Source organism: Ptychodera flava, chromosome 7, assembly GCF_041260155.1.
Source record: "Ptychodera flava strain L36383 chromosome 7, AS_Pfla_20210202, whole genome shotgun sequence".
Classification (NCBI taxonomy): Eukaryota; Metazoa; Hemichordata; class Enteropneusta; family Ptychoderidae; genus Ptychodera; species Ptychodera flava.
The window spans coordinates 30,116,499-30,260,677 of NC_091934.1; the positions used below are offsets into that span (position 1 = coordinate 30,116,499).

At 37.5% G+C, this 144,179-nt stretch overlaps 5 protein-coding genes across 5 annotated transcripts; 1 reads left to right on the plus strand and 4 right to left on the minus strand.

The window, feature by feature from the left end:
* Positions 1-25,408: 25,408 nt before the first annotated feature.
* Positions 25,409-31,368, minus strand: LOC139136430 (uncharacterized). The gene is made up of 5 exons (XM_070704155.1): positions 31,251-31,368; positions 30,564-30,700; positions 27,672-28,652; positions 26,038-26,354; positions 25,409-25,708 (listed from the first exon to the last, which is right to left on the minus strand). Exons 2-5 carry the CDS (start codon positions 30,586-30,588, stop codon positions 25,409-25,411), a joined length of 1,623 nt encoding a protein of 540 aa, XP_070560256.1. The 5' UTR covers positions 30,589-30,700; positions 31,251-31,368.
* LOC139136431 (uncharacterized) lies at positions 30,958-56,045 on the minus strand. Its single transcript, XM_070704156.1, has 13 exons — positions 55,990-56,045; positions 54,943-55,055; positions 53,252-53,465; positions 52,673-52,803; positions 51,578-51,746; positions 47,454-47,639; positions 46,888-47,102; positions 44,517-44,669; positions 41,766-41,985; positions 34,539-34,623; positions 32,063-32,231; positions 31,251-31,326; positions 30,958-30,977 (listed from the first exon to the last, which is right to left on the minus strand). Exons 1-13 carry the CDS (start codon positions 56,009-56,011, stop codon positions 30,958-30,960), a joined length of 1,773 nt encoding a protein of 590 aa, XP_070560257.1. The 5' UTR covers positions 56,012-56,045.
* A 5,560-nt stretch (positions 56,046-61,605) lies between these two features.
* Positions 61,606-73,823, minus strand: LOC139137226 (beta-galactoside alpha-2,6-sialyltransferase 2-like). Its single transcript, XM_070705216.1, has 5 exons — positions 73,699-73,823; positions 70,659-71,395; positions 64,323-64,522; positions 62,927-63,098; positions 61,606-61,916 (listed from the first exon to the last, which is right to left on the minus strand). The coding sequence occupies exons 2-5, from the start codon at positions 71,314-71,316 to the stop codon at positions 61,645-61,647; spliced, it is 1,302 nt and encodes a 433-aa protein (XP_070561317.1). The 5' UTR covers positions 71,317-71,395; positions 73,699-73,823; the 3' UTR covers positions 61,606-61,644.
* Positions 73,824-106,565: 32,742 nt separating this feature from the next.
* Positions 106,566-122,320, plus strand: LOC139137234 (protein mono-ADP-ribosyltransferase TIPARP-like). The gene is made up of 8 exons (XM_070705226.1): positions 106,566-107,087; positions 109,393-109,452; positions 110,877-111,141; positions 112,427-112,629; positions 116,603-116,824; positions 117,787-118,233; positions 118,634-118,855; positions 119,871-122,320. Exons 1-8 carry the CDS (start codon positions 106,579-106,581, stop codon positions 120,214-120,216), a joined length of 2,274 nt encoding a protein of 757 aa, XP_070561327.1. The 5' UTR covers positions 106,566-106,578; the 3' UTR covers positions 120,217-122,320.
* A 7,640-nt stretch (positions 122,321-129,960) lies between these two features.
* Positions 129,961-141,996, minus strand: LOC139136193 (uncharacterized). Its single transcript, XM_070703937.1, has 5 exons — positions 141,859-141,996; positions 134,059-134,163; positions 130,928-131,922; positions 130,284-130,592; positions 129,961-130,020 (listed from the first exon to the last, which is right to left on the minus strand). The coding sequence occupies exons 2-3, from the start codon at positions 134,099-134,101 to the stop codon at positions 131,501-131,503; spliced, it is 465 nt and encodes a 154-aa protein (XP_070560038.1). The 5' UTR covers positions 134,102-134,163; positions 141,859-141,996; the 3' UTR covers positions 129,961-130,020; positions 130,284-130,592; positions 130,928-131,500.
* Positions 141,997-144,179: the final 2,183 nt, after the last annotated feature.

Consider the following 144,179-nt stretch of genomic DNA (forward strand, 5'->3'; position numbering starts at 1 on the left):
TTGATCGATTGGTTTGTTATATACTCATAGTAATTATAATTTTTCATGGTAACAAATGATTGATTGCTTGTTCATAAATTAACAAATAAATAAATAAATAATGTTATCCGTCAGCCGTAGCCTGATATTAGGGAGCTAACAAAATTAGAAAATTTACATTAGATAGAAAAATAAAAGACATAGGACTGAGAGAAACCATTTTCTAAACAGCTGTCAAAGAAACTTTGAAAATAGAAATTGTTGAAAATAAGGTTTATTACAATTGAAGAGAAAATCTCGTTTCGAAGGACTTTTACTGAAATTAAGTGAGAAAAAAATAAATTGGTGGCACTTCTTAAGAATGTGTAGCAAGAACATGAAAATCAAACTTGAAATGAATGTCGGAACAGTCAAAACGAAATAAATTCACGTATAAGCGACATACATCCTAAATTGGAAACCTGTCATAAAGTGATATTTAATTCAACTATTGTATAATTTATCATCTTACACAGAGACGTGTACTCACCAATTCAAACATACTATGATTTGAAGATGAAGTACTCACATTTATGTATAACATCAATTATACTTGTACATTTATCAATAGATTCATTTAAAAAATACAAAATAGCCATCAACGCTCAAGTTGAAAGGGACCATATAGCTTTACGAATTCACCAAATCTACTTCACTGCGACTCATTATGTGTTGTTTTCCTTGACTTAATCACAGCTGAACGTTTGGTGTATAGATCACTTCTTTTAGCATATGTATGCCGTCGATGGAAAAAGTGACGGGGCTCGGAATAATATCTGTAGAGAAGATAAACCTTGCCTGCTAGCGAAGCCTGTAAACGTTGATATAATGTAAAAAGGTCATATGGTCATGTGAAGAACATAATTTATATGAAATTTATAAACTGAATAGACGATAAAATGATTTACATACATTACTCAACAGGTATAGATCCCCTGTCTGTTCTCTTCTACACCCTTGAAGAGGAGCTGACTGACGATGATGCACGTCACATGATCAACCTTTTGACACCTAAACAAATTAGTCGCCGCGATGCAAAGAAACTCAAGACCCCGTTTGATGTCTTTAGTCATCTAAGACAGAAGGGATACGTGTCAGAGAATGACCTGGAACTTCTGAAGAAGGTATTTGGTAGAATGCGTAAAGCAAAACTGGTGTCCCGTATTGATGAATATCTGCCGAATGAGGAACATTAATAGGTATAATGATTCGTTTTGAGGGACAATTCCCTCTTTTTATAACTTCCTGTATTGAGTTGTGATGCTGTAAAAGTATTACCTAGATATAATAATATAGCCACTTTTGTAACCAGGGACACTTATGCAAACAACAGTAAACAGAGAAAATTATCACATTAGGATATAGTGTTATGTCAAGATTGGCGAATCACATACAGCGTGTATTATCTAATATCCTAAAGTTACTCTAAATGCATTGTAACATTATGTGTTTTTTCTAAGAAAGAGACTTTCAGACAGAATGTGTTAGAATGTAGGAAAGCTTACTTTGCTATTTGTTATGTGTTGCTGAAACATAAATCATGTCGATGCTTTCTTTTATTTGACTGTGCTGTGAGGTTGTATTATGTTTTAAGTAGGCAAGGCAAAGTAAATCGACATTGAAAAGATATGACTGTTACACAACAAATTATATAAGTAATTAATATATGATAGAAATTCTTAATTGACAGTAAGAGATCTAAATGTCTATGTATAGAGTAGTCGAACTATGTACACTGTAAAAGTTACTACTTGAATGATAGAGATATTTTGTAGAAATATGTTTTATTTTTGTAACTGTTGGTACACTGTTGAGCAGCATTGATACTAATAGATTGACTAAATACAAGTGAATTTATCCATAATGGTTTTTTTATGATATTTACATCATTCTACATTTTACTTACCGCAATTTTTTTGGAAGTAATCATTTATCTAATAACCATTTGATTATCAGTCAAAAACTATGACGTTCTTCGAAGGGATACTGTGCGTCATAGCAGTAGAATAGGGAGTTCTTGTACTGTCGCTGAATTTGAACATTTATTAGTTGAAGGAGAATGTTATTCATAGCATGACGCTATCAGTAGAAGATTACGTCATAGATGTTTCAGATTTTGCAGGAGATTGCATTTCATTTAAGCTCATAACTAGCCATATATTTTAGCGTAATACCGTAATTTACAGATGATGGATATTGGTTAAGTGAATTTGTCCATGCGATGCATTATAATTATTTATTCTTTGTGATATTCACATCTACATTTCACTCAACAATAACTTTTCGAAATGATCATGTTCACTAATAACACTTTATTACTGTGGTTACTGATACTCTCGATTGCATCGCTTATGTTGCACACTTCATTTAAACACATAACGCAATTTTAAATGTACTAAACTTGTTATTAGGTTTATGGAGTGAGTTACCGTTAAAATAAATACAGGACATTTATCTATATCTTTGTATTGCACCTATCTTTTCGGAGTCTTCCTTAAAGTATTTGTAAATGTATTCACTGGATACAAACCCAAGACGCCAAATTTGGCTGTTTGTCAAAATATTGACGTCATTTAAAACCGTATTTTTCTGGTTGTTTTCAAGATGCATTGACTTTGAGCAAAGTAATTCAAGCCCTCTACTCGATTATTGTTACAACGTGATTATACGAAAAGCGTTTTGTCTCTGAGCAGAAAAAGTGCCCAATGGAAAAGATATATTGTCGTCGACGAAAAAAAGCTGCTAAAATTCATAAAAAAACAAAAAACACAAAAGAAATGAAAAGAACAGGAAGTTATTGAGTTTTCCATATAAAGTTTTATTTTAACTTTTGATAGTTCACTGACCATTGCAGAGCAAATGATTGTGAGGAGACAACATCCATTTAACTGCAAAGACCAGAAGTTTGGTTGCAAGTTTTCTTGATTGAATCCAACGCTCTGCTACATCTATGTGAAGGAATAGTTGTTTTCTTAAATGTGTTTCCTTAACTTTAACAAATCATGTTAACGTTGTTTTTAAGGATTTTCTGAATATGTTTAAATAAGGGCAAAAATTTTACCCAATCAACTATTATTAGCGAACTGAATTAACAGTTAGGTATGACCTATTTCGCTTTGAAAATGCACGGTTTGAAATTTCATGTACTTTTCTAATGCTTAATACGATAAATAGTGAAAATTGGGGAAGAGAAATATGTTCATTACTCTTGGTGTGTTTAAAATGTGTTCCAGAATTTATCTTACAGGCAGTGTTTAGAATATCATATCAAAAATACATGTTAATTCTTTACGATTATGTGTGAACCGCACGAAATCAGTTAGTTGAAGCTTGTGTTTCCATCCCAGCTAGACAACCGCAAACTTCTGAAGGATATTGTTCAACAGTGTTCTTTCTAAAATACCTCAGAATCGATTAATGGTGAGTAGGTTTACGTTCCCTTTGTAGTAGAGAAAGGAGAGTTTAGTTATTTTGTAGTTACGTAAAAGATTCTTTTGAATTAATGAATGAATTTTCTGCCGACTCACAGATATGTAGATTGCGCTGATATTAAGTCAAACTTTGAAGCAAGAGATGTGCCGAGTGACAGTAATCATAGGCGACAAGTCTATTAAAGTTTGCAATTGCAGTTTATAGCATTCTGATTAAAATCAGATGTAGAATACGGCGACGTCTACTTAGCGTACGCGTTATTCTCTTGCTGTCGCCTCTCACTACATCTGACCAACTCCCATAGAAGGTCGCGTTCAAATCTCACGCACTGAAGCAGCCAAACAGATTGCACGTAACGTGATCCATGTTAACATCCGATCATTATTCAAATCTGCAGCGTCAAGTACACAACACGACGCACTTTAAAATTTCAGTTTAGAAATTTGTTGCCGCTCGGCTGTCTTGTACGCATTATACTGGAGTGTATAAGTAACAGTAGAGGTCGACCAGTTGCGATCTCGGCCAGTGCCCACGCCGACCAACTCCGCCAGTGGGAGAGGTCGGCCACTAATACATATGATCATATAACGATTGCGTAACATTTTCTCTTCACAGTCAACAGATCCTTTTATACGCTTGCCAATTTTAGTTTTTTGATGTTATTTTGTTGAACATTCAGAAAACGAGAAGACGTTCAACTCTGAAAAACACGTCGGCCTCGGCGTTTCTGCATATCCGATCGTACGCCCGCGCCCTACTCGCGCCGCGAGTAGGGCGAGGACGTAGGATCGAAAGGTACAAATTGGCAGTAACAATGACTTAATCGTTGATCGTTGGATGAATAACATTTTATGTTATGGTTTGACGGTAGTAAATCGTAAGTTTACAGGTTTTTTTAATGGAAAACAAAACAAGATGTACCTCACTGTGCGGCCGATGTCATCTTGTAGTTAGCGTTGTTCAAGCGAGGAGGTAACTTCATGATGGAAGAAGTTTGCAAACATCACGCTCATGGCGAGATCTAGAAAATAGATATACACTGTAGTCTCATCATATAACCATACTCCTACTGGCCGAGTTCGCCTACTGGCTGACTTCTCTAGCTGGCCGAGCTCGCAACTCGCCGAGTTCTCCCACTGACCCTCACTGACCAGGGCCGAGCTCGCAACTGGCTGACCTCTCTTCTATTCAAAAATTGCTCTTGTCCCAAACCGTTTGTAATAGTTTACCAGCGATTCACGGTCGGTCAGGTGTCCAGGAACCGGCCATATCTTGCAAGAACGTATCTAATGGCGTTATCTAATGAGTTACTCGGCCGAAAGTAGTTAGAAAAGGTAGCTTTTCATGCGCGGTCCAAATCAGGACCGATAAGTCGCCGTGTATTCCTGTCTGCAGGGCTGTAATGGGAGGCCGTATTACGCCGGGAACACACAGCATCGTACCACAGACAAATAGTATAGACATACTGGAAACGCTGCATGCCTTTTGTTCCATGGTCGTCTCGGTAGACTATTTGCTTTTCATATTAAAATGAGCTTCAAAGGTGTTACATTTTTGATAGCTTTGTTTGTGGTTGATAATTACACGAGATTATGCGAAAATACGACGAGATGGCATCGTACTGCCAGTCGCGTAGCAACCATAGTTACTTTGTGAGCTCTCAGGCCAGAAACACTGCTTCACGCCAATCAAAACATAACACGCCAGCAGTTTCATAAACATGTCCTTCCTTGACGCACGTGTAAAAGACAGTATGACTGACCGTAAACTATTGAGTAAAACCAGACAGTATCGATAAAAGACTTTCAAATTTGGTTCAAACACACTCATTATATATTCATAAAAATATGAGAGGAATTTTTAAAACGGTAAAACTCACTTTCCTGAAGCTCAAAACACTCCCGTTTTCACTAGCACGTCAATTCCGCTCAGCACCACACGACAACAACAACACAAACTTTGCCGAACATACTTTCGTTTAACAATTGGCGAAAATCCGAAAATTACCGAAGGATGCGTGGTCGGCACTCTTCGGAAAAGAGAGGCGACAGCAACCTGAGGTGAGGCAAACATGGATGGGTTACGTAACCGCTTCACGCCTTAACAATACCCGTTGCGACTCTGTCTATGTTTCTCTGTGATCGTACGCAGGCTGGTCTCAAAGTCTGTCCGCATGGTTTTTGTTTGCACAGTTATTAATAAAAGGCATGTTTCAACATTAAAATTACAGACAGGCGATTTTAAAATTCGCTGTGCGCCTTTGATTACAACTGGGTGGATAGTTCGGTTACACATTTTTGATTTTCGTGCATCTTCTCAGTGAATGCATGCTTGCGAGTCATACCTATTATTCTCTGTAAGGTGCCTTCTGATAGGTCGGCTGTTCTGGCCAGAGCGCGAGATTTGAACGCGACCTTCTATGGGAGTTGGTCAGATGTAGTGAGAGGCGACAGCAAGAGAAACCGCGCAAAGACAGAGACGTCTGTTAAGACCTCTAAGTGGTCCCCGACTTCAAAGTGGTTCCCATCCTAAATGTCCGGTAAGATAGGGGGTCAAACTCAAGTCTGACGACACCGACCGCATAATGGACGCATTTGTTGTCACATGGACGTTTCTGATGAAATATCAGCAGCTATTTTAGTATTTAATACCTAAAGTTGGGAAAAAATAAACAAAATAAGGGCGGAGCATAGATTAACAATGGGGAGGGCTAGTGTCTATATCAATCATGACTTATCTATAAAATGACTCATTTGAAGTCATATCGACATTTGGAAGTCATTCTAATCGCTGCTCTTTAATACATACATGTAAACGGATATAAATACATTTGCAGCAGTGCTGTGGCGTATCAATCGCACTTGCGGGTCAAAAATTCATCGCCAAAAGCCAGCCCATAGACATTTTTGGTAGTTTACTTCGACCGGTACTGTAACACTGGTCGGTTCACGACCCATTGTCTACTTCTGCTAGCTACCTCGATAATATAAACATGTATTTCAACCATTTTCCCGTGAGCCGACGTCCACGAACTCTGCAACGTTTCCCCTCTCGCGTAAAACGTATTGAATTCTTTTGATCTGTCAAAAGTTCAGAACCGAGCAGAAACAGTCGACGGCTCTTAAAAACGGCTGAAATTAGATGTTGCCACATTCGACATAATTAACGGAAGTAGGAGATGAGTCATAGGTAGTCAGAGATAAAGTAGGTACATATTCATTTATTCAAAGACTAAGCTATTTCATTATTTTGCGAAGTAAATTAAAAAACTGACTGGTGTCGTAGTAAACTACGTAAAAGGTCCATGGACAGATTAACAGCGGTTCTAAAGCGATATCCCTTGACACGAATGCGATCTATACGCCTCAGCATTGTGCTACGAGTGCACAGATATGAAATACATATGAACAGGACTCGAGGCACATTTTTTTAAGAGTGGGTATTTTTCTTTATATTTAAAAAAAGATCCATTATGTACCATAGAAAGTCACGCGATTGAAGTAATACATTACCTAAAAAGTTGAATACAGCAGACGGAGCGTAAAATTATCCAAAATTTTCAATGGACACCTTTGAAGTCAAGAGGACAATTTTGAAGTCGTACCGATTGTCTTTTTTCAATACTAAAAGTTGGACAAAAAGATAGTGTGCTCTTGTCTTATTTACCTGATACTTCGAAGGTCGCATATTACATTTTCAAGTCAACACATTCTTTCAATAACATAAACGATGATGAATACAGCAGAGAAAGCGTAAAATCATCCCAAGTCTTCAGGGACCACTTTGAAGTCAATAGGACACTTTTGGAGTCAAAGTCATTGTGAAGATCCAATACTAAAGTAGACAAAAATCGAAGGAAGTGTACTATAGTCCTATTAATACCTGATACTTCACAGGTCGCATGTTACATTTTTCAAGTCATCACATTCTTTCAATAAAATAAACGATTATGAATACAGCAGAGAAAGCGTAAAATCATCCTAAGTCTTCGGGGACCATTTTGAAGTCAAAGGGACACTTTTGGAGTCAAATTGATTTTCTTTATTCAATACTAAAAGTTGACAAAAATCGAAGGAAGTGTACTATTCAGTCCTGATACTTCACAGGTCGCATGTTACATTTTTAAGTCAACACATTCTTTTAATAACATAAACAATGTTGAATACAGGAAGAGAGAGCGTAAAATCATCCCAAGTTTTCGGGGACCACTTTGAAGTTAAAAGGACACTTTTGGAGTCAAATTGATTTTCTTTATTCAATACTAAATGTTTGACAAAAAAGGAAGTGTACTTTAGTCCTATTAATACCCGATACTTCACAGGTCTCATGTAACATTTTTAAGTCAACACATTCTTTTAATAACATAAACGATGTTCAACACATAAAGAGAGAGCGTAAAATCATCCCAAGTTTTCGGGGACCACTTTGAAGTCAAAAGGACACTTTTGGAGTCAAACTGATATTCTTTATTCAATAATAAATGTTTGACAAAAAGGAAGTGTACTTTAGTCCTATTAATACCTGATACTTCACGGGTCGCATGTTACATTTTGCTAGTCAACACATTCTTTCAATAACATAAACGATGATGAAAACAGCGCAGAGAGCCTAATATCATCCAAAGTCTTCGGGGACCACTTTGAAGTCAAAAGGACACCTTTGGAGTCAAACTGATTTTCTTTATTCAATACTAAATGTTTACAAAAATCGAAGGAAGTGTACTATAGTCCTATTAATACCTGATACTTCACAGGTCGCATGTTACATTTTTCAAGTCGACCCATTCTTTCTATAACATAAACTATGTTGAATTCAGCAAAGACAGTGTACAATCATTCGAATTTCTCGGGGACCACTTTGAAGTCAAAAGGACACTTTTGGAGTCAAACTGTTTCTCTTTACTCAATACTTAAAGTTGACAAAAATCAAAGGAAGTGTACTATAGTCCTATTAATACCTGATACTTCACGGGTCGCATGTTACATTTTTCTAGTCAACACATTCTTTCAATAACATAAACGATGATGAAAACAGCGCAGAGAGCCTAATATCATCCAAAGTCTTCGGGGACCACTTTGAAGTCAAAAGGACACCTTTGGAGTCAAACTGATTTTCTTTATTCAATACTAAAAGTTTACAAAAATCGAAGGAAGTGTACTATAGTCCTATTAATACCTGATACTTCACAGGTCGCATGTTGCATTTTTCAAGTTAGAACATTTCTTCAATTACAAAAAAGAAGTTTAATAAAGCAGACAGAGTGTACAATCATTCGAATTTCGTGGGGACCACTTTGAAGTCAAAAGGACACTTTTGGAGTCAAACTGATTTCCTTATTCAAAACAAACTAAAAGTTGACAAAAATCCAAGGAAGTGTACTATAGTCCTTTATACCTGATACTTCACAGCTGGCATGTTACATTTTTCAAGTCATCACATTATTTTATTTACCTTAAAAGAAGCTGAACAAAGCAGTAGGAGCAAATAATCAAGCGGACTTTCTGTGGACACCTTTACGGACATTTTGGAGTCATATATTTTTCAATACCATACAAAATGTTTGATAAATCAGTAGAAATGTAGAATAATCCTACAAGTAACTCTGACTTATAAACTCAATCTTATACACACATACAAATAGATATTAAGCATTATTTATCGAAAAAAAAATTTTACTGTACATAAATTTTAACAGGAGAGTTAATGAAGCACAAGAACAGTTTTTCTCTATAAAGTAAAATAACTACTCTCAATAACCGGAAAATGAGATAAAGGGCATAAATTTCACAAATATGAAAGCACATTACCTAACGGCCAATAGAGTCCTGCTGTGCTATGTAGAGAATAACTTTTTGTGACACATATGTTGATGAAGATGGATACCTTTGATAGCACATTTCAAAAAATGTCAAAAAAACCTGCATTACCGCTAATACAAACTGAAAATATAATTATAATTTGAAAATCACAGTAAGATTATCTCTGAGAACAAATCTGCCAGAGGTATGAGACGAGTAGTGTTTAGAGAAAGAGATTTTTTGATCAAAAATGGAAAACATAGCATCAATGACACTTGGCTCACGTTTGATTTGATGTAGAAGGCGACAGTGTGTATACTTAACTAAGGTCACCCCTGGCAACATGCATTCAAGTTTCAGAGGAAGTGATTTTTGACCGAACATGGGAAAACAACTTTCACCAAAAACTTTAAGATACTCAACCAAGGTTGCCTCTAGATACATTCAAAACGAGTTTTAAAGCAATCAGAACATTTACTTCAAAGAAAATTATTTTTGACCCCCAAAAAAAGAATTGCCCAAAATGCCAAAAAATACAAAAATGAAAATTTCACCACAAATTTAAGAAATCAACCCTAGGGTCAAGAGTATTAAGTTTCAAAGCAATCCAACAAGAACGTTGAGAGAAAAACATTTTTTGACCAAAATGGCAAAAATTGCCCCAAAATACAAAAATGCAGATTTCCTCCTGATTTCAATGTATCATATTATGATAACCCTAGAAACCTGTATACCAAACATCAAAGCTATCAAATGAGTAGTTTTTGAGAAATACTTTTTTGACCAAAAGTGACAAAAATTGCCCAAAAAGTACAACATTGCAAATTTCATAAGAATTTGAATACATCACATTTTCATTAACCTTATGAACCTGTATACGGAATATCAAAGGCATCAGAGGTTTTTTGGAGAAAAAAAATTGACTAAAATTGAGAAAATTACCAAAAAATTACAAATACAAAATATTTACTACAATTTTACAAACTTGACTGAGGTCATTCAGAGGAATATGGATACCAACTTTCAAAGCAATCGGACAAGTTTTTTGAGAGGAGAAGATTTATTGACTAAAACTGAAAAAAAATTACCCAAAAATACGAACACGCAAATTTCATACACAGTAGTACACACCTAATTTAGAATACCTAAAGGAACCTACATACCCAGTTTCATCCAAATCTAACCAACGGTTACTGAGTTTTAGCAGTTTGTAGGATTTTTCTTTTTTTCCCCTCATTTGCATAGTTTTGACACTGACATGTTCATTTGAACCAATTCACATCTCCACCCCTGGGTGCACCTATATACCAAATACTTAGACGGTAGCTGCTGCAGAGTTTTTGATCTGGACGTACTAACAGACAGATAGACAGACAGACAGACATACGTACATACATACACGCAGATGACATGTAAATGAGATGCAAATGAACTGATTCACCTTATAAGATAAGCTCTCTTTGGTATACCAAATGAGAGCTAACAAGAGAGTGACTGATGAAGGAACCCCATTTTAGGTTCCGAAACACCGTTAAGACGAATCATTCAATCAACAAACAGGTTTACCGGGGACCCAGATCACATGACTAGGATCAAAGCACTATCGATTCACCAGTGTCTCACTATGTATTCCACAAAAAACAAGTCATTGACAATGACATAGTCCCCACTTGTAATAGGAGTATTAGTCTTGATGGGGCAGGGAAATGTGGTCATTAAGAAGTATCACTGGAGTGTATATGTTGATATGTATGGGCACATAGGTCTAGTTGTTTCCAATTTGAAACACATGAGGCATGTCTAAGTTATGGTTCTAATCGGGGAAAAAATCAGAACTCTAGCTGTATTGGCCAGCCATGAAATACATATGTGCATAATAAATGAGGTACAAGATGTGACATCTTAAGGTCTAATATCCTGTCAAAATTGGAGGGTATAGAACTTGTGGTTACTGAGTTATGCATATATATATATATATATATATATATATATATATATATATGTATAATCAAGGTCAAAGGTCATCGAGGTCATGTGACATTTTGAAAAAAAAATTGTATTGCTAATTAATCCCTATATGCCAAAAATTAGACCTCTAGCTCTATTCGCTTGCCCAGAATTAGATGTGTGCATAATTAATGAGGTAAAGCGTGTGTTGTCATAAGGTCTCTCATCCTACTAAATATAAAGGACATAGCACTTGTGGTTACTTATTTATTGACATAAACGCATATTTTAGGTAAAAGGTCATCGAGGTCACATGACATTTTGTCATAAAACTTCTATCCTATAGTTATCCCTATATACCAAAAATCAGACCTCCAGCTCTATTGGCTCGCTCAAAATTAGATATGCGCATAATTAATGAGGTACAATATGTGGCATCATAAGGTCTCCCATCATACCAAATATGAAGGGTGTACCACTTGTGGTTACCGAGTTATGGACTAATATGTATATTTGAGGTCAAAGGTCACCAAGGTCACTTGACATTTTGTCAAAAAAATTGTATTGCCAAGTTATCCCTATATACCAAAAATCAGACCTCTAGCTCTATTGGCTCGCTCAAAATTAGATATGTGCATAATTAATGAGGTAGAGTATGTGGCGTCATAAGGTGTCCCATCATACCATATATGAAGGGTGTAGCACTTGTGGTTACTGAGTTATGGACAAATATGTATATTTGAGGTCAAAGGTCACCGAGGTCACGTGACATGTCAAAATATCTGAGATATCTGCGTGAACTGATGGACGAACAGATGGACGAACGGACGGACATGACCCAATCTATAAGCCCCCTGGACTTCAACCATGGGGACTAAAACTGTATCCCTGCATCCTTTTTGCAATATGAATACGATGAGAAACTAAATTTTTATTTTTCTTGGCCTTATACATTGGAGTCTATGGAGAACTGACTTATACATGGGAGTCTATGGAGGTGTAAACTACAAAGTCCTCTAACACGGCCAAATTTGATTGCACTGTGAAACAAATCGACATGCATATGTATGGGGTAGGGTACTATCCTTGTGCAAAGTTTGAAAGAAATTGATCAGGGCATGTCTGAGATATCTGCGTGAACGGACGGACGCACGGACGCACACACGCATGCACGCACGCACGGACGCATGCACGGACATGACCAAACCTATAAGTCCCCCGGACGGTGTCCGTGGGGACTAATAACTGCAATGATCCTTTTATTCACAATATCGTAATATTAAACAAACTTGGTAGAGCTAATGTATGAAGTTGCCCTCATTTTCCTTTACATTCTTTCATCTTCACTTTGTTGCTCAGGACATCCATCATCAATTGGAACTGTACCTTACTTCATAAACTGACACCACGTTAACCACCCATTGTGCAATCTAATAAAAAAGACATGATGAAAAATGTCATTATTTCCTGTTGTTCAGGTGTTTGTTACAATACAATTGCGAAAAATATGTAAATTAAAACTGTCTATCCACATCATTTTTTTCTTGGCTAAAATAATCATTTAACTTCAAGGGATATAGTCGTCGGAACTGCGCTCAAAGATCATATGGGACGCATACCACCCATGGCAACACTGTATCCAAGACACAATGGTGATGATGAAAGTTAAAACATGTCTGTCATAATCTATCATTGTATAATTTAAATGTTGCAGCTATGATGATGATCGAGGTGCATCTTGATATCGTGCATGAAATACATTGATTGTAAACAAGAAACTCGCACAGGCGCAGTTCTGACGACTATATCCCTTTAATACGGAAGTTACATCAGAAAACATTATATACTGTAATTAAAGATGTGTAAGCTAAACCTTCGGCTATTGTTTCAGAAATCTTGTGTTATGTAGTGTAGCTATGTCAGTCTGTTGTTCTACTCCCTGAAGCATGATGATATATCCCTTGACTGGTTTATTGACACAAACCATGTAATGTATAAAAAGTATTGTTATTGTTGAAAATTTAATTATTCCAGTGTTTTGCCCAGAGTGCGTTCTTGCGTCTTTTGACGCAAAATTAGCAACAATGTCCCGCAAAAATACCGGACATGGGTCACAGGGACGCACTAAAATCAGGGCTAGAATTGTAAGTCCAGCGTCCACAGACAGACTACATTTTTAGCTATTAAATTACACACTTGATAGCCCGTACAGTTATTGCTTCTCTATTGAGAAAATGAAACATTTAAAATTTAGTCTATTTTTTTCGTCACAATGTAAACACTTTTGAAAACACGGCTAGTTTTCATTCGGGTTCGAACCCACAACATACGGCATCAGTCGCCTAGCGGAGAGGCCACAGAGAGAACCGCTCGGCTAAATCTCCACTCCCTAAAAGAAAAATCAGTTAGTCTGTTACAGTCTACGATTCATGGTATGAGCAAGGCGATGTGCGTCCACTCGGCCCTGCAGCCTTGGGGACAAAAATCAAATGCCGGGCCACGTACGATCCCGATAACCACAATGATTTCGGAAGCGGAAGGCTTGTAAAAAGAACAACTAACTTTTCACAAAGCAAATTTTATTGACCAACAACTTGAAATGAAACGTTTACATGTAAATATATGCTAGTACAGTGAAGTACGGAGAATCAAATTTTCAGTCACTATACTAGCCCGGGCACATGGCATCACACGGAATTGACTGCACGTGTATTTGGTGTACTGGAAGATCATGACTTCATCTAAAAATATCATCAACCCCCCCCCCCATTTTTTGTTGAAACACTATATCCCTGACTTTCAAAGTAGTAATTTGCCTTAAATTTCCCCAGAAGGAGTCTCATAAAACTCTCCGATCGTCTGCAAGCCAGCCCACCTAGAGATCGAGGTCACGCTGAATTCGTTATATAGTCAAGACCCCCTAGCTCGATTGTAGCTGATCTTAACAAGAACCACCTAGCTTGTCAAAACAGCGTTATGGCTATGTGCTATTGCTATCATAATGATCAAGGAGTTTTCCCACATATTTGTTTTCAAACTATATTTTTGCAATTTTCAGGGGAAAAGGTCAGTCATTGGAGCAATTATAAAAAAGAAGAGAACTTTATAGCAGTAATAAAACACCCATGTTACAATGTGCATCAAACTATTGTCTTCAACCACTTCTAGTTCTGGAGTCATAAGTGTAATGAAACATTCTTCTTTATTTCTGTTAAACACATGTAATGCAGGATCCCCGTAAAAGAAAAATGCGCATGAAATTGATTTTATCAAGATTATGTCTTTTTTACAATTCAAAACTGTAAATATAACCAGTTAAAATGACTTTGTCACAAACCATTATAGGAGACGTCCAGCAATCTTAATTTTACAATAAATGAATGTATTCATGTTATCAATTTTTTATGGAAAACAACAGCCCTACATGTTTACAATACCTTTCTGCCTTGGTGACTTGACTTTGCTTTGCGTTCTTCGCTCACACATTGACCCCCATTGTAACTTAGTGTCCCCCTATTTTAACAATCATGGGACACTGTGTCCCACCTTTACAATTCCTGGGCAAAACACTGTATTCTCTGGGGCTTTGTCAAGTGTGCTGCCACTGAAGTACCTAGCGGACTGTACCATTATATTTAGGGGTGCCCAAAAGGTGTCAGGGCCTGAATTTAGCTGTTAGACAACACTTTTGCCAATTATAACTATGTGCAAATTCATGTGCAAGTCCTGCATGGGAACAGGTTATTTATAGTCGTTAAAACTTTTTGTGTTCATGCACGTTGTACAGGTGCTGTAATAGAATGTGTGAAGAAGGTGCCTTAATGAATAGATATAATCCACGGCAAAAAGGAATTCATTTCATTTCAATTCAATATATCACACTAAGACAACCCCTAGGAACCTGTATACTAAATATCAAAGGCATCAGACGAGTAGTTTTTGAGAAACACATTTTTTGACCATAAATGGCAAAAATTGCACCAATAATACAAAATTGCAGATTTCATTATATATTCAATATATCATATTTAGTTCATCTGTAGGAACCTGTATACCAAATATCAAAGCTGTCAGACGAGTGGTTCTGATGAAATAAAGTTTTTTAGCAGACTGTGATAAATAAAGTTTTGACCAAAAATGACGAAAAAATTCCTTAAAAATACAGATTTGCATATTTCATCACAACTTGAACAAATCTAAGTTGGGTTATCCCTGGGGACCTGTATACCAAATAACAAAGCTGTCTGACCAGTGGTTATGAAGAAGAAGATATTTTACCAAAAACACCTTTTTTGGTGCTAATTTGCATATTTCAACAATATCAAAAAACTAACTAAACTAGTTTCTCAGAATCATATGTTGCATCTATGCAACAAATATCAAATCAGAAAGTACTGCGGTTCTCAAGATATTTGAGTGGACGGACGCCTCACAAACGGACACACATACATACATACAGACTGACGACGGACAGATACCCATCCCAATAGCGACTACAGTCTATAGTAGCTAAAAATAAAACGACCAAAAAGCCGGCTGCGGCCCGTGGGCTACTCTGTGCAGCTAAATTTGCTTTCCTATGCGTGCACAATACAGCCCTGGGGCTTAGTGGGCTAGGTTCGGGTGTTGGAGTATATTTCTATACGGAAATTCCTGACAAATTGTGTTTAAAACACTTTTCCCAAAAATAACCCGGACAGGTAAAACTAATCTAAGTTGGCAAAGAGAGGTACAGCAGCTTAATATGAGCTCACTCACTTCTATGATGAGCCTCTGCGTTATATAACGCCGGAACATGTACGCAGGGCTGGCTCTGCATGGCTTGGCTGTGTGTTACCAGCGTTATACGGCCCCCACCATATGCGATCAGTGTATGTGTGTGGGAGGCCGTATAACGCCGGTAAACCTCCCCGTGGGTGGAGGGACGGTGGCCGGTAACACACAGCCCAGCCGGCCCTGCCATGCAGAGCTAACGCAGGGCTAGCTCTGCATGGCAGGGCTGTATGTTACCGGCGTTATACAGCGTGGTGGGAGGCCATATAACGCCGGTAACACACAGCCCTGCCATGCAGAGCTAACGCAGGGCCATCATTTAGCCCTGCGTACAGGTCTTACACGGCCTCCACCAGGCCGTGTAACGCCGGGCAATCAGTACTCGCATGAAATGTAACTTCGAGAAACAAGATTGAAACTATATGACTGTTTGAGGTGGTACTCACTCAGATCATATGCTGATGGGGTTTAACCATGGAGATTCGTACAGTGATCGGTAGGTCGGCAGGTCGCCAGGTCTTAACGGTAATGGCTCCATGTAACAAGATGGCCGCCGTGTGCAGCGCAAACTCCCATGATCCTAATATGAGACACCCTAACCAGGTGAAAAAATATGACGTGCAGTTTTGGCTGATTCGCATGGTAAAATACATCGGAATTTTGAAAAAGTAATAAAGTGAGTGCATATATCAAAAAGGACCAAAATAACAGAATAGTATTTGTAATGTTACAAAGTTCAACAACTTTATGCAAATATATGAATGAAAAATCCCTTGACTGCGTAAAAAATTAGTTCAATTACAACTACGGAGACCACTTTGAAGTCGGGGACCACTTAGAGGTCTTAACAGACGTCGCCGTATCTACATCTGACTTAAATCAGATTGCAGTTTGTTGATCTATAAAGCCTTTTGCATTAATGGTTTGCGAAACATGTCTTCTACATATTTTCTGCATTAGATAGACCTTCATGTGAATTGAATAACCTAATTTAAAAGCGTTTTTTTTTTGAAGTATTTCCAATTTAAAACATAAGTAGGGTATGACATAGATATAAAACAACGTTTACTTGTGCCGTGTAGGTCTTGTAGGTTATAGTTAGTTCCGTACAGCATTTATATTCAGTCATTTTCATTTATTTTAAGTCAAATGTTTAACATGATATGATTTAAGGAATGCGTGCCTTTTGAATACAATGACTTCAATGTAATATTGTTCATTGATGAAGATCATTAAATTAGAAAATCGATAAGCAAATGTGTTCTTTTACATGTTTATGTGTTCAGCTGTTACCTAAGATTCATGCATCATGTAATCTTTTAGAGATTGCAGGATACATTAAACGTAAGTGGAAGATATCATTGCTTAGTACTTACTTTGTACTTGAAGTAATTTGTGGATATAAGTACAACAACTTTTAAGAGAGAAAATACATTCAATGTACATGCTTAAAATCATTTTACTCTAATCATTAAATTTCACCAATATGATCACCTTTGCTCATTTTTTAAATTTTTACATTGATATTGCCAGCCTTTCGAAATGATTTATAGAAGCACGATATATTGCTAAAGATACAAACCTAGCCACGGTCAGTGCCACCTATTAGTTTCCGGATCCGCGATGACCTTTCTCTTTTCCCTGGCAGTTTCATGGATTTCCACATTAATTGCATCGAGCACTTCATTACGGACTGGTCAGTTTCTTCGGCCTGGGAGGGGTGTTGGATTATTTTTTGCCACCGTCAAAAAGTGACTGACCACCCCCCCCCATTCCAACATTCGAAAACAGGGTGACCTTCCCCTGCGCGCGACAAAGGTAAAACAAAAAATAATGTGACTGGAAAATATTGGTGCATGTTGCTTTCCACATCTGAATACTCCTAGAGAAAACTGAAAAGTATCAAAAACTTTACAAAACAGACTTTCAATGTACAGCAGCAAGATATTTCTTACATATATCTCTGATACATTAAAGTACTGAGCCCGAAGGGCGTGCTTAAAATATAAACATCCAAATATCTCTGATATGTATATCAGATATATTGAAGTCATGCAACTGAAGGGCATGCTTAACAATATGTTTGATGTTAACGCGCCCGAAGGGCGCGCTGAAACATTTTAAGCAAAATTGATATCTCTGATATATATGTCTGATATGTTAAAGTTTCACGCTTTCAAGGGGCTCTGAAAAATATGTCTTATTATTATTAAAGTTATGCGCCAGGAGGATGCGCCGAAAATGCAACTGAATGATGAAATTCGTGGCTGGTACGATGCATTTTAGGCAAGTATGAGCCCATGTCGAAATTCAAAAACAAACTGATCCCCTATTGGGCAATTCAAGAACATGGTGACCACCGTCACCAAGTAAAAAGCAGGGCAACAACCCCCCCCCCCTGAATCCTACCCCCGGCCGAAGAAACTGACCAGTCCCTTAATAATAATAATAATAAATAATAATAATAATAATAATAATAATTTTTATTGTCATATATATACGCTATTGCACATACAATGAAATACATCTTGGTTTTGCGAAAACAAAAGGACAGACAGTGAGATAAAAAACAGGGAGATAAGAGAGCAATACACAAAATAAAACAAACAGAATTAAAATAAACGTGTTAGAATAAAAGCGCCGACTTCAGAAGTACAAGTGCCGGAACTATAAGAGACGAGATGTGTGAGCTCTCACAGTACTCGATTTAGATTCATTTAAAATGCGAATTGCTGTAGGATAAAAACTGTTTACGGACCGATTAGAACTTGACTTGATGGAACGGTAACGTTCACCAGAACGCATAAGTTGAAACAAATTGTGTGCAGGATGGTACTGATCATTGACAATGGATACAGACTTTTTGAGAACACGGTCCTCGTAAAGACTTTGTAGCGATGGAAGATTACAACCAATAATTATGCTGGCGGTACTGACGATCCGGTTGAGTCGTTTCCGTTCATTCATTGTGATATTACCATACCAGACAGTGATTGCGAATGTCAAGACACTCTCAATCACTCCGCGATAGAACCTAATCAACAAGTTCGGACTAACACGAAAACTCTTCAACCTCCGCTTCTTCGGCCTTCATTTCAGCGAGGCTGCCGACAAGAGTCCCAACAAATACGCATGTTTCCAACACTTTCTTGTCTGAGCACGCTGAAAGGGAAACTCATCGATCTAATCGAAACATGTCGAAACAGTTTCTGATATAGCGCTATTTCATTGGTCAGAATAGTTACCTTTTATTAAATGTTCAATAAGAATGCCAGCCGACGACATAGCATAGGCTTTTACCTCGTTATATATCGGACAACTGATTCCGTTACCAGAAGGAAAGCCTGACACAGCAAATGAGTAAACAGAGCTAAACAAATAGACGCTTGAATTTAGTATGAGGAGAGTACAAATATTTCATTACACAAAGTTGATTGATGACTGATATTTCATTCGACGATGTGTTTTAATGCAACCGAAATAAAACTTGCGAAAGTTCGCAAACTCAGTGTAATAAATATAGATTTCTCGACTCCGTTTTTCAATTGTGAATGTTTTTCAATTGTTGTTCCAATAACTATATGGAAATCTAGGATATCGCGGAGTATCAGTGAATGATTATTTTTAAAACGACGTATAATAATCACAGCAGACACCTCAACTTAGCTTGTTTTATTCACGAAAGGAAATAGAAGAATGAATAAGGTTGAAGATATCAGTAAGATTTCATATATCACCGTATCAGTGACGAACTATGGACAGTGACAAACTTGAAATTACAGGGTTAATCGGAGGGGAAAGCAAATTTAACTCGCTAGTGCCTTAGGCTCCATGATCAAAGGTCATTGTGTCTTCGATTCCTGGTGCAGCTATCTAGTCGTATCTGTGCATATTCAACTTGCTAAGAAAACACCTAGGTATGTCATTTGCCGATTTTCACACTTTTCCAGGAGTTTAGACAAGATTGGTGCAACTTTGCTCATTCCCTGAAATGGGTTTAACCGGTGAATTGTCAGGACGTACACTGCTTTGCATCAACAAGTTAACTAAACAAGGATTCGTTCCACATCTGTAAGCACGGTTAAAGCAAACAAATTACAGAACTTTTAATATATCCCTTTTCGATCGTTTGGGTTATATATTTAATTTCAATATTATAATCACTACACTTCAATCATTTTGGTATGATGTAAAGATGGTCAATTAAATAATATGTAAAACAGTCGTAGAGTATACGGTTATATTTGCTTTGCTGTGGAATGCAAATCCTGCGTATAAGGAAATTTTTAAAGCAAAAAGCAAAGCTAACATTTTCCTTGTTCAGTGGATTAATTGACAAGTTTTCAAATAACTACACCAGTTATTTGATACCATAGCCTAGCTCTGTGGTCCTCCTTGAAAACATTTCTACAGCCATCCAGCGGTATTGTGGATTTCGCCTGTAAATAATACAAAGAAAACGTGCAGTAAGATATTCATGGGACATAGCCTGCAAAGCTGTTGCTTAATCACGACATGTCCTCATGACAAGTAGACAATCATAATGTGAAAATGGCCGGAGTTTACTTCTGTCAGTTTTTTTAGGATTATACTGATCCAAGTGGTCCAGAAATTGTAAAATCAGATTAGCATCTTTGCATGCATACAATTTGGAAAAAAAGACTAAACTCGATGTTTTTTAAAGTTCCTGGAGATTTTTTTTTCTAAACCAAGCTCACAATCGTATGATAAATTATGAATTTAAAATCTTGTATTCTGTACATCGCATGCCAAATGACGCACAAGACCGGTGTACCACACCACCAGTATGGGAATTGTTTACAACCTCGATACAGGCGTACCATTTTCATCGAAGTCACCTTATTTGTCTTTATCGACGACATAGCCCAGAGTCAGACACGCTGGAAAGCTTAGCTAAAGGATTTTCCGAGCCTTTGTATAAATGTAAAACTCGTTTGGTCCCTGGGTTTATCGAAGTACTTGTAGTTTGCTTTAGATTTAACAAAGTTATGAATTATGTTTAAAGACGGACGAAACCAAGCTCCATCTTCTCTGTACGGAGAAATGACAACAATTTGACTTCAACTTTTACCGCAAAATATTTGTAGATTTATTCAATGGTGTTTCTGTAAACCGAGAAGTGTAATTGGGTATAATCAGAACGAATAACATTTTCTTGACAGTGAAAAGAAGCGTGCAGGCATACTATTCGCCTGAATCATGCAAACATTAAACTCTGGACTCTTTATTTTTTACACCACGCAAACTTAAATTTGATCATAGACCGTATATGCAGCAGTAAATTCAAAACATTCGTTTTCAGGCTAAATTTCATTGCAAAACCCTGGTTTGTATAAATCCCTACATTAAGATACATGGATTTAACATACGACGTCGTATTTAAATTGTCGGTCAGATCGGAGAGACGTCACGCTGAACGGAGAATTCCCTACCTCCATTGTTTTTTGTGTTTTTTTATGGTAGCAACCATTTCTCCCGTTTCTCGAATCAACGCCCTGGAATATTTCTAAAGCGGCTGAAAATAATGTATCATGGCGTTTTAATCCCAATAATTGGGGAATTTGTCCGTGAGTACTCAATAAAGGTCGATAAACTTTATATATTAACCATGATATTTGACTGAACATAAATGACCGACATATCAAACCGAAAGTAATATAAGGAACAACCTATTGGGTGTTAAATCAGATCAACGATGTCTTTCTAATAGGAAAATGACAGATTTTGTTCACCTATATTCAGCGCTGGCAATTTCATAGAAATTTGGAGCACATAGTCTCAAACATAGCCATGTCATCGATACACTGTGTAACAATACAGGTTATAATGCATACCTTGAACACATCCCTGTCTATTGGATATACAGAAACTGTTCGAAATATGAAGAAATGTGGATCCATAGCCGTAAATCCTACCTAGAACCCCATCTGGGGTCAATTGCTGCAAGAACTTGACAGGTGACTAAATATTTGATCTCAAAGCAATAGCGTGACTTCTCTACATGTCCCCTGACTATATGGTCATGCGTGTAAACGCCGATCCTATATAAGCTTAAGGGGCAGCCAAGCAGCCAATTTTGAGAAATTGTAACCATAAGTGTTATTCAGAACAGGTGTACTAATAAAATGCAACCATTGATTAAGAATATAGTAACACGATTGGCACTAAGTTTGGATAATGGATGGTGAAGTAATGCCGATTTAATGTACAAATGTTATCTCGTCTACTTTTCCCTTTAAATTACACACTTGTTTTTATTAGTAATTTTTAATATTGCAACATTCAGCTATATGGCACCTAACACTTTTAGAAATTTGAAAAATATGAAAATCCAATTATCCCAAATTAGTTCCCATCATGCTTAGTATAAATTAACACTTCTTTGTCAACCAACTTACAACTGTTTCTCATGTTAAAAGGCGAAGCCAACCAACATTTAAATCTTGGGCTAACAAATTAGTGACAATTGAATGAATCTTTGCAAAAAGGTTAGGCCCATTTTGAGCAAACTACGCAGTGTTATGTGCAACGCCATCTTAACTCAGCCTCACTTGGTTTTTAACAGGTGTATCGGATGCAAACGTGCTATTCTACGTATTTTGGACAAAAGTACACTTTGGAAGGGGTAGAGAAAGTTCTTAACAACTACTCTCGCGCGACGATTTGAAAAACCTCTCCACTCACTTGTTTACTCTATCCTCAATCCAAATCACGAATCTCTTCTTCATCTTCTCAAACTGATACAAACTGAAACTCCACGCATTATCCTCCGGCGATTAATTACTCACCACTGTACTCTTCAGGTTTGCTATTTTTGCCTACGCCATCGGCGCACCTAAAAACAATAGAATTTGATTCCAAGACGACTCCCGCCCCCTGGAGTCTTTCAAGTTTTCCACTGAGTAAAACGACAGAGTCAAACAATAGAATACCTTGCCCGGTGATGAGAAAAGTTTGCATCCCCCGCCCCTGCAGGTTCCCCCATCCGTCAATGCCATTAAATTACCAAACTGCCATAGTACCTCTTGTGAACACATTTGTTTGTAAAGAGTTTGTTACCTCTGAACTTTGCCAAATGATGATTGGATAATCCAGTGGCAGACTTCTACACCAACAGCACGGTAGTAATTTACCAGAATAAATTTAAACAATAAAAACAATTCTCTACTCAACTTATCAATTAATTCAAATCTTACAGCGTTTTCGTCTTAAATTGCTTTCTTCCTGGAGTCAGTTATTTATCTTGACTGTGTTTCCAAACACTCTGATTCGAGATCACTCCACCAGATTATATTTATCTCATTCTCACAGTAATAACAAGCGGCAAGCTTTTTATTAATTTAATTAATTTATTTATTTAAAGTACGTCCATTATGATACGCAATTACGCGGGATTACGTGTGGAGGAAACCACTGCATAATTCGTCCATTCTCCAAATATTTAATGAATTCGCTTGTTCTTTTTAAATTTAACGGTTTGAAACAGCTACGTTGTTTCTTTATGAAACAAATCATATTATATCGTTAGCGACTAAAATCATTTTATTTGTCACGCATCAAAAACCGGAACAAAAAGTCTAAACGTGCGACGTATTCTGGCGAATATTATGTTCGATCATGTGGTATACCCCGCAGTCTGTAACTGCTCTGCTGCTGGGGAAATAGTAGGACATGTTGGATTGCATGCCAGTAAAACTAGATAAAGTTATCAGCAGCGCTGTTTCGCGATTACGTATTTTTTCATGTCTTCTAGTGAGATCTATTTCCTGCTACAACATAACGTGAAATGATTCTTGTCAATCATTATCCAGCTGTGTAAAAAATCATTACGTTGCGAAGGATTAATTGAATACGCTTACGTGGCGTGTACACTTCATCGCAAAAAACTGCTGTAATGCTATTTCAAAACCAAAACCAGACCAATTAAGGTAGTATACGCCTCGAAAGTGAAAGACGTAACCGTTGCTCAAACTTTCCTCAATAAAAAGTTCAACCATTCTCTTACAAATCAACAATAAAGTGGGGCATCACCGTGCAAAGTTTGGAACTAGCGTAACAAATTACCCAACATTTTCGATATTTGAAATTCAAAATGGCTGTCATTCCTGTGTTAATTCTATAAGAGAAAATTAAATGTTGGATTTTCGAAAAACTTAGACAATGAAAGTTTTTCTCTTTCCAAGGGCTTTAAAATGAGCCCCAACAAGTGGTAGATCAGACAAGAATGGTATAAATTTGAGGGTCCAACTGTCTCTCCCTGAGGCGCGTTCTACCTAAAGGTTGATAAAGTTGACCTGTCCAGTTTTAAAATATTGCCCTTGGTAATGGCATTGTCACATCTCATCTATAACAGACAAGTGGTTCTCATACTGTTGAAAAAAACAGCATATTGCAGCTAGATAAGAAATTATGATTATGAAATATTATAAAATATACTAAAATGCGGTCTCATAAGCAAGGACCGAGCGTCACGACTACTAAGATGTATGAAAGCAAGCTTAGGAATAAGGTGACGGTGAAATACTTCGTCCTGTTTTATGATTAAGTGTGTAGAATTCAAACCAAAAATATGAGGAATTTTCGAAAATTATTATCAGAGCTGAATGTCTTCTGAATCAACTTCCTACTGTTCTGTATCTTTTTGACTGTCATCGACCATGACCTACAGTAACTCCGACATGAATTTGTATGAGAATAATCTCTCCTTATTTCTTTGTCTTCCTCTTAATGATGTAGTGATGAAGTGTTTTAAGAACTGCTTACGTTGAAGTGCGACACAGTAATATCAAAAATAATGTCATATTTATAAAATTTGGCAAATGCATTCTTTAATATAATATCGTTTTGAAAATAAAGTGAACGGTTTGGGTCACCACATCCGTTTCCATGGAAATTGTAATCTTTTGTGACGTTTGGGTATTCCGACTAATTCTATTTCATGCGTTATAATAACTGCCTTTCAAGATAGTTCATTGCCGACCACAAAATTAAAAAAAGACAAGATAACCGAAAGTCAGTATGATGGGGATGCCAAGCTTTCAAGACAAGAACATTATTTTCGTTAACACTGGACCAGTTAGATTTCACACTATGAGAGCAAAATGGAGACCCTAAAGTAGTTTATTCAATACGTTTAGCATCTCTGTTGAAGACTGATAATTATCTTTCCACTAAATATTACCATGTTTAGAGATTTGAAGTGCGTGCCAATCCTTCTAAATTATAATTTGAAATATTTATATTATATATATCGCTAACCATTAAATTGTCGCCAACGGAAAAGAAAATATCTTTGTATGTGGACAAGCTTACAAGCAGTACGGTAATTGTTTAAGAGAAAAGCAATACGGATAGTTTTCAATCGGATTCGAACCCACAACAAGTTAGTCTTCTACATCTTAGTAGTCGTTTTATCTGCCTTAGTGATGTACAATAAAAACGTTGGATAGATCTTTCATGTAAAACAGCGGCTTTCTGCGGACCTCTCTGACTTTCTTCAGCGCCTCTTCAATCTCGCTCTTTGAAATGTGACTCAACATATTGTTTTCAGGCAAGAAGAAATTTGGCACGTTCCCTTGCTCCAAGAACCGTATCAGCTGATCGAAATAATCCATGTATCGGTCTCCAAGGTTGGACTCCTTCCATTGGTCAGTGGCTGTTCGTTCGCTAACCCAGAACATGGTCGTCTTCATGTGGTAAGAAGAGAGTACCTTTGGTTCCTGGGAACAGAGTGGATGTTGATCAAAAATTTTACCAGAACCTTTTAGACCTTGTCAACATCATTACACCGATCTTACAAAATCAAACAGCACTCTATGAATATGTTATATACAATGTCCATCGTCGGCCCGGAGATCCAATGATAACAGTGAATTTTGGGGATCGTCGCACATAGTTTTCTACTTCGAAGGAGGATGTAGAATCGTAAATTAACAACAACAACAACAACAACAAAAACGACAACAATAACAATAATAATAATAATAATAATAATAATAATTTCATTTGCAGGGGAAGCTACAAATGACTCTTAAAATATAATACTTGCCTTTAGATGATCTCGCCAAATCTTCTTCACAACGAGGTAAAATATCCTCTGTTTGTCTGTGAAAGTGTGAGCCAGGGTTCTCTCGGCCAGTGAGAAAGAGAGTCTCCACTGCAGACAGTCGTCACCGCCGTCCCCTGGATAAGATTTCGGTACAATATGACAGCCAGCCTCCATAATAGCACGGACGACATCACTAGTTGGCCATTTCCGATCACGTGTCATCCAATTCATAGCAATGGACGGCCAGTCTTTGCAGATCAGTGCCAAGGCGCCATCAACGGTTTGCTCAAACTCTACAGTCGTTTCATTCGGGCCACCTGTAAGGTTATATATATATATATATATATATATATATATATATATATATATATATATAATATATATATATATATATATATATATATATAATATTGCTCGTTTCAAATAATTTTGTATAATTCTACTTTACAATTCAAAACAATGTCGAATATCAATAATTTTTATGGCTCCGCTGTCAGCGACGCCGAGCTTATTAGATAGGCTGATAGTTTATTGCCGTCCGTCGTCCATCAGTCTGCTGTCCTTCAAATTGAGTTCTTCTGTACAACTGCTGGTCAGATTGCTTTGGAATTTGTGGTTCGGATTTATTTGGACGATCGACGTTAGGTTTTTTGAGCAATCTTTCCCACTTTTGATGAAAATCTTCTCCTCTCAAACAACGGATCTACTTGCTATGAAATCTGGTATACAGGTTTCCTGGGCGACTTTAGAGTTGTTCAAATCGTGACGAAATTTGCATATTGGTGCTGAGGGGATAAGTTATTTCCATTTTAGGGAGGGGGGCAAATACTCTTGCTCTCTGGAAACGTTTGACTGAAACTTGGTTTGCAGGTTTCTTGGGATAATATTCGCAAATTTTATTTGAAGTGTGATGAAATTTGCATATTTGTGTTTTCGGGGTAGTTCTTTCCTATTTTCAGTCTCTAATATCTAATTTGCTTTGTAATTTTATATGCAGGTTCCAAAGGATATTGTTAGTTTGTTAAATTGTAGATTATTTGCATGATTGTATTTGTAAGTTTAATTAAGCATATTTAACGCCTGTCTGATTTCTTTGAAATGTGAAATAAAGGTTTCTAGTTAAGGTTTCTAATAAAGGTGTAAGTTTGTTCAAATAATTATTGAATGTGCAGTATTGTACTTTTGGAGCAATTTTTACTGTTTTTGGTCAAAAACTTTCAAAACTTTTCCCAGAATCATCTTGTCTGATTAGTTTGAATTTTTCTAAAATGACCTTGCTCAGGATTGTTGAAATGATATTTAAATGTGCATTCGTATATTTTGTAGGCAATTCTTGCCACCTTTGGTCAACAAAACATTTCTGTAGACATTTAAGCTATATAATTGACCCTTTTCATAAGTCTAGCGCCTTCCTGTGGCCACTGTGAATTTGAAGTCAAAGCGAGGCCACTGGGGAAAACCCTGGGCAGGGGCTGGAGGCCACTGGGCAGGGGCTGGAGGGTTTTCCCCAGTGGCCTCGCTTTGACTTCAAATTCACAGTGGCCACAGGAGGGCGCTAGACTTATGAAAAGGGTCTATTCAAATTGTCATAATACTACAACGAAGCTGGCCGGTAGCGATCGCTTGTTTCATACCTTCTCTTGATGTTGCCGTATAAAAGACACTCAGGGTTTGAACGGGACCTTGTTGGATTAACTCCACTCTGCCTCTAAAGCCTCCATGTTTCTCATAGTTTTTGTCGATTTCTGCTTGGACTGCAGGCATACGCTTGCTTACGTACTGTTCTTGCACCTTCATTAATTTCGATCTCGAGAGATAGTAGTATGTCTGCTCCGCATCCATATCAGAAGGAATGGCGATACACAGCTCGTTCAAGAATTCTTCAGTGAAAGCTTGTGTCTTGTCCTGTCGTACGCGTATGTGAACGTAACCAGGCAGGGTAGTCTTGACCCACTCTAACGGTTGATTGCTCTCAGGGAGGTGCTCGACATGACCGACTCGTTCAAGCTCGCTGACTAATGACTCCAAACCTTGGCGCTCAAGATAACTTCTGTCTCCATAAACGTTACCGCTCCTGCAACTAGCAGTTTTCTCTGTAAATTTGTTGCCGTTAGCAGCCTTTGTACCCGCATTGTCATCCGAAGCTTCAGTTACTATGGCAACTGGTATCATCAAATCCATCTCATCGTTCAAGTAGCGTTGTGTTCCAACACTGCGGTCTGTGATGGCGAATCGCTCGCTAGTACTCCCAGTCCACACATACCCATCTACATTCTTCAAATTATCAAAACAAGGTTTAAGGACGTACTCATATATGTCAGCCAATCGACCGGTCAGCTTATACGGTTCCTTCGGAATGACCTTTCCAGTTTCGTCTGTATCAAGCAAGAGCCCATGTCCATGAACGCACTCTCTGATAGCGTTAACGACATCTTTCGAAATGGGGTCGATCCTTAGCGCAGACATACTTAGCATCGACGCAAAACCAGCCGTCTCTTTGATGAGTGACAGTAATTCGGCCTCGCTTCCTTGGCCTTCTGCGAAATGTTTTTCTGTCTGTAACTTGCTTTCCCTCCACTCTGAGACGTTGTACCCGTCCTCGAGCATTGCTGTCGCTTTATGAAAAATAAAGAGGTGGAAAAAGGGGGAAATAAACAAAAGTCATGGGAAAGGATCAAAAGCATATTACTGGCTATTCTCACGATGACAATTGGAGTAAATAGGATGCAGGCTCTTCAATTCGATGAACAACCGGCAACGGAGGAAGCTGGGCTTTAAACTCAGAGGATGATTCAAAATGTCCTTCTTAGGCGGAGTTGTGTTGTTTATGAGAAAGAAAATAGTGATAATGTCACTGTTCGCTCCCATATGGTTATCAAAACAAGCAAATAATAACGTGGACATACATACATACAGACTGGCATACACCGACTGGCACAGAGTGATGTCATTGGCCCCCAAGTGTGCCTTGGCCCATGGAGAGTGATAACAAACAGCTGAATGTAATGATAAAATAGGCATTCAGGGTGAATATGTTACATCAGTTTGATTAGTTTCTTTTTCCTTTTCTACATCTGTGATAATTTTTAAGACAATCAATCTGCTAGGCAGTTTATGCATTGAATAACATGTTATCTTTCACGAGCACACAGCAAACTGGTTTTTGATTTTTCATGAACAGTATTTGACAAAGACTGAAATACATGACATGCAACCAATGTTTACATTCTGCCCATACACCAGATACGTGGAGAGATTTCAACATACAATCATTAACTCAGAAACCCTAGAGAGAAAAGTAGACATCGTTTTCTTCCAGTACAACTGGTGCATGCACATTTGGAACAACTTACAAACTTCACCAATTACACAAGGATGATGACACAAAAGATAAAGTTAAGAAATTTAACTGTGGTAAACTTGACTATCCCTTTCAAATCCTTACCTAACTTGACATCTTAAACTAATATGCACTGCACGTTAATTGCGCGCAAAAAACATCAGGGGTGGACAATTTGATAATAGGTGGTATGTGGAAGATAATGAGGTACATTATCTTTTTTATCCGATCCATTGTACATTATTTTTTCCCACTCTCTCACCTTTTCTTTTTGTCAAACCTTCTCTGGCTAATTGTTTTATTGACATTTGTTAAGAATGTTTTCCAAATTCTGCCAAGACCCCCCCCCCAAGGATATCAAATGGTCCACCCCTTTGTATTGACCATCTTTGCATGAGATATACAATGACCAGATGGCAGGAAGTGTGTCAACTATTTACAACCTTGATATTCTTAAACATTCAAAAAAATTGAAATATATTTGTTGGAAACCAACCTGCTAAAATCACCTCATCTATGTTTTCTAATGAATTTTTACCGTTTTTCAAAACCAAATACAGTTTACCATATCAAATGCTTACTAAATCACCACATTAGTTCCCGTAGGTAAAAAATCCCGCCAAAAATCTTAAAAATACAAATGAAAGATATCCCTGTAACATTGGCATTTGTGCAAAGGATTAATGCTACCTACCTACGCACAAATATCAACACATTCTGCCCAATGGTTCCTGAGTTGCAACATCTTCACGGATTTTCACTTTTTTGTATCTCATTTGCATATTTTTCACACAAACATTTTTATTTGAACAATTCACATTGCCAACCTAGAATGCCTCTCAGTACCAAATATGAAGATTGTTGGTGTTGCGGTTTTCGTGCTTTTGATCTTAACGGACATGCAGCCATACAAAAATACATACACACAGACGCATTTCTCACCTTATAAGAATACCTCCCATTTGCATGTATACATATGCATATATTGGAGCTAAAAATCACTGTATCAAAAACTTTCATTTAAATTTAAAGAGGTCGGGGGAAATTTGGCGATTTTATATGCTGTCGACCATACCAGCAATGTTGTGTTATATATTTATTTTCATGATGTTCCAGCAACCTTGTATTACAATGGTGTATAAAGTGATACACACGGCTGACAAAAAGATATATGAAAACTACTTACTATCGAGATCAAATCTTGATGTCATTCGTCGAGTTGCCCCTGCAATTTTGATTTATCCAAAAAGTCATGCCCCCGTGGAGTACGGGAGCGGGTGAATGTTTCCGTTCGCCCCATACCTGTCGTAAACTGAAAGGTTTCTGGAATCGAATAATATCATAAGTGTAGAACCACAGACATACAGGGACGTACATGGTGGTATAGGGCCCTCAGCCATAAAAAGGCATATGTTTTCCGAATAAACAATGTCGCTAGGACAATCAGTACAGAGACGTACCGTTTTCGTTTCTCCTTCACTCTTTCATAGCTTATTCAAAACGATTCTCAAAAGATCTGACTGTATATATTTGTGACATAATGTTATCTCTATATGTTTGTGATTTGTATACTCTTACTACTATTCAATGTCGCAGAATTCTATGATCAGACTGAATACAATATGATCAATCAATATCTTTAGCAAATGAACAGACAATCCATCATTTGGAATTTAAAACCCTGCGATAAACATTGAATCGTCTTGAACATAGGAGGAAAACCAACGTTTATACGGTGTTCTCAGTGGTACACTCATCGCGTTGTACCATTCTGTTGTGCAAGCCAAAGTACCTTGACGCGTTTCTCTCGAGGGTCACTGTTCATTCGTTTACAGTAAAATTGAACGTTGAAGTTTCTGAATATATAATTTACCGAGAGGTGCTAAGTATGCCGGTTCAGACAGTACATGCTGCACATCTATATCGGACGGCTTGTCGACGATGGACACCTGCAGACATTTGCCAGTAACAGCAACCAGAGGGTATACATCTGCAATAAATTGAAAATGAATTTTGAAAATTGACATCAAAACCTTTGCCCTAATGTTTTAATTTGTTTACAGAATCCCACTCTCGATAGAAAACAGTTTATAGCATAATTTTAGAAATGATTGTTCATGATTGAATGTTTGCTGATTAACATACGTACAAGCTTTTATGTTCGACTTTGCACACAACTAGAAGACTAGCTGATCTTTGTGTACCTTTGTCCATATGGAACCTCGTGTGAAATCTTTGACATATGTTATCGTATTCATTTTACATTATTCAGAAAACTCTCGTGAAAGCCAAACACCAGTTGGAAGGTTCTTCCTGGACAAAGTTACACAGATTTGCAAATAATGTTGACAAGCACCCAAACGAAATGTTCATTTTAGAATATCAAGACTTGAAAATACGTTAGTCACATTTCAACGTAAACATTTATATAACATAATGTTTTAACATACATACATACATACTTACTTACAGACAGACAGACAGACAGACAGACAGACAGACAGACAGACAGACAGACAGAAGACAGACAGACTGATATACATCCATACATTTACGGGCAAAAACACTGACTACCATACTGCAGAAGCGGGCCCACTATAACTGGGCTTAAATACTACACAACCGAACAGTTCATTCACATTTTGGATTTAATTTCACCTCGTTTAACATTATTTGAATACCTACCTCAGGAATGTTCCTGAAGGCCATTCCATAATCTTTTCCGTTGCAGTAATAGTGAAGAGTTCCGTTGGGAAGTTGGACGATTGCGATGCGATCTCCTGATGATATCCTTTCCAAATTAAGATCGTAATCAACTCCAATAATTTTAAAATCTCTTATAAAAGTAGAACCCCTGCAAAGAATGTAAATCGTCATGGATATTTCTGAGGTAGCTATACATACGACCCTTCTATCCTAGCTTCCTGCCTCATTCCATTATTCCGGCCATCTGTCTAGTCACAACGCTAGCAAGGAATCAAGCCGCTAAACCATCAAGCCAGCCAACAAGCCTTCCAGCCATCAATCTATCAAACGAGCCATAAGTCCATTTACTAATCCGTCACTCTAGCCAGTCACCTTGTCCTCCTGCATTAGGCCAAAGAAAGTCAATTCTTTGTTTTGCGTCCGCGCGCGCTTAGGTTTTTGGAGATTTTGGAGAAAAAACACAAAACATTCCTTTCGAAATTTCTCCGTTGGTGGCGCTAACTGTCGTAAAAACAAGTCGTGCAGCTAAACACTCCTTTACGGCAGTCGATTTTACTAAGGAACCATGCGGTAACGTTTAAACGGTATCCTCTCATTTGCTTCAGTCGATACTCGCTGCCTCATGTTACCTCCGTCAGTAGTGGCTTTGCCTTTTGCGATAAAAATGGCTGAAAGCAGAGAAATAATGGTTGTAAAGATAACAGAAAGTGACAAAACAATAGTTTGGGATCAAAGTTACAAAACAGGAAAACTTTGCACAGGTACTTGAAGGCATGGTGATTGCGAGCAATTAGGACTTGAACAGACAGCGATTCAGTGGCTTCTTCTCAGGCATATGTACACACGTCTATGGGGCGCGGAAATTTAGAACACTGGTGACTGTGATGGTACAGGTGGGAGTATGTCAGAAGGAGAAATCGAAAGCTGTTGAAGCCAATCTTAGTTTATCTGCATTTCAGTTTTGCCAAACATTTGGTGCATTTGTCATTAAATTTGAGAGAAAAACAAACCAGTGATCACTCCTGTACACGAAATGCCTTTGATTTGCTATTTGAAAGTGCAAGGAAAATAAATGTGAAGTATTCATCTAAATTTGGGTCTAGAGTCTCTGAGAGGCCGTAGAGACTGGCGATTTCGAAATGATTTCATTGATTTGATGAAAAGGAAAGGTGCTGGTTTTACGGATGGTCCCGAGGAAGCTACAGGGCAGATTTTTGTCGATAATACCACCAGGGTCTTGTTCTTTCTGATGCCCAATCTCTCTAAAATTGAATGCAGAGGCTTTAAGTCACCTGATCAGTTTGGTGTTTCTTTAAAAACAAAGACACCATTCAGTAAAACTATTAAAATTCCTCAGAGCATAAACATAACCCAATTTCAATGTAAACCGTTTTACAGCATAAGCTTGGAGACCATGACATGATTAAACAGGAACTTCCCTTATAAAGCCGGATTGTCGTAAATCTATGCAAATGTCAAAAAGCCACGCTACCGATCTGACGTGCCGTGTTTGGACCCAGAATCCCACAATTTTGCCGTGTTTCAGGCGTTTATTGTCATTGAATCTTGCATATGATGTCTGTGAATATATAGAAACTAAACCTGAGTCTAAAATAAATGTTCCGAGTTTTTTTGGGGTTTTTTTTTGAGAACGCACATGTTTCAAAATGTGTTCCCTGTACGACCATTTGACTCCTTTTGCATATGTCACGCAAATGCCTATCATGATTACTCAAATTTATCACACGGTAAAAGCTTGCTATGAGAATTTAAAAACTAGCGCCCAGTGTATGCAAATGGTTGCGTCATCAGTAATCCCCCTATTGTGCGCCAATGGTCCTGTAACTTCACTTTTAATAGCAAGAACTTGAGCACAAAAAACGGCGATACTGTATACTTTGAGGAATGGGTATACCATAATATGTGTACCAATTCCTCAAAGTTCCCAAATTTAATTAAGGTTCTGAATTTGATTAGGCCGTTAAGGTGCTGTGCAATGGTATTGACATGTGGACACATTGAACGCACATGAAATAAATCTAAAACCAAAAAGAGAATAAGGCAAACGTCGACGAATGACTGTTTATTTTGATCCATTCGTCATGAAAGTGCACACAGAGATCATACAGTGTATCACAACATAACATGATTATTCATGTTGTTTGAGAAAATTTGTCCAAGAGAGACAAATTATTTTGTGTATTTTTTTATCGCTTACCTGCGTCCCTTTTGGAATTTGAGTAGACGCAAAACAAAGAATTTACTTACTTTGGTCTTACTCTGAATTGCTATACAATCCAGGGGTCAACAGGGGATAAAAATTTTATTGTACTCGAGTGGGGCAGCCAGAGAAAACAAGATTAATTCTTGGTTTCATGAATGGCAAAGCTGTTTTATATTACTCTCAGACTGCAATCTTATTGCAAACTAACATATGAATTCGAAGGGAACTTGCCTTAAGAACCAAAATCCGGAGCCCTTTCCATAACCTTCACCATGATAAACAACGTCCTTTGGAAATTCTTTGTAGATCGTGACACCTAGCACAGAGTAAAATGAAAGAATACATAATATGTTTGAGATACTATAATGAAATAAGAGGAAGTAAATGACTAATCGCAAATCTATTTCAAAACTATTTTCTTAAGGTTCCAAGACAAGAAATTGACCATTTTAAACTAACAATTCTCTAGTGTTTAATAAGCTCAGAACCCCCGTAAATTATATATTTTCAGAAAGCGTAGATATAGGGAAACATTTTGAGTACCATAGTGTCACCATTGTTGACATAGCTATCACGTGACAGGTAATTTGCATAACCTTTCAAAAATCGGTTTTCCCTATGTTTTGTTTCAATGCTTTGAGATATGTGGCTGAAATTTGTGTGAGTGAAAGCTGTTCTAAGGGTCTTTAAAAGTGTGTCTCAGAATTTTTTTAAACCTTCTAAAACAGTTTTTATGCCAGAAAAACTTCCAGAGCAGTGAATTTAACCCTAGTTGATTTCTTTAAAATTGTGCTCCAAAAAACTAAGCAAGATATAAAAAATCTGAGACACACTTTGGAAGAACGTTGTGACAGCTTGCATTCCAGCAAGTTTGAGTCAGATATTTTGAAGTATTGAGACAAAACATAGGGAAAACCGATTTTTGAAAGGTTATGCAAATTACCTTGTCACGTGATAGTTATGTAAACAATGGTGACACTGTGGTTACCAAAATGTTCCCGTATATCTAGGCTTTCAGAAAATGTATACATTAGGGGGGTTCTGAGCTTATTAACTGTTAGAGAATTGTTAGATTAAAAAGGTCAAATTTCTTGTCTTGGAACCTTAATATCAACTCTCATATTTAAATAATTAAAATAACTAAAATAATTAAATTTGTAATTTAACAAACCGCAGGTGTATATGCAATATTCTGAAAGTCAGACTTATTCGTTGATGTTGCTTGTTACTTAACCCTTTGAGTGCTCTAATTTCTCCCAACAAAATTGTAGTTCAACATTATACCAATTTGTGTGAACTTTTCCAAAATTGTTTTGATAATATTGGAGCAAATGGAAATTACATTACATGGGCGATAGTTTTTTATCAAAGTTTTGGCGAAAATCTGAAAAAAATGACTAGGATATATTTTATAAAGGTGACAAAAATTGACTTTGGCGCTCAAAGGGTTAAGTGGACAAATTCCGGTGTACTAGCAGTTAAGGCTATTGTCTGGGCTATTTTAAAACACTAACCGTGTAGTACCTTGTTTTCAGATTTTGTCATCTTTTTGTTGCAGTAGATGGTAAAATGCAGTGCAGGGGGAAAACCGGATATTCGGTTGCATGGCGACAATTTCAGGGTTAAAAATATGAGGAAATTTGTGGCAAAGATATCTATTGAACGAAAAGTCATACAACAACCGAATTTTTTCTGTATCATTCAGATGTATATGTATTATAATATGAACCTAAATCTATGACTGTATAAGATGTCAATATAAATTAAATCATAGTCATCTCAGTAAGATTGAAAAATTAATAAATTTCACAACTTTCCGTCAAGTTTCAGCTATGACATGATTGGATGACCTTGTTTTTTGAGGTTTATTTTGTAAAGTATTTAATTTCACATATGTTGGCTGATTTTCATTGCATTCCAACCATTCTTTCAAGAGTTATTACTGCCACAAGAAACGAATGCAGTACAAAACACAATTGTTAGGAGTATTGGATTGAAATGTTTACAACATAAAGGTGATACTCATACTTCATGCAAAGTTTACGACCTCAAAATAAGGTATTCGACAAGTTTAAATTGTCAGTTAGAATTCTATTTACAAAAGCCTGGTTGTAATTGCTTTCTAAGTGAAAAATGAACTGTTAATTATCACAAAAACATTGATTTTATAATCAGCATGATAATGAAATTCATGTGAGATTCTTTACTTGTTATGTATATGGACACCATAACGTCTAATATGGTTTGTTTTCTGGTTTAATTGCTATACCTGAATGAAAATCTTCATATGCCTTACAGTAATATCCACACAAAATATAAAACAGAATCATTTGTTGCAAATTTCTTCCCGATTACTCATTGATCTGGCTTTTTTAGACTGCAATTAGTCTCAAAACTCACAATTTCCACAACGCCATATTTTTACCTCTGAAAAAGCTGCTTCAATAAGCAAGCAAATGGTCACTACTTCATACATGATGCCATAACTCAACAAGTTTTTAGGCAACCAAAATAGCGATTACCGTTTTGAATATATAATTAGACTAAACAAAATTTGACCAGGGATCAGTGGGAAAAAAAACGCGATTTTTCTCGATTTTAGTTAATATTTTTTGAAGAATGATATAGCTTATTTGAAAGTAAACATGTCGAGGGTGACAATGAAGGAAAAAAATAAAATTTGATTTTTTGAGCATTTTGACCGACATTAGCCCAGACGATGGCCTTAAGTCTGTCACTCCGCAGCCTTTTCTGGGAGATTCCCACAATAATTTTTACACAACTTATTTTTACTCCATGAAGGATCTTAATAAAAGACAGATTTCATTAATATAAACATTTATTGCACCATATTTAAACGCAGTTTCAAATTCTATAACATTCATATAAAAAGTTTAGTCACTGTTTTTATGTGTGAGACATTACTTAGCCTTTACCTTGTACATTAAATGCCCTATGACACACTATAGCATGCGATTATTACTAGATTAGAATCACTCCGTGGGGGATCTATATCTAAGTAAGGTCTGTTCCGGAAAATAGAAATTAAACTATATCTATTTAAGATTCCAATATCAACAGCTTCTGATCAAATTCTGTGTAGGATTTACCTTAGAGACACGCCTACACCCTGTAAAACGGTCAATATTGCACAAAACATTCACTATTGACTCAAATTATTTTTGCTCCATATTTGAAGTACCTTAAAGGGACAAAGTCGGCCATTTTTCATGAATTTTATTTGATGCAACATACTACTTACATTGTTTGACATGTTGAAAGATACTGGATAAATGAGTGACCGTGCACATATCGACCCCCGGATTTAGACAAAGTCAATGAAACCAGGGCGAAGATAAATTAATAGTAATGACCATTAATTAATTTTCGCAATAGTTTCATGTATCGTGTCTAAAACCCGGGTCGATATATTCTTGGTCACCCATTCATTCAGTATCTTTCAACATGTCAAACAATGTAAGTAGTATCTCGTATCAAACAGAATTCTTGAAAATGGCCTACTTTGTCCCTTTAAAGTAAGACGTATTTCAGATAAATTCACTAAAGTATGTTTTTTATGTGTTTCAATATCAACCGTCTCATAGTGAATATTTGAGATCAATAAAGCTACGTGGCATAGGCTTACTGATAAATGCGCCCATACTACTCGCAACATAGATGTTTTTGTCGAAACGAACTGTATATGGACAGTTAGCGGCCATTATATTGTTAGGAATCGAATTTACTTCTACTGTCTATAAATGTATGCTGTAATTCCGCACCAAATTCCGCTTGCAACATGTGTATACTTAAAGGCCTTGTAACTGTAACTTTTGACTATTGATTTTCAGTTTTTGTGGATGCGTCCTCAACAGTATATAGGTGTATTTCCCACAGAGTATTAAAATACCCTATACTCACTTGTTGCAAGTAACTGTATATCAAATTGGAGTCCAGGCTCCAATATTTAGTTTAAAACACTAACATGACACACTGAAAAGATGCATTTTACACTACTGGGTATTTCAAAATGCCAGAGGAAGTATTTGATACATGTAAGAAAAACCACCAAAACAGCTCAAACTAATTAAATATCAAAATATCAAAATTTCCTCTTGCAATAGCATTTAGTTGAGGCCGGCATCATAATTTTAATATTATAATATTGTTATATCTTCTTGGGGTCATCAACATTTTTTCTGAGGGTGGTAGGGTTCTAGAATTTTGACGAAGGCGTTTTAAGAATTTGCTGGCCAACTCCGGCTATGATAATTGAACGCTCCCTTATTACTAGGACATACGCCTGTGTTATATATACGCCATTGGATTTCTTCGTGATATGATCTCGGTATAACACTACAGCAGCCATTGACGTCATTTTTAGCTCACGTGTTCACATACGTGAGGTAATTTCATAGCGATGTCTGTTTGTCTGTCCTGTGTATTGAGTGTGTGTGTGTGTGTGTGTTTGTCTGTCTGTCTGTTTACACGATAACTCAAAAACGCCTGAACAGATTCAAGTCAAATTTGGTACACAGTACCATATCCTAATTGCAAGAACTGATTAGATTTTGGTCGGCATGGCTTGCATATTAATGAAGTATGACATATCATTTCTAGCTCACGTGTTCACACACGTGAGCTAATGTAATAGTGATGTCTGTCTGTCTGTCCGTGTGTGTGAGTGTGTGTTACACGATAACTCAAAAACGCCTGAACAGATTCAATTCAGATTTGGTAGACAGGTACCATATGCCACTTGCAAGAACTGATTAGATTTCGGTTGGTCGGGTTTGCATATTAATGACGTTATGCAATAAAACTTTTTTTCATATAATGGTTTCCCTATAGAGGCAGTGATGACAGGTTTCACATATATCAAGAAATACTGCACAAAATTTCATGAAACTTTTCACAAATGACAATCTCATAACAGTATGATGATACTGTAAGTGTCATGTCTATTACCTGCTATTTTGCATATTTAATGAACTTCTGTAGTTATTGACATAACTCTGGAGTTCCTGCACCAAATTCATGATACACGCAACAAATATTGATCTGATACATATCTAATTGTACGGAGAATCATTGGGCAGTGTCAAGCAAATAAATAGCTCATTTGCATATTTTATAAGTTTTTGTCATTGTCATATAACTCCGAAAAACTCCATCAAATTTGATGAAATCTGCTGCAAATACTGATCTGACAGATATCTGTGGTGCAAAGCATTTAGTAGTGTGAAGGTAATTAAGATTCATTTACATACTTAATGAACTTTGTGATTAGGCATATTACTCTGAAATTGCGGCACCCAATGCCATGAAACCTGCTACGGATATTGATCTGATAAATATCTAATTGTACTGAGAAGCATTGGCCGGTGTCAAGTAATGCATATTTTATGAAATTTGTTACTAGTCATATAAGTCCGAAATAAATGCACATAATTTGATGAAATCTGCCATAAAAACTGATCCGACAGATATCTGACTGAATTGTAAAGCATTTAGTAGTGTGAACTTAATTAAGGTTAATTTACATATTTAATGAACTTTCTTATTGAGTACATGACTCTGAAATTACGGCACCAAATTTGGTGAAACGTGCTACAGATATACATCTGATAATATATAATTATTCTCTGAAACATTGAGCAGTGTTATGTAATTAAGGGTTCGTTTGCATATTCAATGAACTTAATACTTGGTGATATTACTCCAAAATTACAGCATTAAATTTGATTATTCTGTGCTACATATGTAATCTGATAGATGTCTAATTGTACTGTGAAGCAATGGGCAGTGTCGAGTTAATAAAAAGCTCATTTGCATATTTTATGAAATTTTGTAATTAGTCATATAACTCCGGAAAAAATGCATAAAAAGTTGATAAAATCTACTGTAGATACTGATCCGACAGATATCTGATTGTGTTGTAAAGCATTTAGTAGTGTGAAGTTAATGAAGTGTTCATTTACATATTTAATGAACTTTGTAATTAGTTATATAACTCTAAAATTGCGGCACCAAACTTGGTGAAACCTGCTACAGATATTGATGCGATTAATATATAATTATTCTCTGAAACATTGAGCGGTGTCAAGTTAATTTAGGGTACATTTGCATATTAAATGAACTTTGCAGACAGTGATATCACTTCGAAATTACACCATTAAATTTGTTGAAACGTGCCTCAAAGGTTGATCTGATAGATATATAATTGTTCCTTAAAGCATTGGGCAGTATCAAGCGAATAAACAGCTCATTTGCATACTAACTAAAGTTTTGTAAATAGTGATTAACGCTGAGAGTACTGTGCGAAATTTGATGAAACGTGCTACATATAATGATGTAACAGATATCTGATTATTTTGTGAAGCGTACTACTATTAATGAACTGTTGTAAAACACTTGAGCACATTAAGTTCACATCTGGTTTCATATATGGTGCCATCACAAAGCTATTCTACAACCCCTTTTCTGCAAAGTTGATACAAGGACGTAATCCTAGGCTACAAATATATAATAAGCATGTTGATTTATTTTGTATGTGGCATATCAAAATATGGCTATTTTTATTTCATTTCAATTTTTTCATGCTGTAGCACAGCATTGCCTTGGGAGATTTCACTCAAAATTGATGTATAAGTCATGCATCTAAGCTTCTAAAACTATAAGGTATATGGCATTTTAGGCCAGTTTACTTCATCCAGGAAAGAATGTTGTACCCCTTACCCCTAGTTTTGCTCACCCCATACCTATACACACAATTCAAAATTGACTCCACAGAAGTACTGCATTCTTAAATATTTAATGTTAACACTTTTTTTCTTGTTTAATGTGTACGAATAAATAATTTAGTCACAAAACGCTGTCAAATTTTGCTTAATAAAAAAGTAAATCACAATTGTTACATGGTATTTGGGGTAACAAATTTCAAATTGTCAAAAAATTCATTTTAAAGTGGTCCTATTCTATGTTCATAAATTTAGTTTGCTAAAAAATTAGTATTTCTAATAAAGAGCAGTATCTGAGGTTTCCAAAAATGTAGGGTTTGTGTTATTTCATGTTTGTTTACTTAATTTAGAAGAGGATAGAGTACCCCTTATCTTCTACCCATTTTCGCCATTTTTCTTGGTACATACAAATCAAAAACCAGTGCATCCAAAAATATCGAATGTTACGTTAATATCTTTTTTGTAGTACAGCAGACCCTAAAGAACAAAAACTGCCCATGTTGTTGGTTTGTGGGTACACGGTGGACACCTCCAGCCCACGGACTAATACAGTTGCACCATAACATGCGGGGATATGTCATTCAGAATGGAATCATGAAGGTAACGCTGTGGCACGGAATACCATTGGAAATTTCGCTTATTGATTCCCGTCCTCATAAAAGCAGCCGAACCATTCGAGGGAGCACTATTCCGATACTATACTCCGTACTATACTCACCGAATTCAAGCGAATCATCTACACTATCAGAGACTGCCTTGTCAATTTTGATTTCGAAAGGCTTTCCAGTCATGAGAGGTTTGTCGGTAACAAAGACCGCCCTGTTGACGGCTGTTACGTACTCCGAGTCGATCCTGTACGCCACTCGTCCGCCATCCTTCACGCCCGCCCGTTCACCGACCGCTAGAAAACGCAGATTGTTCTGATCCTCCAAAGTTTCCTGTGAACGTATTGAAGTGTCTTGTCAAAGAACAATCATCGCATTTTATTATTATTTATTATTATGTCATACCAGTATATTGATGGTGAAAATACTGCTATCTGATTGGTCGAGACACGAAAAGAACCGTGGTATATTGGTCATATACCATGGCTGGCATACGCGCGAGCTGTCAACTTGAGCAAAAATCCGTTTATGACGTTCGACGCCAGAATTTCAATATGCTGTTATGATATAATAGCAATAAATCACACCCAGAGACGGTATGCCACTCAATTTTTGACCAGTTCACTTCATATATGCACTCGCTATCGCTTGTGCATATAACGTCGGGAACTAATAAAAATCTCGTGATATACCGTCGCTTGGTGTGCTTTATTGCTTAATTATATTACTATGCCCTGCCCGTCACATTTTGATTGGTCGAGCTGAACCACGTGACTGACCAAAATACACAGTAATGGTTTGTTTACATGCCCGTGAATATGAATAATAAGATTAACAACTCAAAGTATCGTAACTTTACAGCTGAAACGTAAATAATAATCAATCACAAAATAAAATGGAGCACTTGTAGGTCAAGTTGAGATACTTTTTTCTGAAAACATCTCCGGATTTGCCAATTTTTTTACAGCGCGCGTGACAGTGCGTCGCGTATTGCTCAGTTTCTGGGGCCCAGTTGTCGTTCGCTCCTGAAATTTTCGGAAATTTTGACGGTTTTCTTGGGTTTGCTGATAATATAATGGAAATGACAGACTCCACTCTGATCATTAACGTTTATTTATGGGCGCGGGCTCTAGGAAAGCCAAATTAACGGGCTCGGCAAGCCTCGCCCGTTACTTTTTGGCTTTCCTCTCGCCCTTGCCACAAATAACCGTTAATGGTCAGCGCGTCGCCGTTAGTTCTATATTATACCGTGTAGTTTCCACACAAACCAGAATACACACAACTATGGACGTACATTTGTTTGTCACCTATGCTTTCACAGCACAGCCCGTTCATCTTAAACTTGATAAATTCATATATAGGATAAAGATTACCAAAATCTATGTAATCATACCGTGACAACTTCCCCTTTTAAAGGTATTCTTGTGTGTTCTCTAGTATTCAAATGCATATTCAGGGCTAATTATTCTCCACTGTTTATTTCCCTACTTTTAATTTTAACAGTTCGTTATCACTCCAAATTTGGAGGGCCTGCTAGAGTATTACTGCGCATGTTCAGTTCGTCATTTGCATAATGTCGAAAACGTGAAAGCGACTTTTGCCCAGGACAAGGTTTTCTTGATAGCAGCTCATAGGCAGCAAGAATCTGTTATCGATCATGTTGAAACAATTTCAAATTGTGAAGTTTAATATTACCAAATAATTGAAATACTAGCAGTAATATCAAATTTACTAAACCATTTTATGAAAATCATTTTGAAACATGCTTGGCAATTGAATTTAGGTTCTATGATTTTCATGTTTAACTCCGAGTTTTGACTTTCTGATTGTTTATTTCACTTTCTACTATGCATATGCATCTTGCTATCCCACGAGATGAAGCTGAACAACATACCGAATCGAGGAAAAAGTCTACCAATGATCAGCTGCATATATTAATGACTATAAGTTTTTTATTAAACATATGAGAAACTAGATAATACAAGTCTTTTTTAAAATACATAGTTCATGTAATAAATCCATGAATACTTAGTTTTCCTATATTGTCTTAGTTACCCATGTCAACATTGCATTGCGCTTTCTTCAACCCCAAGTATGTATGAATGCCCCCCGTAAATATTATTGTGTCTTTCTGAATGCCCGAAATGTAAAGCATGTTTATGTTCTAAAGAATCGAAATAGCCTACATTGACTGCCCAAGAGATTCTAAGGTACTCATTAGATTAGAAGTCAAATTGGGTATTGCGTATGCAGAATGTATAAGGAAAAGAAAATAGCTTAATTATCAGCCTGAATCGGATATAAACGAAACAGCCTCAGAATCCGACAACAGTACGCCACTGACGTGTTAACGCTGTCGATTTACGACTGGCACTCGGACAAAAAGCTGACACAATAGGTCTTGCGGGCACGAGTAAATGTTCCCGCGGAGTGTGTATCGCGATTTATTTCGTCACAAAAAGTTGAAAACATGAATTAAGATAGCGTTGACCAAATATTAATGCTGTGCAAAAAAAAAAAAAAAAAAAAAAAAAACTTGCTAAGCATTAAGTGTCATCGACGTTGATGAAATGCTGTACTTGATCTTGCCAGCTCAGCTGAAGCTGTCAGCAGCCTGTGCGTGACCTCGTCTTGACCTCATCGGCCATCGACAACTAGCTACTGAGTACGCGCACTGACAAAGTTCAACGGGTCATCGCAAGTACGACTGCCAACAATACCTCCAAATTTGGAGTGATAACGAACTGATGTTGCTTCAATATATTACGACTGTCTTTTGGAATAATTTCGCTGCATTTCAAATCTGTGTCATTAGCACAACAAAGCACGGCAGGGGAATACAAAATTTATTTATCTCAACTCACGACTTTGGCTTCGGTCACTGTATCGTCTTCGGTTTCATCTTGAACAAATTGTTCCTGCAATTCAGAAGACTGTTGGCTTTCGTCCAACTCAAGCTCCGAACTGATCGGCGATTTTCCTTGGTATTCGCAAACCAGATCGGCAAGGGACACCAACTTTAAATTAGAAAGTGACGAAAAACAACAATTAGATCATTCGTGAGCAAAAGGCTCTCTGAATAAAGCATTCTCACTTTCCTGGCCACTGGGAGTGTGAGATCGATGGTGTGGGAAAAATCGATCCCACACTCTCAGAAACCGTCCCACACTCTGCAGTATATAATACACAACCTCTGATAGGGTTATAAATAACCTTCGTTCCACTCGCAAAATATTATCAACGGCACGATGAATAACATACGAACCGGAACTAAAAAAGTAAGCAGGTCAGAGTACGGGGAAGACGACAGCATTGTCATGATTTTGCATAACGTTGCACGTTGTTTGTGACCCGGGATGGTGACAGACTCACAAAAAACCGGAAGAATTTTCAAATAACTGGTGAACAGATAGACAGACAGACAGAGACAGAGATAGTTCCCGTATGTTTCTGACAGTTTCAAATATTGTTTAGTGTCATTATATGAGAAAGATTTAAAAAAAATGTATGAACTAAATTATCACAAACTCTTAGCATCCTGGCACACTGAACGTACTATTGCAAGTCATTATTGATATTCACTATAATTATACATTATCCCGCCATTTAGAGACTGGTCAAATTGAAAAAAAAGCTGAAAACAAAAACAAAACAAAAACAAAACAAAAAAAAAACACACAAGAAATTAATGCAAATAAACACGATCGGGACGTTTTGAAGTTTACTGGAAATTGCGATAACTATCGCTGACTTCACTTTGTGCTGCCTTCCACACAGTACTTGTTGAATTTGTCTTAAATATGTTCTGTGAGTACAGTGTACAATTGGTAAAACAATTAGTAAAACGGTCTTGATGTAGATGTACAACGAAGCGTTGGATAAAGTGCATGCACACGTCTATGCATTTGGAAATTCACACGACAAATTTTGTCATCCATTGGAATACATAGTGCTTTATGTTCCCCTTAGGCAGTTGTATTCTCTGTTGCTTGTTTATGTGTTTTTTTTGGGTTTTTTTTGTATAGGATAAAGCCCGAGTACGAGGGCTCTTCTGGTATATAAAGTCCAACCTAACCATAAAATGTCGAGGCCGCAGGCCGAGACATTTTATCGTAGGGTTGGACTTTATATACCAGAAGAGCCCGAGTACAAGGGTTTATCCGACTTAAAAACTATCGCCCTAACTGATATATTTTCGTTTTCAATGTGTTTACGTCAACCGTCCCCTTTGTCAATGTAACATGTTTAGGATATGAATTAAAACTTTTATTGTGAAATAGCCTTCCAATGTAATGGAACATCCTATAAATGCCCTAGGCCACACTATATAAATGCCCTAGGGCACAGCAGATTTTGTGTTGCAGCTGGTTTTCCGCTGTTTTACCAAATTTGAATACTAAAACGTACCAGATGTCTACAGAATATGACATGTTCACTTTTGATTGGACAGTACTTTACTACGGCACTGTCATTAGTTTCTGGAATTTGGTGACCAAGGCTTTATGAGTAAATAAAACACCCTGAATTGAGCACTCTGATTGGTCAATCAACAGTAGATAGTTTTTAATTTTAATTTGACCAGTCTTTTAAAAGGCGGGAAACTGGGCATCTGTTGATCATGAAAACTACTCTGGTCATGCTTCTTTACAAAATGGGGTGCTGACACGCATTATTTTTCTCAGTTTTTTTTTTAAATATCCTGTCAGTCAATCTGCTTTGCAATCATATAGTGAACACGAAATCGTCGTCAATGAGTCCGTTAGATCGATTGGGGGGGGGGGGCGCCCGAATAAACATCCCGGCGAGTTTGGCACTTGGTCTTTATTGTGTTGCATTGAATTTTGGCCATTTTAATACATAAGGGAAGAGGTAGTTTGTATAAAAAAATGCTCCACATAAAATGGGGGAAAATACATGAAGACTTTCGAGTATACGTGCGATGACCAGGAACGACCTTGCTGTTTTGCCTTTGTGCGCTTTCCTATAATACTCCACCTTAATTATGTTGTTTTAATGCAGTTAAAGTGCCATGAATGATTGCGACAAATTCAAGATATTTTGATGTCAATAAGATGGAAAGAGATACAGCTCACAGGCGTCTTGATAGTCTCACTGACAGTGTGATGACGAAAGTATTCGGTAAAACAACAAGTTGTTAGAAATCAAAATTAAATTAACTCTGGAAAAGTTGAAATCATTTATGGTGTTTTCAAATATCACACGGTGATATCTTACCTTGTCTTTCAAATTACGTTTATGTTGTTGGCAGATGTCGAGTAGAAACTTCACGAACCCAGCATCCCCTGCGGCAGATGCAAATCGCATGCTGGCGCCCGAACAGTTCCATATCACAGAATTCACAGAGTTAAGGCTTTCCCACCTTTGGTCGTCAAGGTAAAGATTGTCGTCACCATTTACGTAGAAAGTAAGAGCCAAGTTCTTCAGGATGTCTGGGGGTAACAATATTATTTCAAACCATTGAATATAGCCATTACCAACGGTACATTTACACGCATATTTTTATAAACATGCGCATGGTCTTTGAGCATTTTAGGATGGTGCCAGTTTATCGTTTGTCCAATAAGTAGATATTATGACCAGTGTTTTTACATATGGGTGCTAATTTCGTGGTTTTCAAAATGCAAATACAAAATACGAAAGTATAAGAAAAAAATGAAAGTATACATTTTCTCTTTTTGTTTACTTTTTTTTGTTAATTTCAACTTATTATATTTCAAAATCATGACGTCATTTTCGATGTACGATTTAGAATGGCAATGGATCACGTCAGCGATACTAACCCAAGCAACCATCAACGCCAGCAATGCGTTCCGCAATGACCATCGCATTTTCCAAAGAATTTTTGCGGATAACCGCATTTATTGCATCGAGCACGTCCTTGGCTTCTTCGGCTTCCATTTCAGGGAGACTACACACTAGGGTCTCCACAAATGCACAGGTTTCCATCACTTTCTCGTCTTCGCACTCTGAAACGATATTAAATTTGAAAAGCCCCTTAGTTGCTGTCTTTTTACATTGTATTTGATAGGATGGTTTGAAATTATATGTAACTTATGTCAAAATTCTCACTGAAATTTGAACATAACGTTTTTCAAACTTTGGAGAGAAGCACACAACGAAGATTTTCTCAACGAAATAGCTTACGAGTTGCAACTCAAAATATGACTGCCCCATTCACACGTGTAAGCGCTTGAATATAGAATCGACCAAACCCATTACCAAGGGTTGAAATAGTTACATTTTTTAAGTCAATATTGCTTAATAAAGGGAATTAAAAACGTCTCTCCGAAGATAGGATGGTAAGCAAACTGTAGAGAGATACAGCTAATGTGGCTTAATATAATCCCTTTTCCACTGTCTAACATGAATTGGGGACTTTGCTAGTGCGGGACACCCAGCCTGATCTAATGCCATTCAAAAGCCAAAAGCAGCGTCCAGGGTTTCTTCGTTAGGGGACAGAGGTCCGGCGGAACTTGGCGGCCAGGACAGCATCTTCGAGGCTTGGATTAACGGAGGTGAAATATTATAATTAATTGAATAACACAGAAACAAAACAGGACGTCGACAATTATTACACGACATTGAGCGGTAAACACTTATTTGGACGTTCGTGCTAAACAAACACTGCAAACTGTTTAGTGTGGACCATGACGCTTTATGTGACGTCAATGCATGCTAGAGCCGTGCCATTACATAAGTTATGTTTCTTCTCCAACTGCTACCAATATCTAACTATCTAACGATAACTGAGCCATACAACTGATATACCGTCACGATGTGTGGCTACGCTACACAGCTCTATAACATGGGCTATACATTTTGAAAACCTGTAATTCATATTATAGCTAAATAAGAATCTTTTGATCTCCGCCTGCTGTTTTACACTGGTCGAAAGAGAAGTACACAAATTGTATAAATGGAACATTAATGTAAAATTTGAAACCTAAATTTCCCGCTACGGCTAAGCACGAGACTCAGTTCTTTTGAGACTAAAAAAGGAAAGATTAAAAAACCCTCTTAGAGGGAAAGTTTCTCTGAAAAAAAAGCGTATAGTCTACCAAGTTTGAAGTACAATTCATTGAATTAAATGGAAATACAATTATTTGAGCAAAGTGGAAATGCTAGTCTGGTGAAAATGCCTTGACTGACCCTATAACCTTTTGTACTTCACAATCACATTTCTGAACAGCGCCCTCCCAAAACAACAAAACGTTTATTTCTCCTTTCGTTCTAACCTGAGAAATAAAGTATATGTATTATCACTGAAAGAGCGCCCTCTTTTGTAAACGCCTATATGAGTTTGTATATTTATTGCACCTGACCTATTTACAATTTAAGTACGTTTATGACAGGACGGTAAGTGGTCTACGGTCACCTGTTGATGTTGGAATGTGCCGAATAGTCGTCTCATGGTAACATTGATCCGTTTTCGATAATTCTGTTAGAGTTAAAGCTGAGAAAGAATAAGCTATATTTTCATTGAGACGAATTATTCTATAAAAACGGCAATGACAACTTATTACCCTAGAACTCCTTTCATGTGGCTTTTTGATAATATATACTGGCGATATCGATGTAAATTTCTATCACATCAACCGGCGAAACTTTTAACTATGCCCTGGTCATGCTAATTATCACAGACTTACTGTCACACATACAGATGAATCAATATTTCAGTCGGCAAAACTCAGGGCGTTGGCCGTCTCTCACCCTCTGATGATTATAAGTCGGACGTGATAACAAACATCCACTCAAACATAGTACGCAATTTAATTATGAATGATCTGTACACTAACACGTATGATAATCATCTCTTTGCAAGGATTAAAATTTAGTTAAATTTCATGTTTGATTGCGTCGAGCCAACAGCTTTATTTTTATCTAAAAGTCAACACATGGAATGTGAACACCTGAAGTTGTATTTATGGGATCACCGTCATTATGACTATATAGCCAAGGGGTGTATCCGCCAGATTTGCATATGACAGCACGTTTTAAGATAAAATGACCCGGAGTTGGTCTAAGTCAACTCTTGCTTTTATTCAGGTCATCTTCGGGTCACCACACGCCTCATGTTAAGAACTGACATAGGCCAAACTACTTTTGAATTATTACCCGAATTTGCATATGGAAACACGCGAGCCTCCTTGAGATAAACTGACCTAGATTGGAAGCGTCATATTCTTTTCCGTTTGGTACCATGTTGTTCAAGTTTGCCGTGATGTTTTTTTTAATATTGAACAGAGTAGTAACTGCTCATTTTTTCTCACACGCTGTCAAGCAAATCAATGTAAAAGAAGAGAACATTTTAAAATTGAACACTTTATAGAAATATGAGCACAGATGTCGTAATGTCTGTGTTTAAAACAAGAGTAAAACAAATATAATGATCCATTCACAATAACAACAGTCTAATTTAAAGTAGCGGTAATTACTCTTGTTTTTGTTGTCTTTCAATATTTTGCAGTACGTTCTTTCTCAAATTGAACCAAAAGGTATCACACATTATTAATATTATTAAATATTGCTATTCGAGAGGAGGCCACCCCTCCCATACTCTCCATAGTGGTCACCGTAAAAGATACATAAACCACGGCCTGTTTTCATTTGTTTTTATATTGTTCTTTTGAATCGACAGTATCATTCTTGTGTACAACACCAAAGTTGTGATGAAAGTCTTTGGTTCGAGGTCAGGAACTTGTCACTCTAGTTGTCAACAGCCTTGAAGTCTGTAGAACCTCGAGTTCTAATATTGGTTTGAAAACAGGACAGATTTTGCGCAAATGTAATTCTCAGCTTGCAACTCAGGACTCAGTCATAATTTCTCAAGGTTAACTTATGGCGGAGAAATAATTTCTCGACTAAAATCAGCTTAAATCCCTGAGTGTCAATTCTCGCGTGTCCGGTATGCTAGGAGAGATAGAACACCCACGTGAAATCGATATGTTCTCACACCGTACTGATGGGTGAAATACATTTTCGTTTGACGAATACTCATTGGTTACTAGCCGCTGTCATCGCTTAAAAAGGCGCGCATATTTTTTTGACAAATGCGATGTCATGTGCAATAAAATCGAGACTATAGCTCGGGCAGACGACACAGCTCAGTGAACAGGTTTTATGTACTACTCTGTCGGTTACAAATACATGAAACTTAAATCTGATGTAAGTATTTTTACTAATGCATCGCAAAGTAATAACTACATAATTGCTCTTGGAGAGACAGTAGTGAGTATAAAATTTCACCATGAAAAAATTTTAAACAAATTTCGAATGGGAATAGTTTGTCGTCCCGTGGACACTTTTCTTCAAAAGGGATGGTTTTTTATATGAATAATTTTGATGCCAAAAACAAGTAAAAACTGTGTCATATTTGTTTTGATCTTCGTAAGTCCTTACACAAACGTTACACCCGCGAAGCAGTACAGAAGCACACAGTGAGTATTCAGAAACTTACCATTCGGTATCTGTACAGAAATCCCACTATCAATGATCACATTTATTTGATGGCTACTGACAGGTCGTGTCGGGGGCGTAAGGAAACATTGCTTAATAAATTTAATTCATTATTATTTTCGGGATTTTTGTGCTTGTTTTTCAATTGTTTTGCTTCTTTTTAAACATGCTAAACAAATATTCAAAGTTCGAAATCGCTGTTTGGTCTGCATCTCCACCCATGTCCTTGGAAATGTTCAAATTAAAATGCTAATTATTGATGGGTTATTCGCCCGCAATCAATTAACATACAAACAATTCAAGTTCAAGTACCTTGAGGTTACTTTAAGTATTTAGTCAGATGTTATCATTTGCTGATATATTGCCAGCGTACTAGGAATTCAAATCAAAGCAAGATATAAACTGGATATGACTTTGATCGTCTGTTTAACAGTAGAATGCAACTCACTTTTATCTCGATATTTTTGCATATCACTGTTGTCTTCGCCTTCTTCAGCTGTCATGTCGCCGTCGTCAAAGAGCTCGATCTTTCTTAGGAAACGCTGGATAAAGATATTTTCTGATTTGTCACACTTCTCCAAAAGGTCAAACAAGATTGGTACAACTCTTAGCATTATCTGCAATTTATCGAGTGCAGAGTAGTTTTGTTAAACACTCGTGTCAGTAAACAAACCTTAGCTTTAAATGTTTATGTAAAGAAGACAAACATACATGGCTTATATTATTATTTTGCATTTCCAAGATGAAGAAATACAAGCAAATGCACACAGCAATGCATATATTTGTATATTCACTTTCAAACCAGAGGCAAGCTGGCCCACAGCTGTGCAAAATAGAAAAAAATGTCCCACTTTAACACTGCATTTTAACATTCTCTGTCACAGCGTCCCTTAACGACCTGACCCTGGGCCAGCTGTTAGGATGTCGACTAGACCGTCATACACTATTCATAATTTGGGTCTGGTTTAAAATTTGAGTCAGTTTTAATCATACCCCTCAGAACCAATCTAAATTGATCCGGCCAAGACCTTACTAAACGCGTTAAAATTATGATTATTTTTTTACGTGGACATTATTTCCATGGTTTTTACAAGCCAGCGCTGCCTCTCAGGCGAGCTTATAATGTTTTGTATATCTAGTCCTGTATAGTATCATGTCTTGTTCGTTAAATTTTTAAACATCCATGTATTCTGCATATTATTCAGGTAGGTGACTTGTATTTTAGCATTTCTACTCTACATGTACACATATCCTTTTCCTGGTGGACTAAAATTAACAGGTAATTTCCTTTGGTACCTTTATTCAAGTCTATTATATTGTTTGAATGTTTGTTATTTTTATTTATTTGTTTGCATGCTTGTTTGTTTGTATATTCTTCCTACAGACTATCGCTAGCAAAATTCACCTTTCTTTAAACATAACCAGTTACTTTATTCGCCTGTTAAGAAATTCGAGTATATTTAATAATGTATCCTTAATATTTTACAAAACATTGATCATTCTATGAATTTTGTGTTACAAAAGTCATTAGACTTCAACTTACATCTTCTTTGTTTTTAGGATGCTCTGACAAGTTTTCCAACCCTTCTATCAGTTCTTCAATCGAATATTTCACGGCATGTTGTTTTCCTTGTAAGCCTGTCTGTAGCAATTCAGCGATGTGTGAAATTGCACCTGTAAACATTAAAATGTGTATAGTAAAATACACAAGAAATTCCGTTGGCATCCTGTGAATTGATGAATATCTCTTACAGCTGGAGTGTTTATTCTTATAGCCAGTATAACTACAAAAGTACTCAGTTTCTGGTTAATGATAAACCTACAAATAACCAGATATGAAGTGAAAATGCTCACGTGCTTTAGTAAGCATTGCAGTTGTTTGTAATCATCGCTGGGACATCAGCTCTGTAGTGTGAACACGTGAGCTTAAAATGTAACTTTACTATACAGATTTATCTAAATTTCACTCATGTAAATTTGTCAGGGTTTTCATATCTTGCCCCATACTTGTACGGATCTGGAGATAAGACACAAACAAAGATAAATGGAATGAAAGTATTTTGGATTTGTGAAAATATAATTTCAATCTCATTCAAGTTTGCAATTTTAACTATTTCTGTACCTTTTTCGTCTTTTATTAGATCTAATTCCTTTTCTTTGTCGATCACGTAACTCAGCGTCAGACACGCTGGAAAGCTTCGCCTATTGTCGTCCGATCCTTTGTAGAAACACAGAAGTTTTTTGACCTCTCGGTTATCGAAGTACTTGTGGTTCGATTTCGACATTACTAGGTTATGAAGAATGTACAAAGATGATGATACCAAGTTCAATCTTCTCTGTAGATAGAAACAACAATATATAAGAGTGAGGAAATAGCATAATTTCTAATTTTGGTCGTTTGTCATAGAAAATGACATTACTGAAGATTGATGTGTAAAGTGGCGTTGAACTTAACAAAATACTGATCTAAAGCCATATTTCTTATCAAAGATGACATGAAGACCCCCCCCCCCCATCATACTATATATTTTCAAAAAAAGAAGAGAATCTAAAGTTTAGTATGGTAAAGTTTAGTACATTGCAAGATATAGCTACTCGTTTTTATGTATCGCACATTATCATGCTATATTGTACCAGGCCGGACCCACACTGCACCGGCGGTACACCAGCATTATTTTGACATACATGTGGTTAAGCGCACGTGTAAAATAACGTAACGATAATTTGAATACACTTTTTATGCAGTTCATTCTTTTGTTTGCTCCATTTTCGAGTTGGCAGAAACTCTGTCAGAAAATGAACGAGTTGAAGGCATGATCGTATTCGTCAGATTACAAACTTAGATTCGGTGTGTTACCGCATTGTTACAATTGTCGCAATTCTTAGCAAAGTAATTACCGATTGTAGCATAGGGTGATGCAGGCATTATTCGTCTAGAAGTTGTGAATATGTTCGGAAAAAATGACACATATTAAACTTATTTTCATTATACAAGCCTAACCTGTGTCGAGAGTTTGTCTATTACTTTACTCTCGCTATCTCAGTATAGTATTTCAAAGAAAAAAATCCATATCTGTTAATTGCTCTCCTAACCCCCTTCATTAATTTGTTGTGCTGATCACCAATGCGGCGACGGGGGGGGGGGGGGGTGCTTATCGACCAGTCAAATAACTCGTTAGCAGTTTTAAGGTGAAAGACGAGTTACACCGCCTATAAAATACTATACATAGATAGCGAGGGTAAGTAATTTGCACACACCCAAACACAGGTAAGGCCAAGCCTTGTATAATGAAAAATGGTTTAATATGTGATATTTATTGATCATATTCATAACTTCTAGACGAATAATGTCTGCGGTTCCCTGTGATTGTAGATATGCTGATACAGAATGAGGCTTGGTTGGATTTCGCACTTCCAAACTTTGGTTAGGGGAGGAGAGGGTTGAAACCAAACGCAATTAGTTGCGTTAGCCCTGCATCTTTCAATTATCAATGGCCCCTTAAATGCCAGGTGTTGAAAGGCCGGCATTAAAAAACGTTTATTAAAATAATGAAAAGCAAAGTTGAAGTGATTTTTGTTCAAAATGTAACACTTTTATCAAACATGACGAAAGGCGAGTAAACTACTGGAAAAACTAGTAAGTACAAAATAGAACATTGAGTTTCTTATTTTGGATACATTTCACCGAGTTCATTGATTTCCCTACGTAAATCAAAAGACCTTGCGCGCCAGACACAAGTGGTCTCTATATATATTATTTTTGATAGGGGAAGATTTATAGGCTGACGTCACAGTAGTCGGTGATTTCCCTACCTGCATTGGTGGTCCAGGTGACAGCCATTTCTGCACGTCCGCAATGACTGGCGGCACGGTCCCTCGACTAAGATCAAGATACTGAAATTCGGTCAGAAATCTCCGCAATCCAGCTTCAATTAATGAAAAGCATTACATTATTGTATAACTCTACACTTTCTCACTCGGTTATAATTATATATTACAAATAAAGGACTATTATGTGCTCGAGGAAATCTGGGTGACCTTTGTCCTACGTCAGAAGAACAAATGGTCTGCTGCCTCGAAGGTACATGGTCCTGTTTAGGTTAACATGTTCTATATTATTTAATGCCTTTGATCCCTTGCATGATTGTCATTCACTTTTAGGAGGTTTAAGTGAAATGGCCCTACTCTACTCACTGAATGTCATATTGACCATGTAACTGATTATTTGTTTAATATGAACAACTTTGAGAGGAGTGGACAATATCTGTGTATGTCCGTCGCTGAGTAGATTACCTCGAATCACAGTCCCTGACATAACCCACCCCACCCCCACCCCCGCTGACCATCATTACTTAATAGGTCTTGGCGAGAGTAAAGACAAGTTAACGCGTTCGCCATTTCCTCTTGTCGCCTTGTCAGGTCGCCCATTTTCCTTTACATGGCAGTTGTAACCGTCCGCCAGAACAAACTCCACAGAAACCGCAGTATTTTAATCATGATACAAGTCGGACAGCAACCGACAACATCAGACCTAAAGTAATGCAGGATACTGAATAATGTAAGTCCCTACTCAGATTTAGATCGATCGCCGTGAGTTAACAGATACTTTTGACTGTACACGTACGTCAATTGTCACTTGAGGATTATAGTCAGGGCGCCAGGCGGAAGTAAGGCGATGTCTGAACAATATCTTAGTTACTATACATAATTATAATGTTAACAAGCTAGGTGACATTATATCATTTGGTATTTCATGCAATCCGAGCTACGTCTGTAAAGCTTATGAAATATAGAAAGCGCACAACGTTGAATTATTGTAGGCCTAATCTGCATAAAGTTCTTAAACGCCTGCCAACTTACCAAGAATATGGCTTGGGTCCATTGTAGCGACTGTGTCAGCTTGAAACCTGTGCAAATATTTCAATGGCGCAAACAAGATCACTAGTGATAAGCTACCAGGCGAGCTGTGAGAACTGCCATACGTGTACGCCCTCTACATATCAACTTGTCGATACGTTTGTCTTCCCGAGGCTGAGTACTCCCACAAGCAATGCGTGTAGGTATGTGCCGCTCGAATGGGTCACTCTTTCACGAAAAATCAATAAACATGGATCACTCTTCAACCCTCCCCACCCGATCACTCTTCACCCCCCCCCACCACACACACACCTCCGAAATTACGTTCAGTAAAAAGGAAACATCAACATACCCCTCAGGAAAAACCTCCCGTACAGTTGGACATTGGTCAATATTCCCCGTTATTTGTCAACAAATCCATACTAATTTGTCAGATTTTTTGAATATTTATTCAGCCGCAGCGCACACCCCTGTATGAAAATAATGGGGTAACCCGGTGCTTTGCGCCATCCTCTCTACATTAGCGGACGGTTTGTATGTAGTAAATAGGAGATTCTCTATACTCCTAACGAGACATCGGAGACACCACGGAATCGCGATGTCTCTGTAGTTGAAGACAACACACCGATAGAATTGATGTCAGTGGCTTTATATTTACAAATTAAAATGAACTCCGACCGAGTTGCGACGCGTCAGCTCACAGTCCCTTCAGCACACACTACAGTCTCTCTCCTGCAATGAATTTCTCGGTGTTCTCGTTTTGATTTTTATTGCATGATCAATATTGACTTACCGTCATTTCTATTTACTCTAAAGGTAATACGCATTGTATTCAAACGACATATCGACTCCTGTTTGTCAGTTCTGCAAACTTATATTTACTGAAGGTAGTTTTATTACTACTTTTCGCAGGTTGTGAAAAACACGTGCCAAATCGACAGAGAACAATTAATGTAAAAATGCACATCAATTAATGCACATCAATAGAAAACAAGCGTGTCGTCCCAGGCCGCGATACATTCCGCTGTAGTGGTGTACTACAGTAAAAGTCTGACAGTAATTGATTCTACCGAATTCGAATTGCGTTGGCAAGTCTCAACGCAAAAGGGTGTTTCATTCAAGATCATTCAAAAGTTGGACTTCAGTTAACTCGAGCAGAAACACCAGAACGTGGAAGGGATAGAGCAGCATCAATGCTATCTTGAAATTCTCTGAGATGTATTTGCCGTAAAGATTTCGCTACACTTTAAGATCCGTCGCTCGAGGACGCTCCTTACACTCCCCTCCTCTTGGAGAGCGTAGAGTGCGCCCTCGAGTGACGGATCTTCCAGTCTAAGACTTCGCCTGCTCATCAACAAAGGTAGACGTATACTATATGTACAGGACATGAACAAATTGATAATGATAAGCAGGCCTGACTCACTCACATGATATCAAAGTGACTCTCTCACACGATATCAAAGGTTTCCTCCTCCAGCTAACCGAGAATGTATATCACGTGACAAATACTTATTTCATGTGACTCATTAAAGTTTATCCATTGAACTATATACTGGATAGGATTCGTGAACAGATATGGGGTAATCAACTTCGCCATAATTTGAACTTAAAAGCTTGAAAAAACAAAATTTGAAAAATATTTCTTCAATGTAGCAGTTCTATTACGTTTCTCATTAAAATAGTTTACCTGTATGTCAATATAAATATACTGGAGATATACATTTAGGAATGGCTCTCCTGCAGATGTTTTTCACTCATATGATCGTTCGCTGCAGTGCGTATTGATATAAATAGTAGAATTACAATTAAATGCATTTTGTTTGTTTGTTTGTGTTTATCTATTGCAGATCTATCATGCAAAACTATGCAAATCATGTACATACCGCTTGCAAAGGTTTCTCATAGTACATCCATAGACTAATTTCCAACCCGCATGCTAATTAAAGTGTTAATATGGCACGTAATCGGGGCAGGAATTAGCACCTAACATTTTGAGCCAACCTCAACTTGGAATGCAACTCTCATGAACCTCAGGTTGGCTCAAAGCGAATGCATTTTACGAGTTGCATTGAGGTTCTCGCGAGATGTGTGACAGTTACATGGAGGCAGTTGCATGGAGGTTAGAGAGTTGCAAGGAGCTTGGTGAGAGTTGCATTGAGGTTAGAGAGTTGCAAGGAGCTTGGTGAGAGTTGCATTGAGGTAGGCTCAAAAAGTTAGGTGCTAATTTTGGTATGGATTATACGCGCCGAAGTGTTTTTCTTTCAACCATTCTCCAACGAAAACTGTCGTGTTTGCTTCATTGGCCACTCAGCTCCTTCTACACTTGCTGCTACACATAGAAGAGAGAGGGGAGAAACTGCACCAACGAAAGCATAAAAGAATAATAAAAAACAACAAAACAAAAAACAAAAACAAAACAGACATCAAATATAGAACATGTCAATGCGGGACAATCTACAAGCCATGAGACGGTCAAATGAAAGCGTTCAACTGCCGAAATTTGTGAAAACGATGAGGTTTATTGTCTTCCTAGACAGATTTATACGTCAGGGGGTACCTACTGTTCATCATCCGTTGACCAGTTCGTTTCTGATAGTTGTATTCGGCTTTGGTTGTTATGTGTGAACTTGCCCTGGCTTCAGAAAAGTACCCAAACCCTGTGATGTGGTCAGTTTGATGGCAAACTATAGTAAGTATTACAAAAATTACTGTACAGTCTACGACAGACATTCGTCACCCCCTGGGCTGTGAGTCAGTTCTACTTCGCCACATTATGATCATAATGATCACGAGTTGGCCTCCACTCTCTGAGCGAAAGGAGACAACCCTTCTGGTTTTCCTCAAGAGACGACCACTGCATTGAAAGAGTACAGAATTCTTATATTGAACCATACCCAACAACGAAGCATTACATTTCCACTGTGCAGAGACATCTAATACCGTTACTCTTGCATCAAGCGAAGACATAACTGTCCTTCGATGCTCTTAATATTTCTACAAAGACTATAATCAGCTTCCTGTTTTCAGTAGTTACATCATGAACAAATATTTTAAGCTTTTTACAGGTATGAACTATTGTGACGTAGTGTCATGTGATTATTATTCATGAGCTGTCATTACTATTCATGAGGGCATGTATATCTCTCTTAGCCCACGTGTACTCAAGCAGTCTCCAGCTTACCATCACTCTATGTACGTAGCTTAGAGCTTAGTGTAATAAAGTAGCATCTTAGATTATTTAGTACTTGCTGTTTCCAGTCGTCTTTACATCCCTTCATCATTGGAATACCAGCCTTGCCGGCCCCGACACGCTACCACATAACAGTCAATACCATCATAACATCGGTTATATCACAACTATAAAATGTTGCAGTGGCTCGTTTGAACTCTCTGACATTTATGGCCTTGACATTACTAAATGTAATGCTTATCACAGTAATTCCAAGTCTTATACACTACAATCAGGCGGTTGGAAACTTTTTTCCTTTTTTGATTTGATTGTGACCATTGATTGAAGTTGTCGCGTGGAAAGTGAAAGTGCCGACCAGTTTCTATCGTATTGACAGCAGAACAAATTTTCATGGCCAATATCCCATCACGGAAAGTTGTGATTACTGTGATTTTGGAACTACAGAACGGAGAACAACAGATACATTGTAAGGTCAGGAAAGGCAAAAATTTTTGAAACAAGTCATTGTCAATAGCATGGTAATAAAAATTGGTCAAAGTGCGACAGTAACAGTAACTGCAGTTTCCAAGTCCAGATGAGCCAAATAGGCAATGGACTTTTCCCTTTCGTCTTAGAATAGAAGTGGTGACATATGCTGAAAGTGCCTTGTGGTCATTTAAACAAATGGGATCAGAGCAATGAAAATACACATATGCCTGTAGAGGGCGCTATCACATTCAAGGGGCAAGTAATGAAAATGAGAAAAATTTTAAATTTAACAGTTCACTACACGTTATATCTGCTTGAATGATACATTTTGTCTCTTTGCAGTCATGTTGAAAGTTAAGTAAATTTAAGGATCAGATTCAGAGAAATTGTAATTCAAATTTCAAGCCCTTATATTCTTATAGTCGTTCACTTTTATTCAATAAATAAAATGACAAAAACGACAACAACAATAATCAACGAAATTCCACTTTTATTATCTGCATATGCCCGGTAAAAAGTAGAAATACTGACAAACTGTTGCTCATTTTTATTTGATAAACCAACATTTTACAAATACAAGCATGTATTTCACGAGTCTGCATACATTTATATGATATTTTTGAACATATGATCAACAACAACTGGGTTTTGTCGTGATGAAAAATCCACTATGTCATTTTATATGTAGTGAAATCAGAGTGAACATGAAAGAAGTACAACTAAGTGGCTACCTTGCAGTCACATTGGATCATATTGCAAAATTTGACATGCACATATAAGTAATAGTGTGTACCGGTAGTCCTTGTATGAAGTTTAAAATAAACTGTTGAGGCATATTTCAGTAATGGTTCTGGACTTGAAAAAATCTCAAGAACACTTAATTGTATCATGAAGACATTTGACATGCACTGGTAGGTCATACAGTGTGTGGTCTGTGTGCCAAGTTTAAAGAAATCTGTCCAGGTATGTCTTTGTAATGGTTCTGGACATTGAAAATATAATGAGAAATTAGCCACCTTGGGGCCATATTGGATCATATCATGCTTGAGTAACTCACAGAGTGTTGCCCTTGTGGTAGGTTTAAAAGAAATCTGTTGAGGCATGTCTCAGTAATGGCTCTGGGACTTCAAAATCTCACAAGTAATGGCCACATGGTGTATTGGATTGTATCGCAAAAAAAATTGATGTATGTATGCTATAGTGTGTTATCCTTGTGCCAAGTTTGAAAGAAATTGGGTCAGGCATGTCTGAGATATCTGCGTAGATGGAAGAATGGACGGATGGACAGACAGAGTCCAATCTTGAAGTCGCCCTGGACTTCGTCTGTTGGGACTAAAATGTGACTGATGCAATCAATTACCATTTTAATATGTGTTCTGTTTCCGTAAAAGAAATCTAATTTTTCTAATTTTTTTTAGCTTTGCCGGTTAAAACCAATGATTTCTATAGTGCATTGGAACATTTTACCTTTCATTTGAAGAAACTGTACTTTTTTCACATTTGTATTCAACCAAGCAAAACAGATATTTCACCATGAACTTGAAGAGTATGTGCTTGGTATAATTCATAGAAGTAGCTGTGCACTACCTCCATGGTGTAGTTAGAACTGCCTATGGTATATCTGTACTAAATACACAGCAGAGTGCTGCTGCCTGCTTGGGTTCCCTTTGTTAGGCACCTTAAATAAAATTCTTTGTTTGCCGTCCGTGTGCTGGTAGGTTTTCAGAGAAAATGAGGAAAACAAACAAATACAAATAGAAACACTATTTTTTCTGAAAGAAACACAATAAAAAATGAGCTTATGTTAATAAACTTTTTTTTCTGTGTTTGCTGTTTTTTACCTGGCTGGCTGCTAGGTTTTTCAAAAATCCAACGACGGCAAACAAAGAATTTTCTCTAAATGGCCTTACATCAATACAGTTATATGAGGCTTTACAAACATAATGACACTCTTGTTCCCAAACCATATAGCTGTGTTCCATAAGCTCAAGCAAAGATTCCTATCTCACACCACTGTGTTTTCTGTCTTTCTTGCAATTATACTTTGAGTATCCTTTCATCGTAATTATCCGTTTATTGAGAATGTCATCTTCTTTGCCAGTGTGCAGTCTCTTTGAAACTGTTTTCTCAGGATCTCTTGGATGGGTGTCGAAGAGCAGCCATCCACATAGCAGGCAGCATTTCTCGTAGTAGTAACAGTACCGTTCGTGTTTTCGTGGAATGTATCCGTACACTTGAACCTCCTCACAAAGATGCAACATGAGATGAATTCCTTTGTCACAAGAAAAGACAAGAAAACTATAAATGCTCACAGTTGACTTTTGAAAAGATTGAGGGGACCTTGTCAAGTATCGTGCCAAGGAAGTACCCAATGGACTATACCATTACTTTTTATGGGTGGCCAACAGGTGTTAGGGGCAAAATAAGCATACTAATGGAATTCTATGTCAGAGGAGGGGACAAAGGGGTGGGTAATTTTCATGCCAATAACACTGGGTGAATAAAAAGAGACTATCAATACCTTTTTCCCTAGCCGACAAATAAAACTAGAGAGAGACATGGGCCACAATTTCCCTGTATTACCCCTATCACATGGCAATGAGTTATTTGTCGTTAGACAGCATGTTTGCTTAAGGTCAACTACCTATATTCTGCCCCTCACATCCATTGGCCAACCCTAAAAAACAATGGTACAGTCCATGGGGTACTTGCGTGACAAGATACTGGACAAGGTCCAATTAATGTAATAAAAGGTCGACAATAGAGAGTTCACAAATAATGCCATTTTTCTCTCATTACCATGCAAATATAAATATTTCTCTGCAAATATAGACTACAATTTTGAAATTACTCTTGTACAGATGGAAAGACAATTTTATAGGTCACTGCCAATGTTACAATGAACACTAAAAGATTGGCTCAAACTACAAGCTGCAATGATAGCCAAGCATGCATGCAAAAATGACAAAATTTGTGTGCATTTCAAGCAGCAATGTTTGATTTTGTGTGCATGCATTTAGTTACATAGCATACAGCGCCATTGGAGTTCATTAGTTCATCAGTGTTCTGATTTTATGTCTTACGGTATCTCTTGGTTTGCTCAGTAAAGCCTGTTGATGAAGAAAGTTAACGATGAACAGCAAGGAAATTATTTCAACTGAGGTCTACATGAGCTAAATTACACTAAAAGTGAACTTGAGCAATATTTTGTAGAGAACGTGACATTGCCAATGCACTTGAAATTATTGAATGATACAAAATGCAAATTTTATGATGACTTACCTAAAAAGCCAGATGTGAGGGGAAACTCGCTCAACTCTTCATCGCTGAATTCTTGAACAACGTCCCAGAGCCTCCATATTGTTTCAAGTCGCAGTATGTGGACGGGTTGAGACGGATGCATGTAATGCCACTTGGCGTAATTACAGAAGACTGACTTGCCATCTGTGTACCACTGATCATGAATTGTAGTAGAAATATACAAAAGCGGTCAAGGATTCTTTATAAGGCACTTAAGTCTGGTCTATTACATTCATTTGGATAAAGATCTCACTCAATCACCATAACCACATTTCTTTTGCATTACTATGTATTACTGTATTACTGTAGAGAAACAAAATAATCGCAATCATACCAATCCATAATCCGATAACACTAGGTTATGTAGAGAAACAAGTTATGTAAATTTTGCTTCTCAAAGTTACGGGTGCTCCATAAATTAATTTTATTCAGAGTACAATAGCACAATGATGTCACAAGAACAGCACAATAGCATGACTGCATGGCTAAAACCAGTTAAAAGCATGTTTTTCTATCAAGGGGATCAAAGTCTGTGTTGGCTAATAAAGGATTACAGAGTTTTTCTGTTCAGAGTTGTTTTCCATTGAAATTAAATTTTGAAACCGAATTAAAGTAATAAGTCGCTGACCTATGCCATTCACCTGATCACCCTGAATCCCTGTAATGAGGTCAACAATCACCATTGAAAAGAATTGGTTGGGGTGAAATGATAGCAGAGAAGGGGTTGAAGGTAGAGAATTGGACTCAGGGACGTAAAGTCAGGTGCTAAAAGTTCTACACGTCTTTCGGATCAACTATTTGTTGTTGGGGGAGGGGCTCATTCTAAAGTTCTTAAAGGAATTTTTGTCTTGGTTTTATGAATATTGAAAATTAATTTATTCCATACAGTTAACACAGGGATTTTAATAAATTACAGCACCAAATTTCATGCAATGTGTTTCTCTAGTGCTCAACTTGCAAGGTGTCCCCTGATTTTATTCTTGATGGGTAAGAAAATAGTTGAAAGTTTCACTGCATGAAAACGCAATAATACAGATAAATTCACATTAATGAGTTGCCTGTATTATAGAATAATACACGTGAATTCACATGAATCCACATGAATACAGGCTTGCTGAATACAAGAAATGGATTCTTGACTGTATTCATCTGTATATGCACTCTTCAGCTAAAATACAAGCAATAATCCATGCTAATACAGTAAGTATTATAGTGTTTCATGCAGTGTTTCATAATGAAAACTTTTTGACGCGAACACTATTTCATGTCACAAACCTTTGAGAAAGAACTGGTGCCTCACCAGTTCAAAAACTTGAGTTCTTTTGTTTTTATTAATGATTTTCAGAGTGCATACCTAAGAACAATACTGTAATCTTACCTTGTGCATATTAGCGTTGTAAGGGCCTTCCCTCCAAGACACAAGAGGAATGTCTTCATCCAACTTCTCAAGGATTTTTCTTAAATTCTTTTGCCTGAATACTTTGTTGTTGACGACTCGTAACGTTGTTTTGCCACCAACATCACTTTCGTATCCCTTCGTGGGTGCATAGTTAAAACGCAGCACAGCGTCGTGTGAATCTGAAAGATAAAATATTGGTCAGGATTAAAGCCCCAATAGCTGCAAATGTTAATAAACCGATCTCAAAATATCCTTAGTTTTCCAAGAGTTTTCTTTGAATAAGACCCATTAGAGACTGAAAATGTGTATAACGCTGCCATAAGTGTCGAGAGTGGTGTGTGAATTCAAAAGTTTTAACGTCATTTTAGATTTCCGCCATTTTCAAAACTAATCATATGACAGAGAGAAAATAAAGATTACAACAACAAAATGTTGGCCATCGTGTGTTGTGCATTCAAATAAATGGCATCATGCTTGTTTCTGTTACGATCACGATGTATATGTGCAGGAAATACTGTTTTTTTTCTATTTTCCCATGGGGGCGCCACTTATGGGTGAGGCACCCGTTTATTATTAACCTGTTAAAACGTGTAGGCAATGTCCAAATAAGCGAGCAGTGATACTTCAATACACATCCTCAGTAAGTACATTTAAACGAACCAACTCTCGTTTGAAAATAAAATCATGAAAATAATGCATAAAATTAGCAGCTATTGGGCTTTAACGTTTTCTCAACAAGGAGTATGATTTTGTCACTCTTATATTTTTCATGCTAATTAAATACTTAGAGGTTATTACCCAATATCGCCTGTTCCTGTGTCGTATCAGCATGAGTGTCATTTGTGCTGCGTCAGACACGAGACGAAGTCGAGTGTCTGACTCAGCACAAATGACACGAATGCTGATACGACACAAGGAACAGGCGATATTGGGTAATAACCGATTTATCATATACCCATGCCCATAATTTTAGGGAATTTTTACTAATAGAACGAAAAACCTTTAATTTTGAGGCTTTACTTTATTACGCCTTGCGCATAAATATCAGAATGTTTATGTGAACAGGCTTCATTCATAAAGTATACGACGAAGATGTCAACATCACGCACGACATCGCTGCAAGTCGTCCATATCTCAATGAACCCAAGAAGAAAGACACCGGGATACAAAAATCGTCATACAGAAGGAACATTTTAAGGTGCAATATGCTATTACAACTGTAACCGATCAAAAACTGCTCAGCTTTAAATCTATCCTGATTTCGATCGTCGTACGGCACGGAGCTCGCGCGGAGAGGGGACGCCATTTTGTTAGTTTACCTTTAGAGTTGCCATGTCAACAGTGTCGTCGCACGCGCGACATCGCTGTCACGCCACGCGCTCACTACCTGTTCGGTGGAGACCGTGCACAGTGCCGGCGCCGTGCGAACGGCAGAATGTTTGCTAGAACTTGACAAAAAAAATACCATGGGAAAACATTTCAAGACTCAACGTGATATTTCCGTATTTTGCAACCAGAAATACCCGTGTTCCCGAAGCCCTTCAAGTTTTTACGTCGGCGACATCGCTTCGCAGGCGGGGAGCGGCAGCCATTTTGTTGTTTACGTTGTTTACCAACAAACTGCTAATGTAGTTCGGGAAAACTCTAAAACTGATGACGTTCATCGTGCATATCTCGACGTTTACCGTGAAATATCACGGCTGATATTTTACGTTGAACGTCACTAGGATGTAGCAATATGGGCATGGTATATGATAATATGACTTTTCCTTTTATCTGTTACGTTACATACATGTACTGTATTGCGGGAACAATAGGGTTGAGAGTTCAATGTCCCCATATGACCATTGTTTTTCTCTCTGCAAGTAGTTGATACATGTAGATGCTGAGATATATTAACCCTGCAGTACAATAAATTACCCAAACAAACAAAGATACACAACCTTTGAAGAAAAATCTCATTACATTGGGGTCACAATTCATATGTTGATACATTGGCTGTGTTATATATTTCTTTGTTATTTCAGTACTTTTCAGTTCAAACAGCTGTAACTTTTGATGAGATTTACAGTATTCTTGACTCCATAAAACAAGTATGTTTCAGGGTCCTCAAGGGAATGTTTTTCAGGGAGGAAATTTCCCTGGAAATGTGTTCTGTATGTGGAGAACAAGGCAGGGCAAAGGTCAAGTGGGAAGAGTACAGGAGGGGGATTGCCTACTCGTATGATTATTTAGGAATGACTATCAAACTTTCTTTAAAAGATCATGAGCACTTTTCGTCAAATATATCAGAAAGGAATGAAACTTGCAGCATATAGTATGTCACTTAAAAATCACCATAATACTTTGATTTGCATACATGTAGTGACACCCTGTAGAACAATACATGTATGATATTACCATTCATTAGTATATGGTTTTAACAAACAAAGTAATGATATTATGAAATTAATCCTCTTTCTACCAGGCTCCATGGACAAACCATAGAAATAAATACAATTTGGGAGAAAGAGAATTAAAAAGTTTACAGTATCAATTTGGGAAATTTCTTTTCAGGAAAAACAAAATATTGCACATCCTGCTGTGTAATTGCACGTTTAGCTTGCAACAGCCGTAGAGCACTACAGAGTGAAAATGACAGCTTGATCAAGGTTGTATGTAGTTTTTGAACTCAATAAATTATACAAAAGCAAGGTTCATCAGGTATGGAATGGGTAAAGTATCTACGTTCACAACATTTTGATAGATAATGGGCTAGATCATGTTTCTTATTCAGATACATGTACTCAGTTATACAAGGCATGGTTGCACAGTTTTACCTATGTACATGTATGAGTGATCATAATGAAATAAAATCCGGCGAAGTATTGAAAATGTAAAATATCGACAGCACTACATACATGTATCGGTGAAAAAAGATAATAAACTGGAAAAGTATGTAAATGACCAATGGCATTCATTATTCTTTAAAATACATTCAAACTCAATTGACCTCAAAGGCAATAAGTCAATGTAATCTCATTATAAACAGTAAGGAGAGTGTACATTTTGCCCTGGTGAAATTGTTAATGAACCTCATTTTTACTTAACAAGATGTAAACATACATGTAGTGCTGAGATCAAAAAGATATTTTGCCTGCATTTGAATGATGTAATCTCTCAGCCTGAATAAGTTTCTTTCCTGACGAATAAATATTAAGTTTCATATTTTATCCAGTGAATGCTCAGTGAGGAACACACCATGATGACCTATGGAGCAGCTGTTTCAAAGGCAACTCAGAGCTTTGTTAAAACTCTCTGGAAAGAGAAAAGCGCCCTCAACGACAATTAATCTTGTTGAAAGCTATTGCTCAGTAAAGTTTTACTTTTATTCTTTGCATGTGTGTTGCAATTTTTCAAAGTGTTTTTTGATCTCTTTGATTGCATTCTGTTTTGAAAGAACCTCTTCACTACATGTAAGTAATTAAATAAATAAAAAGAAAACTATTGATTTGAAATGTAGCAAAACCAACTATGTCTAGAGTTTGATGACTCAAAATACTGCCTTATCTGTGGTTGATTTTGCAAATATTTGTAAGTTTGGCTAGTTCAACATCATAGAAACTAACACAACAAGCAATTTTTTGTATACTAAAAAGAATCAATACACAAGCGAAGTGAAAAGATTTTCTAAAAGTTATCATACTCATCCAAAGAAAGATTACTGTGAAGAACAGATTACCAGGTTCATGTTTTTGAATGTTAATTAACTTTCACCACATTTTGAGACTCAGTAATTTATCTTTGACTCTGCTCTTGCTGTAAGATCCAAGATTTTGGAGCTAATGTGCACTGTCTCAGAAACTTATCCAATTGGTGGCCGAATCTGACTATTATAATTGAATAATACAAATAGATTCCCTAAGTTCCTGTGAATAGTGACAATCAACCAATAGGATATAACCTTCATATATGTAGCACGCTGCAAATCCAGCAAAGATTTTGTGCTTAAGATGTCAACCAAGTTATTAAAGCCCGGCTCGAAATGGACGGGATCAGGATTAGTGCCAAGTTTGGGTGGGCGTTTTGGGGCATGGCTCTGCATAATGAGTCTGTTGGCAACGGTTGCGATCGTTCGCATTATCTGCGTAATCTGTTTGCTCTCAAATCACACTCAGGCGTACGTACGTATTCAGTACGTACAGCCTTCGTTTCCCGGTTCGTTTCAGTTATGCCATGGCAATACTCGAAAGAAAAAAGAAAGAAAAACTAGGAAGGAAAAGGAACACGTCAGGAAAATGGTAGGAAATAGGTAAACGGCGACGTCATGACCGATCGCAAAAAATAAAGGAAATTCACGGAAGGGTCGAGACTTCCTTGAATCTCGTGTATCACGATATTGTAATAGCGATCGCGGTCAGTTGCTCGATTGCTTGGCGGCGGGGTGATATCGAAAATTATCACGAGTTATGTTTATTTTCGGAGCAATTGCAAGTTTTGCTCGAAACGTTTGTTAACCTTCGACTGGAATCAAGGACAGACTGGGTTCCTCTCCGTCTTTCTTTCTACCTCCATGGTTATTAAAAGGAATTACATGTAAAGTCCAGCTTTTGACGAAATATTATAACGATGTAGCGCGGAATCAATGAGCTGTCCTCAGACACGCGTATCCTAAAGCGTTTACAAGATTGGTTGATGGCGCTTACTTGCTCATCTTGAACTGAAAGATTGAATGTTTCAACTGTTCAAATATCTTACAATTTTTGTTAAATTCTCATCACAGAAGTCCAAATGTAACTGGGATAATCGGTATGTCAAAACCTTACTAGTACCAGCCCTCCGAACACGACATGTCATTTCCACGTGTAAAAACACGTGTACATACGGCCGTTTTCGGGGCCAGCATATATATCCAAAAAAAATGTTCAGTACCGTCACGTTCGGCCGTAGATTTGGAAGGGGGAAGTTGTTAAAAACGTGGATCTCTTCGACTGACAATAATTAAATTGATCATGGAGGCTACCGCCATGTTTTGATGGTTATTTTCGATGCCATTCTCAGTGCAAACTACGGACTCTGCTTACGCGCTTTTCGCTAGAAAACATCGTACTACGGGTAAGCTTACTGACTAGTCCTCTTGCTAAGTCACGTCTGAAAATGGTTCACTTTCGTGATGTCATTGCACCATAAACGCTAGCAAAAAAGTTGATGGCAACACAAAGTTTTCATCCTTCGCCCGCTGATATAAGTCTAAGTTTACAATAGTTTGTTTACATCGTAATTGTTCTCGTATGCACAGCAAATGTTTGACCAGTTTACGCCTCTGCGCGTCACCGAATGATTGACAATTGTTTGAATCATCGGAACGACTGTCTCCTGAGGGCATTCCCTTTGTTCAGAAAGCGATTTTTCCCCTAATCGTCGTAGTTTTAAAAAACTTTGTGAAACTTTGCAGATACCTGTATGGCCTAGGTGTTTATGAAACAGTCTATGTTCATGGTATGCCAATAATATATGTTTGAGAATCGTTTAGGCCGATTTTCACGGAGCGGTCTACCTAGCTATTGCCAGTTGTCACTCAAGCGCCATTATGAATTTTCAATAAGTTAGGGGCCTTTTATACCCCGCACATGAGAGAACACCTAAATATTCACTATGATTAATCCAGATCTGCATATGGTGCTAATATAAAATATTAGTAATAACTGCTTTATTTGTGTAAAGTAGTTTGTATTTATACCACCCATACATGTACCTTTTGGCTGCAACTCAAAGTCTTTTAACATACATTAATTTACACAAGAACACTGTGGCTGATAAAAATTCAAACGTGAAAATAAACTGTCCAAAGCCACTTGTGCCACTGTTGCCTGCATTTCAAATCTTTCACTGGGTGCAACTGCACTTTGACTCTCAGTTTTGGGGTAGAGCAGATACAGCGCTTGCCACAGAAGGCATGAGGGTCAGTCGACAGTTCAGCAAGAAAACTGCCCAGAATAATTACGTACAGCAAATTCTAATCCATGCCATAAGCTTCTTTGATTTCAATGCACAAGGGTGAACATATTGTTTAGAGTCTGCTGAATGTAGGTAATTCAAAATGCAATCCGTCACTTATTCTAATCTTCCACAGAAGTTTTAAAAACAGATGTTTACTTCCATGGGATGACTGTACTCGGCTTTGTATTTGATCATATTGTTGTTCACAAAAAAGACAGGCATACTTTTGGCAGTTGATGACATATGTCAGTTGTCTTTCTAAGTCTATAAACATGCCTCAATAACTAGTGCAAAGATCTTGCTTTTACAGAAATACCTTTAAACTTTTGAACTCACCAATTTCATTGCCAAGCTGGGAACCCTTGAGGGAGATTCCACTCATCACAACTGCACAGGTTTTATATGGCGGTGCCACTGTTGCGTCTTTTGGGATCAGAGATTCCTTGGGGAATATATTTCCTATTCCCAGCTCATGGAATGGTGAATCCTCTGGCTTAATGAACATAACAGGTGCCGCTTCACTGAGCCGGCAACTTATTTGTTCCGACGAAGCGTTTGATTTTCCTTTCAATCGCTTTTTGAAATCTGGTGGTTTTTCCTGCGAGTTGTCAAAGTTACGATCATAGCGCTGTAAAATCAAGTCAATCCATGGCTCATCTCTCGGAAGAAGATTAACATTATCCTCAAATGGATACCTCTCAGTTGGAACATTGCTCTCTAGAGGGCGCTCTTCTTTAAGCTTGGCATCTCTGAATTCTACGGCTGAGAGTGCCACATGCTGGATGCGGTCCTTTGTTGGGTACCAGAACAACGTTGACTGATTCTGCACGACTACTTTGACTGTACATGAATCATCAGTAAAGAATGAAGCAATAGGCAGGTTAACAGGCTGGCCCACCAGAAAGTAGAGCGATGCCACACACAAAGTGATAAAACACAATGTGAAGAGCCGTTTGCGCTGATAATTGAGAAAGCCAGAATTATTTGAAGTCATAATTGATACTGTTGCTTTATGTAATGCAAGTTTCTACCAATGACATCACAGTTGTTGTGTGGTTTACATCTTCTTGACCCTGTGGTGAGAAAAAGAAAACCAATGTAAGACTTTTAGGGTGCCCTGGCAATTTTCCTCTCAGGATAATACCCAACTCTACATGGCATGAAATTCATTCACTTACAGATATGGTGATAAAGATCTTTCTGTACAGATACATGTTGCATGCTTAATGATAAGCAAAATGTGAAACTTATTGCCAACCTTTTAAATATGACAGATGATGCGCTGTTCTGTAAGATAAAAGTAGGGCTGAATGGTATGGCTTCTTATCAGTGTGCCCTCTAACAAAAGAGGTATCGGGGAACTTTTGAGTCGATTGAAAAATTTGTGAAATTTCTTGAGTCACAGAGAATATTCATGAGTCATGGCATGCCAAATAGGCTTAGAGGACACACTGCTCCTCATGAATGCAAAAAACTGATAAAAAAGTTATATTGTTGACTGAAATCATACCTAAAACTCAGTACAGATCTATAAGGGATCAGATTAGGTTTTATATGAGATTTTATGATGAGCAGACATGAATGTTTTCGAATAAAAATGTGTTATAAGTTACTATGCACTGAACATAACAGCTAATGTTGGCACTGCAACACCTACGGATCTTCAGATGCCTGACTCAGTGACAGAGAAAACAGAGATCAAAAGAAGTGAAGATATATGTTATATTGTTATGTTAATCAATACAAATCAGCTAGAATTGTCACACCAAAATAAGACAGTAAACTTAAGTGTGAATTCAATGAAAACTTTCAAGAATGTTTTTACATCCAGAGTCATAGGTGCAACTCTAACTGAATACCTATCTTAGAATGACCACACTACTTATGTGAGCAATAATAAGCAAAATAAATTGGTCTCATATGTAGACTGCATTCCTTATTTCCTTTATACCAAATTGTGAGTATGACTGCTATATTTTCACATCATACTATGGACTTATTCAAAGTATAATACTGTATCATTGCTACGGGAAACACTGATACAAAAAATCTGGAAAACTCTAATCATAGAAAAGAGAGCTTTGCATGCACTCTTTGAGTTGCCTGATGGTTTTCAAGTCCTATATTGGACTTGTTCTCTGCATTGAATGTTATGTAAATAAGACAGAGAATTCATTAGTCAAGTTGTTAGCTGATTTTAGCGGCTATTAGCCGTTTCAGCTATTAGCTATTAGCTAGCTACCAGCTAATCAGTGGTCACTTCTCAGAAGGGCTGGTTATTCAAATATTTAAGTTATTAGCCACCATTACCCATTTTTAGCTGCTGTAAGCTGCCCAACCAGATAACCAGTGATTATTTCTGTGAATTGTTGCCAGTCAGCTATTCCTGTTATTAGCAATTTTAGTCGCTATATAGCCGTTTTGGCTAGCTATTAGCTAGCTACCAGCAACTAGTGGTGACTCGAGAAGGGCTGCTATTTAGCCGTTTCAAGCTATTGGGCCGTTTTTAGCACTAATAGTTGTTTTAGCTGGCTATTAACTGGCCACCAGCTAACCAGTGGTACTTCTGAGAAGGGTTGGCTATTGAGCTATCAGACTATATGCCGTTTTTAGCCGCTAATAGTTGTTTATAGCTTGCTATTAGCTGGCCACCAGCTAACCAGTGGCGACTTCTGAGAAGGGCTGTCTATTCTGTGTTCATTTGTATCTGCCTAACTCTTGCCCATGGAGGTTTTTGGTACATGGTGTGTTTCAGGCGTTACTAGCTTTCAATAAAGCCCTTCAAAGTGTTATGACTATCTGATAAAAAACAACTACGTGCTTTCGAGATAATATTACTGGTGAAAGGTTTGAGGGGATGAAAATTAAGGTCTGGGGTCGAAGAGACTAGAAGCCCTATCGATTGTGCGACATTGTCGACATCCAGCCAATGATGTAAAAAATGTCCAGTTTTAGAAAATGTCCTACTGAACTTGCTTTCTACATAGACCGTCCTGCAGAAAAACTTCAGCGTTTTTTTGTAAATCCTACCTGACGATTGAAACCCAAGCAGCGATCATACGACATGATATAAATGTCGGGAGCAGCCAAGAAAGTAAGTTTTAAATTCAAGACGAATCCTAGTACTAGCGAATCTATAGTATCGATACTAGATGATATACATGTCCGATATCAAGACTTGACATTTATGACAAACTGCACCGATGTCTAATGGCTCGGCTGCGTGGCAGGGTGTGTGGCAGGCCGGTAACACACAACCCTGCCAGTGCAACGCAGAGCTGCACCGCTGTAAGTGGAATATTCATTCTTCGTGCTTTGATATGATTTTAGCAAGTCACAATTACCGTAGCGAGTTGAGGACCTGCAATTAACTGACCTTGTGACTATCATTCTGTGCGGTTGTTGAGGTGATGAATATGTGATCTCATCCAGGCGATTCCAATCGCATGTCGTCAGCGTTCCTAGTACATGATCGGCATGGCGGACGCTCGTCTCATGACAAAACAAAGCAGTTGTACTTGTGACGCGTATTGATATTACGTAAGAAAGCTAAAATGGTGACGTAAGCTATATTGCTGCACAAATCCGGCCAAGCCAGTCCGGCTCCATACACGTTGTGGGCGTGGAGGGACAGTGGCCACGATCTCTCCTCCATGGCTTCGCAAGCTACATTGTACCGTGATCGTTCGCGGTGGCTCTTCAAACTGCTGAGGTGGTCGCTTCGTGAAACCCCTATGATAGATGCCGACTCAACTTGGTGGAAGTTGAGCCAAATCTGGTCGGGTCAACACCGTGGGTCAATAGATGCAAATTGCGAATTCCTGGCTACACTTTGCCAGATAGTGAAAATGAGCATGGTGTTCTACCGAAGAAAAATTTTACAGATATATATGACCTAGATCCTACTTAAAAAAGTTTTACAACATTTACAAAATACGGGAAGGTTGAAATATTGTATCAAATAAAACTTTTAATCTCTGAAATTTTGGGCGCAATAAAGGCAAAATTTGGTTTTAAAAAAACATTTAAGCTTATTCACACATTGTTAACATAAATTTGTCTACATAATGTAGAATTTTTACTGTTCAAAATTTTACTTTTATGTTATTGTACGATGAGAACTTGAAAATTTCATTAACTGCATGGTTTTACATGTTGATTTTAAGTAATCTTCATGAAAAACTGCATTTGTAGAAAATCAAGCATGATGACCCTACATTTGTTTCTAGAAGTCATAAATCCCTAATGAAAAGTATAACAATAGCTGCAAATTTTCTGATCATACACCTTAAGCAAACAATTTAAACATAAAATTTTGATACTTTTCAGACTTTTCAGACTTTTCAGGATTTTTGCTTTTTCGAGGAGATGTAACAGCCTTGCTGGTGCATTCGTTTTTGACTTTGTCAAAGTTAATCCGGTGATAATCTGGTGTCGAAGTCAATCTGGTGAAAGCGTCCACGGATTAGTAATTTACCCTTGGCGCATACTATAAGGCAATCAAACGCATCAGATAATTAATACACGCAACATAGTGACAAAACTTCGCGCACATGCGGCTTCGAGTAAGATTGTCAAAGGACAAATACGTGACACGGCCGAAGGAGGAAAAGAAATCATTACAAAACCAGACTGGTGCTAACATAAGACCAAGACACCAAAAGTTGGTAGTATAAATCTTTATTAGCAATGTATATCATAGTCAAACTTATTAAAATGAAATAAACGATAGCAAGAAGAAACCTGTGCTGAGACCAAGACCATGCTACCTAAGGGATATTTTACTATTACAAATATTTTAAATTTATTTTAAGAGTTATACAAAACTGTGCTGAGACCAAGACAATCCTACCCGAAGGATATTTTAATATTTTATATTTATTTTAAGAGTTATACAAACTGTGCTGAGACCAAGACCATGCTACCCGAAGGATATTTTAAGTATACTATTATATTACAAATAGTTATATTTATTTTAAGAGTTATAATACAAAAGGTATTTTTTATTTCTTCCTTGTTGCTAGTTGACCTAAAAAACAAAGCCATAGAATATTTTCATTTATCCAGATAAGATTTTGCATCATGATATAAGACTCTTTTCTGAAAACTGGACAGAAACTATAGTGTAGCTATGCAACAGCGCAAGGGGGCCCTTTCAATTTAAGCCAGGTTTCAGTTTAACATGTAGCTTGCACGTGGTCATTACCTTACCTCAGCAAAAGGCTGACGGGAATTGTTCATTTGCCAGTGCCCTAAGCGACCTCAACTAACATGAAGACAAACCCGTATATCATTACAGTTGCCAAGGCAAGATGTTCATGTGACAGATACTACATAATACTTTTATACTCATTACTGTGAAATTACTTCAGGGGCTGAAATCATGGATAGAATCATTTTTATTTCCCAGAATATTTTGTACACTGAAACCGCTTTTTGAAGGGACGGATACTTACGAATATCAAAGGCCCGTTTGCAGTTTTCAAATTTCAAGTGACATCCCTATGGATTTTGCCGGCCTATCCCGGCCTTAATGCATGACTGAACGCTCCCTTACTTGTAAGATGGCTTTATACATTGCATGAATTGAAACTAAGCAATGGTGGTGTGTGTGTGTGTGTGTGTGTGTAAATAAGCTTCAAGTTCTACATGTCTACGTGTTCAGGGTTTCTCGGGCGGGGATACATAGTATCACGAAAACGTTCTTCCTTCATAGAGCTGGTAGTTCGGTCCACGGTAGTTCGGTGCACAGGTTTGTTACTATTTATTTTAATACGTTTGACAATGATATTGCCAATGATCGCTACAATCATGGAGGTAGTACCTCCATGCTACAATCAACCTTGATCGTCTTTGTCTTATCTGAGCACTGGTTTTGTTTCTCCTTCACTGTGTAATGTATTTGTCCCTCGGGCGTTATGTGGACCGGGCAGTTTGTAAAAGTGTAGTTTATGCTATGAGTTTATGCTACGTTCCAACGTTCTGCTATGTGGTGATAAGGCTACATAACGGAACGTCGGAACATGGCATAAACTACACTTTCATAAACTACCCGGGCCACATAACGCCTGTGTGATTTGCCCTATGATGATAACCATACGCTAGGTTTACTATGTTGGGTCTACATATCGGATGCGTTTTATTGCCTAATGCGCCAGAGTATAGCAGTTGCTAATTTGTGGACACTTGTGACAAGATTTACTTTCACAAAGTCAACAACGAATGCACCCATGAATACAAACACTAAGAGGTGATTGGCCTGTTCGATTTCGGGGGAGGGGGGTGGAGGATTTTTGGAAAAAAAATGTTACCTGCCAAATGCTGGAAATAATTGTCTCTGCAGAAGGGAAGGAAAAAATTGCTTCAAGGAAGGCAAAACAATCGCTGTGATGCACATCTTGGTGGTAGACCAGCATTCAGTGGTCTCTGGAGCTGCCGCCTGCGGCGGCATTTTTGTACAAGAATCTTTCAAGTTGAAAACAGAATTATATGGTATTTGGAGCTGCCGCCAACGGCGGCATAAGCAGGAACCTCTTCTCAGTAGCATGAATCACAGTCACTCTGTGTGGAGTGACGGTGCATACAGCTGACAGTACATGAATATGTACCTGTATTCCGCTGCTGCACTCCCTAAATGCAAGGCTGTGTTATAAATGCAAGCTGCCGGTGTAGAATAAACGTGAGGATGTTTGTCAAGTCTACAAAAGCGAATGAAATCAATAAACAAATAAAATATGTCATTGTAAAGCGGTAACGCTTTATTAATAGATATATGTCTATTAAAGTTTAACATTTTGTCTCAAATTTTACTAGAAAACAAAACAACCGGTGAATGCCAATGTCATGTTGTATGCCATCAGATCAGATATTTCATGAAGAAGAAAAAGAATATGAATCTGCCATTCATATCTCAGTGTAGAGGATCTGTACCCTACGAAGCATGGACCCCTGGTTATGACACTCTGGACCCTCGTGTGTAGTTCAAAATGGCCTTTAATGTTACTCTCTACCAATGGAGTCTACACAGTCGGTTAGCACTTGTTACAAGTGTTACATGTACATACGATACGAACGGTACACGCGGTTCAGAGAAAAAGAACGAAAATACAAATGTGACAATTCAATTCAAACAAATGAATGAATGAAAAATACATAACAAATATTACTATCATTTCATTTACATTAAATCAGTAAATTCTTGCAAGGTCTGAAAGTAGACACAAACGGTAGTAACTTTGAAATAACTGAGAGTTTACCGCCACGTAGACTGTGCAAATATTCTTTCTTCTCGAGTGTGTACATTTTGACGGGACACGGACGAATAATTCACTTTATACTGTCTCGCAGATGAGCGAAATGCAAATATTGAAATAAAAGGTCTTACCTCAGATGCAATGTTGACGCTTTCAGGGGCACTTGTGCATGAGAACGAACCGAAAGAGAGCAAGCAAAATCGCACTTGCTGTCCTAACTTATCGACAGCAACTATCACGAATGGGTACAACGAAACAGAAAGTGAATTTTCCAAAGTGCAGAGCATTTAAAGAGTCGCCCACCAGCTGTGTACATGTGCATCTGTACACAGGAGTTAGGCGTACAGCTAATATGTAAATGCGGGACTTGCACCTACACTCAGTAAATATGTATGATTTGTGATATTCATTGGGTTTGTAATTGCTTTAACTCAAGTCTTCAGTCGTATTTGTTGACAGTTGACATTGCCTTGGTGGTGTACTTTAAAGAACAAAGAATGGAAATATATATATATATATATATATATATATATATAATATATATAATATATATTACTGTATTGAAATAAATTTAAGCTTAATCCTTTGTAAAAAAGTATCAAAGAATAAATGATCAATTAAATGTGTTATACTCGATCAATTTTACGAATGTTTTAACTGAAAAATTTTAACTACTCTTAAATAAGGAGAAAATGAACAAAGCATGTAAATCTTGAAACACTTTTCTAACAGTCCGCGTATGTCTACTTGTTAGATAATAACTTTAATACAGTGTTGTCTAAGAATAAAATATTGATTAAAATGATAAAAATTGCTAAAAATATATGATACTGATAATTTTACTATAATTTCACTAAACTTCATAATAAGAATACCCCAATAAAACCAGATTTCAAAGAAAGAGCATGAGCAGATTTTGAGATTTTTTATTTTGACCAAAATGACTAATTTTGCTATGATTTAAAAAAAAACTGAAAGAGAATATGCCTGTCTACTTCTAAACCAATTTTCAAAGCGACCAGGCAAGTGACTGCAGAGAAGATTGTTTCAAACAAAACTAAAAAAATGACCAAAAAATTATTGAAAATGGACATTGCAAGATATCAGCTCAAAAGTAAACAACACATATCGGGTCTACCTTAACATCGTTAAAAAAATATAAGGCCCTTGTCCTGTCTGGTACGTGGCCGACCAAAAAATAGGTGTGATAAAATAAAACATAAAATATGTACCGCTCGTGAAAATTACACATCTACGACAATCTATGAATATTAATACTGCTGCAAATATTGCCTATTCATGCTGTTGACAAACGTCCCCTCGCATCGTATGGTATCACAGTCACACGCCAGATATATTCTTTTATAAACCAAAGTAGATGTGGGGCTAGAGTTTCAAGGCATGAAATTTCCGTTAATCTTTCATAAACCATACTAACCGCCTGATTGCAGCACAGTAACCTGTGATCTATTCCGCTCTGGGCCTATGCGCCCCATAGACGTGTGTACATATGCCTGAGAAGAAGACATACGTACACACGTCTATGGGGCCCATAGGCCCAGAGCGGAATAGATCACCGTGGCAGGTGACTTTGATCGCAGTTCACATTAGAACGACATATTGCATGAACTAATATCGCAGTTTCACATTAGAACCACATATATTGCATGAACTAATATTATTTGGGATAGGTTTTTGTTCTGACATAATTCAGGGTCGAAGCTGTGCTTTGTAAAAAAAACAGCATCTTCGACGCAACACGACAAATTTTTAATTTTTTGTAATGAGCACATATTAGCAGAACATAACATTAATAATTAACATTATCATCCCTTTTAACGCTCCATATGATAATTAAATATTATGACTCTGTATACTTCATTTGGCAAATTTCATGACCTCTTTATGAACTTCCAACCTGACATTTCTACCGACATAATTCAATCAGTTTGATCGAACACTCTACAGCCAACGGTAAAGACTGAATTCCGAGTTAATCATTACTGAATTTATTCAGAAAAATAATATATGAAAGATTGTGCAGTTAAACTATTTCGTTTCACGGTGAATGTAAGATTGGCAAATATCTGAATAGTTAGCATACTGTAAGTCATGACTTTCATAAAGTAAAAACACATGATCAATAAACAAGATAACTGTCTGTGACCGATGACTACAAAGTCGGACAATCTCCAGTCTAAATTTATCTCCATGATCATAACATCTCAGTCCATTCATACATTCACCTACACTCTTACTTCTGCATACACTATGTCGTCATTTTGTTTGGTTTCCATGCTACTATCCTTTGTGTTGAGTCTCTGCATTGTTGACGATAAATCGAGGTCAGCGTAGGTCAATCCTTCAACGTTTTTATGTTGTGCACTGTCGTCTGTACAAATGAATTGTTGACCAACAGTCTCTCCATAATATTCATTATCGGTTTCGGCGTTTCCTTCCCCATTGCTGTGTTCGTAAAGTCCTTTAGATTGTCCTTTCTTTGACAGATCGACTGTCGCATACTGACACTGATTAGACTCTCCACAGTCGCTGTGCCTAGTTTTGTGCGCGCCGCGATGGGCCTGCATTCGAAGGCTGTGCAGCTGTGAGCACGCGCTGCCAGACACAGCGACTGTCCGCTCTTGCAAGTGTAGAAATATTCATAAGGGTAGTGATGTCAAAAGAAACACCTATCTAACTGGGCGGAGAGATATATATACTAGTAGCTGGTACACTTATATAGGCGGTATGTTTTTATTTTTCATTTTTAATTTATTTGGCTATGCTACCTGTCATTTTTGTTTTGATTAACGGATGTGTGGACTTCTATAAAGTACCCGGATCAGACCCTGGGATTCGCGTCGCGTCTCTGAAGGGCGCGCGCGTGTTCCAACAGGGAAGAACGCGAATCGCAGGGTCTCTGCCAGACTAGACACTGATATCCGTGTCTTTCTGGTTGGACTGGTCGTCAGACGACTGCCCATTCCCCTCTGTCGTTGCTGTTTCCTCAGCTAGTTCAGCCTTGTTGTAACCTGCCTCGTTTGTCTGACACGGTGACCTTTCAACCGACTGACGGTATTGTTTGGGTTTGGGAAGAATCATGGGTCGGTGTCCTGAAGTCTGTGATTTTGGTTTTCTGTCGTAGTTAGTTGGGAAGTCATTCCTAGTTTCAGTCGTTTCACAGTTGGTTTTGTCAGTTACTGTTTTTGAAAGAGACGTTCCTTGTTTTTCAATTCTGGACAGATCAGGTTCAATCACTGATTGCCCAGTGTCTTCTTTATTTCTATCGATGTTTTTGAAGAACACCCTTGCTTCCAAAGTAATTTCCACAGAAGTGGAATCTGCGTTGGTTGTGTCTCCAGCATTGTTTTCTGTATCATACGCATCGTTGACAGTTGAGTATGGAGATTGAGCGATGTCTTCGTTAGGGTTTAAAACAGTGTGAGTGTCTGGTGATTTCTTGCGTGACTTGCAAACACAGACCGTCGTAAAGATTACGCCAAACACTATCAAAATAAAACCGCAACCACCAACAGTACCGCTGATAATGGCAACTGTGTTCACTTGACTAGTTTTAGATATTTTGCCGAGATCATATACGGTGGAAGCATCGATACTAACCACTGTTACAGAGGTCATATAATTTTGCCCATCGCTTGGTACGTTCCCATTCTGTTTGCTCAAAGTGGATGTACTTGGCGCTGTGCTTGAATGTTCAGTTACAGTTGTCGTGGATCGAATGTTGATATTCAGTGTGGCCATAGCAGTCACCGACCGTCCGATATCATTCTCAGCATAACAAGTGACGTAATACACACCATTATCCTGGCTCTCAAAGTTTCTAATTAGCATCCCTCTTCCGTCAGAATTAATAATGACGTTGTCGCTCTGCTGACTAAACTTGTTCCCTGCCGTATTTGACCACACGTACCGTTTCGCTTGAGGATTTGAGTCGGTTATACACGTAAAACTTACCACCTGGGTTTCCATGGTTACTGTGTGCGATGATGGTGAAATCTGGACGATCGGTTTATACTGTACGTTGAATGGACCTAACTGACATGTTATGTTTATCGTGTAGGCAGGGTGAAATCCAATGCAGGTAAATGTTGCATGGTTTTGTTGATTTGTTGGTGTCCACGAATAATAGGCGACGCGCGAACCGTCAGTGGTGTCTGTACCCGCAACGATTTCTATCGTTTCCCCTTGAGATCCCTCCCTTGTCCAATCCGTTGTCATCTCAGGAACACCTGTAGGATCTGAGCGGCACGATAATGTTATCGGCGTTCCCGCAGCTACGTCGTCAACATCATCGTCGGGATCATCACCAATTGAACATCGTAAATATCCTAACTGTGGCGTTACAAAGACGTCCAGACGAGCTGTACGGGACTGCAGCAAAGGGCTTGTCATCACTACACACTGGTAGAAGCCAGAGTCAATAGCAGCAGTTGCCTCAGATGTCATGATTTTCAGGTCGAATGTTGTATACCATCCATAGACAATCATCTCTACTCTGTATCGACTGGTGTCAACGTAGTTTTGGTACACAATACCATCGTTACTGATTGGTACGCCGTTCTTGTACCACGCTACACTCTGACCCGTCTGCAAGTTAACGTGGCGAACGGCACAATTGAGAGTAACAGTCAAATAGTAAGTGTTTCCATAAGCGAATATCTGAGTATAATCAGTTGGCTCCGTCACAAAGGAAGGGTTAGCTACAGCATCGAAATTCAAAACACTCAACATTAAAGGTTGAAGACCTCGAAGTAAATTTTGGTACACTGCCATACTGTCGACACGGCCAGTTCCTTCCACGTAATTCACCTGAGTTAAATGACAATATGTATGCACAGGTTATAGTCCGTGGCTAGAGGGGGTCTACGTGCACCCCCCCACAGGATAACAAACCTGTATTTTTCAGAACCCTTGGGATCCCTAGAATACGAAATGGAATTTTAACAGAAAAAATATAGGGACGCAATAGCTGTTATGGTCATGTTTTGAAGGGTACCGCAAAATCACGATTTTCAAACCAAATGCATTTTCGTCAAATCTGTCTTCTTGTAAGTCATGTGCTGAGCTCATTGTTAACATAACCTCACTTGTTTGGTATCATTAGAAAGGGAATTTATTCCTCTTTAAGATGACATATTGCACTATGCAATATCTTCTACAGTTTTTGTCAAATATAACCAAAACTTACCCCTTACCCCAAAATTTAACATTACAAATTACAGAAAATCTCAAATGCTACCAATTTTTTAGCAAGGCATAATAAAAAATGCAATGCTTTGTCTGAAATCTGTTTTATTTGATACAGGGACATGTCAGAAATATGAAATAGACTTTTAACAAAAAAAATATTGGGAATCTACAGCTGTAACAGTCATATTTTGAAGGGTACCGCAAAATAACAGTGTAGCAGATTTGCATGCATTTTTGTTAAAACTGTCTTCCTATAAGTTATCTGCTGAGCTGTTTTTGAATATAACCTGGCTTGTTAGGTATCATTAGAAAGATAATTTACTAATCTTTAGAATGACATATTGTAACATGCAATATCTTCTATAGTTTTCATGATATATAACCAAAACTTACCCCATACCCCAAAGTTTACATTGAAAATTTCAGTCATAGCTAAAACCAAATTCTACAATTTTTTTTAGCTTGACACAAAAATCTGGCCGTTTTTGCTATTAAATCTATTTTATTTGGTACAGAGACATGTCAGAAATATGAAATAGACTTTTAACAGAAAAAATATTGGGAATCTACAGCTGTAACAGTCATATTTTGAAGGGTACCGCAAAATCATAGTGTAGCAGATTTGCATGCATTTTTGTTAAAACTGTCTTCCTATAAGTTATCTGCTGAGCTTGTTTTTGAATATAACCTGGCTTGTTAGGTATCATTAGAAAGATAATTTACTAATCTTTAGAATGACATATTGTAACATGCAATATCTTCTATAGTTTTCATGATATATAACCAAAACTTACCCCATACCCCAAAGTTTACATTGAAAATTGCAGTCATAGCTAAAACCAAATTCTACCATTTTTTATCTAGACATATAAAATCTGGCCGTTTTTGCTATTAAATCTATTTATTTGGTACAGAAACATGTCAGAAATATGAAATAGACTTTTAACAGAAATAATATTGGGATTCTATGGCTGTAACAGGCATATTCTGTGGAGTACTGCAAAATCACAGCAGTGCAGACTCATATGTGTTTTGTTAACTTTGTCCCATTGTAGGTCATCTGCTGCGCTTATTTTATTACATAACCATGTTTATTTGGTACCATTGAAAAGCTAATTTACTACATTTTAAAAAGACATATTGTTATATGCCATATCTTATATAGTTTTCATGGAATATGACGAAAACTTACCCCATACCACAAAGTTTATATAGAAAATTACTTTCGTAGCTATCGTCAAATTCTACCAATTTTCTAGCTAGACATAACAAATAAGGCAATGCTTTATATGAAATCTTTTTATTTGGTACTGGGGAATGTCAGAAATATGAAATAGACTTTTAACAGAAAATATATTGGGACTCTACAGCTGTAACAGTCATATTTTGAAGGGTCTCGCAAAATCACAGTATTGCCAACTCGCTTGCTTTTTTGTTAAATCTGTCTTCTTATAAGTCATCTGCTGAGCTTGATTTTTGACATAACCTGGCTTGTTAGGTATCAATAAAAAGGTAATTTACTAGTCTTTAAAATGACATATTGTAATATGCAATGTCTTGTTTAGGTTTCATGAAATAGGACCAAAGCTTACCCCATACCCCAAGGTTTACACAGCAAATTACTGCAAATCTGAAACTCTACCATTTTTTACAATTTATTAACTTTATATACCAAAGGCAATGCTTGTATGCAATCTATGAAATATGTGTTTTGTTAAAAAAGTATGTTACAAATATGAAATTAACTTTTAACAGGAACATAATATGATTTTGTAGCCTTTGGATCATATTTGGAAGGGTACCCAGGTATCAGGGCAAATTTGCCGAAACACATACATTTGCAATATATGGGTTCCCCCTCCAAAAATGATCCAAATGGCTACTAAATTGTATCATCTTCCCGTTAAAAGTTAATTTTATACTTGTGACATACTTTTGTAACAAATAAATCAGATGTTAAACAAGAATCGCCTTTTGTATTATGTGCAGCAAAAAATGTAGAATTTAAGATAAGCCGTAATTTGCGATTTGAACTTTTTGGGTATTGGGTAAAATTTGACCATATTCCAGGAAAACTATGAATAACATTGTATATTACAATATGTCATCTTAAAGAAGAATAAATTGCCCACTAATGATACCTCACAAGCCAGGTTGTGTCACAAAATAAGTTCAGCTGATGACTTATGTTATGTAGGTCATTTCCCCCACACTCATCATGACCTAAGTCAATCAGTCTAGACATTCCCAAGGTCACTGCCCTTGATGACCTCACAACCTTGAATTCAATTAGTCATGTTCGGAATGTTCTGGAAAGTTGATTAGTTGTGTAAGGGAGATAATTTTAGAACAGTAATTAGCATGTCAATAAAAGGTTCTAGATTGTTCTTACATGCCTTTATAAAAGGGACGTGCACAGCTTCCAGTCAGACTTTGGGATCGTGTCTCTTGTGTGTTACTAAACTCCAGCAGTAGTCATTCTCAAGACTTTCAAGACCTTCACTGTCAACGCTGGATTTATACTGTGGACTTTGTGCAGCTTCAAGCCTGCAAGCCAAAGGACTGTTCATTCATCCGACTGAACTGTTACAACTCTGAGACTGGAGCTTTGCCGTCCCAGCTGAGATAAGTAGTCTGTACACTTTTAAAGCTTGTACTCTGTCCCTGACTTAGCAATTAGTTTTGTTTTCGTAATAAATTTTGTTTAAACGTAAACTGCTGAGTTCACCCTTTTGTTCGTTTTCTCTGCACGTAACAAATTGGGGGCTCGTCCGGGATACGAATATTTGAGCCGTTTGACAACATTTTGCCTACCTTTTCAAAACTACTTTACACTGTGAACTCAGCGAAATTCAATCATGGCGGGAATTCAAGCCAGACGAATTTATGGATGACCTTGATCAGGACACATTTATTCCCTCAGAAAAGACAACCGCATAGCAATACAAATGCAATTAGAAATGGAAGAAAGAACAGAGAGAGAAAGATAGGCAGGAAAGATTAGAAATGAAACGTTTGGAGCTTGGACAGTCAGGAAAATTCTTCCCTTCAGACAAGTTTGACATCACTAAGCATTTCAGGTTAGTTCCCCCTTTCCAAGAAAAGGATGTTGATAAATATTCCTTCATTTTGAGAAAATTGCTCAGAGTCTGAGTTGGCCTAAGGAGTCCTGGTCTATGCTTTTGCAGAGTGCTTTGGTGGGTAAAGCCAGAGAAATTTACATTCAAGTTGTCAGTAGAGCAGGCTTCAGATTATGATTCTGTGAAGGAATTAATTCTCAAGGGCTATGAATTGGTGCCTGAAGCTTACCGTCAGAAATTTAGGGATTGTGAGAAGGTAAAAGATCAAACTTATGTTGAATTTGCTCGAACAAAAGAACAACTGTTTGATCGTTGGTGTTCTTCTGAAAAGGTTAGTCAGAATTATGACAAATTACGACAACTTGTTTTGATTGAGGAATTTAAGAGGTGCATCCGGAGTGACATCAAGACGTTTATCAATGAACAAAAGGCAGATACATTAGAGGTTGCTGCACGTTTGGCCGATGATTATTCATTGACCCACAAATCTTCATTTCTCAGCAAACCATCCCAGTCCTTTTCCTACAGAAACAATGCAGGTAAATTTAACTCCTCCTTTTCATCCAAGAATTTTTCAAAGGAGAGTAGGAAATCAAATGAAAACAGTTCACAAAGTTCAAGTAACACTTCCACATCATCAGATCCCAAGTCTCAATCTCCTTCTGACAAACAGTTTGGTACACTTTCTTGTAATTATTGTAAGAAAGACGGCCATTTAATGTCAGATGTTTCAAATTGAAAAGAAAACGTGAAGGTCAAAGTGGTCAAAGTGGATCTAAGCCCACGGCTTTATTTCTTCATCAACTCAATTAGAGTCTAATAATGTGTGTAACACTTTTCTGAGGTTAAACCCCTCTTATCCCCAATTAATGAGGTCAAGGTCAATTCTTCTCAAGATAGCATTATGGGTATTTTCGAGCCATTTATTCATAATGGTTTTATATCACTTTCTAGTGATTTCTCTTCCGCTACCCCTGTCAAAATTTTAAGAGATACCGGGGCTTCCCAGTCTCTTTTGTTGGCAGATACCCTGCCGTTTTCTGAAAAGTCATTTTCAGGTTCTAAAGTTCTTATTAAGGGGTAGATTGTAATGACTACATTCCTGTTCCTCTCCATAATGTCTATTTGTCTTCGGACTTTGTTTCTGGACCTGTGGCTTTAGGTATTAGGCCTTTTTTGCCTTTTGAAGGGATTCACCTTCTTCTTGGAAACGACCTTGCTGGGGACAAGGTCATTACTAATCCACTTGTGACTGATAATCCTAGTTTAGATCAGGATCCAGAGCCAATTGAACAAGAGATACCCGATTTATTTCCTTCATGTGCCATTACTCGAGCCATGTCAAAGAAAACTTCTGAGAATCAAAATACTCTCAAAAATAATGTCACAGATGTTGACTTAAATGACACCTTTCTCAGTCAGGTGTTTGACACGGATCATTCCGTTATCCCTCGTGGATTTGAAACTTCCAGTAAAACTTCTGCTGACCAAAGTCAGACATTTTCTAGATCAAATCTCATTGCAGAACAACACAAAGACCCAGATATTTTGTCTTTGTTTGACAGGGTAGATGATGAAGGTAAAACTTCAGATAGCTCTGTTTCCTATTATACAAAATCTGGTATTCTCATGCGTAAATGGAGACCTCCAGATGTTTTGGTTGATGCGATTGGGCTATAAAACATCAAATTGTGGTTCCAAAGCCCTACCGTGCTGAAATATTGCGCCTGGCCCATGAAACCCCTGGGCTGGTCACTTAGGAGTAAGGAAAACTTATCACAAAATTCTCAGTCACTTTTATTGGCCTAATCTCAGGCAAGGATGTAACACATTTCTGTAAAACTTGTCACACATGTCAAATGGTAGGAAAGCCGAATCAGACCATTCCAAAGGCCCTTTACAGCCAATTCCTGCATTTCAAGAACCATTTAGTAGGATACTAATAGACTGTGTTGGGCCCCTACCAAAAACAAGATCAGGAAATGAGTACATGTTGACAATTATGTGTACATCAACTCGGTTCCCAGAAGCCATACCACTGAGAAATATAAAGACAAAGACTATAGTGAAAGCTTTAGTCAAATTTTTCACTTTATTTGGCCTCCCTAAATGTGTCCAGTCCGATCAAGGCTCCAACTTTATGTCTGGTATTTTTCAACAAGTAATGGATCAGCTAGGCATTAAACAGTATAGGTCCTCCGCCTATCATCCAGAAAGTCAGGGTGCTCTTGAGCGATTTCATCAAACTTTGAAAAACATGATTAGGACCTACTGTTTTGACACAGAGAAGCAGTGGGATGAAGGAATTCATTTTCTGCTCTTTGCTGTTAGAGAGTCAATTCAAGAGTCTCTTGGTTTTAGCCCATTTGAGCTTGTATTTGGACATACAGTCCGTGGCCCACTTAAGCTCGTTAAAGAGAAATTCCTATCAGACGATGATGATTGTCTGAATATTTTGCAATATGTGTCAGATTTTCGTACAAAACTCTCTAAAGCATGTGAATTAGCCAGAGAAAATCTTGAGTCATCTCAGCAGTCAATGAAAACAAATATGATAAAAGCACCTCAAAACGGAAGTTTGAACCAGGTCAAAAAGTTCTTGTTCTACTTCCAATTCCTGGCAAACCACTCCATGCTCGTTACTTTGGGCCATACCTAATTGATAAAAAATTGAGTGATTTAAATTACATCATAATAACACCTGACAGGCGAAAACAAAAACAGCTATGTCACATAAATATGCTTAAGCCATATTTGGATAGGGATAATCCTACTATAACTCAGCCTGTCAGTGCAGTCAGTTCAAACCATTATGAAGATAGTGATACTGAAACTGACTTGAGTGAAAATACTCTAAACTCAAAGCTGGGCTCGGTCAAGCTTCAAAACTCAGAAATCCTGGAGAAGCTGGAGTCTACAAAGTTGGCACACCTCCAGCCAGAACAACAACAACAGGTGAAAGAACTGCTCCACGAATATAAACACCTATTTCAAGATGTTCCAACGAGGACAAACGTCATCTATCACGACGTTGATGTTGGGGACAGTAAGCCTGTAAAACAACATCCATACAGACTGAATCCAACAAAAGCGAAATATCTCCAGGAAGAAGTCAAATACCTGCTGGACAATGACTTTATTGAACCAGTAAAAGTAACTGGAGTTCGCCGTGCATACTTGTTCCCAAATCAGATCACAGTTATCGTATGTGCACGGACTTTAGGAAGGTCAACACTTTAACAAAGACAGACACTTTCCCAATCCCGAGGATTGATGACTGCATCGACCGAGTGGGAAAAGCCAAGTATGTGACAAAATTTGACCTACTGAAGGGATTTTGGCAAGTCCCTCTGACGGATCGTGCTCGTGAAATATCCGCCTTTGTTACACCAGACGGATTGTTCCAGTACAAGGTGATGCCATTCGGAATGAAGAACTCTCCGGCAACGTTCCAACGGATGATCAACGACGTCATATCCGGGCTAGACGGGTGTGCAGCCTACGTTGACGACGTCGTCCTGTATAGTGACACCTGGGAGGAACACATCAAGCTCATGCGGAAGTTCTTTGAGAGACTGAGTAAAGCAATGTTGACTGTCAACCTTGCCAAATCTGAGTTTGGTTGGGCGAGGGTGACTTACCTCGGACATACTGTAGGACAGGGTGAGGTAAAACCTGTTGATGCCAAAATCAGTGCCATTTCAAGTTTTCCCATACCAAACTGCAAACGACAACTGATGCGCTTTCTCGGTATGGCTGGTTACTACAGAAAATTCTGTCCAAATTTCTCCACAATTACTGAGCCTTTGACTAACTTACTTAAAAAGAAAGTAAAGTTTGTTTGGTCAGAGCAATGCCAACAGGCATTTGATACACTTAAAGCCATACTGCAAAGTGCTCCAGTGTTGTCTGCACCAGATTTCACTTTGCCATTCAAATTAGCTGTGGATGCTAGTGATACGGCTGCTGGTGCTGTTTTATTGCAAGAGGATAGTCATGGTGTAGATCATCCTGTTTGCTATTTTTCACGCAAATTTAACAAATCCCAGAGAAACTACTCTACAATTGAAAAAGAGTGTTTATCTTTGATATTAGCTTTACAGCATTTTGAAGTTTATGTTACTTCTTCAAATCAGCCAATAGTGGTTTATATTGATCACACCCTCTTGTTTTTCTGCAGAAATTTAAAGGCAAAAATCAGAGATTGCTAAGATGGAGTTTAATGTTACAGGAGTTTAATCTTGACATTAGACATATCAAAGGCAGAGACAATTTAATTGCAGACTGTCTCTCTCGTATTTAGAAATTATTGTTGTTCACTTTCAAGAAATTTTATTGTTGTTCACTTTCAAGAAATTTTACTTTAGAGTAAAACAAAATTTGAGTACTTAAATCCTTTTCAAGATTGCATTTGTAAAAGAAAGATTTTTCTTTGAAAAATTTTCTTTTTTTGAAGAGGGGGTGTGTTATGTAGGTCATTTCCCCCACACTCATCATGACCTGAGTTCAATCAGTCTAGAACATTCCCAAGGTCACTGCCCTTGATGACCTCACAACCTTGAATTCAATTAGTCATGTTTGGAATGTTCTGGAAAGTTGATTAGTTGTGTAAGGGAGATAATTTTAGAACAGTAATTAGCATGTCAATAAAAGTTCTAGATTGTTCTTACATGCCTTTATAAAAGGGACGTGCACAGCTTCCAGTCAGACTTTTGGGATCGTGTCTCTTGTGTGTTACTAAACTCCAGCAGTAGTCATTCTCAAGACTTTTCAAGACCTTCACTGTCAACGCTGGATTTATACTGTGGACTTTGTGCAGCTTCAAGCCTGCAAGCCAAAGGACTGTTCATTCATCCGACTGACTGTTACAACTCTGAGACTGGAGCTTTGCCGTCCCAGCTGAGATAAGTAGTCTGTACACTTTTAAAGCTTGTACTCTGTCCCTGACTTAGCAATTAGTTTTGTTTTCGTAATAAATTTTGTTTAAACGTAAACTGCTGAGTTCACCCTTTTGTTCGTTTTCTCTGCACGTAACACTTACAAGAAGAAGAATTTTAACAAAAAGTGCCAGTTTGCGGTACTGCGATTTTGCATTTCCCTTCAAAATATGGCTGTTACAACTATACAGTCCAAATATTTTTTCTGTTAAAAGTCTATTTCACATTTCTGACATGACCCAGTACCATATGCAACAGATTTAATACCGAAACAGAGCTATTTTTATCATGTCTAGCTAAAAATTCACGGAATTTGATCACGTTATCTATGACAGTACTTTCATATAAACCTTGGGGTATGGGGTACTTTTTGGTCATATTCCATGAAAACTATACAAGATATTGCCTGTTAGAATATGTCATTGTAAAGACTATTAAATTACCTTTTCAATGATACTAAACAAATCCGGTTATAATCAATAACAAGCTCAGTAGACGACTTATAAGATGACAGATTTAACAAAAACGCATGCAAATCAGGAATACTGAGATTTTGCTGTACCCTTAAAAATACAGCTGTTACAGCTATAGAATCCCAATATTTTTTCTGTTAAAAGTTCATTTCATATTTCTGATATGGCCAAGTACAAAATAAAACAGATTTCAATCAAACAATTGCCTAATTTTTTATGTCTGCGTAAAAAATTGCTTGAATTTGACATTAGCTATGACAGTAGTTTTCGATGTAAATTTTGGGGTATGGGGTAAGTTTTGGTCATATTTCATAATAATCTGTGCAAGATATTGCATGTTACAATATGTCATTTTAAAGACTAGTAAATAATGTTACTAATGATACCTAACAACTTACATTATATTCTATAAGAAGCTCAGCAGATGACTTAAAAGACGATAGATTCAACAAAAATGCACGCAAGTCAGAAATACTGAGATTTTGCTGTACCCTTCAAAATCTGACTGTTACAACTACAGAATTCCAATCTTTTTTCTGTTAAAAGTCTATTTCATATTTCTGACATGTCCCTGTACAAAATAAAAACAGATTTAATAGCAAAAACGGCCAGATTTTTTGTGTCAAACTAAAAAAATTGTAGAATTTGGTTTTAGCTTTGACTGCAATTTTCAATGTAAACTTTGGGGTATGGGGTAAGTTTTGGTTATATATCATGAAAACTATAGAAGATATTGCATGTTACAATATGTCATTCTAAAGATTAGTAAATTATCTTTCTAATGATACCTAACAAGCCAGGTTATATTCAAAAACAAGCTCAGCAGATAACTTATAGGAAGACAGTTTTAACAAAAATGCATGCAAATCTGCTACACTGTTATTTTGCGGTACCCTTCAAAATATGACTGTTACAGCTGTAGATTCCCAATATTTTTTCTGTTAAAAGTCTATTTCATATTTCTGACATGTCCCTGTACCAAATAAATAGATTTAAAAGCAAAAACGGCCAGATTTTTTGTGTCAAGCTAAAAAAATTGTAGAATTTGGTTTTAGCTATGACTGAAATTTTCAATGTAAACTTTGGGGTATGGGGTAAGTTTTGGTTATATATCATGAAAACTATAGAAGATATTGCATGTTACAATATGTCATTCTAAAGATTAGTAAATTATCTTTCTAATAATACCTAACAAGCCAGGTTATATTCAAAAACAAGCTCAGCAGATAACTTATAGGAAGACAGTTTTAACAAAAATGCATGCAAATCTGCTACACTGTTATTTTGCGGTACCCTTCAAAATATGACTGTTACAGCTGTAGATTCCCAATATTTTTTTGTTAAAAGTCAATTTCATATTTCTGACATGTCCCTGTATCAAATAAAACAGATTTCAGACAAAGCATTGCATTTTTTATTATGCCTAGCTAAAAAATTGGTAGTATTTGAGATTTTCTGTAATTTGTAATGTTAAATTTTGGGGTAAGGGGTAAGTTTTGGTTATATTTGACAAAAACTGTAGAAGATATTGCATAGTGCAATATGTCATCTTAAAGAGAATAAATTCCCTTTCTATTGATACCAAACAAGTGAGGTTATGTTACAAATGAGCTCAGCACATGACTTACAAGAAGACAGATTTGACGAAAATGCATTTCGGCTTGAAAAATCGTGATTTTGCGGTACCCTTCAAAACATGACCATAACAGCTATTGCGTCCCTATATTTTTTCTGTTAAAATTCCATTTCATATTCTAGGGATCCCAAGGGTTCTGAAAAATACAGGTTTGATATCCTGTGGGGGGGGGGGGTGCACGTAGACCCCCTCTAGCCCACGGACTATTATTTCCTGGATCCGGGTCCTTTGTGACCTCTGCTCATTGTTGAGTTTTGAAAGAGTGCAATAGATACTCGTTATGCAGTAACGCGGTTGAAAAGATACCATAAAACCTGCACAAAGATTTGTACGATGACCTTGCAATTAACAATGAAGGAAACAGATCAAGAATGAAAGAGGTTGACGATTTTGATCAATACTTGCTCAAATATCAGTCTTCATGAGTGGCCTTATTGGTACAATTATACAACGTTAAGCAATCAACACAGTGATAGATTATATAGAAAAAGAAACCGTTGATATCATATCTAAATCGATAATTATGAATTGACATTCAAATTTACACGTGTAAATTTATCAAGATTTATTTTAGTTCTAAATGTGCCACGTTTGGGACACGTTTCAAAGCACATATACTTGGCTGCCAATAAACCCCGCCAATAAATGCCCTACTTTGGCAAAAGAACCTGCGTACAGTGCTCAACAATTAAAAAGACTGGATGGTAGGAATATTGATACTGAAAGCAAAGGAAGAGTTTCATTTTGGAATGATTTCACAAACTACTTTACTCATCATTTTGTAAGAAATGAAATAGACATGAAAGCTAGGTTTGGTAATCCCGTTTGCTTCGGTGCTTTACCTTTCAAAAAAGTAATGCAACACCAGTTGCTTCACAGATAGGCAACCTCCACAGATTGGTCGCTTTGTCTTGGTCCACTGGGTGACCATATACACAGGTTTGGCTCGTCGTTTATTGCTCATACTTTCCCCAATGTAACTTTCAACCGTTTTCTTACCAATTAGCAATACAAATCCGGAATGTTGGTACTTGAGAAACAAATTACTTAACTCTACCGATATGTGAAATCCAAACGGATGGCATTCTGTGTTTAATCTATAGGGAAAATAAAAAAGGAACGTTATTTACTATAGGTGCTTCAAGACGAGCCCACACAAGAGATAAACAAGAAAGGTATTGTAAAAAATTCGTTTTTGAAATTCCAAGTACTGTTCCCACTGCGCATTCTACCTTTAAAGTTTCACTTATTTCGTAATTAATTCGTACACTTCCCTTCACACACCTGGTCCGCTGTCCAGTTGTAGGGCACTACTTGAGTGAAGTAATTTCACTGAACTCGCTTTTGTATGGTCACAATACCATGATACACGGCGATGGTAGAGGGTGATGTTCATGATACAATGGCATTTCAACCACAGTGCATGATACCATGATAATTGATACAGAATGTTTGAAGAGGCATGACCAGGAATTCCAGGCAGTTATAAACGCCTGAGCGCCACTTTAATATAGAAAATAGATATGATACCAAGATTTAAGAAAATATGGTAACTAATTCTCAGAAACTTCATAAAATAGCTACTTAAGATGGCAGCATATTAAAGTTGAACGTTGCAGATCTAAAACTGCTACATTCTGCCGTCGTGCAATAAACCGTACTACTCTTCGCTAGTCGGCTTTCGTACTACTGCATGAGTTGTAAAATTGTGAGAAAAAAATGTCCCAACTGCTTAGGTAAATATCAAATTAATTGATGAATACAAATGACTGCAGGCAAAGTAAATAGTTGAAATTTTGTTCAATGTTGTACCATTGATATCGGAAATATGAGGTTACTGATGTATCCAGAAATACCAAGTTTACAAATACAGCGTAAATAAATTTGACATCTACTTTAATATGTAGGGATGCCTAGATTTAAATAATTGATAAAAATTATTTGTTGCTTGGTATGCTTTTCGCAAAATTGGTGCAGAATGAATCAAGGTGTTTAAGTATTAATACGATTTCTAGCCATATTTACATGAGCTCCACCAAGATATTGCTGTAGATATTGTTCAGTCTCTCCCACGCCACAGCTCCATTAGGGACTGGACACAAATTACAGGGGGTGGGGGGTGGGCCGGTGTTTTTCGAAACACCGCTGCATCAAAAATAGTGACCCTTCAAAAGTTCATGCACAAAAATTAGTGACCCTCCCCCTTATCCGTGCATGAAAATAAATGACCCTCCCCTAGGCCTGTTACTCAGTACCCCCAAACAAACCCGCAATGTGTTCACGACCCCCCCCCTTCTGACTTGCTATACTTTTGTGAAATGCCCCTCCCAAAAGGAAGGCAAAATGTTGCTGATATAACGCTTTGTCCAAAAAATTCAAATGGTATGTGTGTGATAATTGATGTAAATGTACTTTGCTTGAAGTGGCAGGTAAAAAGTGCATGCGTGTACAAACAATGTAATTTTTAGATTTCATCGATAATGTTGATTCACTATACATGGTAGTTGACTATAAGAAAACTATGAACGTGTATTTCCCATATAAAACTAGTAATATCTGTTCATCTTTAGATGTTTAATAACTGATATAAATATATTTGAATAGCATGGGTTGTTTACAAGTGCACATGTGAACAAGATATTTGATTTTGGAATTTCACTCAAAATGTTGATCCACTACATGGGAATCTATGACAAAACTGTAAAAAAATCTTTCAAATTAATAATATGCACTTTTTGTGCATATATGGACCCTGGATAATTGACATAATTGTAGCTTGATTAGAAGAGGGTGGTAACACGTGCATCTGTGTACAAGAACTTTGTTTTTGGAATTTCGCATAAAAAGTTCATCCATTATACATTGTAGTCTATGACAAAACTAAGAATAATTGTTTTAAAATACAAAATTGGCAAATCTGTCTATTTATGTACACTCGATTATTGGTATAAATGTTCATGATTAGACTAAAGTGGTTTCAAGTCTATGGTAGTGCAAGAAATTTCATTTTGGCATATCACTGAAATGTTGATTCACTATACATGGCAGTCTATGACAAAACTGAATAATTTTTTTCCAATACAAAACTAAGTAAATCTGTGCATTTATGTACACCTAAGTATTAGTATTAATGTTCATGATTAGACCAGAGTGGTTTCAAGTCCATGGTTGTGCAAGAAATTTGATTTTGGAATTTCACTGAAATGTCGATTCACTATGCATAGCAGTCTATGATGACACTATGGATATTTTTTTTCCAATACAAAACTAGGTAAATTTGTGCATTTATGTACACCTAATTATTAGTATTAATGTTCATGATTAGACTAAAGTGGTTTCAAGTCTATGGTTGTGCAAGAAATTTCATTTTGGAATTTCACTGAAATGTCGATTCACTATGCATAGCAGTCTATGACAAAACTATGAATATTTTTTTCCAATACAAAACTAAGCAAATCTGTGCATTTATGTACACCTAATTATTAGTATTAATGTTCATGATTAGACTAGAGTGGTTTCAAGTCTATGGTTGTGCAAGAAATTTGATTTTGGAATTTCACTGAAATGTCGATTCACTATGCATAGCAGTCTATGATGACACTATGGATATTTTTCCAATACAAAACTAGGTAAATTTGTGCATTTATGTACACCTAATTATTAGTATTAATGTTCATGATTAGACCAGAGTGGTTTCAAGTCTATGGTTGTGCAAGAAATTTGATTTTGGAATTTCACTGAAATGTCGATTCACTATGCATAGCAGTCTATGACAAAACTATGAATATTTTTTTTCTAATACAAAACTAAGTAAATCTGTGCATTTAGTACACCTAATTATTAGTATTAATGTTCATGATTAGACCAGAGTGGTTTGAAGTCCATGGTTGTGCAATAAATTTGATTTTGGAATTTCACTGAAATGTCGATTCACTATGCATAGCAGTCTATGACAAAACTATGAATATTTTTTTCCAATACAAAACTAAGTAAATCTGTGCATTTATGTACACCTAATTATTAGTATTAATGTTCATGATTAGACCAGAGTGGTTTCAAGTCTATGGTTGTGCAAGAAATTTGATTTTGGAATTTCACTGAAATGTCGATTCACTATGCATAGCAGTCTATGATGACACTATGGATATTTTTTTTTCCAATACAAAACTAGGTAAATTTGTGCATTTATGTACACCTAATTATTAGTATTAATGTTCATGATTAGACTAGAGTGGTTTCAAGTCTATGGTTGTGCAAGAAATTTGATTTTGGAATTTCACTGAAATGTCGATTCACTATGCATAGCAGTCTATGACAAAACTATGAATATTTTTTTTCCGATACAAAACTAAGTAAATCTGTGCATTTATGTACACCTAATTATTAGTATTAATGTTCATGATTAGACCAGAGTGGTTTCAAGTCCATGGTTGTGCAAGAAATTTGATTTTGGAATTTCATTGAAATGTCGATTCACTATGCATAGCAGTCTATGACAAAACTATGAATATTTTTTTTTCCAATACAAAACTAAGTAAATCTGTGTATTTATGTACACCTAATTATTAGTATTAATGTTCATGATTAGACCAGAGTGGTTTCAAGTCCATGATTGTGCAAGAAATTTGATTTTGGAATTTCACTTAAATGTCGATTCAGTCACTACGCATAGCAGCCTATGACAAAACTATGAATATTTTTTTCCAATACAAAACTAAGTAAATCTGTGCATTTATGTACACTTAATTATTAGTATTAATGTTAATGATTAGACTAGAGTGGTTTCAAGTCCATGGTTGTGCAAGAAATTTGATTTTGGAATTTCATCGAAATGCTGATTCACTATACATCGTAGGCTATGAGGAAACTACAAATAACTCATAGGTTATCTGATCCTAAATTGTTATTCAAAAGTCGTTCGACCTGAAGCTTCCAGTTGTTATTGATGACATTTGCACTATTCTGAATAGTTTGTATTCTGTCAATGTCCTCAAAAAATAAAAATGAACATACAGCGACATGAACATGTGACACCGCCTATACCTAATGTATTGCCAATGGGAGAATGATATCAAATAAGTGATCTCCCAAATTGTTATTGAAAGAGTCATAATAGGGGACAGTTATGCACAATAGAGGAGTTGGATAAGTAGAAATCATGACAACTTAAATCAATGTGGCTGCTTGGATCATCAATACATTGTTTATTATACCCTTAAACTTGCGCCCGAAGGGCGCGCCGAAAATGGAAATGGTAGAAAATGAAAGTGCCAGGAGGTATTTTTTCTTTTTTCAGTATTCCATATTCTTCAATACGTGCACATGCAATTTCAGCTTTGATGCATAAAAAAGGTGAACTTCCCCATAGGCATACACAAAATTTTATGACCTTTAAAAATGCTTGCGCGAAAAATGGCGACCCACCCCCCAAAAACAACCGATCCACCCGCCCTGTAATTGTGTCCAGTCCCCATTGTTTGAAGAACTAGTTGATCATAGCATAAATCGGCGTAGCACGATCAATTCAATGCTTCCATGTTTACATTTTTACTGTGAATTTGTGCCGTAAACGGATTTGTAAAGGAGTGTTCTGAAAACGGATAGATTTCATCAAAATATTTTCAATAGTGTTAATTTAACACGAATGAGTTCAAGCATAGACCGTTCTAGAAGCTTCTACCGTTTATCCACTGTTCAAGCAGCGCCGTCGTCGAAGACCCACAATATAGACAGCGTCCTCAACCTATGTCAGTCTCATTGTCTCTCGGCGCTGGGTCTCTGGGTTTGAAACTGCTCCATGATCCACTGGGCAGGGGCTGGAGGGTTTTTCCCAGTGGCCTCGCTTTGACTTCAAATTCACAGTGGCCACAGGAGGGCGCTAGACTTATGAAAAGGGTCTATTATGTATATTTTCAAAGATATCATCCCTGTCGAAACTCACGCCAGATTCCATGTTTGAGAAATAGTTGTATCGTTGAGAAATAATGGACCCCAAACGTTCTCAACCTCGTGTAAGCTAACCTAGCATTCATATTATCACTATTCCAGAGGTTAGAGGCAACTGATATACCTGCACCGCTATCTCGTGAACGTGGTCGGGTACTGAACTATTATTGTTGAATAATCTGACAGTCGGCCATTATCAATCAGAATGTAGAGAGTGACCGTGACATTAACATGATAGTTAGACGTGGCATCCATGTATTATTCAAAAACTTCTACTAGTGCCCCTTGAAGTGGCGACGCACAGATGAGTTTCTCGGTCTGATCATGTGATTTTTTAGTCCATACGCTTATAGTCATGATCGTGTACTTGGTAATAACATGAGGTCGGGGTACAACTGATCGCGAAATAGGTGTATGCCTATGGTCAAAAAATATACACGGTTTAATCCTCCCATCTTTTACCTTGACACTCAAATAAGCTTTTGATATATTGTGACGTTTTTATCCTGAAATTTCCGAACAAGACAGACATTATTGCAAAATTGTTATTTTGATGTACTTTTAAGATTTCAAAGATATCTTATATCAAGAGGAAAAATCAACCAAAGAGAGTTTGTTGAACATCGGAAATCAGCTCCCTCTTGTGGAATGGTAGCTCCCATTTCATTGAAATTTCAACTAACGATAATTGTCTTGTCAGTGAGTCTCACATGTAGAGTTTGTCGATGCACATTAAGGTAGTACGCACCTCGACAATGAAAGACCTAAACTTTTGCTCAAAATTTGTTCAATGAAACCTTCAAACATAGTCTTACCTAATCAAGAATAAAAATCAGGGTTACCGCGCAAAGTTTGATACAAGAGAAACTAATAACCTAACGCATACCGATACTTGAAATTCAAAATGGCCGCCATCCCTATGCTAACTTTTATGCTACCCTTCCATGTTATTATCCGGAATTTCAGCCGAAAAAACCTCAGAAGTTGGTTATTTTTAACTATGTTTGTGTTCACTTGTTTTTATAAAGGTCTACATGTTACCCTGGCGTTTCATTGAGGTGAAGACTACGTGAAAGAAAAACATAATTATCATTTACAATTACGTGTGTGTATTTTGGAGTGAGTAGACAGAACATTTTATCAGAAACAAGCAAGCATTATTACACATCACCAATAGGCAATAACGGAATGTTGATTTGGTGCCTCGGTTCAGAAGACGATAAGCGTTACCATCAACCAACTTAAGGCATGATGAGGGCGGGCAATCGACTTACGGGAATATTTTTGTCTTCGAATTTGTGCATCGGTGCAGTCACGGTCCCTCTATCACAGACCGTGGTGCAGTGAATTAAATACGTTGGCTGCAGGTCAACGTTTTCACGGCTTCAGGAGCTAGTAATTTTTCATCATCAATCGATTATATTCTATGAATACTCTGCTCCGAGTCTCACAAGCCCTTGTGCTTTTTATCAGTACACTATGTAAACAAGCACATTATTAATATGGACGGTTGTCAGCTAGTCGTAAGGGTATCATGTACTTTACCCATCCAGGCAAAGTCGACAAGCACCACCTTTGTACCGTGATTGTCTTGGTAACATGGGCGAGAAGATGATACTTTGTCTGCTGTGGTTTGCGTAATCGGATAAAGTATTTGACAAATTTGACTATTTCGTACAATAACAATCTGCATGACGTATTCCTACCTCCAGTGTGTGTCAGATCACCCCGCTAGTGCATCGTTAGTATTTGGCGGGAAACATCATCAGAAAAGGGACTTTACAGGACCAGGATATGGGATAAAGACAGCAAACAGTATAACGACAGCTATCGCTTAGAATTGATTACAATGACTTTTAACAAAAAAGTAAATTGAAAATGATTTACAATATTTTAGGTGTTTTAAAGTTTTGTAAAGATAATTCGACTTGTGTTTTCAGGGTGGGGTGGGGTGCGGTGGAGAGCATCACAATCAGAAAATGGACGTTTGAAATAGGACTCCAATAAATGAAGATTTTGCGATTATCTTTATCAATAAATAAGTCTCTATAATGATATCTCCGGTATGATGTTTTGTCACCGTGACTTTTTATGTTTCATGTGAGTCGCAAGGGGGGAGAGAGAGAGAGAGAGAGAGAGAGAGAGAGAGAGAGAGAGAGAGAGAGAAGAGAGAGAGAGAGAGAGAGAGAGAGAGGGGGTTGTAGTGTCAGTCAGTGGTATAGTTAGGTGCCCCTAACTGGTAAATTTCCTCAATTTCACAAAATCATCACCAAATATGTTGGTTTAACATATTTCTGACCTAAAATTTGGAGGGGAAAGTAGACCTGTTGGTAACTGCCCTTCCTCTGGCCGTATGTGGAAAATATGCCCTCCCACGGAATTATGATGCCCACTGCTCTCCAACATCTATGGTCTGCAAACTCCCCACTCAGTACAACAGTTCAAGCTCCCCACTGCCCTCTCCCCATTATTGAAATTCCCGCCCGCTTTTGATTATTATATTATATTATATTTTTTAAACGTGTTTTCCGGTACGCACTACCAAATATTATATCCTCGCCCCCTGAAAAAACTGAAATTTCTTCCCCGCCTACTGTAAATATTGACTTTTTTCCCACCCACGGATTAGCTGTTAAATTAGCCCGCCCGCTGAAACACTGCGCAGGAACCCCTTTTTTGCAGGAACAGCTTCGTTTGCGGTACCTGTGTAGCACAGCAACTTGTTTTCGTTATGGCAGAACCAAAAACATTGTAGACAGGTTAGAGAGTACTTATTTGCATAAAGTTAATTATTGCACCGGGGGGGGGAGTCGGGGTGAACGAACTTCAGAAATCTTTGTGATGTGACATTTTGATGGAAGATTTTGATGTATTACTAGCTTAAATTCGGTGAATAGTGGTGACCTTGGTCCTAGCGCAGTCTACATCACACGTGGCAAAGAAAATCTGATGTGAAGATGGCACCATGTCCACCTTTACTTCTTTCTTGCTGTAGAGAGAGGAGACAGACAGGCAGCAGCTTTCCAAATCAGGTTAATTCTGGACTGGACTAGAACTCATCTATAGACGGCGCCAAGTCATATACTAGCGAAGACATCGCAGTCCAAACCACTCGGCTAAAACCCCAACCTTCAAAACGTGGTTCAATAACTGAGCTATAGTCAGGCCGTTAGTTGTGAGAAGAACAAAGTTGGACAGGTCACACATCTCTGCATCTGAATTTAATCAGATTTGGCGCAGGGTCAGAAAGGGACAGCCTACAAAGCCATATATATATATATATATATATATATATATATATATATATATATATATATATATATATATATATATATATATATATATATATATTATATATACTGAGAATCTAGGAACTTGTAGTTGTCACTCTACAGGCTGTTTCATGCGCTAAGCAATCATCAGGAGTGAAGGTTTGGCGGCAAACCTTCACTCCTGATGATTGCTTAGCGCATGAAACAGCCTGTAGAGTGACAACTACAAGTCCTAGATTCTCAGTATTACCGCCCTGCAGAAATGCATTGAGCACTATACTTTGCCTGCATTGACAAGCAAACCATTTTCGTATATATATATATATATATATATATATATATATATATATATATATATATATATTATATATATATATATATATATATATATATATATATATATATTTATATATTATATATGTGTGTGTATGTATATATATAGAAGAGAGAGAGAGAGAGAGAGAGAGAGCGAGAGAGAGAGAGAGAGAGAGAGAGAGGGGGGCTTCAGGGTTGACTGGAGTGACAAACTAACTGAGTTGTGACTCTAAGTTTCGCGCTCTAATCGGTCATCAGACAACTGAAGTATCCTAGCTCCCGGCATACAGAATGTTGGTTGGCACCCAGGTGGTGAAGGTGTTGGTATGTAGTTGGCAGTTCCATTTTCTAGGTGGGGTCGCAAGAGTAGTTTCATTAAGTAAAATTTGTTTTCGTGGCGACATTTGGAAACACGTTCTGACCTTTTGTTGAGTAGACTGTTCTTGTCTGCGTTTATATGCAGAGTTTTTCTGCGAGGCACAGAGTCACAACTCAGTTACTTTGTCATTCTCAAACCCTGAAGTACAAATCGCTCTGCGGAATGACCGCATCGAGCACTGTCTCAACCAGCGAGTACAACTTAACCTACCTACCCGTGTGTGTGTATACATACATACATAATATATATATATATATATATATATATAATATATATATATATTATATATATATATTATATATATATATATATATATATATATATATTTTTCAATCTCGACAATGTATAACCGTACTCTCTGTGCCCATAGTTCAGAGGTTGCCATAAAGCCATTATGGTGATAACCGGGAGGACACATACATTTTGTGTGTATATGTGTTATATATATATATATATATATATATATATATATATATATATATATATATATATATATATATATATATATATATATATATATTATATATATATATAGGCACACATAAATCAAAATAACTTGACATTACTATGCGTGTGAGCGTGTTCAACGGCTACGCCTAGCGCCTCAAACAAATATAGATCAGAACTCGAGCTATTATCATAGACATACACGTTTGAATGTTTGTATTGCGCAGGAGGTTTGACAGCATACCGGTACAAATATGTCTTAGTGTGTGAACTTATTACGATACAGTCTGCTTCTCGCACTGCTCATATTAAGACCAGCGATAAATGAAGGGTGACGGGGTGATGAGGAGTTTCCTTCATGAGTGGGGTTCTTGGCTTTTTAATAATTCGCATGGCTTAGGGTAGTGACCAGCGTTTGTCCTGGACAGAAGACAAGAATAGCACAAGTCTGGTTCGGAGCGAAAAATATTTGTTTCCAAGCTGGAGTTCGATTGCGAACTGTGTTCGCTTTCACTTCCAAAATCTATTTCCGCATAAAAATGTAAATATTACACTTATATTTAAATAGGCAGGTTCCTTATCAGGTTTATCCCTGAACGAATTCATTTGCTTTACTTCACTTTCAAAACAGAACACAGAATTAAAATCACATAAACAGTGCATGAGATGACGCACCGATGCGAGCACAACGGATCTAAAACTGCTTCTTTAATCCTTTCACCCCAGTTCCCTGTATACAGGTCCAACTTTACCATAGAAAACAATGGATTTGGGACAAACCATGGTGGTGAAATTGTTAAAAACACTGCTTCTGACGATTTTTCGAAATTGGCTTCTTGCAGGACCCCTACCAGGTGCAAAATTGTCTCGTGCCTGCTGACAGAGTAGCTGATATGGAGTGGGTGACACGGCCTTTACGTTGACGTCATATCATATGTGTGATTATTAACCTATACTTTAACTCTTGAACACACAAACTGAGCGACTAGATTCAACCTCGAACATTTCGACTTCAACGTGTCGCGGCCCGATCTTCAAGAAGCGACACCTTTCACACTTGCCGTAGGGGCATATTCATCCGTTTGCGACATATGATCCACCAGAGGGTGTGACTTCTCGGTAACACCTTCGAACTGGCGATCGTGTACCAAATTGTACGTATTAATATTTGAACATTTTATTCATAACCGGCCGACACGACATGAGTAGTGGTAAGTGTAAACACGGCGACTGGTACGTGTAAACTATCACTTCGAGATTGGTCTTAATGTCAGGAAGAAGAGGGAATTTAACGAAAACTGTTGAAAAGACGGCAGGTAGGCTAGCCTAATGGAGCCAACGGCAAACACTACCGAAGATTTGGAATCGTGCCTTACAAAGGTTGGTGGCTCGTCGCCATATTGCCCCGGCGACGATGACGCTGAGCAGGAACACTGCCCACAGAGCACCAGTTCGCGGCTGCGTACAGAGTCTACGGATAGGCAACTCGTATTCACGAGTTCCCCGAATGGTATGACAGAGGGTGACGGTGATGGTGGTTGTGGTGATAACGTTTGTGATGATGGTGCCCGGGGTGATGGTGCTTTCGATGATGGTACCGGCAATCATAACTGCGGTGACGGCAATGATGACGACGGAGGCGGCGGCAACGACGATGATGATGATTACGATGATGATGATGATGATGATGATGATGATGATGATGATGACGGCGATGATGATGACAGCGATGTCACAAGTAGTGACCTGAGAGAAATCGATATCGAGGGCAAAACTGGCACACGGCACAACAGTGACGTGCTCTTTAGTCTAAAATTATGCCATGAACCGATCTGCTGTACTGCCCTACGGTGTGATGGTATGCACATTTGTAGGGATTTCGTCAGTGGCCGTTGCCATGACAATCGCGCCTGTGGGAAACCTCACTCCTTTCACACCTACGAGAACGCGGTCCTTCTCGAAGAACTTCAGTTGAGGCAGTACGTCAAGGACGAACTATTGCAACTTGCGAGGAATTCCCTTCCAAAAATTTGCTGGAAGTACAACCAGAGGACTTGTCAGGCCGACGACTGCAGATACCTGCATCTGTGTGAGAACTTTGTTAAGGGCCATTGCCAGACAGATAAACCCTGTGGCTTTTCACACAAACTTAGCAAGCCCTGTAACAAAAGGATCTTCGATGACTACAAGATTGACATCTCAACTCCCAACAATCAAAGTGTCCTTGGCTCTATTCTCCTCGGCGATCCCAACCAATCAGCGATTTGTAAAGATGATGCACCAGGCAAAGAGCCGAGAGAGGAAATGAGTAACAGAAAAGATACCCAAAGGAGAGAAAGACGGAGACGGCGACCAAAGGGGGTTGGGAGGAAAGACGGCAATATCGGACGAGGGAAGGCATTGCTTAGTCACAGAGGAAGAGGGCGCGGTGGTTTTCCCAAAACCTACAATGGATCTTCGCAACCTCTGCCACGTCCGAGTACAGGAACACGTTATTTTAAGGGACCGGAGCCCGTAACTTTGATGACCCCACGAACATCATCACAGTGGCCTCAGCTCCATACGATTGCCCCCTTACTTGCCCCCGGCTTGCCGGAAGTACACACAGGCTCCAAGCAGCCGTTAACCGTTGAACAAGCGACGAGTGTAAATCTGCAGAGAGAACAAATACGTCCCGAAACCTATATACCGGCTGCCGATAGCTTAGAACAACTAAACGCAGGTGACGAAAGAACTTCTCAACCAGGACCATCCGAATCAGACGTATTTAAACACATTCTGAAGAACTTCAAAGGCAGGGCAACTGTTGACGAACTCAGATCACACGTAGAGATTTTCCCACCTGAATTTGATATACAGAAATGGTTGAAAAAACACACAACAAGATTCTCGTCTACAGAAACCGCTGACGGGCAGACGATCGTGTCACTATTTGAAACCAGAAGCCGGGTCTGCATTTTCTACAATTCAGCTAATAAAACGTGCAAGAGCATTTCATGCGGGTACCTCCACGTCTGCAAAAAATACGTGTCAGGGTACTGCAGGTTTGGCAATAAATGTAAATTCGCTCACAACTTCGACGAAAAAGTCACACAGGACAACCTGAAGAAGCTGAACCTGGATGACGTCAGTGATGAAGAGATACTTTCCCTGATACGACTGTCCTCGCCCTTTGTCTGTAATGATTACGTAAGACGCAGGTGTAACGCGGGGGAGGGGTGTGAGAGATTGCACCTCTGCAAAGGCTACGTCCTCAACCTGAAGACGTTCTGCAAGATGACAGGCGGTGAAAACTGTGACTTAACTCATGACCTTGACTCGGGTCACACAAAGGTCGATACTTGAAAAGCACCAGATCGCGGGTCTGAAAGAGTACATGGTTCTGAAAACAATTCTCGTCGAGTACGATGGAAAGGCGAAGAGATTGAGCTCTGTCGTCGACCCACAAAGCGTAGCCACGAGAGCACGCCCACTTTCAAACCCTCAATATCCGGCTCCAACTGCTCCTCTAGGGGGTTTGGATTTCGCTGGGGGACCGAGTACACTCCTTATGCCAAGGCAGCAGTCCGAAGAACCCCGGAGAAGACAACCTATTCGCATCGTCGATGACAGAGACGCCTGGATATGTGCCGACTTCATTCTGTCAGGCTGTGGCAAGGGAAGCAGGTGTAAGAAACACCATTGCCCTGTGCCGTACCAGTGGGTGTTAGACTACGACGACGACGTACAACCATTGGCATTCACTGGAGAAGTCAACACATCGCTGGAAGAAGCCTTCTGTGACGTCACCAAGACTGGAATAACCGTACAGGGAAGGTGAGGGTTCATTGGTACTTGTTTGTTTGTCTTTTGTCGTTGCTCTGATTGTATTGTTTTGGTTTGTTGCAATCTGACTAAAATCAGATGTACAGAGGGTGATGATATCGCCTTTGTTGACAGCCGCCTCATTTCATATTTTCGTCAGACTTGAATTAATCAATTTGGATTTGTTCATGCATTTGTCAGTATGTTGTTCTTTGTTTATTTTTTTCTGCTTGTGTATCATAAATTATCTAAGCAGATCAAGATACAAAACAGCAAACAAAACGAAGGACTCTATGTTTGATTGTTGGTTATCAATCACCCTTTACTATCACAATTCTGTGACGTCATTTGTTAACACTTTTTACACGTGCAGAAGAGATAGTTTATGTCACTGCCGATCGAGGGATACTTACCTATCAAATGTCAATATCTCGCCCTAAATATCTTTGTAAATGTGAAGAATGAAGCCGTATATTTCAAAAACATACTTCCCTACTGTCACTTCAAACCCACCGACATAAACCATGCAAACATGCGGGCCAATTTGTCGCAGTTTCTCCTTTTAAAATATCAAAGAACCTCCAAATTGAAATACGACACTTTTCCTCGCGCATTTTCAATCTCAACACAGAAGTAAACACTCATTCGTATTGACCTGTCTTATTTTATATGTAACGATGTAATTTTGTATGTCCTCGCATAAAGAAATTATTATTTCACGACAGTATGGGGAAAGAACTATAAATGTTGAACAGCCAAGGACTATATGGGCATACTTTGTCACAGTTCCTCCAGACTGTAACTATATCGACAAAATAATTATTTTATTTACAACAAACCAGGACTCAAAAGACAAATCTCAGGCCGAACAAAAAGTGTACTTTTCCGATAACCCGACCTACCCTATTTTTTACCTGCCGACCCTAAACTTTTTAGAGCCACGTAAACATGGAAATAAACAAAGAAAGAAAAGTCTGTAAAATCACGCGTTCGTTACTTGGCATTTAATTTTTGCTTGAACGAGGATGTCTTTCATGTTTTTTCCCTTTCATATATATGACACATTTTTCTGGAAATGTAGCCGGTTTGACAGCCCTGAACTCCTGGACAATGCATATTCAAAAATAAAAATATTTTGGAAAAAAAATTCCTGCCGACTTACCTACCCTAATTTTGAAAACTATGTTATTGGAACAGCACAATTTTTTTTTGGCCCCAGCTGTTACCTGTGTTACCAGCTTATGTTTAACTCTGTACTTTACCAGTTTATCATTTCTGACCACGTGACCGTGCGTTCATCAGTATTTGGCAATCAAGTGACCTTTACTAAGGGTCTAAACTGACAACGGCCGTGATAAAATGGCATCTGCCGACAACAATTGTAAACAGACAAAGAACGTACATTGACTCGGATGGCATTGATCTAAAACCCGAAAACAGTGAAAGGGCTAGTACTGTTATTTTGATGATTACTTCACTAGTTTTGTATATCAAGTCAGTTCTTGTTCCATTCCAGAAACCATGTTGAAACATCACTACAGCGTATACGTGTAAAATGCACTGTGACTGTTAAAATTTTAACTTCTGCCCTTACCATAATTCACCTATCAACGATAACAGTGACAATGCATGGGGTAAATTGCACGCAGAACACTGTCAATGTGCGTTGGGAAGTATAAGAATGTCGTTGACACTGAAGCAAACATGTTAGAAAAATATCATCAAAAGTTACAAGCTACACAGCAAAAAATATCAGCTCACGTGACAGGCTCTGGCATAACTCTGTGGTACAGGTCGGTGTCAGCAATGACGTCACATGGTTGTGCCTGCTGCTGATTGTCCTGTACTACGGGGGCATGACTGCATATACACATTACCACAGTGATGTGACAGTCACGGTGACTGGCATTTCTGCCTGTATCAGCGCCAATATCCATTAGGCTGCGTACAGAGCTATCCTATGAAATTTAGACCTGAGTCAAGCCAGTGTATACAAGTCTGAAATTAGAAGATTATTCAAACCCTGCAGCAGGTCATGTATAGAGAATCTGGGCATGGACACACCTCTTTACACGTGTCGGTCAGGGGTTCACAGCACTGGATACAGTCCTGTACAGTCAGGTCTTTATTCATTTCTGTTGAATACAACTCTGACATCTGTCAAAGTTTTCAGGCCCTTGAGATCTGCTACAGGTTCTGGTCGGACTCTGTTGCAGGCTTGCCCTGAAATGTGCCTGAGGTTTCGTTCCGTGAACCGTTCTTTTGAGATAAAATAAAGGACCAAGTACAAGTCTGTGTTCTCCTTCGTTCCTTCCAGGTTAGTTCCCGCCTCACAAGGACAACAGAAAGAAGGCCAGACAATGCGAAGGCCAGTAAGGTGTGGAATTGCGTTTTATCTTCTCCTAGAAGTTCAGAAAGCTAATATTGGACCTTCAAAACGATACTTAAGTCCCCTTTTAGCTTTATCCCTCTCAGTCCTTTCATAAAGTTGGTCAAAAATCAAATGTGACTTTTTTTAAAGTGATTAGGTCAGGTAAAAAATCAAGTAAAAATGCAAACAAATGTCTGCGGTTGGCGGTTATAGAAGGGTAGTACGGGTTACAGAAACACGCGTCACATTTTTTGTTTGACCTTACTGACGTGTGACAAAAGCGCTTTTCAAACATTGACAGCGAATGCGTAACTCAGATTTGAACAACTAAATGATTACGAACATGACGGCCACATATACAGGCATGTAAATCCCCAGAATTAAATCGACCAAATTAATTACAAAGGATTGAAATCAATATGCTTCGATAACAGGCGTTCGAAACATCTCCACAAATACAGGATTATATTTTTGGTAAACAAAATGCAAAGTGATACAGCTAACCGTGTCTTAAAACCCGACAATTTTCGTAACTATCTGATATATTCTTGGTAAAAAAATTCAGTCACCGAGGAACGTTCAAAAAATTCGCTAATTTATCATACATTTAACGATAATTAGTTCGCGATAATTGACTATTTTTAGCCATGTTTATCATCTTTCGCCGATTTAGCTTTCAAGGGTTAGGCATGTCGTCTAGAAAAAAAACGTACGTATAGTAAGGAAAAGGCAACCTAACTCTAAACAGCTGTTAAAACACCCTTTATTAGCCAACGAATACGTCCCTAACTCTGATTAGATAATAGACTTTCCGTTTTTCTCACTTTAACTTTACATTGTATGAAAACTTTAGTCGTTGTCATAAATTCATTAGGCACATCTTCTTAGTTATGATAGTTCAAACTGTTCAAATGTCCGACTATTCTCTTTCAAAATCAAACATAGAAATCCAGCGTTCTACCTTAAGAAATCTCTCTCACCGGACCATCTGTATTTGGCAGTCTTTGCCTTCTCTCTGTAAAACACGTTTCCTGGTTCACCCTCTGAAAAATCACACTAAACGTTGAAAAACCTGGTGTACAAGATGTTGATACCTCTGTATCTGTAATATCAATTGCAGATAACTGCATTTTCGTGCGGAACAAAATTCAATTGTCGACAATAACATCGCATGTTCCATACGGGACATTGTGCCGTTATAAGTTTGTACTTCGTCATACTTTAGATATGAAAATGAAAAAAATATATTTGGAGTAGAAAATAGACTCTGAAAATATCATAGACAGGTGCATTTTGCCCTGTTATATTTCCATTTTTCCGATGTAGAACAGAACATCGCATCTCAAATATATATTTAACCCGCATACTCCAATTCATAGGACTTCTAATCTTTATTTCTACCTCAATGTTGATAAACTCGTTTGTTTCAGATTTTGCAACGCTCCGCCGGACATGGACGCTATCGGCGAGATTAACATCAACTTCGACGGTATGTTTGCCAGGTATACAAAATGGACCGAGGTGGCAGGGGACTTTCAGGACCTCCAAGAGACGTTCGTTGGGATCCGTCGACTTTCAACGCCGTCCTACGCCATCGATCACAGCAGTGCCATGGACAGTAACCTCACTACTTCGTGGAAGTGGTACTGGCAAGATAACGGGAACACATGGGTGCCGTACAGCAACAACAGCGCGGTAAGTTTGCCCTAGGGTTGACAGCAACAGGACTAGATTTCAATGAAAAATGAAAGTGCCATAAGCTTATAGATAGGGAACCATCGCCAATATGTTTATTTTGATCAAATATAATACTCCTTTAGAAGTATACTGTCACCTGTTCCAATTTTGCCACAATTACCATGGACAGAGAAGAAAATCTAATTAATCAAAGATTTTAAGCGGGTGGCCGTTTTTTAAAAACAGCGTCCTCACATCGGCATTTTGAATACCAAAGGATGCCCCTTTGACCATGTATGGGTATATTTAGATCACAGATGACTGTATACCTTCAAGGAGTGGCACTTTCTGGTACCGGTATATTGTCTGAATACCAATTTGTATCAGACATGCGTGGACGGCAAAAACCAAAGACCCCATTCTCTTTATTCATTGTGCACTCATTGAAAAGCGAAAATCATGAAAGTTAAGAGTCCACAACGTGCTCCTTCCTTAAAAACAGTCTCTGTAAAATTTTGGCCACACTTCGTCAGTACAAAAATAAAGACATGGAAAAATTTTCCCAGTGATCCTGCTTTGAAAACATTGTATTCTATGGCGATGAATTCAGTGGCCTGGCTTTAAAAAAATTAGGATTTCCAGATATACACAACTCATAGCTGAAATCACACACACTTTCTTTGTCTTTTTTGATAGAGATCGTCAATTTTCAGCGCCACTTCGCGAAAACGAAACAGAATCCAATTCTCGGCTCTCTCTCTCTCTCTCTCTCTCTCTCTCTCTCTCTCTCTCTCTCTCTCTCTCTCTCTGCTAACTTTTGAAGCTATACTCGCTTGAAATCGTTTGCTATGAGCATTTGTCGTGCTTGTAGTTATCAGGGTAGGGAGATCAAAATCACGGTTCGTTGTCTCTTCATGGGGTGATGCTTATCATGACGATATGACACTGCCCAAGCCGACGGAGAATAGAGAAGGAAATCGGCACTTTTAGATTGGACAGTAAAAACCGTTGTACAGCTGTTGAGGGCGCTCTGCGAAAAATTGCAATGAGAACGGGCGGGAAACTGTGATGCATGCAGCAGAACGACTGTGCCATTATATAATGAGATAAAAATAAACAAATAAACAAACAAATAAATAAACGAAATTTAATAAAATAGGCAAACAAAATGAAATAAAAATAAAAGAAAAATCAAAATCATAAAATAGAAGTGTCATACAGTATATAAATACGGGGTAAGTTCATGTGAGTATTATTAATTAAAGTATGCTTAACACTCAAAATTATCACATTCATATTTCAGGGCCTGGGTCAAGCGAACAGCCATGAGCTCGAATCGGCATATCAAAGCGAAAAGGACACTTTCTACTTTAATGCTGGCGACTACCGCTACATGTTGTCATTTAGAAGCATGAGACAAACTAACCTGCAAACTCGGACAACCAGAGACGTAAGGAGAAGACCAGTGTTTATGTCACCTAAATCCATTGATGGCCGTTTGTCAAGGTAGATTTCGTTTCTATATGTGTTCGGTATTAGCATGGTGCATTTATCTCCCATTATATCACACACGGTTACTCTATCCCAAAGTAGTGTAACCATCCACCATACCAGTATATTGACTGCGTAAATTTAGCGATCAGATTGAGAGGTGAAAATAACCGTGTCATATTCGCGATATGGCACGGTTAGAACACGAACGAGCTCTCAGGCGAATCCTATTTTGACCTTTCACACCAGAATTTCAACATACAGTTATGACGTAATATCCATAAATCACCTCGGCAACGGGAATACCAATGCATATATAATGTGTCAGACTTGCTTCAGACCATATTTTATTGAAGCCTACTTATATTCACAGCGGCGCTGTTGCCAGCAGGTCATTTTGAGGTTTGAGCCTTTCACAACCCCGACTCAGTCCAACCCTTTCATGTGAACGACAGGGTTGGACTGAGAATGACCGTAAATTTGAAAAGATGAAAAGATAAAAGATGAAAACTGAGTGAAAAGGATTTTAGACTCAGAATTGCAATGGGTTGGCCACTTTCAAGTAGATGTGCTGTATGAAATGTCACGTAATTCTGACTTCTGTCTGGCAGTTTTTCGGGTTTTTGTTGCATGCATCAGCCCTCAGTTTCTTGGTCAAATCAAGAAGTAACCCATGTCAGCTTGTCAACATTGAATGTAAATGTATATGTCCTGCATTGGTAAGCGTTGATATTTGAATTTAGGTCCAGACTTGAACCCGGTTGTCAACAATAACAAGAGAGATGTCACAAACCGTAACGCCCTATTGACAAACCAACTTTTGGTTATTTTTTTGGTATGAATGTACGAATCAAACCCTTGTACAATAATAGGACTCTTGTTGCTGCAGCTGCGGAACAAACACAGGCATTCCTGCTCGCCTGACACTCTCACAGTGGCCAGTTTGCTACGCAGCTTCTATTACGTTTTAATACGAGCCGATTCACCATCATACAGCAGCTTTATCAGGCCCCAACTAAACGTGTAGAGAAAGTAGACCAGCTTGCAGTACCATGGCACGCTGCTAGTTAATGTTGAAAGGAAGTGAAGGGCCAGAAAGGGTGTCATTGTGTAGCCAGTGAGGAGATTTGATGGAGTCTAGCCATTCTTTGCCACTTCGCAGTTGAACAAATAATTTACTTTTGGAGTTAGGAAGCGGTCAAAATGAAATTTAAAACCATATGCACTTCGAATATTGTCATAGCCTTGCAGCTTTATAGTGAGAAATGTAATGAGAATTAACCACACGGTGATATTAAATAGAAAATAAAAGTGCATGCTTTTTAAAACTTTATAAATAATATGAAATGTTGGCTCGCAAAAAAGAAAGGGTCTGCTGTGATCCAACCAGCCATTCCATGAACTTTTAAACAAAACAACTCATCCGTCACATTTGGAGCCGAAACCCGGAGAATAGTACTCTCACTCAGGTTAATTGAAGACATAGTTACATGCTCATGCAAGGTTTTCCATGCTAACTTTGTGTACTGTGTCTGGTGGCATATGTATGTCGTGAATTTGTGGGGCAGTTAAGGTACAATGCGCCTTTGGGACAAATATTGGACAAACTTTTGCAATTCTTCTCTGATGTACCCTTTTGAGGGGCTCATTTTGAAATCCTTAGAGTAAGGAAAACATTCACCCTCTTGGTTTTTGAAAGAGAAATTTGTTTATTTTTCTTTAAAGAGTTAACACAGGAATAGCAGCCATTTTGAATTTAAAATATTAGCAAATCCTGGTAAATTTGTTTCTCTAGTACCAAAATTTGCAAGGCGACCCCCGAATTTTATTCTTGATTTTGATAGACAATGCCTGATAGATTCTTTGAGGAAAGTTTGAGAAAAAGTTTAAGTCTTTTACTTTCTTGGTGCATACTACCTTAACTGAAAAAAGTATATGAACGGTGCCTGTCGAGCAAAATTTTCAGTAGAAATCAGCAGTCGTCTGGCAGATCCTACCAAATAATTGCAACACTGTCATTATTTTAAATATATGTAATCGGGTTAATAGTCGATTTTTTAATTTTCAATCTAACAAATACAAGGGCGTGTAAGTCAGCCTCACACATGTTCAACATAAACTTTACAGTTCATTTTCTGTTTATTTTGAATTATTCTTCTAAAATCTCAGGTTAAAAGGCACAAATCATCTACAGTCAGAGTCAACTATATATCCATCGTCCTGGGAACCAATGCCCCCTGGGAAAGAGTTTATCCGCTGCCTCCTAAACACATCATCAGCCGAATTTCGATATGTAGAGAGGGTCTTTCGAAATTCTATGCAGCAACACAAGGCCAAGATAAATGCAATAGAGAGGATCCAAAATCCGCATATTTGGGACAAATATCAAAGGTAATGATTAAATATGACAAGGTAAATGTTGAAAACTTTTCTTTTGACAGAAAATAATTTTTTCATAGTTGAACTTGTTAGTAAGTATAGCATTCGGTGCATCCTCCATTGCGATCAAAGGGAGGTGACCGTATATCTAGTATAAAATAACTATCCATATAATTTATATATATATATATATATATATATATATATATATATATATATATATATATATATATATATAATATCGAAAAGTATACAAATGTCCTCGTGGAAAATTACAGTGTACGATGCTAAGCAGAGCGTTTAAATAATAACACGAATTACTTCAGGTACAAAGAAACGAAATCTGTTTTATTCATCCTGCAATCCACAGACAGAAGTGTAAGGATTCTTAGCTCGACGCTCTGAGTTGGTTTCAAAATGTCACCACCAAATCAATTATTATTTATCAAATTTTGACACAACCTACAAATGGAGTGGTACGTCCCAATCATAATAATAAGAGTGTCGAGCTAGGTATCCTTTCACTTATATCTGAGCATTGCAGGATGCATGAAACTTATGTAGCAGATTACAATACTTTTTACTTGAAGTAATTTGTATTATTATTCATATATATATATATATATATATATATATATATATATATATATATATATATATATATATATATATACATATATTCCGCCTTTTATAACGTTTTGAATTGTCAAAATAACAACCTGCTTAAATTTTGCAATGGCTGTTTCATCTTGAACAGACAGAAGAAGTACATGGTTCAGAAAAAGGAGACACTGGTCTTCAAGAGAATCTTTTCCATGGAACAGATGAACAGTCTGTGCCAAGATTTGCAGACAAAATTCGATTTTAGGGTCGCAGGGAAGAATGCAACACTCTTCGGAAATGGGACATACTTCGCACGCGATGCAAGTTATAGTGACCGCTACTCCAGTGACGATGACCATGGCCAGCGGCACATGTTCTTAGCGTACGTCCTGGTTGGCCGGTATACAGTCGGACAGAGCTCCTACAAACGACCCCCTGAAATCAATCAGCACACTGGGGAACTGTACGACTCGTGTGTGAACAGGCAGAATGATCCGACTGTCTTCGTCATATTTGACCGCGAGCAGTGCTACCCTGCGTACTTGATAAATTTCACGAAGTTAAACGCGAATAGGGGACCGCCTTCTGCAGCCATTGGGTAATCATGGGTAACTTTTATCTCCAGTACCAAATTTGATGATGACCCGCGATTGTTATTATAGCGATTTTGAAAGACAATGGTTGAAAGATTCCTCGTGGAAAGTTTGAGCAAAAGTTAAGTTTTTCACTGTCGAGGCGCATATAACTTAATTTAAGTCTATGAGTGTCTGTCGTTCAAAATTTTCATGTAAAGATCTATGATCGTCTGACAAACCCTACCAAATAATTGCAATATTATCATTATTGTGAAAAAAGTAATCGGGTTAATGGTGTGTTTTTTTGATTTCCAATCTAAGTCAGCCTCACACAGGTATCGTCTTTGTCATAACATATTCGCACACATTTTCAACATAAACTTTACAGTTCATTTTCTGTTTATTTTAAATTTATTCTTCTTAAATCTCAGGTTAAAAGGCACAAATCATCTACAATCAGATGCAACTATATACCCATCGTCCTGGGAACCTATGCCCCCTGGGAAAGAGTTTATCCGCTGCCTCCTAAACACATCATCAGCCGAATTTCGATATGTGGAGAGGGTCTTTCGAAAGTCTATGCAGCAACACAAGGCCAAGATCAATGCAATAGAGAGGATCCAAAATCCGCTTATTTGGGACAAACATCAAAGGTAATAATTAAATATGACGAGGATAATGTTGAAAACGTATCTCTTGACCGAAAAATAATTTTTGCATCGTTAAACTTGTTAGCAAGTATAGCATTCGGTACATGCTCCATTGCGATTAAAGGGAAGCGATCGTAATGTTAATATTCCATACCTACGATACTACGATAAATATTATAGTATAAAATAAATAAATAAATAAATAAATAGTATATATATATATATATATATATATATATGTGTGTGTGTGTGTGTGTGTGTGTGTGTGTGTGTGTGTGTGTGTAAATCTCGAAGTATACAGATGTCCTCGTTGGAAATAACAGTGTTCGATGTTAACTGAACCAAGGTAATACATTACCAGGTCCATTAGGCATTTGAGATTTACAAATTTAAGTCGGACCATCCTGAACCACTGACAGTTAGTGGTGATACAAATAATAAAACGAATTACTTTAAGTACAAAGAAAAAGAAAATCTGTTACTTAAGTTTTATTCATCCTGCAATCCTCAGACAGAAGTGTAAGGATTCTTAGCTCGACGCTCTGAATTGGTTTCAAAATGTTGCCACCAAATCAAATATTATTTATCAAATTTTGACACCACCTACAAATGGAGTGGTACGTCCCAATCATAATAATAAGAGTGTCGGGCTAAGAATCCTTTCACTTATATCTTAGCATTGCAGGATGCCTAACACTTATATTCAATACTGTTTTCCTTAATTAATTGTTATTATTATTATATACATATATCTGATATATATATATATATATATATATATAATATATATATATATATATATATATATATTCATCGAAACGTTGATGGTCTTTTACCTTTAAAATTGTTTTTGAAAGTTTCTTATCCATTAAATGAATGAGAAAGAATTCTTCCTTTTATAACGTTTTGAATTGTCAAAATAGCAACCTGCTTAAATTTTGCAATGGCCGTTTCATCTTGAACAGACAGAAGAAGTATCTGGTACAGAAAAACGGAGACACTGGTCTTCAAGTGAATCTTTTCCACAGAACTGATGAACAGTCTGTGCCCAAGATCTGCCGACAAAATTTCGATGTTAGGGTCGCGGGGAAGAATGCAACACTCTTCGGACAGGGGACATACTTCGCACGCGATGCAAGTTATAGTGACCGCTACTCCAGTGACGATGACCGTGGCCAGCGGCACATGTTCTTAGCGTACGTCCTGGTTGGCCGGTATACAGTCGGACAGAGCTCCTACAAACGACCCCCTGAAATCAATCAGCACACTGGGGAACTGTACGACTCGTGTGTGAACAGGCAGAATGATCCGACTGTCTTCGTCATATTTGACCGTGAGCAGTGCTACCCTGCGTACTTGATAAATTTTACGAAGTTAAACGCGAATAGGGGACTGCTTTCTCCAGCCAAAGGGTAATCATTTGTAACTTGTTTCTCTAGTACCAAATTTGATGATGACCCGCGATTTTTATAGCGATTTTGAAAGACAATGGTTGAAAGATTCCTCGTGGAAAGTTTGAACAAAAGCTAAAGTCTTTCACCTTCGAGGCGCATAACTTAGTTTAAGTCTATGAGTGTCTGTCGTTCAAAATATTCATGTAGAGATCAATGATCGTCTGACAAACTCTACCAAATAATTGCAATATTATCATTATTGTAAAAAAAGTAATCGGGTTAATGGTGTGTTTTTGATTTCCAATCTAAGTCAGCCTCACACAGGTATCGTCTTTGTCATAACATATTCGCACACATGTTCAACATAAAATTACAGTTCACTTCTGTTTATTTTGAATTTATTCTTCTTAAATCTCAGGTTAAAAGGCACAAATCATCTACAGTCAGATGCAACTATATACCCATCGTCCTGGGAACCTATGCCCCCTGGGAAAGAGTTTATCCGCTGCCTCCTAAACACATCATCAGCCGAATTTCAATTTGTGGAGAGGGTCTTTCGAAAGTCTATGCAGCAAGACAAGGCCAAGATCAATTTCATACAGAGGGTCCAAAATCCTCATATTTGGGACAAATATCAAAGGTAATGATTAAATATGACAAAGTAAATGTTGAAAACTCATCTTTTGACAGAAAAAATGATATTATTTGCATAGTTGAACTTGTTAGCAAGTATAGTATTCAGTGCATGCTCCATTGCGATCAAAAGGAGGCGATCGTAAGGTTAACATAATAAACCTGCGATGAATATTATATTACCTATCCATACAATTTTCTGAGAAGAGTAGAATACACACACACACACACACACACACACACACACATAAATATATGTATATATATATATATATATATATATATATATATATATATATATATATATATATATATATATATATATATACGGTAAAAATTGATAACAAGTAGAAAACAGGACTTGTGCGTTACTCAGAGTTTCACGCTACATGTGTCCCTCTCTTGCGATCATCAGATGTCCTCGGGGGAAATTACAGTGCTCGATGCTAAGCAGACCGTTTTAAAAATAATAACATGAATTTATTAAACTACCCAGTAACGAAATCTGTTACTTAATTTTCATGCATCCTGGAATCCTCAGACAGAAGTGAAAGGATTCTTAGCTCGACGCTCTGAGTGGGTTTTGAATGTCGCCACCAAAGCAAATATTATTTATCAAATTTTGACAACACCTACAAATAGAGTGGTACGTCCCAATGACATTAATAAGAGTGTCGAGCTAGGTATCCTTTCACTTCTGTCTGAGGATTGCATGATGCATTAAACTTATGCTACAGATTTCAATACTTTGTACTTGAAGTAATTTGTGTTATTATTCATATCTATCTACCTATATATTGTATATATATATATATATATATATATATATATATATATATATATATATATATATCTATATATAATTATTATCAAAACGTGAATGGCCTTTTTTACCTTTAAAATTATCGCTTAGTGTTTCTTATCCATTCAATGAATGAAAACAGATTTCTGCCTTTGAGATAACGTTTTGAATTGTTAAATAACAACCTTAAATTTTTCAATGGCCGTTTCATCTTGAACAGACAGAAGAAGTACATGACAGAGAAAAAGGGAGACACTTGTCTACTAGTGGACATGTGTCTTTTCCATGGAACTGATGAACAGTCTGTGCCCAAGATCTGCCGACAAAATTTTGATGTTGGGGTCGCGGGGAAGAATGCGACACTCTTCGGACAAGGGACATACTTTGCACGCGATGCAAGTTATAGTGACCGCTACTCCAGTGACGATGACTATGGCCAGCGGCACATGTTCTTAGCGTACGTCCTGGTTGGCCGGTATACAGTCGGACAGAGCTCATACAAACGACCCCCTGAATCAATACGCACACAGGGAACTGTACGACTCGTGTGTGAACAGGCAGTATGATCCGACCGTCTTCGTCATATTTGACCGTGAGCAGTGCTACCCTGCGTACTTGATAAATTTCACGAAGTTAAATGAGAATAGGGGACCGCCTTTTGCAGCCAACCAGCTTCGGAGTCAAGTTTCCACAGCAGCGCCACCACAACACATGGGCTTCACTCACAACCTCTCTTCAGATCTGAATACAGATAGAGGGATACCACACACCGTCTCATCCACCAGTACTGCTAATTTGGCTTCACCAACCACGTACGTTACGTCATCTTCTACACGCCCAAATTTGTCATCTCCCAGTTCTCAATATCCTACAAACAGCCGATCAACAAGTACACCTTTACGGAGCGAGGCTATCAGTACCCGTCAAACAGATTATTATCCCAGGGCTCCTTTTTCGGCAGATCAAACTTATTCTTCACCATCTCCAAACCCGGCGAGAACAGTAAATTCGGCACCGGGCGTGTCTACATCGGATGCAGCTAAAAGCGGTGGCTCGTTGTCGTCATACAGTGCAAGCGTGGACATGTCGGGTGCATACTTCAATGCCATGTATTCGTCGGAGAACACCAGAGCGCAAGACGCGATACGGTTCACCCAGGCAACTTCGGAGAGGGCATCAAGTGGTGCGCGTGCGTCCTTCATGAATAGATCTAACTCGGCCAGTGTTCGTCAGGAAGAGAAGAAAAAATGTGTCGTCATGTAACTATCAAACACTCTAGAATATCACAGCTTTTTCCGATATGATTATTTGTTTCCAACAATCTGGAATACAATTGTGTAGTGCTTCATATTCTGTCTTAATTCTCTCTTGTGTGTGTTCAATTTAATCTAAAATTATTTCACATTGTTTAAGCCAGTTATTTCTGTTGTCATCGAAGATATATTTTGATCCTAACATTTTTTCAGAGAATAGGGTGTTTCCTTTGTTATTAATGTTATCGTTGTACAAAAACTTGTTTTGCCGTTGGCAAATTAGCTCTTATGAGTCGTAGCGACTGCCACCTAAAACAGTGGCTGCAGCATTGCGGGAATACCTTGTATAGCGCCATCTGTGGCAAACTTTGCAATGTTCTCTTTGACACAACTGAAGTGGACTGTCGGCAATGCCTCGTGCCTTCTTTGTCTATAAAAGTAACGACGCTGTCACTGTGACAGGAACCGTAAAATACACTTGTCCGCATAATAGACAGCCAGAGGCAGGAAAACGTTCGATTTGCAGGCCACCATAGCAATAGCGATTGTCAACAGTCTCAGTCAACAGTCAACAGTCTCTGACTGCAGCAAAATTTATTCTGATGTTGATTACATCAATCAAAGTAAATCATTATGTTGACCTTTACAAATAGATCAGACAGATTGAACTAGTGTGTGTTGACTTGAATTTAGCTTATTCTTGAAGGCTTCCGATTATAATTCTAGCTGCATCCAAACAAAAGCACTTTTCCCATTTGCCGATGATGGCGCTACACATAGAATATAGTTTTTTTTTGACAGGCTATTTAAAACTACAATATATTTGTCTAATTATTCCGGAGATAATTTTGCCATAATTTGCATTCTGAAGAAATGATAAAGTGGAAATTATCAGTCAGGAAACATTTAATTTGAGAATAGTGCCGTTTGCTTTCCTGGTCTCCAACCTTCGACCTTCGGAAAATGCAAAACTACGTTGATTGCACCGCTATGTATGACAGTAATATTGCCGAGAGTTAGAGTTAGCAGTAGTTTTCATTATGCTGAAGTGAAAGTTTTGATCACGCCCGAGCGGCAAAATTTCAAATTTGAAAAGATATGGCCGTAAATCTGTATCATAAAATAGGGGACATAGTTAAACAAATATGGTGAATTGTAACTTTCTGCTCGTGTTGTCTCTAAAAAGTATATTTGAAGTTTATTCAACCTTAAGTTTATTGAATTACTTTATCACTTTCAAATCGAGAAAAAGAATTGTTACGAGATTTAGATTCACACACGTTTCGTGTATTAGGATACGTACCAATGTAAACCACATAATCACTGTTGAGTCATACATATCTCGTTAATGTAACATGGGCCGAAAACTTTTGACTCAGAATAAACAATTGCATCGAAAAAGAAATGAAATCAAAAACTGCCGATACCGATAATCTTGTTTTTTTTTTATATTATGCTGTGTCGATGAATGATAGTGATTCTACGAGGCGCCAAGTGTAATAAAATTAATTTACACAATCACTCTTATTTCAGAGATAGAACAGCTAGGTTCTATCTCTGAAATATATCCTATCCCACGTTCAAACATTTATAATTTCCTTTATGATTACAAAAATAACACACATCCGTTGCATTGATAGATTCCTTCGTCAACTTGATGTCACCAATATTTGAACATCTACACGCACCAAACCACACCACTGCTTGTGTTCCGGCTCTACATATCCATAAACTTTCAAGGTGTTTGGTCATGTGAGTGTTTCTGTTGGGAGTCAGGCAAAGTACGTAAGCTGTTAAAGTATTGTCTTTGCAAGGTGTGACCAGGAATCCGGAAGTAAGTTAAAACATACGGCGATCTGTCAGATTTGTTGTGCTGATGTTTAAGCGGTGTCCGTTCCGACATTTGAGAAATGATTGTGAAGTTTTCCCGATGTACTAAATGCCGCATGTCTATAACATTAGTAAATTTGCAGTTCACGTTATGTTTGATGGCGAAAGTTTTCCGGTGACTGTCGATTTGAAATGGGTAGTATTTTGGATCATGGTGCAACAGGCGCACCTCGCTGTGTTGTATGGATTACATCCCCAGGTTATCTGATTCGGTGTATTTTATTTTATTTTGATGGATAATGTCGCCAATGGTAGCTGGTCTGCGTTAGGCAATGATGCGTGCATTTGGCATAACTTGTGTCACTTGAACTGACGATTTCAGGATTGCGTGATTATATGTACATGTACTTATTTTTCGAAGAGATGGTTGACGGGGGTCATATGTAGAGATCCAGGGTACACATTGTCAAGTTTTGTTTCTGCTTACATTGTATATCAGAAAAACTACACATTATCAATGCTCACAAATCTACGCTGTTAAAGAAACGCCCGGAGTTGGTTTCAAAATATCGCCACCAAAATAATATTATTCATCAAATGTTAACACCCCCTGGAAATAGAATGGTTCGTCCCAATCATACATATATAAGAGTGTTGGGCTAAAAATCCTTTAACTTCTTCTGTCTGATGATTGCAGGATACATGAAACTTAAGTAACAGATATCTTTAATTCATACTTGAAGTAATTTTGTGTTATATAAATATATATATATATATATATATATATATATATATATATATATATATATATATATATATTCAAAATATTTCAATATTGTTGAAAACTCAAATGCTACTACGCTTTGGCGTGTCTATAACAATTTGACAAATTCAAATAATTATAAGATTTACCTTCTTTTAAGATTCCTCCTATTACGTACGACTTTGTTTATTTGTCATTGTTACAAGCGAAATCTACAGTTATTTATAATGTCAAACACAAGCTTTTAAAAATTGGTGCTTCAGTAATTTCAAGTTATGTTGATTAGGCAAAGAATTTTTTATTTCATGGCACTTTTAAGTTTCAAATGTATGAATGGTTATGCTCCTCAATAATTTGACCAGTCTGTACACTTTCAAATGTAAACTGAAAGAATATGTTAAAAGAAATGTTCCCCTTTAATATACTATTAATTGTATGAGCCCCGATGAAAATTACTATTTCAGTAACTCGGCCGCTCAGTAACAGTGTAAATAATAAATAAATAAATAAATAAATATATATATATATATATATATATATATATATATATATATATATATATATATATATATATATATATATATATATATATATATATATATACATATATATATATATATATATGACCATTCGGTATTCCGCGTTCGGCGGATCACCCATTTCATGTTCCATATCATCCTTCGTTCCCTTCTAGCTTGGGTCTTTTCGCCAGTTACCGTGGAATTGTTCTATCTGAATCATGAAAAATCGCTTCCTCGGCATTATAAAATTTTGAGACAAAGTTTTAAAGTAGCTGACGTTTTAGCTTTTGCGGTCAAAATTTGACATTCATTATTTTTCGGATTTTGTGCAATATCATGAGTTTTGTTGAAATTTACAAACTGCCTAAGAGTCCATTCGCAAATATTCTCGCCCTCGCCATCTGCACATCGTAAACAAGAAAACCGTACACTTTATCTGTCTACAGCCTTTACTTTCTCAAGTTGTCAATTAAATAAAGCTGTCCCCTCCATCCCCACCACAGTTCCGCAAATTGATCTGCCACTGAACTGCCAAACTGCCAGGAAATTGTTTATGAACTCACTTCGTTTGAAAATAGCGCTGTTGGCCAGAACAAGGTTAATTGTTCTTTGGTTTATGGAGAGGTAGATTTATACATTAGCCACATGGCAATTCCTAAACAAGTTTGTGTCCATCCTTTAATATTACAAAGCTGGAATCTGATTAAGAGATCTGCAATTAAAGGTATACAGTCACCTGTAATCTAAATATGCCCGTATATGGTCAAAGGGTCGTTCCTTGGAATTCAAAATGCCCATCTGAGGGCGCTGTTATTTTAAGCGGCCACCCGCTTAAAATCTGTGAATGGTTAGATTTCCTTTTTCCATGGTAACTGTTGCAAAATTGGAACAGGTGACAGTATACCTTTAAAAGCCATCCATTCTCTAGCAGCACAGCTAATGAAGGTAAATAGCAAGGAAAGAAAATGATTCTAACATTGTGCCGATAATAAAAACGAGATAAATGTTTATTGATTTCCGTGTAATTAATGTACAATTCTAAACTTGATAAATCGATGGACAATGACAATAATACCATATTATCTTATTCAAGTAATTCTAAATGAACACGATTTGCATTGATATATAAGTATATATTTACTTTTTAATTAATCACAGTAATTAGTTCCTTATTTATTCGTGAATCATTGAATGAATTATATTCTTGAAGCAAACAACAAGCCTGGCTTGTCATCCTCCTGTCGCAAAATAGCTGTACAACCACAAATTACAAGAATTTTCTCGAATACGATGATTTGGTCAGTCACATTTTTGTAGGTTGTGATATATACAGTCACTGAAATCACGTGATTCATCTATGCCGTTGATGATGCTGTTCTTAAGCGGTTATAGTTTGAGATGCTTTCCATGGTAGTATTTTACATAATTATTGTATTTGTTATACCCTTTTATAAAGATATGGTAACACATAATCACAACCACAGTAAGTATGCCTACTGCCAATCAGAACAGAAAATCTTCATTTCAGACCATAATTATTATAATAATGTGGAAACATACAGCGGCGTGGACTTTTAATGATTGAAATACAACATTAAGATTCGTTCCACGAAAATGATCCCATGCCAGCTTATGCTGCAAGATACTGATTAAATATCAGACTTACATACATCATCTACATTGTCCCGCCGGACGTCACGTTTACCAGCACTGTGATCGAATGAAACCATTTCAAGCAAGATTGAAGACCGGCAAATTGTGTTTTGGTTATGCTGTCGTTTCATTTCAAATTGTTCCTGTTGGATCTACCATAGAAGATAAACTTCTAACACAAATTGATAATGGGATGGTGTAACTTTTATATATCACAGACAAGCTTTCACAGCCCTTGACTGCCAAAAAAGTCAAGGCCCATTGGAAAAGTACCCGCTTGCTAAGAATATGACCTTGCATCCATACCGATTGCAAAATTCGTAATCTGGGACCAGCAAAAAATGATCAGAGTGAACCAGGAGTTCGAGTGTTTGTTCGAGATTATGTTTTTACCGGTGTATGCATACTATCCGCCTGATAAATCACATGTTTGGCATATTGTATGAGTACTGATCGACTCATAGGAATTAAGTCATATTATTGTTTCTTGCGAATAGATCCATCAGACCGCAGACAGATAATTCACTTGAGGAAATGGCAAAAATTAGTGTGTTGAAAGCATTTATGCCTTTTTATAAAAGCATTTTGGGCGTGTTTTGAGAAGAAAATCATGCAATATACCTACAAATGTATGACATAAGCGATAATGAGCTAAATGTTGTATTTAAAAAATTGTTATTAATGTTCAGTTATTCGATATAATGAAGGCTATACCTCAGGTCGCCATTTTAAAATTTTGCAAATTGGTATATTATACAAATTATTGCATGGTAAAGTATACTTTCAAAATTGTCCTTAGCAAAATCTTGGCAAAAAATAAAAGTGAGTTTTATTCATTATAAATGAGGTTATACAGCAGGCCGTTATCATGAACTTATGTAAATAAGCATATCATGCAAACTATTTAACGGCAAGGTATACTTTTTTTTCGTATTTAACATTTTATTGGGTTGGTTTACAAAAGTTTATTTTCCAATTGTTACAGGAATGTATTTTACATGTCTTATGGATTTCATGTAGTAATACAGGTTATAATACAGGTTATAATGAAGGTTTTGTACTTGTAAATAAAAGGAATATTAAGTTGGCACCCACAAGAGAAAGAGAGAAAGAGAAAAAGAAAACAACTTATAATCTTAAAACTGTCCCCATTTCTTAAGATGAGAGTTCAACTTATTCTTTTTGTTAGCAATATGAAATTCCAAGTTTTGTATATTTTGCAGATACTTTTTGAAAGCACCCAAACTTGGTTTTTGTTTTTGATATTTTGATCTATAAATGTAGTATTTAGCAACAAGGATTACAAAGTTTAAAAATAAAGAAAATCTTCCATTTCCAAGAATAATTTGTCTGACAGTTGAGCGACTCTGAAATCAAATTCTATTTCCCCATACCCTATAAATTCCCTCCAAAGATTCCACTACAAATATACATTCATGAAACAAATGAACCAGTGTTTCACTCTGTTCCTCACAGAAGGTACATTTCTCAGATTCAACTCTTGGTGGCGTCATTTTTGACAACGTTACATTGGTTGGAAGTATATTATGCAGTCTCTCAGCTTATTATCAATTGTCACTTTATAAGGTAACTGATACAAGAAATCCCAATCTTCAATAAATTCATTAAACACTTTAGTAACAAATACTTCAGATTTTGGGTAATAAAATTACAATCATTTATCCACTTGGACACATGTCTTGTATTACAACATTTTACCTCTTTACACACCATGCCAATCTTAAATAAAATATCATTTTCAGGAACTCTAAAGCTGTCAATCATCTGCTTATCTACTTTTCGTTTCCATTCTTTTGTTATGGCATTAATAAGTCCAAACCATCGCAACACAGATGAATTTGGAACTCCCATTTGTGTTACTTTTTCCCATGAAATAATTTTACCATTTTGATCAAATGATTGTCCCAAAATACAGAATATTTTATCGTACAAATTCTTTAAAGAACATGGATTTTGCCTGAAATAAAATGTTTTGATTATTCCAGATTATCTGGTCAAGTACCTTTCTTCATCATATTTGTATAATTATTTACTTCCGACCAAACCTGTAACATACATCTATGAAAATTAGAAAAATTCACAGATAATTTAAAATTAAAATTTAACAAAATTTCTATACCCCCTATTCTTTCAAATTCTTTCATAACAATTATTTTCCACGGGTGTCTTATACCAGAATCACAAAGTCTTCTAATCCAATTATAAATTGTTCTAACATCTGGCATAGAGATTTCCCTTTGTTCTACAGTACCAATCATTGTTTGTCGAGAAATCTTATCAGGACCCTTCCAAAGAAACTTACAAATCAAAGAATAACCCTTTTCAAATCAATACATGGAATTTCAATCATATTCATTACGGACTGAATTCTAGAAATGCCCATACTTTTAATTATTTGAATTTTTCCCAGAATAGTCAGGTCTCTACTTTTCCAAAAAATTTAAGCTACATCTGAGTTTTTCGAAAGGTTCTGCAAAATTCATATCGACAGCTCTTTCTCTATCGTATGAAATGTAAAGTCCAACTACTTTAAATGAGTCATCTGTCAACTTTACCTCCAAAGGTTTATCTTTACAATTTTTTTGTTTTCCAAGCCACATAGCTTCACTTTTATTTATATTTACTTTGACCTGAAACACTTGTAAATCTGTCCAATAATTTAAAAAGATTTCTTGCAGAATCTACATCTTGTATAAAGCAAGTAAGATCATCTGCTAATCCCCATGTACATCAATACTTTTTATATCTTTCTCAGACCTGAGAGAAATAAAAAAAATTTCCAAAGCCAGCAAAATAACATTTGTGATATAGAATCTCCTTGTCTGACTCCCCTGAATAATTTAAAATAACTTGTACTTGTGCCCTTATTTATGACACAACTTTCACTATTTTTATAACATGTTTTAATCAAATTTATAAAACTTTGTCCAAAATTGAAAATTTTTAAAACTTTAAACAGGTATGACCATTCAACTGAGTCAAATGCTTTTTCTAAATCAACTGTCATCAAGATACCAGGAAGATTCATATCTTCTGTGTAATTCATCACCCCTTCAATAAGTCTGATTACATCACCAATAATGTGTCTATTTCTTACAAAAGCTGATTGAGTTTCATGTAGTAACGCAGGACTAATATTTTCCAACCTTTCTGCCAAACACTTTGTTACTCTCTTATAATCAACGTTTAATAAAGTTACAGGTCTCCAGTTACGAATATACTTTTGTCTTTCCTTTTTTTAATAAGGGAAATTACACCTTGTCTTTGGGATGAAGAAAATTCACTCCAAAAAAGAAGTTCAGCAAAAATGTTTTAATAAGTTCCCAAAATTGTAAATAAAATTCACAAGATATACCATCATTTCCAGGAGTCTTATTATTTTCATGGACTTCAAGGCTATTAATTAGTGCTTCATCTTCAGTAATTGGACCATCACATGAATTTGACATTTCATCATCTAATATTGGAATGTTACAATTATTTAGGAAAAAACTTTCATTTCTAACATATTACTTGTATTATGGTCAAGCTTGGATGAATATAAGTTCTGAAAAAAAAATTCTTAATTTCCTGATTTATTTTATCTAGTCCCCTAATTTCAATTCCATCCTCCCAAATACTTTCTAAATTGTCTTTAGCAAAACCGTAGCAAAAATAAAAAGTGAATATTGAGTTGTTCTTTATAAATAAGGTTATGCAGCTGGCTGCCATCGTAGAAATTAGCAAATTAGCATATCAATCAAATACTGAATGGTAACATATACTTTTTATATTGACTTTAGCAAAGTCATGATGAAAAGAACAATAAAAGCGAAATTACAAAATATACAGATTATGAGGATCCTCTATCTGAGGGAAAATATGACATATAGGCAGCAACTTGATTAGGCTAATTAACTGTAATTGCCCAATGTTGAAAGAGTGCCAGTAACAATATATTTTTGTTTTGGTGGGCCTGACAAACAATATCCATCGAGAAAAACAATTAAGAAGACAAAACAAGGTTTAGCGCAACGGCTTCCTGGTTACATGAAAACTATTGTCCTGCAGACTGATATCCTGCATGTAAACGTCTGGTCTCTTACGGACGTCTCTGACTTTTAAGAGCACTTCTCTAATCTCGCTTTCTGGAATATGACTAACCATGTTATTTTCGGGCAAGAAGAAATTTGGCACATTGCCTTGTTCCAGGAAACTTCCCAGTTGATCGAAAAAATCGAGCGAGAAAACGGTCTGCGAGGTGAAACTCTGTCCACTTTTCAGCTGGTGTTGTTCACTAACCCAGAACATGGTCGTCTTCATGTGATAAGAGGAGAGTACCTTAGGTTCCTGGGAACAGAGTGGATATCAATCAAACGTTATGATATTTTCTAGCATTTTTACACGTTGTCAATCTGGTCGCAAAATCCAGCGCTAGCAAATGAATGCTTTCATGTTTACATGTACGGCTTGAATATGATGAAACGAAATCAACTACATGGTGGCAAAAACAGAAACATTATTTTGAGACACGTATGGCTCTGCAAATGAGTGCACTGTTGTCGAAGTGGTAAGAGGGATATTCAAAAGGTCTTCACAATACGGTTACTAACCTTCAAATACATTCGCCAAATCTTCTTCACAACGAGGTAGAACATCCTCTGTTTCTCTGTGAAAGTGTGAGCCAGGGTCCTTTCAGCCAAGAGAAAGAGAGTCTCCATTGCAGACACTCGTCACCGCCTTCCCCTGGATAGGATTTTGGTACGACATGGCAACCGGCAACGATGATCGCATTAATAACATCACTGGCTGGCCATTTCCGATCTCGTGTTTCCCACTTCTTAGCTATAGACGGCCATTCTTTACAGACCAAGGCCAAGGCACAATCCACAGTTTGCTCAATTCTGCCATTGTTTTACCATCTGAAAGTCGCATGGTAATCACCAAATGTGTATTGATTAGTACGATATGAACATAATAGCTTGAATAAAAATGACAGGATGCTACCTTTATTTGTAATCTAACTTTATAAACATCTAAATAATTGAACGTTTGACTTAGAAATACCAACGTAACTATTCCATCGGAACTAACAATACGGGATCTTAATCGTCAATCATTCAAGAGAGCGTTAATCATCACAGAGAGTTATCTTGTAAAGAACAAACAAGATCAATACTAATTATAAATTGTCGTGCTCATTTAAATTTCATTTTAATGACCATACCGTCGGTTATAATAAGCCTTTTTTTCATACCTTCAGATGTTGCTTCATAGAAAACACTTATGGTTTGAACTGGTCCTTGTTGCAACAACTCTACTCTACCGCCAGTTCCAGCAGTACGGTCTATCCCAGCATATTTCCGAGACGTTTTGTCAATTTTTGATTGAACGGCAGGTAAACGCGAACGTACGTAATCTCCTTGGATCTTCAGCAGTTTAGATCTCGAGAGAAAGTGGTCTTCCTGGCCAGTGTCAGATGAGAATGTAGTACAGAGCCTGTTCACAAATTCTTTTGTGAAAACTTCTGTCTTGTCCCGTCTTAAGTGTATGTATACGTAACCAGGCTGGGAAGCGTTGACCCACTCTAAATGTGGATTGCCCTTCTGTTTCTCGGGAAAACCAATCCTTTCAAGTTTGCTGACTAATGACTCTAAGCCTCTCTTTCGACTCCACGGAAGAAAACTCCATGCTCCACTAACATCAATATCAACGCTGCTGCAACTGGCATATTGATTTGTAATCTCGACGCCATCAGTTACTATCGCTCGCAAATCACTATCTGCAGCTTCTGTTACCATGGCAACTGGTATCATCAAATCCATCTCGTCTATGAAGTAACGTGTAGTTCCGGCACTGTGGTCTGTGATGGCAAATCCCTCGTAGTACTCCCTGTCCACACATACCCATCAACGGACTTCAGATTGTTGAAGCATGGTTTCAAAATATACTTGAATATTTCAGCCAAGCGACCAGTAAGCTTGTTTGGTTCCTTCGTGTTCACATTTTCGCGTTCCCATATCAGGAGCACTTGCCCATTGCATCGGATCAATCCATTTAAATCTTTGATGACTGTCTTCGAAATTGGATCGATTCTCATAATGGACTGGTTTAATGTTAATGCATAATAGGCAAAGTTCGATAATAATGTCAGAGTATCAGCTTCGCCGGAGCGTTCCTGATTGACACGTTTTGCGATGTCTCTATTGCTGTCATGTAACCACGAGAAGTTGAAGTAGTCATCGACAGCAGCTTTTGCATTTAATAAAAAGGATGTAGAAGAAAACACACATAAGTATGAATTTTGAACTATGAAAAACTGGTTTACTATTCCATAAATATGGATGTTGTGATGGACTTATAAAAATGACAGATGACTGATCAATAGAAATTGGCTGTGATTTTAACTAAAAGGATGACTAAAACTGCTCCTATAAAATATAAAAAATAACTGTCATATCCATCAGGGCTCGAATCAGAATAGCAGAGTTATTTAAAAGGATCAAGGCATAAATTGATGATTTTGTTGTACATGCCACCAATATAACCTTCATGGCTGTCCTTTGAAAATTATAGACAATCGAAACAGACAAACGACCGGGAAGACACTCTACAACGTGTAAAACTATGCTGCTTTGGAATTATCGTGCTCCCATCATCCACATAAACGTCTCTTAGATCTATAATGAAGATAATATCCACATTGGCTTGGCTTAATATCTTGTATACTTTGTTTTAGATTGTTGCATCAAACCTATATTCGTATGGCATAAGATGTGACAATTACTTTATTCCTTACCAAATCATATTATTACTATAAAACTACTAATTCTCAGGCTACATTCACAAACACCTCGGGGAGGGCGAAGACTTGACGTGGGATTCGAAAATATAAAGGGTATGTTTGGGGTATTTGAGGGGAGTTTGGGACTTTAAGGAGGAGTGAAACGAAAATGTGTCTGATTGATATGGAATGTTTTGGGTTGTCCCAAAACAATAAGTCACAAATAATAATTTGTATAGAATATACACGTACACACACTTCTGCATGATGTTTCAAGTCGATGAAAAAGAGATAATCTTTTTGCAGTAAATAATTATATCTACTTCTTTAACCACTATTGGCTATTCCAACTGCTATTGGCCATTGACTTTCATGTAAAGTGAATCAACATTTTTGGTGAAAAACTAAACCTAATTTCTTGTACACATATACAGTATTTAACTTTCACTTCAAACAAAATATATTTTCATCGATTATCAAACTTGTGTAATGTACATCAATAGCTTGTTTTAGGGGAACATCATTAATTGTCTGCCCCATAGACTACCATGTATTATGATTTGTTACTTTTTGATGAAGGATTATATCGATCTCATCTTCCGTTCATATAATTGCCCTAAAATGGCGACCCTCTCCTAAGGCATGCATGAATTTTAATGACCCTTCAAAATTCTTGCTCGAGAAATAGCGACCTATGCTAAAATTCACTGAATTCCTCCTATAATTTCTGTCCAGTCCCTAAGACTGAATGAAAGCAGTTGATAACCGTACTGAAAACAACTTGTTAGACAACCTTTCTATATATTAGCACTTAAACAGTGGAAAGCACGCTAGGACACTTTAAATAAGGCAATATTGGAAAAGTATACACACTCTGACTGGCCTTTCAGTAAAAACCAACATGAGCGACTTTACTCCATTTACAACTGTGATTTTCGGGTGGTTTTGTTTTGTATATCAACTGCAGTTTCTCGTTCCGCTCCTGAAGCGATATGGAAAGAACGTTTTTGAGCATATCCACACAGCCATAGTGTGTTGTGTACAGTCAGCATTGTTTTTTGCAGTGTTGCAACTGAAAATTTCAGTGTGTTTAGATCAACAATTAAATTTCCAGTAATCAGCATCGTTATTGCCTAAAATTGAATTCAAGTCCGGAATAGTTCATTTGTCATCAATAACAATGATTACGGTCTTTACCAGTATTTTGCAAAACAGAATGTTTGTTATTCTAGCATGCTGTGGGGAGTAGAACAAGAAACTGCAGTTTACACACAGATAGCAAAACATACTGAAAAATTGGCCAAAAGGTACAAGAAATGTCCCCTTTATCTTAATTATATTCACTTTTTCTGACAGGCGATCATCTTGTTTCCCAACCCATTTTACGTGATCGGTATTTTTCTGTTTTTCAGTAATAGAAAATGTCAAAACAACGCACCTTTTCACCAGAAGAGAAACACACACAGACACAAAATCTGTTCGGTCCGTTTCAAAATCGGGCATTCGAACGCATTTTGAATTTGTTACGGGGGCATTTGAAACGAAGCAGGAAACTTTTTTGTAATCTTCCGCCCCTCAAGTAGTGTTTGTGAATGCAGTCTTACCGTACAGATTCGCTTGTTGGTCATCCCCCTCGTCTATTACCATTCGTATCTTAACGCGGTGGAATGCTTCTGCTTCTTCTAAACCTGTCAGAATAAGGTAGGACTCTGCAAAGCAATGGAAACATAAATGTATGATTAACAAGTGCCAATACATTATTTTTCGGATAGTATGGCATTTTTTTTCGTAATAAGCCCAAAGACATACTATAAGTTAAGACTAGTGTGATCTGGTCGAGCTAACATCGCTGACCCTGCCCATAAGCTACCGGCCACTTCCATCAGCTTTTCAACGCCTGAAAGGTTGTCGTAGACTGAAAGATCCGTCGCTAGAGAGCCGATTTGGATGGGCTGTTCTGGCTGTTCTTGCTACCGGAACAGAGTTCAGATATGCCGAGTACCGAGGTGCCGAGATGTTCGGCAAAGAACCAAAAATAGCCGACCGCTGATCCGCAGAACAAGAACACGACTCTGGTACTGTACGGGAGCAGACGAGAACAAAATGGGGGAAGTAAATTTTTTGAAAAAAACTTCTCTGAAATGATTCGAATTTCATTTCCAACTCAATTTGTACGTTGTCTCTCATCTTCGAAATGTCAATAATGGCCTACTTTGTATTTGTAGTGAATGAAATGAAAGTGACCCATGCGGGACTCAAACCCACATCCCCTGAATACATTTCGGATGCTCTACCAACTGACCTAATGGATCAGTCGGAATTACTGTGGTCAGTCCTGTCACTTAGATGGGGCTCTTCATTTCATGTGCGTGTATAGTGAGTTTTGGCTATACTCATTACCTAATCTTTCTGCATAAGGATCCTATGGATGAAACAGGGACTCGTACAGAAGTCGCCAACTTAGGAATTGACTTTTTGGTAATGAGGATCAGTCTTACAAATGATGCAAAGCCAGAGAAAAGTAATTTTTAGGGTTTGAAATTGTGACTCACCCCACTATACGAATTTTTATTTATTTTTGTAGTGAATGAAATGAAAAGTGTCCCATGCGCACTCGCCCCGATCCCTAAATATGGAAGTGCTCATGAAGAATAATTTTGGGGGCAAAGGTAATGAAGTGTCCAATCAGATCCGAGCACAGAGTCCAAGGCCGTTACCTACTTTACGTACCTCTGCCGTGTTTTGATTCTGCTTCGCGAAGAAACGTGCTTGTCGTTGTCCATAAAAGTATGTTTTTTCTCTTTTCTAAGCATCTCCTTATTTCTAACTGTGTCAGATAAAAAAGGCGAGGTTGTTCGTGAAACGATTTTAAGGATAGGTTTTGGTGTGCGTACGATCGGCGGTACCTATGGAGGTATTCATCCGTACGCTTGTGCAACTGCCGAGCTCAACCAGCATGCTCGATCTGTCTTCAATTCCAATGAAGATTCAATTCAATTCCAATGAAGATTCAATTCCAATGAAGAATTGTCCCCGAGGTTATCGTTCGCCCAGTTAAAGCGATGAAATTAGTTTCTTCGCTTCGATAAAGTGTGTATGTGCGATGTATGATAGTGAGCATGCGTGCGTGAGTGCTTCACGAACTCTACAACGTGTTGAGCGGTCTCAGTCAGAAAAATGTAACAACTTAGCCGGCTATTGAACCACTCTTTTTTGGGAGTGGAGATTTAGCCGAGTGGTTCTCTCTGTGGCCTCTCCGCTAGGCGACTGATGCCGTATGTTGTGGGTTCGAATCCGATTGAAAACTAGCCGTATTCATAAGTCTTAGTTTTGCAGTCTTGTTTCCGTATGATAATCCCAACGATGTGTGGTATGGTCAAACGTTGTGGCCGTTTTATGATAGTACCATGAAAACTAAGCTGCAAAGCAACACGGTGTCACTGTCGCGTGATCGAGGTAAAAGCGTGCGGGTGATAACATGGTGAATAGAACTGTTCAGAGGGAAACACGATCGTTGACATGGGCAGTAATTGAAAACTCACATTGATAGAAGGTGACCAAGTCAAAGTTATCGAGAGAAAATTTGACCATTATGACCTTCTTTGTTTTAAGTTAGATTGCAACTTTGATGATTTGAATAAACTGTCAAGATACACTCTTTCGCCAGCCTACATTTATACCATAAATATTTTCCAGCCACCACATGGGCCATGTATCACAGGAAACTGTAAACCAGGCGAGAAGCAGAAGTGAGAGAAAAAGGGGAATACAAAGATCGACAAGGCAGTGGAGCAATCCTGTCATTTGAACATCACATCACAATCACATTTATTCAATAAGATGAAACTTCATCTGTCATCAAAGAAGCCATAGAAAAAGTGGAAGGAAACAAAAAATTTCATCATTGAACAACACAAAAAACAGTCTGTGAAATTGTTCCAGTAGTACTACCCGAGACAAACATTCGTGTTGTCAATTTTAATTTCATTTCATAAACTTAATACTTCATCGAGTATCACGTAGTATTTCAGTCTTTGTGAAGCCCTTTTACTGATATTTTCCTTTTTTTTGTCTTAGCGTTATTGTGGAACATGTAGAATCACATGGAATGTAACATCAAAATTCAATTTATTAACTTCATGATGTACATAGTTTAAAAAAGAAACAACATCCGAACACAGGATTACACACATAGTATTGAGGTACAAGCATTTCTTTTTCGGAGTGTCAATAGACAGAAACCGGCTATTGACAGGCGCCTGTCAATAGACAAAAAATGGCTATTGACACGTGGGACGTTTTTTGCCAAAATTCACCACATTTTAGCAAAATAAACTCGGCCTTTCTCAACTTAAATGAAGAACACATTATTTTTCCATGAAAAATTTACAAAATAAGTGCTAAGTAGCAAAAGCCATCATACGCGGTGCTGTACTGTACTCGGCTGAGCTATAACGGCCTTTCTTTTTACCTTCACGGTACAATCGAGCTACCTCCGTGACGTGTTTTGTTGCAAAAAACCGTCAACTATGAAAATCTGTTATTTTTGAACATATGTTATTCTCAGCATCACAAACATATATGCCTCGAAGGCTATGTGTCACCCTAAATAGTTATATTTGAGCTCGGTAAACAGAATCCGCAGTATTTTGTGACCCGGAAGTAAATTGTGTTCGGCTCAATATACCATACATTGCCTATCGACAGCGAGCTCCGACTCGGAGCAAAACTGCCCACGTTCCATGAACCTTTCTTCAAGGCCAGTGCAATGCTATCTGTGCAAAATTTGTGGTCATTTATACTTTATGTTATGGAAAACCTCCCTTAGTGTAACATGGACGTAGCTGACTAACTTTGGATTTCGATTTCGTTAATGTCATGTCCATGCAGCGAGTTGGAGGTTGGCGTACTTCCCCACAACTCTCCCGCCGCCGCCCACATTCCGATATCCCGCATACACGAAGCTCAGGACTGCCAGAAAGATTGCAGGAAACCCGTAGTTCAGCTCTGTTGTGGTTTGTAAGTTGACATCATTGCTTGTTGGAGAGGTTTTTCCGGGATTGGGAGCCATGGCCATGCAAATCTACACTTTTCATTGCACTGCGCCCGTTTGGATCGCCTCTAAATCAGGCAGACAATGAAAAATTGTAAAACCAAATGACCAGATCGTGGCCAAGGGTTCAAAGATCAGTATCCGCATACAGGCAAGATCATTCGCCAATGAAATCTTTCGTTTCAAAGCGTTAAAGTTGGGGATAGGAAATTTGTGTAGCTGGAAGCCTTTTTGTTTATATAGGACCTAAAAGCTGCTACCTGATTGGCTCAAAGGTTGGTACAATGAGAGACGCTGTCCTAATTGAATATTCATGAGCACTTCCATATATAGCGATCGGGACGAGTGATGCAGGACTCGAACCCACATCCCCGAATACATTTCAGATGCTCTACCAACTGAGCTAATGCATCAGTCAGAATTACGGTGGTCAGTCCTGTCACTTAGATGGGGCTCTTCATTTCTTGTAAATAAAACTCATTACCTAATCTTTCTGCCTGAGGATCCTATGGATTGAACAGGGACTCGCACAGAAGTCACCAACTTAGGAATTGTCTTTCTGATAATGAGGATCAGTCATACGAATGATGCAACTTTTTGGTAATGAGAATCAGTCATACGAATGATGCAAAGCCAGAGAAATGTAATTTTTTGGGTTTGAAATTGTGACTCACCCCACTATACGAATTTTTATTTATTTTTGTAGTGAATGATAAAGTGGTCCATGCGGGACTCGAACCAACATCCCCCGAATACATTAAGGATGCTGTACTAGCTGAGCTAATGGATCAGTCGGAATTACTTTGTTCAGTCCTGTCACTCAGATGGGGCTCTACATTTCATGTGCGTGTATAGTGAGTTTTGGCTAAACTCATTACCTAATCTTTCTGCCTACGGATCCTATGGATTCAACAGGGACTCGCACAGAAGTCACCAACTTAGGAATTGATTTTTGGTAATGAGGATCAGTCATACGAATGATGCAAAGCCAGAGAAGTGTAATTTTTTGGGTTTGAAATTGTGACTCACCTCACTATACGAATTTTATTTATTTTGTAGTGAATGAAATGAAAAGTGACCCATGCAGGACTCGAACCCACATCCCCCGAATACATTTCGGATGCTCTACCAAATGAGCTAATTGATCAGTCGGAATTACTGTGTTCAGTCCTGTCAATCAGGTGGGGCTCTTCATTTCATGTGCGTGTATAGTGAGTTTTGGCTAAACTCATTAACTTATCTTTCTGCCAGCTTCTCAACTGTTGATCAACATGCGGGTGACCAGAGAAAATGATTTCAATGGTACACAGGTAAACGAATTGATAGATTACTGGAAATATTAGCGAAGAAGTGGTTTGATGGAATTTTAAAAATCTGTGAATAAATTCAATATATTTCCCTTAATATAAACAAAAGTTCCGAGTTACTCTAAATTAAATGAAAACTAGTGGCGTTTTTTAATGTTCTTTCAGTTTTGTTTTCCCAGATCGCAAGAAATTTTATGAATTCTGGGTTATGGATAAATTAGTCATTAAAAAAACTGAACTGGATAAAAAGGGATAGAATGTCTATTTTATTCTTCTTGTGCAATATCAGCTGGATTGCGAGTTATTGCTTCTCCTTCATTTTCCATGTTCTTTGGGAAGAAAAAAAACAAGTATGTAATAAACTTAACATTCCTCATTAGAGTAACTGCACTGACTGTATGCTTCGAGATTAAACTGTTTTTACCGATTCCTATCAAGCCTGTACACGTAATTTTATGACATACAATAATATTTACACCACTTGTATTTTATAAGACATGAGTGACATTAATTCAAATTGCATTGCTCTCGTTGCATGTGCCTGACAACAAAATACAACTGTTTCATGACAATTTATCTTAATTTTCACTTTTTTGAAACGGAATTTTCATTCAAATTAATTTTACCACTCATATCTTCCTTGTTATGGGAAATTATTCACTGTTTCTTGTTAAAGGCTTACATAAACTTTGAAGTACATAGTATTAATGATCAAACATAATAATGTCGGAAATAACATTTATTGTTCAGTATATAATACAGATAAATAAAATTCTTGGTTGTTTGTTGTCATTAAATCTCCAAAGTTTCACTGAATTTCCATTAGAAACGTTACATGAGTCAGCGAGTGATTTTTGCATATTCTTAGGTATGTTACATAGATGTTTGTCCTAACTAAGTTGTATACATGTTTTCGCAGAGGCAATGTCATAGAAATCAGGTTCTGTTTGAATCATTTTGTGCTTGTCTTTAAAATAATTAAAAATTATACCAAAAATAAAACCTTTAAAGCTTGCTATAACAAAACAATCATTCCAAGGTCACTATCCACTCTCATCGGCTTATGGGGTACACATTGGAAGTCAGTGAATACATGGGGTGGTAGGGTAATATGGGGAGTCAAACTGTTGAACAACAAGTCCCTTTCGGAGCTTCGCTACCCTGAATTCGAAGTAGGTGAGAAATTCGGGATGTTGTATGGCAAGGCACTGGTGTTTTTCGCATTCGCATTGGAAAATTCCCCAATGATGTTAACTAGTTTCTTGATGTCGGTCTCTTTGAAATGACGTCGATGGTAACTAGATTTGGAACGAGTTCCGAAGGCGCCTACACGAAGTTCTTTTCTTAGGTAGAGTATACAATACTTATAAGTATGCTAACCCTAACCCTAATTCTAAACCCCTCCAAAAGTTGCATTTGATGTGGATGTGCTCCTCCCAAGGGAGGTCCGCGATATGGTGATTTCCAGGTATGAGGGTACCTAAAAGAAGTCTTATCCTGGATTTCGCGTCATCACAACGACGAAAGTACTCAGATGGGACGGAGATGAAAATTTGTCGATCTATTTCAAGCTGTGCATTTCGCCATTTCATTTCTAGACGCCATAGATGTTTCCTGTGTAGAAGGGGATGCCCACGAGTGTCTCCACAAAGGTTAGGCCAGCTAGTCAACTGGTTGACGAGTTTTTTCGTTGGTGCCTAGTAGTCTTTACAGGATTGGGCAAGGTGGCTAACCCTTGATTGGGATTGCTTAAAGGGTGCCTACTAGTATCATTGAGTGTGTGCGAGCAAAATAAGAACAAAACAAAGAAGAAGGTAAATCTTAATTCACTTTAGGTACTGTGGGTTCATAGAATTCTGATGCAGCTACATGCAGTCTCCGTTTCCGAGATGTGTGTCTAGGGCACGTTAAAGTTTGCATGTCGGTATACTGTCAAATGTCTGCTTTTCTTTTGAAAGAGTACCTTTTCAACTAAGGAAGACTCATCACGCGTATCCGCTCACCAAAACTACCACCTCTCAGGTACCTTTAACGGGTACCGTCGACAAGACCCAACAGAACACGGCCGGACTTTCAGTCGGTTAGAGATGTAAATGAGTCATGTTGTCTAACTGATTTTTAGTTAATGTATGAAAAAATGCATTTGTACATAATGTGTTTTTGTACATGACTATGGCATTCGAATTAAAGTTTTAAGAAAAGGAATAAACGATATTACCTGTATGATACAACAATTGATATTAGGAGTGGGTTATAATCATGAATATGATAATGGTTGATGTATCATTCAGAAGTTTTGAGGTATGGGTGAAGTTTTGTATTAGTGCGAGGAAAGAGCACATTAACTGACATTGGGTAGCCAACCAGAACCCCAGCCAAATTCTATAACAATAGGCTATATTCTTGAGCAAAGCGATACGGTTTTAAATAATTAATCGTATTTATCTAGGCTCAAAGATTGGGACCTTGTCAAGAATACTGCCACGAAAGTCTGACATTTGCTCTGAATATGAACGTCAGCGCCGTGCATGTTCCTGTTTCAACGATGATTCAAATATGATTGAAAATTACCCACAGCATGTGATATTATTCCAAGAGTAGTTCAAATATTTAGAGCTTGGATCGTCGAGGAAAAACACTTTAATTTTGAAAAATTAAAACATTTCTTGGCTTGTGCGTCGATAAGTATCTTATTTTCTCATATTTTTCTTCGTTCAGTTCGGAAATGCTCGGAATTTAATGGCAGTGTCACCATTCGTCTTCAACTCGCAGTAACATCTTCAGTATATCACTCGCACTTTCCTTAGCCGAATGAAGACAAATTTAGGGAGTGATATATAAATGTGTTCTTCAAATATCGATAAATAATTGACACTTTCATGGTATATGCACATTTAGGGAACCCACTGTATTTTTTTCATAAGAATGTTTTTTCTCAGAATAATGCATTATTCTATAATGCTAGTCGGGGAACTTTGGCTTTCCGTCTAGGGTAAGTGTTTAGTCTTTGGTTTTAGTAAAAAAGAAAGAATTTTTGATTTTACCTTCGCCTTCTAAATCTGGTTGTTCGCAGGGTTCCGAAAATCCACTTGGTACATTAATGTTAGACAGTTTGTCGATGATTGAGATCTGCAGACATCTGCCCGTAACGGCAATCAAGGGGTAAACATCTGTAGTGAGTAGGTAAATATATAATAGTGCCCAACTTCAAAATATTTGCCAATATATGTTCATAAATTTGAGTCAATAAACACATGCAAAGTCTATAGACGTGTTGCATTACCGATGATACATATTCAATAGCTTCAGCACTTAGGGAGCATTCGTTATTTACGGGGAGGGGGGGGTTGGTGGAATTTGAGCGACAAATGAAACGTAAAAAGCGACCCCCCCTCCAAATCAAATTTCTAAAATTTGACCCCCCTCAATTCATCAATTGTAAAATGTGACCCCCCCCCCATGAAAAAAAAATTTCATCAGATTTGATTCATTAACCCTTCGCACCCTGGGGCCCCGGGCTGAAAAAGTTTCCTCACATACTAGAGAATCAACATTTTTGGTGAAATGCCAAAATCAAATTTTTTGCACACACATGAACTTGTAATCGCTCTAGTCTAATCAAGTACACTAATATCAATAATCAAGAGTTGATAAATATACAGATTTACCTAGTTTTATATTGGAAAAATATTATTCATAGTTTCCATATAGACAAGATAGTGAATCAACATTTCGGTGACATTCGAAAATCAAATTTCTTGCACAAACATCCACTTGTTACCACCCTAGTCTAATCAAGTAAATTAATATCAATAATCAAGCGTACATAAATACACAGATTTAACTAGTTTTATATTGGAAAAAATATTCATAGTTTCCTCTGACAAGATAGTGACTTAACAATTCGGTGAAATTCCAAAATCAAATTTCTTGCCCACACATGCACTGGTAACTACCCTAGTATTATCAAGTACATTAATATCAATAATCAGAGTCTATAAATACACAGATTTAGCTAGTTTTGTATTTAAAAGAAATTATTCATAGCTTCTCATAGATTATGTATGGAGGACCTGTGTATTTTCTATTTTGCCTGGGAGTTCTGTGTGTTATCACTGTATACCTAGGGAGTCCAAGACGGAACTTTTCAGAGAGTGTTTTACGTTGCATGCTGCACTGGCACTGGAAGGTTTGAGTGTCAGCGTGTGCTTTTTAAGTCAGATATTTCTCTATTTTGAGTCTTACTCAAGTCAGCAGATATGTAAAGAAACCGGTGAGTGGCAGAGATCGAATTTTATGCGGATCGGACTGTTTATTTAAACCCTACGCCATCCTCTACTTTAGTTGATGGAACGAACATTGCTCACACAAGTGAAAGCCGTGCCGTATATTTGCAATATACGCACTGCACGCTAAGATGATAATATCACCACAAGTTGAAAGCTGATCTTTCTGCAGCAAATTGTGTGTTAACTGTGAACTTTATTCCGTTTATGAGTTCAGTCAGATGTCTGAGATTGTCATGATAACATTATTTATGATCGTTCCACTGAACTTTTGTCGATGTGCGGATTTAGCAGAGGAAGACTTCAGATTAGTTCGGCTTGTCCCGACCGGAAGTGTAAACAAAGATCTAACTTCTAAGATGGCTGCTCCGTGGTAGCTGAACTGGACGCTGCTTAGCAGTGAATTGCGTGTGTTGTCGCCGACTTTCATGTGCAGACATTACACGGGACTTACAATTGTGCTCATCATCGAACATTAGTTAAAGTCGCGTGTGAACTATTTGTGTTTCCCAGCCGCGTGGTCAAGTCTGAGGTACCTCTGCGGTTGTTTTCCATAGAAATTGTTAAGCATTTAGAAAGGGTTTGAACAGAGTTTTTGTTCTGAAAGTGTGACTCCTGCCGTCGGGAGGTCGATCAGTACGGTTACTGTTACCATGGAGTAATATTTATAGTTTTGAAGTACGGTTTTACTATTTTATATGTAGACCCCGATATTTGACACAATATAGTAATATCAGAAGTTTGTTTGTTACATTATGACTGTGTGTTGGTTCCTCATTTCATGCCCCATGCTGTGTAGCCCTGCGTACAGGTGTGTGCACGTGTGTTCCCAGCATTATATGGCCTCTACCAAAGCCCTGCAATGGTCTTTGAACAGACTTGAGGTCTCTGCGGCCTGGATCTGGACCGCAATGAAGACTAAACGGTCTTTTTGGCCGAAATTCTGCTCTATTGGGGCAAAATCCTTTCCCTGCCTACCTTTACCTCCTAACCAATCCCAGAAAAGATGCGATTGACTTCTCCTAACGTCCAAAACCACTCATTTTCTGAAACATAACATACTCGACAAGTTGTTTACC

Bases quoted from the DNA above. Each gene is read 5' to 3' on its own strand.
- LOC139136430 (XM_070704155.1), bottom strand. From the start codon at position 30,588: ATGACATCAAGATTTGATCTCGATA. The intron at 26,355-27,671 runs GTATGAAACAAG...ATAACCTTACAG, and splicing joins TACGGCAACATCAAGAGAAG to GTGGCCCGAATGAAACGACT. The intron at 25,709-26,037 runs GCAAGTATTATA...CTCTGTTCCCAG, and splicing joins TTTGGCGAGATCATCTAAAG to GAACCAAAGGTACTCTCTTC.
- LOC139136431 (XM_070704156.1), bottom strand. From the start codon at position 56,011: ATGGACCCAAGCCATATTCTTG. The intron at 53,466-54,942 runs GTAGGGAAATCA...TTCTATCTACAG, and splicing joins CACCTGGACCACCAATGCAG to AGAAGATTGAACTTGGTATC. The intron at 47,103-47,453 runs GTTAGTATCGCT...TGTTACCCCCAG, and splicing joins TGGCGTTGATGGTTGCTTGG to ACATCCTGAAGAACTTGGCT.
- LOC139137226 (XM_070705216.1), bottom strand. From the start codon at position 71,316: ATGACTTCAAATAATTCTGGCTTTCTCAATTATCAGCGCAAACGGCTC. The intron at 64,523-70,658 runs GTGAGTTCAAAA...TTTATCTTTCAG, and splicing joins CCAGCTTGGCAATGAAATTG to ATTCACACGACGCTGTGCTG. The intron at 63,099-64,322 runs GTAAGATTACAG...ATTCATGATCAG, and splicing joins ACAACGCTAATATGCACAAG to TGGTACACAGATGGCAAGTC.
- LOC139137234 (XM_070705226.1), top strand. From the start codon at position 106,579: ATGACCTTGACTCGGGTCACACAAAGGTCGATACTTGAAAAGCACCAG. The intron at 109,453-110,876 runs GTGTGGAATTGC...CGTTTGTTTCAG, and splicing joins ACAATGCGAAGGCCAGTAAG to ATTTTGCAACGCTCCGCCGG. The intron at 112,630-116,602 runs GTAGATTTCGTT...CTTAAATCTCAG, and splicing joins ATTGATGGCCGTTTGTCAAG to GTTAAAAGGCACAAATCATC.
- LOC139136193 (XM_070703937.1), bottom strand. From the start codon at position 134,101: ATGGTAATAGACGAGGGGGATGACCAACAAGCGAATCTGTACG. The intron at 131,923-134,058 runs GTAAGACTGCAT...TAAATGCAAAAG, and splicing joins CCAACAAGCGAATCTGTACG to CTGCTGTCGATGACTACTTC.